Source organism: Pelodiscus sinensis, chromosome 3 (assembly GCF_052426305.1).
Source record: "Pelodiscus sinensis isolate ZL-2025 chromosome 3, ASM5242630v1, whole genome shotgun sequence".
NCBI classification, from domain to species: domain Eukaryota; kingdom Metazoa; phylum Chordata; order Testudines; family Trionychidae; genus Pelodiscus; species Pelodiscus sinensis.
Window position 1 is genome coordinate 148,342,426 of NC_143054.1, and position 144,179 is coordinate 148,486,604.

The 144,179-nt window shown below is 47.0% G+C and overlaps 2 protein-coding genes and 1 pseudogene across 9 annotated transcripts; all 3 read left to right on the top strand.

Annotated features, from left to right (window-relative positions):
- Positions 1-13,686: 13,686 nt before the first annotated feature.
- TRAF5 (TNF receptor associated factor 5) lies at positions 13,687-77,292 on the top strand. 8 transcript variants are annotated; one of them, XM_089777430.1, is made up of 16 exons: positions 14,397-14,536; positions 24,906-25,009; positions 29,010-29,216; positions 29,909-30,029; positions 38,337-38,515; positions 38,754-38,859; positions 42,821-43,040; positions 51,883-51,940; positions 53,231-53,332; positions 60,093-60,257; positions 60,954-61,031; positions 61,398-61,472; positions 61,738-61,830; positions 68,271-68,411; positions 68,963-69,131; positions 75,547-77,292. In XM_089777430.1, exons 7-16 carry the CDS (start codon positions 42,826-42,828, stop codon positions 76,122-76,124), a joined length of 1,674 nt encoding a protein of 557 aa, XP_089633556.1. In that variant the 5' UTR covers positions 14,397-14,536; positions 24,906-25,009; positions 29,010-29,216; positions 29,909-30,029; positions 38,337-38,515; positions 38,754-38,859; positions 42,821-42,825; the 3' UTR covers positions 76,125-77,292. The 8 variants fall into 8 exon arrangements, with proteins under 8 accessions (XP_089633554.1, XP_089633553.1, XP_089633556.1 ...); XM_089777429.1 differs by having other exon boundaries at positions 38,757-38,859; XM_089777432.1 differs by lacking the exon at positions 38,754-38,859.
- A 22,470-nt stretch (positions 77,293-99,762) lies between these two features.
- LOC149525169 (uncharacterized) lies at positions 99,763-139,064 on the top strand. Its single transcript, XM_089777434.1, has 7 exons — positions 99,763-99,955; positions 120,994-121,065; positions 122,385-122,534; positions 136,248-136,300; positions 137,135-137,218; positions 137,453-137,548; positions 138,616-139,064. The coding sequence occupies exons 2-7, from the start codon at positions 120,996-120,998 to the stop codon at positions 138,664-138,666; spliced, it is 504 nt and encodes a 167-aa protein (XP_089633560.1). The 5' UTR covers positions 99,763-99,955; positions 120,994-120,995; the 3' UTR covers positions 138,667-139,064.
- Positions 122,541-125,776, top strand: LOC149525170 (uncharacterized; annotated as a pseudogene).
- Positions 139,065-144,179: the final 5,115 nt, after the last annotated feature.

The following is a 144,179-nucleotide window of genomic DNA, read 5'->3' on the forward strand; positions in this document are numbered from 1 at the left end:
AGGCACCTAATAGCCATACCGTAGAGCAATACAGCTCTGATTCAAAGGAACAGGAGCTGGACTATATGGATGAAGAACAGCGGTCCTCTCCTTCCCCACCCACACAGAAATCCTTTGCATCTCCAGAAGATACCATTCTTCTTCGGGGACGTCCCCGCGGGTGCTCCACTATGGGTGCTGGGCTTGCCCGGGCGCCGCAGACGGAAACTTGTAATTAGCAGTGTCCGGCCGGACCACGCATGTGCCGCAGGCTCGCAGCTTTCGCGCTCTTTCTGTCACTCGGTCTGGCCCCTCCGCCAGTTCCTCTTCACCGCCTCAGGCTGCAGACACTTCTAATAGCGCTCCTCACTTCACTGCCTCAGAACTAGACTGCTTCTAGTTCTCCCTTTTGTGTATAAAATTCCCTTCTCCTCCCTCTCCCCTCTCTTTCCCCAAAAACTTTAAAAAAAAAAAATTTTTTTCAAGAGAGGAAGGACAAAGAAAGAGCTACCGGGAGTAAAAGCAGAGACCGTTCTTACCTCCCGCCTCTCAGCTGTTCTCCTGTCAGCTTCACACTACATAGCTCCGTTCACCTAAAAAATAAACAAAAAAACCCAACAGACTGTTAAGATAAAAGAACAAATATACCTGGGCAGAGTCGTTACCAGGCTATTCGCTTCAACAACCACCTACTGTTCGAAAACAAAAGAAGAGAGGCAGCAGGTTGCCGGCAATGTCTGGGACCGGGTTTAAGAAATGCGGCTCTTGCTATGAGGCAGTGCCAGCCTCAGGCGGCCATGCAGAATGTATTCGCTGCCTGGGGAGTCTCTCATCCCCCAAAAGTGTACCCATTGCTTAAGGCTCACCTCTAGAGCCAGGAAGGATAGGGAGAAGCGCCTCCATATGCTCCTCTTTGACTCAGCCCTACAACTGCAGCAGGCTGACTCTAATCAGCAGCCTCATAAGCGCTGGGCTTCCTCCCCTACTGAGGGACTCCAGAAGAAAATGAGCCTGTCCCCAGCAAGATCCCTGCCAGCTGCCTTTAATGGCAGGGAGAGCCAGGCAGAGACACCTGGGACGTCTGGCTTTGTAAAGCCACGTCCCTCTGTCTAGGCGGCTTCAAAGCCTAAGCGGCCACGGGAGTCTTCAAAGATGCCGGCTCCCCAGCCTGCATCAGCGCAGCCGCTTCTTCCTCCTCCAGCACTGAGCGTTGAGCCGTCGCCGAGAGCAACCTCGGACCCGACCACGACACCGGCCCTGGCACTGCCCCCGAGTTACCATGCAGTGCCGGACTACACGGCGCCGACCCGTTCCACAGCCAGTGCGGTGCCGATCGCTCCTGCCCCGCCACACCAGGAGCCGAGTGATTCAGCGGCCAGCGCTTCAGCGCATGCCACAACCCAATCACTCCGGAGCCCTGCTGCTTTCTATTCCCCACGCCGCCGCAGCTGCTCCCGCTCCCGCTTCGTCTCTCAGGCACCGTCTTCTCCACTCCGCTCCTCTCATCGGTGCCGCTCTCCTCGCGGCTCGTCTAGACTGCCCTCCCCGTTTCTGGCTGCTGCATCTCCCCATTGCAGGCACCAGCACAGACCTCTCTCTGCCTCTCCTGCCTCGTCCAGGGCATCAGAGCTCCGCTCCTCCTCACCCTCCCCGTACCATTATCGGTACGACAGCCGCTCCAGCTTCCATGATGACCGTTCGCTGCGCCACGGCGCCTACCATCGCGACAACCACAACTTTCGACATTCCCATAGCCGGTATTCTTACCGACCACGATCCGTCTCTGACTACGCTGCACGCAGGCGCTCTCCAACCCCGGCTCCCCTTACTCCTCCGCATCATGCGGCATCACCATCTCACCACTCTTCAGAGCTGGAACATACTCCCTTCGTGCACCATACCTCGGGGCCTTCCATTCCAGTTTTAGCACCTCTGGAGGATGCAGTGAACCCAGACGACAGCTCTCCTCCAGACGACCTCCGTCAATTCCAAGAATTGTTTAAGCGGGTAGCTATTACACAGGAGATTCCGCTACAAGAGCTCAAAGATAAGCAGCATAAGCTTTTTAGGAATCTCCAACCGCGACATAGTTCACGCCTCGCCATCCCTCTCGACGAAGTCATCCTGGAACTGGCTGACGAGGTGTGGCATGCTCCAGCGTCGGCCCTTCCCACCAACAAAAGAGCTGACAAGAAATATTTCGTGCCACCAAAGGGCATGGAATTCCTCTTTGCCCATCCACAGGCTAACTCTTTAGTAGTTGACGCAGCTCAACAGAGATCTAGAGCCCCTCACCTCAAACACCAGGACTCTGATAAAGACGTAAGGAGGCTCAAAGTTTTGTGCAGGAAGGTATACACCTCAGCGACTCTACTTCTCAGAATCGCCAATTACTCAGCGCATCTCTCCAATCATACCTTCGATACATTTTCACGCCTCACTCCTCTCATGGATCATTTTCCCGACTCAAAAAGATCGATCCTGAGATCAGTCATCCAAGAGGGCTACACATCAGTGAGAACGTCCCTCCAGATGGCCATGGATGTGGCTGATACTGCTGCTCGTTCTGCCTCTACGGCTATTCTTATGCGTAGAGCCTCTTTCCTCCAAGCGGCAGGAGTTCCAAAGGAACTACAGACAAAAGTCGAGGACTTACCCTTCGACAAGGTTAAGCTCTTTGCAGAGACCATGGACGCAATCCTGCACTACTCTAAAGACTCTTGGACAACCCTGCGAACTTTGGGGATGTATATGCCCCCCCTTTAAGAGACGGCGGTACTCCCTATCAGCGCATATATGATTACCCCTACATTAGACACCAGTGGCCTTTTGGCAATCAGCGTTCTCGCCAGGGGCCTCAACAACGCCGAAACCCAACCGGCAGAACAAACATGCCGTCCAACAGCAAGCAACAGATTTGATGTGTTGGTCAAGGGCGAGCAGACAGCCACAGGCAGCACCGTGAATCATTCAACCCAGCTGTTCCACCACCATTTAAGACCCTTTCTACATCAATGGGCAAAATCACCACGGACAAATGGGTCGTCGAGATCGTTCAGTTCGGCTATCCTATCCCTCTCATAGCCGTCCCATCAACCACTCTCCCCCCCACTCTGTCCCTCTTCAGGGACCCCTCTCACGAAACCCTCCTCAGATTAGTGGTCGACCACCTTCTCTCTCTGGGTGCCATAGAGCCAGTTCCGAAGGACTTCAGGAACAGGGACTTATACTCTCACTATTTCCTCACGCAGAAAAGGTCCGGAGGCTGGCGCCCTATCCTAGACCTCCGTCGTCTGAACAAATATCTCAGGAAACAAAGATTCAAAATGACAACACTAGCTGCCAGAATTCCTATTTTAAATCCACAGGACTGGTTTGCCGCCCTCGACCTCCAGGATGCCTATTTCCACGTCCCTATTCACCCTGCTCACAGAAGGTTCTTGCGCTTCGTCGTGGTGGAGGACCATTTTCAATACAAGGTTCTCCCCTTAGGGCTATCCTCAGCCCCCAGGGTATTCTCAAAGGTCCTATCCGTGGTCACGGCCTTTCTCCGATGCCAAGGGGTGCTTATCTTCCCTTATCTGGACGACTGCCTGCTCAAAGGCACTTCGGCACACGAGGTCTCCCATATAGTTCACCTCACGATGCAAGTCTTTCGATCGCTCTGACTCCTCAACGAGCAGAAGTCCATCTTGCATCCCACTCAGGACATCGAGTTCTTTGGGGCCCGTCTGGACTCACTCGCCGGCAGAGCGTTCCTACCTTTGCAGAGGTTTCAAACCATCCAGGACCTCATTTGCACCATCACCGTGAGCCCCACCGTCCCACTCATCACGTCTCAGACTCATGGGCCACATGGCCGACACAACGTACGTGGTGAAATACGCCAGACTATGCCTGCGTGCCCTTCAGCACTGGCTGACCCTCGTATACCACCACACCAGATACGATCTCCACAGGCCCGTTACACCGCCACCTGGCGTTCTTCAATCACTCTGATGGTGGACCAGCCACACAAACCTGCTGTCGGGCTTACCATTTCACCCGCAGCAGCCTCTCCACCAAATCACAACAGACGCCTCCCTACTAGGCTGGGGGGCCCACCTGGGCTCCCTCTCGGTACAAGGCCAATGGTCTCCACAAGAAGCAAGGTTACACATAAACCTCCTAGAGCTTCGTGCTATTTTCAACGCATGCAAATCCTTCCTCATCTACATTCACAATACCACTGTGACGATACTTAGACAAAATCGTAGCCATGTACTACGTAAATTGCCAGGGCGGCACTCGCTCCCGTTTGCTATGCACAGAAGCTATCTGCTTTTGGAACTGGTGCATTCGCCACGGGGTGACTCCTTTGGCATCCTACTTACCTGGCATCACAAACATGATGGCAGACTTCCTGGGCCGCACATCTCTAGGGGATGCCTTCCTCGTGACTTGGCGCGGACCCCTCCTTTATGCATTTCCCCCCATACCTCTCATTCCCAGGTCCTTCAGAAGCTGAAGGCGGACAGAGCTACACTAATCCTCATAGCCCCAGATTGGCCTCGCCAGCACTGGTTTCCATTCCTGCACCGCCTCTCTGTGCGGACACCGATTCTCTCTCCACGACCTCCTCACACAAGACCGAGGACGCCTGAAACATCCCCAGATACAAATGCTAAACCTAACAGCATGGTACCTAACTGGCTGAACCCATGTGAATCTCTCTGCTCTGCCGCAGTCCAACACGTCCTAGTACAAAGTAGACGACAAACCACGAGGGAAACTTACCTTCACAAGTGGCGCAGGTACTCCTCCTGGTGTAGCTCAAACCACCACGATCCGACACATCCGTCCATTTCCTCCGTACTGAACTATGCACTGCACCTAAAAAAACAAGGGTCTTGCGTTAGCCTCCATCAGGATGCACCTCGCAGCAATATCAGCATTCACACCACCTATAGATGGCGTTTCTATCTTCGCCCATCCTATGACTAAAACATTTCTCAAGGGCCTTATCAACATGGACCCACCACGCAACCCAGTCCCTCCTGTGTGGAGCCTGGACGTGGTACTCGACGCCCTAATGAGGCCACCATTCGAGCCTCTGGCGACCGTATCCTTACAGTTCCTCACTCTGAGAGCGGTTTTCCTGCTCGCAATAACCTCTGTACGCAGGGTTAGCGAGCTTTCCGCCATGATGGCCATCCCACCGTATACGATCTTCTGTAGCGATGGAGTAGTCTTGAGATTACACTGAAGTTCCCTACCCAAGATTGTCTCCAATTTCCACATTAATGAACCAGTCATCTTGCCAACTTTTTTCCCGAAGCCCCATGCCTCGCCACAAGATGCGGCCCTACATTCCTTGGACATCCGCAGGGCCTTAGCATTCTACATAGATCGCACTAAATCGTTCAGGCTTACGGACCATTTATTTGTCTCCCTGGCACACAAGTCAAAGGGTCAACGTCTTATCTTCCCAAAGAATTTCCAATCTCGTGACCGCATGCATAGTGCAATCGTACGCAACGTGAAGGTTACCCCTTCCATCCAGCCATACACTCATTCCACTAGAGCCATGGCCACATCTACAGCGTTCCACAGAGGCGTATCTCTGAAGGACATTTGCAGAATGGCGACGTGGTCCTCTCATGGGACCTTCGCTAAGCATTATTCTATCTCTCAGATGGGGCAGTGGCGACTGCGGTGCTCTCTACGGCGGATAAATAGGGTCTCCGTGCCCTCCTTCCGTTTTTGGCGACTACCACTACTCAGTCACCCATAGTGGAGCACCTGCGGGGACATCCCCGAAGAAGAAAGCGAAGTTACTTATCTCCGGTGCAGTAACTGTCGTTCTTCGAGGTGGTGTCTCCATGGGTGCTCCACTACCTGCCCTCCTCCCCGCTTCAGAGTCCTCTCTCTCTCTCTCTCTCTCTCTCTCTCTCTCTCTCTGCTCTTGTCTTTTACAGACTCCGAGGCAGTTCCGAGGAACTGGCGGAGGGGCCGGACTGCGCGACAGAGCGTGAAAGCCGCGAGCCTGTGGCACATGCGTGGTCTGGCCGGACACTGCTAATGACAAGTCTCCGTCTGCAGCGCCGGGGAAAGCCCAGCACCCATAGTGGAGCACCTGCGGGGACACAACCTCGAAGAATGACAGTTACTGCACCGGAGGTGAGTAACTTCGCTTTATAACCCAGCCACCAAATATGGGTAACGATTTTAAGTTGTTCCAAGACCTCTTTAAGAGAGTTACTGACACCTTGGAGAGCTCTCTTAGATGCTCCACAGACACAACACAAGCTTACAAATGTCCTGCCATTCAAAGCTGGCCATTCCCATGAATGAGGCAATCATGGACCCTGCCAAAAATACATGGCTGAAACTGGTGTCAACCAACCCCACTTCTGAGTGTGTAGATAGGAATTACTATGTCTCCCCCAAGGGGGCAGACTTTCTTTTCTCGCACCCAATACCAGATTCTCTTGTGGTGGAAGCCACGAACCAGAGGGGAAAACAACTGACAGCACAAATAACTCCATATGATAAAGACTGGAAGAGATTAGATGCAATGCGGGGAGAAGGCTTGTTCATTGGCAAGCCTCCAAATGAGAATTGCTAACTATACAGCACATTAGCAAAATACATACACCAGATCTTTGACCGTATGACAACCTTTATTGATTCACTGCTGGACAACGAGAGATCAATTTAAAACAAATATTAAAGGCACACTAATGTGCCCGCACACTCTCGTACTGCCCTGTTGGCCGTGCTTGACTCTGCGGACACAGCAGCCAGATCACTCGCAGCAGCTGTAGTAATAAGATGAGCCTACTGGCATGAGTTGGGTTTTCCCAGAGAGGTTCAGTCCACGGTAGAAGACCACCCATTTGACGGTACATAGCTCTTTGCAGAATCCACAAATATGTCTCTGCACACTTTGAAGGACTCGAGGGCTACCCTCAGAACCTTAGGTATTCAGGTACCTGTTGTGAGAAGAAAGCAAAACAGGCCATTCCAACAAAGATAGACATACCATTCAATCAACACCAATGTCAATATGATAACAGATGAAATTGGGCAGCAGCTTGGTTAGTGGACTGTCTGTGCGTGTTGTGCTTAACAACCATCAACATCCAGGCAACAGTTTTGAAGTGCTGGTCGAGGGTCTAATAGCCCCAAAATCTCTCAGGCAGTAATCCACCTCATCCACAGTATTTGACAACAGACTAGCTGACTTTTATATAGCATGGTCAGCCATTACCATCAACAGGTGGGTGCTGGAAATAGTGAAAACAGGGTACTGCATCCTGTTCATAACCAACCCTCCACCCACCCTCCCTCCCCATCCATCTTCAGGGACCCTTCTCTCGAGATACTGCTTCTTCAAGAGGTGGAGCACTTACTCAGCCTTGGAGCTACAGAGGATGTACCGGACCTACACAGGGGCAGAGGAGTCTATTCTCATTATTTCTTCTCCACCAAAAAGTCGGGTGGTTGGATACCAATACTAGATCTACGCAAGTTCAACCGCTTTGACACATACCAGTGTTTCAAGATGGTCACCTTCGCGACTATAATTCCTGCCTTAGAGAAAGGAGCATGGGTGTCTACCCTCGACCTACAGGATGCTTATTTTCATATATCCATACACCCAGCACACAGAAGGTTCCTGTGGTTTACAATAAAGAACAGACACTTCCAGTATAGGGTGCTTCCATTTAGACTATTAACAGCCCTGAGAGTATTTTCAAAGGCACTGGCAGTGGTCACTGCACATTTACACAAGAACAGGATCTCAATATTCCCATATCTCGACAATTGTCTCATAGTGAGTCGTACACAGCAAGAAGCGCAGCAAGCGGTCACAATAGCAAAAAAACTTTTCGAAAATCTGTCTATAAACAAACATCACAAAATGCTTTTTGTCCCTAATTCAATCACTGGAATTCATAAGTGCACATCTTACTTGCCTCACCACAGATGGATGACCATCAAGAGCCTGATAGCATCAGCACAGAACAGTCCAATCATAACATCAAGGCTATGCCTACTGGGGCACATAGCAGCTGCAACGTTCGTAGTACCCTATGCTCACCTACACGAGACCTCTCCAGGCCTGGTTATGCACAGTCTATCTTCCACGAACCCACCCATTACACAAACTTTTGTCCATACCAAACAAGATAAAAAACATTCCTAGCACGGTGGACAGTACACAGCAACATATGTGTGGGAGTACCATTCCAGCGCAACACATCATCAATTACAATAACGACAGATGCCTTACTCCTAGGATGGGGGGGGGCACACGTAAATCACAAGGTGGTCAATGGACTTGCAAAGAAACCACATACCACATAAACTTATTGGAACTGAGGGCAGTTCCATGCATGCACTTCCTTTCGCTAATCCAGAACAAAACAGTTCAGATTCTGACAGACAACATCACCACAATGTACTATATCAACAGGCAGGGAGGGGCACGATCCTTCCAATTATGCCAGGAGGCCATGCGCCTATGGGAATGGTATATCACACAGAACATAACTTTGGTCACAACTTATCTACCAGGCAAAGACAACACACTCGTGAACAGTTTAGGCAGACAATTCCCACAAAATCACGAGTGGGAGATAAACCGATCAATGCTCACCCACCTATTCAAGAAGTGAGGATTCCCGGTGATAGATCTATTCACTACCCACAGGAATGCTCGCTGTCCCCTATATTGCTCCAGAGCAGGCATAGATTCCCACTCCCTGGGGGACGCATTCAGCGTACGATGGATGGCTCACCTGTCATACGCATTCCCTCTGGCCCTGTCTTGTTTGATCTTGAGTATCACCCTGTGTATGAGGGGGAACAAAGTGATAGTAATAGTGCTCAACTGGCTCAGGCAGACAAGGTATCCTTACCTGCTACAGATGACCGACCGTCCACCACACAGATTCCCACCAGTTGCATTTCTCCTCACACAGAGGAATGGGCATTTTCTACACCCAGACATCCACAAATTGCAACTTCAGGCATGGATGTTAATTGGCTGAACAATCTGGAGCGATCCTTTCCAGAGGTAATCCAGGTCATACTCAAAAACTCTAGAAGGCCTGCAACGAGACAGGCCTACATCCAAAAATGGAAGAGATTCAGGGCATGATGTGCAACCCATACCTATGAACCCATGCACACAGGAATATCACATATCTTACAATACCTACTAGAAATACACAACACAGGCCTCTCCATAAGAGTCCACCTTGCCGCTATCTCAGCTCTTCATGGCCCTATACAGGGACACTGTCTTCATACACCCTTCCGTCAAATGTTTTCTAAAGGGACTCCATAATACCTTTCCTCCACACCAGGACCCAGTACCTGCATGGGACTTGAACTTAGTACTGAGAGCTCTTATGGGAAAACCTTTCGAGCCCTTTGCTACCTGCTCGCTATTACATTTATTGATGAAGGTGGCCTTGCTGGTAGTGATTACCTCAGCCAGATGAGTGGGAGAGATGGCAGCCTCAATGGCTGACCCTCCTTACACAATATTCCACAAGGCAAGGTAATACTGCGAACCTAGCCCAAATTCCTCCCAGAAGTACTTGCCTCGTTCCAGTGCAACAAATCTGTATCCTTACCAGTTTTCTTCCCAAAACCCCATAAAGAGGTCAGAGGTGGTTCTCCATACCCTCGATGTCCGTAGAGCCATAGCCTTTTACCTGCAACGCACAAGCTTGTTTAGAAGGACCCCACAGCTCTTCATTTCATCTACAGGGAGATCGCAGGGGCTACCCATATCAAAATAGAAGCTATCAAAATGGATATTGGGATGCATAAGACTAGCGCATGAACTAGCACAGAGGAAGCCACTACATACGGTGCGACCACTCTCAACACGAGCCATGGCAGCTACAACAGCATTTCTACATGGTGTGCCCACAGAACTCATATGTAGGGCTACCACAAGGTGCTTCAATGCATACTTTCACACAGCATTAGGCGCTCCAGAAATTTTCCAAGACAGATACAAGATTTGGACAAACAATACTGTCCACCACAGATCCTCACCAACCAAAGTTGCCACCTTCCTAACAAGAATACTGTTTTGAATTCACCTAAGGTGGAGCACCCACGGGGCCACTCCTCGAAGAAGGGGAGGTTACTCACCCTGTGCAGTAACGAGTTCTTCAAGATGGTTGGCCCCATGGCTGCTCCAAATAAACCCTCCTCCCCTCTGCTTTGGGTATTACACTCCTGGGTCAGAGAAGGAATTGAGGAGAGGGGCTGGCCGCTCATGCTCAGTAGCTTCCCCAGAACACCCAGACTCTCTGCACGCGTGGCCGGCCAGGGGCACTGCTGTCACAAATCTCTGGCCTTGAGCTCAGTGGCGCTAAAACACCTAAGGTGGAGCAGCCATGGGGACAACTATCTCAAAGAACTCCAGTTACTGCACAGGGTAAGTAACCTTCCATTCTCAAACATTTTTGCCTGTGGCCAACCTGGCTCAATACAAACCTTTCCAGTTGCTAATGGAGACTTGCCTTTAATTACATAATTACTTCTGAGCCACTTTGCTAGTGCTGCAGCTAGGGAGAACAGTTTAATTTAACCAGTAAGAAAGGAAATAGTAAATTATTAAACAGATTAAGCACTTTAACTTTCTCATGTTAATCAAACTTAAATTAATATTTTACTTGATTTAAAATTATATCTAACAGAACCCCCTCATGCTTACTTGGGGACCTATAGGTTAACATGCATGCATGCCTGAGTAAAAGCTGAATCTGCCTAATTTGCAAAAGTAGTTACAGGATGTTCTGATAAAGACACTTGACTTCAGAGAGCAGGACAGTAAGTGAAGGGTAATGGATAAACTTAAGCTCCATACAATATGGTTCTACCAGAAGTACAGACTGGTACAAATTAGTATGACTCTTTGGTTGCTTGTTAAAATGGAGAGAAGAATGGAAAGCCAGCTTTAAGTGCTTTACAAGGAATACTATTAAAGGGATATTTTTGAAGTGCATGGGAATTACTTCCAGAGTTCTTAGAACACTATCAGCGTTGATGATTACTCAAAAATTGAATCTGTCTTGGGAGGAAAAAAAAAGTCCTGTTGTGTTCTCTTCGCTAAATATTCCTGAAATTAAGGAAGCTTTAATGGTGAGTTAGCCTTTTAAAAAGCTTGATTTCTCAGTAGCATTCTCCATTAGCAATGATGCCTTACTTCAGCTTGCTAAATTATTTCTTCAATTCTTTTGGATCCTTTAGGATACCTGAAAACTATTATGAGATTCAAGGTGATAATTCTGCTACTTCCTTTAGCGGGTAATGTGCATCAGCTTTTGCAGGGGGATCAATTTGTTGGTGTGGTGGCTCTTTTCCATTAAGTACTCTCTAATGTCTTTCATCCAAATCTCCTGAACTGTTTAACACCTTAAAATTATGTATATATGTATCTGGGTGCACTTCATCACTGACAGAGAACCATTTCTGGGATAGAAGTGAACATTCTCTAAACAGCACATAGGAAAAGTAGACTAGTAGGCTACGTCTAGACTGGCATGATTTTGCGGAAATACTTTCAACGGAAAAGTTTTTCCGTTAAAAGTATTTCCGCAAAAGAGCGTCTAGATTGGCAAGGATGCTTTTGCGCAAAAGCATCCGTGGCCAGTCTAGATGCGATTATGTGCAAGAAAGCCCCATTTTAGCCATCGGAGCTTTTATGCGCAAAACAATTCTTCCCTGTCTACACTGGCCCTCTTGAGCAAGTATACTTAGTAACGTACAAAATCAGTGCTTCTTGCGCAAATACTTCCACGCTTCTGCTTGGGAAAAAGCCCTCTTGTGCAAGAATACTTGCACAAGAAGGCTTTTTCCCAAGCAGAAGCGTGGAAGTATTTGCGCAAGAAGCACTGATTTTGTACGTTACTAAGTCAGTGCTCTTGGGCAAATTCAAGCGGCCAGTGTAAACAGCTGGCAAGTTTTTGCACAAAAGCGGCTGCTTTTGCACAAAATCTTGCCAGTCTAGATGCACCCGTAGGGTATGTCTACACTACAGAGTTTTGTAAGGAAAAACAACCATTTTTCTGATACAACTTGCGTAACATCAACACTGCAATCGCGTTCTTTCACAAATAAATCAAAAGAACAAAGGATTTTTTCTGGTATTGGTAATCCTCATTCTATGAGGTAAAAGCCTTTTTGCCTTATTTTGCAAAAAGGCGTGTGTGGACGGGGAGCAAGGGTTTTTTTGCAGAAGAGGAGGCTTCCAGGAAAAAGCACAGGTGCCCTTGAGCTGGTTACTGTCAGCCAAGACATCTCCTCGGCCTTGGATGCCTGGGAGGGATCTTCAGGTAAGTTCTCATTTTGTCATACATACATTGGCATGTGCCCAGGGGTGAGGGGCGAGTGTCACTCAGGATGCTCACACTGCACATCATGTGGTCCGTGCACGTGCAATCATGTGCTGTGTTACTGTGCAGCACGTGGGTGCAGCGGGCAGCTGCTGAGCATGCCCGGGATCCTGCTTCCAGGCTCGGGAGGCCACGCACATCCTGCCAAGGAGGAAAGGGAGGGTCACCACAGCTGGGAGAAGGCTAGCCACAAGGGTGCAGGCACAATCCCACGCAGACCAAGGAGTGCCGTACACAGCACACAGGCATGCCTGCATGTGCGAGGCAGCAGCCGCTCCCACATACAACCCAGCGAGCCGCACCTGTGTATATGGACCCCAGGAAGGCCCAGGCTGCTCCCAACTCCTTTGCCACCCATGAGGGGATCCTGCTGTGGCTGTACACTTCCCTTAGCTGCTTGTCAGGGGGTTGTGTGTGTGGGGGGGGGGGATGGGCAGCATGGTCCTCTGGGCACATTGGAATGTCTGTGAGACAGGGCGTGCTGTGCAGGCCACACATGGCCTTGCACCCGGGACATCCCCCTCTGGGCCATGGACTGTTGGTTGCTGCTCACAGAGGAGGGCACAACTTCAGGGACAGTGTCTGCAGGGATGACTAACCATCTCTTCCCCCTGTATGTTCTCCATAGCCGGCCCAGAAGGAAATGAGGGCTGAGCCACACCCCTGCAGCCACCTGCCAGAGCCCAGGGGACCCGCAGGCACACCAGAGTGCAGGAGGACCTGATGCGGCAGCACATTAGTGTCCTTCATGACATCCACCAAACCCTGGTGCAAAAGGTCTGTGCCAAGCCCGAGTGGCAGAACTGCACCTGGGATTAACTAATGCAGCAGTGTGACACCCGCCTGAAGCCACTGCTCCTGGCTTCCACCCTCCTGTTCCTCCTGCTATGTCCATTCCCCCTCTGTCTGCCCCCCTTGTTATACCTTTGCCCCCTCCCCAAGTGATACCTAGGGCCTCTCCCCCTGCCAACCCTGACCCCATTCCAGCCCCCCCTCCTGGCCACCCTCCTGTGCTCCCCGAACCCTCACAGCCCCAACGAGGTCCCTGCACCTGATGTGGCACATCAAGCTGCCCCTCCACCCCCCACCAGTTATGAGTCCTTGCCCAATTCTGAGATACCCCCCCTTCCCCTGCCCAACTTTTCTGAATAATCAATACAGACTGCATTTCTTTAAAAACCTAACAGGTGTGTTTATTGAGAGGTTAGGGAGGGGTTGTGGAGGGGAAGGAATAGGGCTGTAAAACACAGGCCCCTAGTGAGGAGGCCATGAGGAAAGTTACTGGGGTCCTTTAAAGAACCTCTCCTTCAGGATCTCTGGATGCGCACTCCAGCCTAATGGGCCTGTCGGATGACAGCTGTCTGTGGCTGCTGGAAGGCTCGTCCCTCGTGGCCAGCATCTGCCCCCTACTCAGGGAGGAAGGCCTCTCCCTTCCCCTCCACAGTGTTGTGGAGGACGCAACATGCCTCCATTATTTCAGGGATGTTGTGCTCCCCTACGGTCAGGAGGTACCAGAAACACTTCTTGCAGAATGGGACACAGCTGTTTTTACCCCGGCCAGACAACATTGTACATAGGACTGAAAGGGCACCTGCCGCCAGTTGGTCCTCACTCCTCCCACCTCTGCCGAGGACTTGCAGCCGGAGCTGTTATCGCTCGCAGCCCGGCTCTTAGCTGTGCTCGCACCTGATGGGCGGAGAGATGCCGGAGGTTGCGAGGCGCAGGCCTGGCTTTTTCCTGCAACCTCCAGCGGCTGTGGGGGTTGAGGTGCCCGGGCAGGAGAAGCGCCTCTGGCGGGCGAATCTAGAGCAGAGGCTGAGCGCCGGAGGGGAGCGGGGAACAAAGCCTCAGAGCTCCCGAGCCATGGGCTCGCTTCTGACATGATGCCTGGTCCCCGCGGCTAGCTTGTGTACCAGAGCCGGCCCCTCCCCGGGGAAGCGCGGGCCGCTTTATGCCCCCCCTCTTCCCACCCCCTGAGGCAGCAGGGTGCGCAGTTGCCGTGAAACTGAAAGCAGCGAGCAGCAGCCAACGCTTCCCCTCGCCGCGCCCTGTGCTGCTCCCTCCGCCTTTGCCGGCTGCCGGCCGCAGCCACCGTGGCTGGCGGGAAAGTTTGCTGAGCCGGACCCGGCTGGCGCCGCGAGCCGCTGCGGGTGAGTAGCGCGCCGCCGGCCTAGGGTGCGGGCTTGGGAGGGGCAGCAGCTGGGGAGAACAAAGCCCGGCTCCGGCTGAGCTGACAATTCCGCCCCACGTGCGAGGCGTGCCCGGCGGGCCGGGCCCCCAGCGACGCGGCTGTAGAAGCGGCGGGCGGGGCTGGCTGCCAGGGCAGTGTCCGTGCTGCTGGCTCGGGCCGAGGTGCGCTGGCGCTTTGTGTTTGGCTCCACGGCAGCGCACCGGTGCCGGGAAATGCGAAAGTTCAGCTGCTCCTAGCAACGCTCCCGCACCAGCCTAGGGATGCCATGTGGGGCGGCCCGGGAGCAGCGACCAACCGGCGCAGCCTTTCCACGCCTCGGAGCCCCGCTGCCAGTCACCGAGCAGGGGCCTGCCTGACGTTTGCAGAACTGCCAGTTTGGGGGTTTGGAAGCACCCGTTAGTGCTGTATCTCTGTAGCCATAGCCGGGGGTGTCCCTGTTAGAGCTCCCCTAAGCCTGCGGCTGCCCAGCAGGTGGCTCTGTCTGATGGAGGGGAGCACAGGAAATTCAGCAACTGCCGGAATGTCTGAGCTGTACAAACCTGGGAACCTTGCGAACTTTTTGGAAAGTCAACTCTGGTACCGTTCTGGGTGGCCTGTGGGGTGGCAGAAAAGCGTCCTGCCAATGTAGACGCTCTGTTCCGAAAATGCTTTAATGGAAAACTGTTCCATTAAAAACATTTCCAGAAAATCATGCCAGTGTAGACGTAGCCCCTAAGTGTGAGAGTTACATATGCTTTCCTCAACTCATATCAGCTGCCAAGGCAGCCACTTCCTATTGGATTGTCAGTTATTCTTTATTACAGCTAAGACACTAAGTGCTCTCTGTGATGGTGTGTTGGGGAGCCCCTGACCCTGCACCCTCATCCGCAGCCAGATGTGACTCTGTACCAGCCAGCAGAGTAAAAAGGGTTTATTGCTTCTCCAAGATACTGCACAGGCTCAATGTTGATATAGGAGCCAGGGCAGACAGCCTTAGCCCTCCTGGGGGGAAGGGGTTTACAAGCCCCTGAACCTCTCTACCCCCCCATCTTGGACTTAGTCTGCTTTCTTCATGCTTCCCCTAGCTAAGACTGACCAGCTCCCAGGCTCTGCCCCCCAGCCAAGTGGGGTCTCCCCCTCCCTTCCTTTGTCTCTTCCTCTGGGAAGAGCCTTGTTATCTGCTCAGGCCAATACTTAGGTGTCTGGGCCAATACATCTGAGGAAGTAGGTCTGGCCCATGAAAGCTCATCACCTAATAAACCATCTTGTTAGTCTTTAAAGTGCTACATAGTCCTGTTTTCTGTTTCAGATGCACCAGACTAACACAGCTACATCTCTATTACTATTACACATGTGGGGTGAGTCATTGAGAATCACACATCACAGCACAGCCAGGTGGGAATACTGGGTTACACCACCTCCCTAGGTAACTTATTCCAGTGCTTCACCATCCTCCTAGTGAAATAGTTTTTCCTAATATCCAACCCAGACCTCCCCCACTGTAACTTGAGACCATTGCTCCTCCTCCTGTCATCTGTTGAGAGCAGCTTGCCCTTCGAAGACTGCTATCAAATCTATCCTCAGTCTTCTCTTCCATAGACTAAATAAGTCCAAATCCCTCAGCTGCTCCACGTAATTCATATGTTCCAGCCCATTAATTTTTGTTACCCTCCACTGGATTTTCTCCAATGTGTCCACATTGTTTCTGTAATGGAGGGCCCAGAATTGGATGCAGTACTACAGATGTGGCCTCACCAGTGCTGAATAAAGTTGAATAATCATTTCTCTAGGTTTGCTGGCAATGCTCCTCCTACTGCACCTTAATATGCTATTAGGCACACTGTTGACTCGTATCCACTTTCTCATCCATTGTAATCCCCAGGTCTTTTTCTGCCAAATTGCTGCTTAGCCAGTCAGTCCCCTGCCTGTAACAATGCTTGGGATTCTTCTGTCCCAAGTTCAGGACTCTGAACTTGTCCTTGGTGAACCTCATCACATTTATTTTGGCCCAATCCTCCAATTTGTGTAGGTCACTCTGGACCCTATCCCTAATCTCCAACACATGGATCTCTTCCCCCTAGGTTTGTGTCATCTGTGAACTTGCTGAAGGTGCAATCAGGGCCGGCTTTAGAAAGTGCGGGGCCAAATTTGAACCATTTTGTCAGCCCCCCCACCCCCGCAGGATTTTTTGTTGAGCAAAAAAAAAAAAACACCCACACAACAAACCACAACCATGCACAAATATCACGTCAGAAGGAGATCTGATCAAAATGTATATCAATATAGTTGAACATTTAAAAAAAAAACTGCCATCCTTTATTATGCAAAATTTTACACAAAATTAAATCAGTTGCCTTAAGTGTAGGTCAAATATTTTCAATTGCAAACTATCCAATTTTTTCAATAAAGTTTAAAGTTTGATTTTTAAAAGGTTACCAGAGAGCATTGTAGTTTTCTGTTACATTGATTTACTTTTTAAATAGCAAAAGTGGAGTCTCTGTTAAAGTGTCAGTTCTGTGGTCAAATTCCAGTCCTTGGTGATTTCAGCACCATTGATTTCACAATATGGTACCTCACCACCATTGCCTCCTTTGCACTGCCCTTCAACACATATTGCCTGCACATTGAGTCCAAGGTCAGTCTACACAAGATTTTTATCAATGATTTTTGCTCAAGCAATCACTGAGACAAGACAAGGACTCTCAATTGATTCTAGTCAGTTCTGCCTTTAAACACTGGATGTAAAGTGTCAGATATAATTGAGGACTCCCAAATAGACTCTACACCACGAGAAATAAAACCTGTTTCCATCTTCTGTGACTTTCAGTTAGATGTGACTCACTATCCTCTGCTTAGCGTTCAAGTTATGGTAGACCCTAAGCCAGGTCATATTAAGTTCAGGTCTTTTGTGTTTTAATCATTTAATTCTCCCAGCTCCAAGTCTTAAGTGAATTTCAACCCAAAAGAGCCAAAATTGATCACCTTGACACAGCAAGTGTGTCTACTGATCTGTGGCAAAGTAAGTTGTCTATATAAATAAGGTCTGCTCATGAAGCATTTTCCTATAGTTGATTAACAGATGGCAGTAGATGGCTCATTCAGACCATTGGCTGATAATAGTTAGTCACTCTGACCAGTCATTAACCAGAGTCAAGGACTCACCCTCCTCTCCATTGTCTCTATGATTCTCTGATGACCTATGACAAAAAAGGAGGGTGGAAAGGGAAACTGAAGGGAGAGACCTCTCTAAATTCACCAATGAAAGAGCAGTATTGCCAACCCAAAAATCACAAGGAACACCTGCACAAAGTTATGAGACTGGTCTACAAATCATAGTATTTTTTAAAAATAAAACATGTCGGATTTTTATTGGCCTTTTGTTTGAGTATTTAGGGTTCATGTTTTAAAGCTTTCCTCCTTAGCTATAAGGCCCAGAAGTATAGAGAACTCTTTTTAAATGAAAGCTGAGATTCCTACATAATCAATTGACTCCAGGCCTTTAGAAAAACACCAAATGTTTTGATACTCATGGTAAGACAATGGAGGAATTCTTGTGAGCCCATGCTTTGCCCGCAGTATAAATAAAAAAAAAACCAATATCTTCTCCACTAAACATCCTAATGAGATACTGCAAATGGTGAACTGAATTCAACAGCTCCTGATATGAACAGGTATCAACCTAGTTTTTCATGTTTGAGATGGGTTACCAGGAATCATACATGACAATATGAAATCTTTCCACTCTCAAGTCAGAATATTCACAAAGTACCTACAATTTTGATCCATGCATTTATTGGATAGTGAAAGAGAAAGGAGGGGAATTAGTGTAGATAAATGTTTGTTTATATATATAAACAAAAAAAAAGCCTGAAGGAATTAGGACTGGGCGCCTACATCTCACATTCAGAACTGACTAGGACACTTATGTCCAGATTTTCAAAGGTGTGTAAAGATCAGATAGGTATCTTTGAAGATCTGAGTTGGCAACTGTCCATTTAGGAGCTTAATTACCTTTGAAAATCTGAGCTTAGATTTCCAAGTCCAATTTTTAAAAATGACTTTAGTCACTCAAGTGCTTTTGAAAATTTTAACTGGGGGCCTAAAGAGACAAAGATAGACAAAAGGCAGGAGATATGGTATTCCTTTTAAAAACGTGTGATATCTATTTTTAACTAAATTTTATATTATTTTTCTCCCAGGGGCAACTGACCCCTCCGGCCCCCTCACTACGGCACTGCCACCCCTCCTGCAGATCTATCATCTTATGCATGTGCAAGGTCTGTGAGAGCCGTCCCATGACTCTGCAGTTAGTGTCTGTGGCGCCTGCTTCTGGGTGGTGTCTCAATGCTGCCACATTCACCTCCAAAGAGGGGGCTTCCCAAAGCAGGCCCTTGCTGCTGACCCCCAAGGCATCCACAGGTTCAGTCTCCTTTTAATGGGCCCACTTCCCAGGGCTCATTGATCTTGGATCTGGCTTCCATCCCCTCTCCAACCTTTGCAACTGCCCAGAGGTGCTTACCTTCCGCCTTATCCATTCCCACCTCATTCACCCCACAGGGACAGTCTCTGCCTCACTTGTCCTAGGGCCTATTCTACCAAGACGTAATGCAAAGTTTCCATGTAAAAGGACTCACTACAAAGCTAAAAACCTCAATGAGAGAATGATTAATACAGAGACATGTCTACATCTGCTGCAGGCAGACACCTCTGCCTGCCTCCACCCCTCTTCCCCAGAGTCTACAGCCCCATTGCAAAGCGGGGGAGGGGAAGGAAAGAGGCTGAGGCCCATCAACGGGACTGAAGCCGTCATGAGCAAGCCATGCCCGGGAGCCATTCTCCTGTCCATTGCTGGTGCTGTGTTGCTTCAGGCACACTGAAATGCAGTCACCTCTAGGGTGGGCTGGACAGCTGTTTAACACCTGCACAAGGTTTCAGGCAGGGAGCAGTGCGGGCTGCCTTCCTGCAGAGCCCCCATCAGAACTACCGTGCCCTCCTGGCTTAGGAAAAGAATGAACAGGAGGATTGGAAATTAACCCGCCCAGTCTCACGTCCCCTAGGCAGGGAATGAGCCATCTACATTAGGCCCGAGCTGGAGTTATCATGTCCAGTTCTGGGCGTCACATTTCAGGAAACATGGAGAAACTGGAGAAAGTCCAGAGAAGATCAACACAAATGATGAAAGGTCTAGAGAACATGAGATATGAGGCAAGGCTGAAGGAATTGGCCTTGTTTACCTTGGAAAAGAGAAGACCGAAAAGGGACACGAGAGCAGCTTTCAAGTATCTAAAAGAGTATCATACAGAGGAGGAAGAAAAATTGTTCTGCTTGACCTCTGAGGTTAGGATGAAAAGCAATGGGCTTAAATTGGAGCAAGGGAGGTTAGGTTGGATATTAGGAAAAACTTCCTGCCTGTCAGGGTGGTTAAACACTGGAATAAATTGCCTACTGAGATTGAGGAATCTCCATCACTGGAGATATTTAAGACCAGGTTAGACAGACATCTGCCAGGGATGAGCTAGGGCAACTCAACTTTGGAAGCCCCCGGGGCCACACTGATACTTACAGAACATGCTGAGGGCCTCAACTTAAGTGTGGTTGCCTATGCAAGCAAATATATACAAATAGCTTCTCTCACACTGACAGGCATGAATACAAAGATTAAGGCAAGACTACGCAACACACAGGCCTCATTTAAGTCAGTTCTGCTGATATTAATAAAATGCAATATTTACCCGATTTCTACCCGATTTCTACCCATGTGACAGCACTTTTCATGAGCAATGACAGTCCAAGAATTTAACTACTAAAACATATCAACAGAAGATCATTACACTGACTACTTTTTTGTTTTAGCTCCCACTCGCCGGCCACGTGTTGATCCCCACATAAACCCAAATTGCACCGCGGGGCGCAAACAAACTGGCCGTGGCCAGCATACCAAGTTATTAATAAATATTTTATAAACCTTTCCCTTTTCTCTCTGCTGCCATGTCTCCTCTCCTTCCTCCATCATCTCCCCTGGTGCCTGCTGCCCCCCAACTCCTCACCCTCCTCTGCCGTCCTGACTCCTGCCCTTCTCACTGCCCTCAGCCCTCCTGTGACCTGCCCCCTTCCACCAGCCCTTCTCTCCCCCCAGTGCCCTCTCCTCCAGTAGCCCCACTCTGATCACGTGAGCTACCCTTCCTCATCCCCTCTTCTAACACCTCCCTCTACACACCTGCCCTGCCTCTCTCCTCTGGTGCTGGTTCCTCCCCTGCAGGTGTCTGCCCTTCTGCTTCACCCCCAGAATCTCCTGGCACCTGCACCTTCCCTTAGCCCTGCACCCTCCTGGTGCCTTCCCCTTCCCTTACTGCCCCTGCCCCCTTTGCCCTCTTTTTCCCTAATACCCACCCCCTCACCATCCTCTGCCCCATTCTCCTCCTGCCCCTCTGTGCCCTCACACATATGCCTTGCTTCATCCGAACTTTTCTCATGCCCACCCCTTCTTTCAAGCCTTCTCCCAGCACCTCCCCCTCTAACCCTCAATGCCCTTCCCCTCTCCTCTCCTCTCCTCTCCTCTTCTCTCCCAGCATCACCCTGTTCCTCCTCCCACTGACACCTCCCCTCCTGCTCTTTCCCTCATTGTCTGCACTTGGCCCCCTGGCATTTGTGTCTCCTGCACCCCTGTCTCTTGGTGCCTGCCCCTCTGCCTCCGCCCAAACCCTTCTCCCACTCCTCCCCCACCGCCCAAGCCTCTCCCCCTTCCCCCACCTCTGCCCCTGCCCAAACCCCTTCCCTCCCCCCCCCCCCGCCACCGATTGTCTGTGTACTGCTGTATTGGTCTGCTAACAGATGTCAGGGTCATTCAAGTTGCCCAAGAGAACCAGGGCCTGTGATCTGGAAGTTTCTCTTAGTTGTCTGAAGAAATTCTCTTCTACTTCATCCAGCTGATCTGGTGGCCTGCAGTACTGGCTCTAAACTTAACCCAGAGACTCTCAACAGCTTTTCTCCTGCTTTATACTGGAGCTCTGAGCAATCACACTGCTTTCTTACACAATGCAACTCCTCCTCCTTTTCTCCAACACCCCTCCTTCCTGAACAGTTTATACCCTTCCATGACAGTGCTTCAATTAACTCTTGCCTTGACAAATGCCTTTTTACCAGCTTTGACTTTTTTTTAATTATAACAATTCAGCTCTGCTGATCTCTACTGCAATGTATTATGTAATGGGGGGTGTGGTTGTACTTGATTAAAGATATTCAAAGGACGTGTGAAGCACAAGGTTTTGATCAAGTACAGGCGACCCCCACACTTACGACCTAATTGGTTTCTGGAGAACTGTCGTAAGTCGAGCCGTCGTAAGTCGAACTCTTTGATAAAAATGGGGGTTCTGTTCCTGGCCTGCTTTGCCTACTGGGAGTCCATGGTGCAAGGTGCTCCCAGAGTGGACTGTGGGCTGTGCTGTGGGAAGGCGGCACGGCGCGAGCTGCTCCCGGAGCTGACTGGGGGCTGTGCAAGGGAAAGGCAGTTCAGTGCGAGTTGCTCCTGGAGCCGACTGGGGGCTGTGCAGGAGAAAGGCGGTACAGTGCAAGTTGCTCCTGGAGTCAGCTGGGAGCTCTGCTGGGGAAAGGTGGTGGCTGGAGCAAGGCGGTCATAAATGTGGGGAGTAGTAAGTCAAGTGGTCATAAGTTGGGGGTCACCTGTACAGTCACCCATATGAAGACTGGGAGAGGGGAGAGCTGTTATTGCATTTTCTGAAGCTTTCACCTCTTCTGGTTTTTGTTCATTTGACTGATACTTCTTGAAATCAATCAGTACAATGTTTTCATTCATAACTTTCTATGATAAACATGGGATGAATGAATGGTTGCAGTGCTTTGTTTACTAATAAATAATTCTGTCAAAGGTATTTATGTCAGTGGGCGTTTTTAGGCTGGGAACAATAATATGCACTTCTATTTTTAAACCATTCTTATTTTAAACCATTTTTCTGAAGACTTCATATAATAGCACAGTACATAAATTATCAAATAAGCTGAATATTTAAGATGTTCCATTACTCTTTGGTACTGAAGGCTGTGGCCTAGATAAATATGTTGTTTGCATTTATATTTATTTTTTCTGGGAACTTCATTGCTCTGTGTTTTGTTTATTAGTGTCATCAGTGGGGCACATGGTATGCTAAGTCTAGAACAACTGAGAGAAACTTGTCTAATGCTGACCCCTCTGTCCAGGGGGGATTTAAAAACAGAAGAGGAAAAGAATTATCTTGAGGTTAGAATAAAGAAATGTAACCTTGGCAAATCATTTAGGTACATAGACACCCCAGTTCTGCAAAGACTTACGCACATGCTAAATTCTGTGTAATGTGGGCCTGACTAACTTCATGGAAACAGTTCATAATTTAAGTAAAGCAAGTTTTTTCTTGTATGTGTGTTCCTTACCTCACTTGGGTGCTGTGAGCTTAAGTTCATTAATTGTAAATTGCATTGAGGTTATTTTGTGGAAGGTAGTGTAAAAGTGCAAAATAAAATTGTTACACAAAATCTCCTTGTGACTACATAAACAACACGGAGAAGAGCAACCTGAAAACAAGTTTTATCCCACATAGTCCTTGTAAAATACAAACACAGGAGGGGCTAAGGGCTCAGGAGAGGTTTCTGGCCTAGGGGAGGGATTCAGGGAGGGAGCTGTGACCTGGGAGAAGGTGAGAAAGGAGTACAGAGGTTTTGGGTGGTGACCTGGGGCAAGTAGTTGGGGGAGAAAAAGGGAGTGGAGTGCCAGAGGCAGGCTCTGGCTAGGAGGCGCTTACCTAGGTGGCTGCCAGCCCAGCAGTCCTGCAGAACCCTGAGGCAGGCTCTCTGCAGAAGTCTGTCAGCTGGCTGCTCCATGTGGGATTGCTCCATGCAGGGGAGAAGAGGGATTCTCTATACACTGTCCCTGCCCCCAGCAAAATTTCTCAGCTTCTATTGACTGGAAACTGGCCAATGGGAGCTGAGACATTTTGCTGGGAGTGCGGGGGGGGGGGGGGGGGAGGAGGAAGCAAGCAAAGCTTCTCTCCTCCTTTCCCAGCCTGCAGAGTGGAGAGCAGCCAGCTGTTTTAAGTGTGACATGCTCTCTGCCTAAGGGTCCTGGCAAGGTGGCCACAAGTTGGATCTGGTGGCTTGGTAAGCCAGATGCGACCTGCTGGCAGTCTCTTGCCGTCAGACGTAGGATCTTCCTTCATGAGCAGAAGTCTGATAAGTCCACTGTATCTAAACTAGTGGTTCTCAGCCTATTTATCACTGTGGGCTGCAGGCTGACAACCACAATAACCTCCCCAAGCCTCCTGAGTCCCCATACCAAGCACCCACTCCCTAAATACCCTGCTCCAGAGCAGAGCCAAGAGCAGAGTCCTGGCTGTGGGCCATGTGACAGCCAGATCCTGGTGATGCCGTGGCATGGATGCTATGGGGATGGATGGCAGCCTGACCCGGACCTTTGGACCAGAACCTGCTAGGCAGCTGGGACCTGGTCCCCACCAGGCTGGGCGGCTTGGACCCCGGCATCTGCTTAGCAGTGGAGCACCTGGTGTGGGCCAGCAAGTCAGGATCTGAGATGTGGGTCCAGGAGGAGAGCTCCTTCTAAAACCTAGAGGTGTTGCAGCTTCCTGCAAACCTCTAGTTCCCAGCATCCCCTCCCGGTCACTGCCCAGAGCCCCTGCAAAACCTTCTCAGAGACCCACTTTCCTGCATCCTCTGCCTTCCCTCCTCCTCTGACTCACCAGCACCCCGCTGAGACACTGTCTCCCCCTCAGCCAACCCTACCCCCTGTCAGACCAGAGCCATAAATTTTGAATTTGTTTTTAAGCACACATCTGGGCTGGGGCTATGAGTCGAGACGTCACTGATCTGAACATTAAGTCCCCTGCACTACAAAACAATAAAGCTGACTTCTAGGTGTGCGGCTGTTCCTGTTGCAGTTTGTAGAAAAAGATTTGTTCCCCTACACCCAGCAGAGATCCCTGGTGTTAAATCAAATTGCTTGAGCTGGCTGCTAAACAAAAGGGCTTTGTTTAAAATAGCTGGCTTGTATTTGCTCTGTAAATGAAAGCAAAATTATAACAATCTAATCATATGGTATGACTAATAAGAAAACATATTAAATATCCTCTGTTTACCATGTAGAATATTTTGAAGGTTGTCTATCTGATTTTTTTTCAAAAAATTTCAACTTAATATTTCCCTTCTGTTTTAAGAGCAGTCTATCTTTGATATCACCACTGCCACTAATAGTGATTTCAGATGGATACTAAAATCACTTCTGTTTTTAGATGTTTGATAGTCTCATGCTCCTAAACATTTGCTCTACATTTTCTTAATTACTTCAGACATAGTGGTGAGACTGAATAAAAATGGAGCTCATGAAGGAGGAGATTGAGCTGAGAGAACCTTTAATAATGTAAAGGAGCAGTCTTTTGTGGGGTGAATTAAGGTAAGAGTTTAACTTTCGTAGTAATTCAGATGAATAAGCTGAGTTGATTCTGAGGTTTCAATTCACATGCTGATAAGATAGTATGTTCAGGCCAAATTGAATTGCCAAGATTGGTTAATATTTTAAAACAAATCTTTTATACTTTGCATTATGTGGTGATGAACAACACAGTTGAAGCCCTGTATAAGGTAGCTATCTGTAAGTTAATAGACAAATTATTATAGTCCATCACTAAGACCCCAATCATATATACAAATGCAAAAGTGAGACCTTACTTTGGCCCTGGTGTGCTTCTGTTGAAGATTAAAAAATAAAAATCAAAACTAATATTCTGACCCTTTTTACCTCTTGTAATCCTTTTCATCCCTATCTTCCTGCCCCTTCTGTTTCCGTTATCCCAATTCACTCCCCATTTTCATTGTTTTCTACTACATTTCTTTTCACTCTCATTATTCCTTTCCTGCCTTTTGCTCACTTATCTTCATCCCTCTCTCCACATACTTAAAATAAATAATCTTTTCTGACCCTTTGCTGTTTCCTTTCTCTTAGAAGACCTGCAAAATATTTTTAGCTGCACAAGAAATTGGAAAGGGGTACCTGAACAATAGCATGATTCTAGTGCTTTCTTCTAATTTACAGAATAAAATTGACTAAAACTGGTATTCTAGTCTTCTCTACTTCTCTGTTCAGTGCTTTCCCTCAAAGCTTTCCTAGAAGCAGATGACATTTTCTGGTGCTGTGCTCACATAAAATTGTTTTCCTCCAAATGCTATCTCGTGTAAGTGAAATCAAGTAGGAGTATCACTTCCTTCTACATATACTAGACTTTGTGTAAAATCTATATAAGGGCAGTTGTTCTGACCTCTACCAATGCAGAGTTACTTATACTCTACAGTGCAGTCATGATAATTCCTGAGGGCAGATGTCATTTGTAAGGATGTGGGAAGAAAAACGTCTCACTCCTACAAACCATTAACTGTGTTAGTAGTCTTAGGTCTTCTCTATACATTAGTTGCACCAGTTTAATTGTCTCACTGAAGCAAGACCCTAAATTAAAACTTGATAGAAGTGCTATCTGTCTATATACAGCGCAATAACTTTTGACCATTGACTCTGGTCCATTCCAAATTTCAAGCAATAGGCAAGGAATCAGTGCAAAGAACCTTGTTAGTTTGCGTGAAAATCAGAGTACTGGAATGAGGAGGAAGACAAGAAAATGGAGTCCCTTGCATCTAGTTAGCAGATCAGATAGTTTCAACCATCTCTGTAGATCGAAAAACTGGTTGATGTACAGCCACTAACAACTTCCAACATAACAACCACCTCATCTCAACTCTGCCCATTGTCCCAATGCAGTTTTTAACATGTTGACATCCTGACCTATCTCCCAGGCAGAAAAGAATGTTGGAGAGGAAGAAGGACCTGGGGAAATGAGGGCACCTAGAGCACCCTCTGATGAGAGAGCCAGAGGGGCCAACAGAATTGCTGGGCCCTGCGCAAGGTGTGGGAGGCCTGGCTCCACACTCCCAGATAGGGTGGGCCCCCTGCCAGTCCTTAGAGCAGGGGTGGGCAATAATTTTTGATGAGGTGCCACTCCAAGAGTTTGGAAAGTAGTCAAGGGCTGCACTCTTCCATACTAATGGAGGAGGTCTGGGATGGAGGTTGGGTGCAGAAAAGAGCTTGCAGTAAGGGATTGGGATGAAGGAGAGAGTGTGGGTTTTGGGAGGGAGTTTGTGTGAAGGAGGCAATTGAGATCTGGAGAAGGGGACTAGGGTGCAGAGGTTTGGGTTGTGACCTTGGACAAGAGGGGGTTGTGACACAGGGAAGGGGACTAGGGTGCAGGAAAGGGTGATGGGATTTGGGCTGTGACCTAGGGCAGAGGATTGTGGTGCAGGATCTGGGAGAGGGTATGGGGGCAGAAGGTTTGGGTTATGTGGGGTCATGAGCAGAGGGTTAGGATGCCAGAGGCAGGCTTTGGCCCAGAGATTGACCTGCTTGACTCCCAGCCATCAGCCTTCTCTAGCCGACTCCCTGCCTTCTCTGCCCACACTGGCTGTAGGAGCCATGTAGTTTTTGAACAGTTAGGGGACTGAGGGGAAGAAGGAGAGTGCTTCACAAGCTGCCTGTTCATAGAATCATAGAATACTAGGACTGGAAGGGACCTCGAGAGATCACCGAGTACAGTCCCCTGCCCCCATGGCAGGTTGACTACAGGTAGCTTCCATTGGCTGGAAACTGGCCAATGGGATTGTGCTAGGAGCAGGGGCAGGGTGTGAAGGCTCACAGTTGTTCAAACAAAGGCCTGCAGTAGATTTTCTCAGCGGCATGTGGGAGGCAGGCAGGGAATCTGCCTGAGACTACCCACTGCATCCGCAGACTGGATCTGGTGGCTTGGTGTGCCGGATCTGGCCCGCGAAAGGTATTTTGCCCAAGCCTACCTGGGGCTCCGGCCACTGTTGCTGCCACAGTAACAGTGGCTATGGCCTCGAGCCCCAGGCCCTTTTGAATTGCTGAATCCCAGAGCAGTTGCCCTCTTTCCCACTTCCCCCATCAGCAGGCCTGCATGTAGTAGAGAAATGTGTACGTTGGGGGAGGGGGGCCATCATGAAACATGACACTGCTCACCTATTCTTTGGAAAGAGCTCTCAGCTCAAATCTGACAAACTCATTACATCAAAAAAAGAAAAGTCTAGTAGCACTTTAAAGACTAACAAAACATGTAGATGGGATCATGAGCTTTTGTGGGCACAGCCCACTTCTTCAGATAACAGGAGTGTTGGAAGTCCAGATACCATGATACCATCTACATGTTTTGTTAGTCTTTAAGGTGCTGCTAGACAATTTGTTGTGTTTTTAAGTTTTTCCTGTTACAGACTAACACAGTTACCCCTCTGAAACTTCATTACATCAAATACATTACTTACAGTGTATGTGTCCATAAGGGGTAATGTGCAATTTCTGGAAAGATTGAATCTCATTTATGTTCATGATTATGTCCATGATGTATGCCCAGGTAATATAGGAATAATGAAACTATACTCGTATGTTTCTAAAGTTAAAAGGGGACACAAGGGAGTCATATGGGAGTGATGGTCTGTTCATGTACAGGGTGGGGAGAGGCATGCTATATTTAATCACTGAGGAGACATCTTGTTGATGTCATGGCGATATTTGTCATGAAATATTGGATTATGGCTCTCGTGAGTTAGGGCTAGGATGTGCAATCAACTGTTGGGAGGCACCTACTTTTAGATAGGAAAGGTAACCATTAACAGGAGTGTTGTGAGCAAGACTTGAGAAGTCATTCTTCTGCTCTACTCTGTGCTGATTAGGCCTCAGTTGGAGTCTTATGTCCAGTTGTGGGCACCACAGTTCAAGAAAGTTCTGGAGAAACTGTAGAGGGTCCAGAGAAGAGCAACAAGAATGATTAAAGATCTAGAAAACATGATCTATGAGGAAAGACTGAAAAAATTATGTTTCTTTAGTTTAGAAGAGAAGACTGAGAGGGGACTTAATAGCAATTTAAAGTACCTAAAAGAGTGTTAAAAGGAGGAGGGAGAAACATTGTTCTCTTTGGCCTCTGATGATAGGACAAGAAGCAATGGGCTTAAATTGCAGCAAGGGAGGTTTAGGTTGGACATTAGGAAAAACTTCCTAACTTCCAGGGTGGTTAAACACTGGAATAAGTTGCTTAGGGAAATTGTGGAATCACCATCACCGGAGATATTTAAGAGCACGTTAGATAGATATCTATCAGGGATGATCTAGATGCTACTGGGTCCTGCCGTGAGTTTGGGGGACTGGACTTGATGGCTGCTCAAGGTCCCTTCCAATTCTAGTGTTCTATGATTCTATTAAGTGTAGGCTCAAGTTTGTGTTTTGTGTTCTTGTTTTGCAATGAAGCCATTTGTTTCTATCACACTCTCGATTCTAGTGCAATCTCTATGCTTGCCTAAATATGTTTTCTTTTGTTTCATTACAAGTGTTGTGTGGTTTACAGGAGCAGTGGTTTAAGATGAAACTGCTAATCCAGGGTACACTGCTCTTTTGGAGGCAGAGGATCTAGGGTTTCTGGGAGCAGCCAGTGTCTGGATATTTCCCTGGATATTACAGGGAAATGCTTCAAGAGATGTTGGGGACTAAGATGCACTTATTAAGGCAAAACCAGGACTGGAATAGCCCAGAGAGCGCTTGAAATGGCTGAAAGGTTAGTGGTGGCAGGTAACTTTCAGTCCTTGGTATCCCAAGAACTGTCATGCCTTGTCATGAGGGAATGTGGTAACGATTAGGAACTCACTGAAATAGGAGTTATTGGGAGGGTAGCATTAAGGAAGCTGGTGGGGCTGGGTGGGAATTGGAAAGATGAAAGAAGCCCCCAGCATATGCATTTTGCTTGTCAGACAAAAGCAACAAAGTAAGTGACTTTTTAAATCTTCAGTTTAAATCTGCTTTTAACCCAATTTAGTTAAACTGGTGCAAACCTCAGTAGGGGTGCTCTTACTTTGGTTGAGTTGGCTTAAATTAAATTGAAAAGTCTCATTTAAACCAAAATAAGAATATCCATAAAGTGAGTGGATCTACCTGGGTGAGGAAGAACTGTTTGTTGTAGGAAAATTAGTTTTGGGCTCTTCATTTTGCTCATTAATTTTTCCATGTTTCCTTGTGACCAAAGAATTGTCAAATAATTTACAACTTCATTGAAATTGACAACATTTTTAGGAAAACTATAAATGCGAAAAATATATTTCTGAGCTTATGATTCTTCAGAGATGATAATTTACAGTGGATGAGGCTGTATTATTTCAGTCATTGTAGCAGTAGTTTAAAGGAGGAATGTTATTAAAATGGTTTGCTTTTTTTATCCTAACATTTGCTGTGTTTGTTGTTTTTTGTTTGCAGTGGTGAGCTTTGTAAAGCTCATCTTGGGGGATTTCCACTCTCTGCTGTTTAAAACCTATCATCATGTTGTTTTAACCACAGACCATCTCACTTTCTGTTTAGGAACAGCTCCAGTTTTCAGGTACAATTCTATCAAAATACATCTTTGTGATTGTTGGCAATAGACTAATACAGGCATTCATAGTATTTACTATCTTCAAAGCACTCTACAAACATTTAACTATTTTTAAGCCTGATGTTTAAACAACATGTAGATTTGTTAAAGCTTTAGAATTTGAAGGGCATTGAGAATGGTTTTGTAGTCAGCATATTCATGCAGCTCCAGCAATACAAATGTATGTTATCAGTGATCCTTAATTTCAGGAATTTACATCAGAATTTGTTGCCAGAGGAGACATTAAGACATCCAAGCCATGGCACAGAAATGTACAAGTTATTGTAGAAAAGGAAAGGATTAATTATTGAATGTTACCATATTATAATTTGAGTAGGAAAGTTGACTCTTACTATATCAATGTTCTTTTTGATGTTGTACTCTACACACTTAAGATGCTGTTATAGGAAAATTAAAGTGTTTTAACGAGTGACTGTAGTATCAATTAGATGTGGTTAATAGCTCTTGGTTGCTAACGTGTTATAGTTACAACAGTTACTAGATGTTAAGCACAATTTTTTTTCCCTCGGTTTAAAAAAATAAGTATTCTTAAGACTAATTCTGTCCACATTATTGCCAAATACAATAACAGATATAATACAGAGAACACTTTTTTATGCAGTAGAAAACTCATTAATTAACATCGGTGATTGGGAGAGTGATAGTAAATCAGCAAACTTTAAAAATAAGTAAGTCAGCAGAATAACACAAACTCAAAGCTACTGCAACAGAAAAAGTATTTTGTTGTTATTACATATATAGTTGTTTGAATTATAAATAATATGTACCATAGTGTATTTTATAAATAATAAAGAAGTCTTATTCTTTTGGGATTTCACTACAGTACTTGGCTGCTAAATCTTAAGGAAGTAGATTCGAGTGAGACTGCAGGGTGTTAATGAGAATTTGGATTTGATGATTAGCAAACTGATGATTAGCAAGATTTTACTGTGAACTTATAAGGTGACATTTGATTTCAGAGTAGATAAAAATCTGTTATTTACAAAACAATTTTTGTGCTTTCTGCAGCAGCAACCCCAGCATCTCAGTGGCCAATCAGGAATTTCTGTATTAGCTCCTGCATACCAATTGTGGCTGCTGTTGTGTGGCCACTAAGAGCTTAGGTCAGTGGTAGAACAGCTCAGTAGGACTGTGCAAGTAGGTGAAACCAGAGCCAGACCTCCAATACAACAGAGGGAGGGGAGTCTTCCTCATGATCCCCAAGGATTGAGAAGATATACCCATACATCCAGAATCTTTTCCTCCCATATGGGAAGCATTCCACAGAATTGTGGGGATCCATGAAGGTGGATGGTATTGCCAATGCTTAAAATGTTTACTCCTAATATGTTGTAAGCCTATCCCATGACAACAACATGTATGACCAGCTGTTATTTTCAGATGATTCAGTATAATTTTCCATAACTTTATTCTGTATTTAATTATGTGCAGTAGTTCTTTAATCCATTTTACATTCAGTTCAAGCACTCTCTTGTCTGTTCCTCTTTCCCTCCCTCAATACAATTACTGCATGTAAGGGCACCAAATTACCAGTAAATCACATTGCTGGATACTATAATTGTATAGCTCAATAATAGAATCAGATGGATCACCTTGTCCATCATGCACGTTGAGTGGATAATTTAATGTATGGTATTCCATTCTTTTTCTTCATGTTCCTCCCTCCCCATTTCCCGCTCCCACTAGAGCAAATTGATCTTAGACATATAAAGTATACCAGTCTTTGCAAGACATTCTGCTGGGAGCTAAGAGCATACTAAGTTGGATGCCAGGAGACCATGAATTTAAATTTTATCCCTTATGATGATGTTCATACTTCCATGTACTTCACAGTCCTTATGCTGAGCTGTGTCTTAAATCCCAATTCTAAAAGGCAACCAAGATTTAGCCTCCCATTTTACAAACAAGAGAATTGAGCATGGAATCCAGGTCTCTAGTATGGGAGGCTCAATTCTTATACATTGAGCCATGCCACTTTTCAAAGTGAATTGGCCAAATAATGTGATTCTGTTATCCTATCTCCAATCGTTACATCACTTTCCTAGATCAGAGCTAAGACTTGAAATCAGCTGCCTAGAAAATAGTTGTGTAATACTGGCAAGGTGTGGTCCAAGTCCTGCTCTAGTGGCTGGTTCACAGAGTATCAGTTACTTTTGTAGTCCAGGCGGTAGAGTCTGGGCTAGGATTCTGAAGATCTAGAATTCAAATCCAGATGATGACCCATAAATAGGGGGACAAAATAGTTGCATGTGATTGAATATATTATTTAAAAAACTGGAAAAAGTATTTAATTCACTTTAAAAAAACTTTAAAAATGACTGGTCCTGCAGAACCTTAGAAATAGTATCATGAGCTTTCGTGGGCACAACCCACTTCTTCAGATGAATGGAGCAAGGAGTCCAGAGATACAAATAAATAGCTCCAGCGGTTGGCTGAGTTAGTCTGTACAGGATAAACTTAAAAAACAACAAATAGTCTGGTAGCACTTTAAAGACTAACAAAACATGTAGACGGTATCATGAGCTTTCGTAGGCACAGCCCACTTTTTCAGATGACCAGAGTTTTGAGGTTAGGATATGCTGCTGTAAAAGATGGAGAGGAGAAGAAAACCAACCGTATCAATTAAAGTGTCCATGCTAAATGAGGCCAATAGAATGGGCTGTAAGTGCCCGATACTTAGCTTTTGATGTCATTTGGGTGTTGAATGTAATGGCCTAACCAGTTCATGTCTTTGGTCCAGTCTTTGGTTAAATGACAAAATGAAGGCAAGTTCCGTGTGTGTGTGTGTGTGTGTGTGTGTGTGTGTGTGTGTGTCAGTCAGTGGGAAACAGTATCATCCTGATTGACTGTTATACCACGTTCCACGCAGGTCCTACTGAGTGTTTTGTATATATTTATAAATAAGTAATTTAGATTATACAGGGCCAGTATAAATAGAAAATGCATAGCCTCATTTAGTCTGGTGCTAGTTAAGGGGTAATTGCCCTTATTCAGGACAATTTATTCTTTAGTACTGAAAACTTCCCATGTTGGATTTTTTTCAAAACCGTGTGAGAGGGCGTCCCTTTATTGTGTTGCTCTCAAGATCTAGTTGTTCTGAAGCTATGTGATTAGTTATAATATGGAACGTGGGTTTAGTGACCCTATTTTTAAACCCTATTTTTGCAAAAGGTCAAAATCCATTATTTAATACAGCATATAAAAATTCCTCTGAATCAAATCCTTTTCTGTATTTAGGTTTAGAGGGATATAATGGTTTATTTTACATTTTTGTAGTGACATGATTAAAGTCTTTTTACAGATATGTTTTGGGTCTGTTTTTGTTTTCTGACACAAATGTGTCATGTTACCACCCCCATTTAATATTTTTAAAACAATATCCTCATGGGGATGTGCATTATAATAGTACAATATATTGACTTCACTTATTTAGCTGTTTGATGTGTAAAAGTTAAAGCATACAGATGTTGGTCAGACATCAGTTTAAACAGGAAGTTGATTCAGTTAACCCATAGAGCTCTTTATATTACAAAATTACTTTTTCCTTGCCTGTTTTGTTTTGGTGTGAGTTGAAATAATGCAGGCATCAAATACTTGAAGCCGGAAGTGGAATTACAGTTTCTGCACTCTTGTTTCCTCTGTTTAGCATGAGTTATGCAAGACATACGCATTCATATAGGCATCATATTTATCTGTAATGGTTCAGATCATATCATGTTGAATGTTCTGTAGCAACCAGCATGTTTACAGAGTAGTATTGTATTCCTATGCTGCTAAACTAGTCACATTGGGTCAGATTCACCCTGATGCAAACAGGTGTATCTCATAGACATATACCAGTAGTGAATTTGACCCCAATAGCTCAATTCAGCAATGTGTATTTGTGATGGATGGGAGGAATACTGCCTAAAGGCTTAAACTCAGAAGATCTTTGAAAAAAAATCCGGGAAGTGTTGGCAGGGAGCCAGGAGAACCAATGAGAAGAAAGTGTTGAGATTTGAATTGAAAGGAATCTGCATGCTTTCTTTTTTTGGGGGGGAGGGGCTGAGGGAAAAGATTAATTGAACCACAGGAATACCCATGCCCATACACCTGGACCTAGAAATGAACTGGATCTTGAAGATATGGTTATGTACAGGGCTCGCCAAACTGCGGTGAGCCCCACTCGCCAGCCACACTGTCCGGCAATCTGCGTGTGCGCAAATCGTTCTGCACATGTGCAGGTCGCCCGAACCCGGCTCTTCCAGGTTGCAATCTACTCGCCATGCGTGAGTAGATTGTATCATTTGTCGAGCCCTGGTTATGTACTTGATGGACATGATCAGGTTATTTTCTTTGTTTTGTTGTTTGGTTAAACTCCTCAGTGGTAAGTCCATGTGCCTCCCTCCCATACTCTATAATAAAAGTTGAATCCCAGTGAAGCAATTCTCTGAACTAAATTTAATCTGTTTTTTTTCCCCTCAACTGCTTTATCACACCTAGCAACCAAATGTGCTTTACCAAATAAATCTTTTTGTTTTGTTAATAAAATCACTTTTAAGGCTATGATCTGATTCTTGTGTCCTGGAAAAGTAATGAGATATCTATATATGCATGCCTAAGACTGAAAAGTAAGCTATCAGAGATTACAGTTGTTTTCATTGTCCTTTTTTCCCAAGCTCTCTGGTGGTAACAGAGCTTAAGCTACCTCTCTGGAAGAAGTTTCCAAGCAAATCTTCCTGGGTTCAGAAGAAAGTTGTTGGTTTTTTTCCCACTTGGGTGTTGGCAGCATACCACCCAAGGTCAGGAGATCTGTAACCTTGGGGAGTTTTTAAAACAGAAGCTTTGGAGTCAAGGTATTTTTAAGGTCTCTTGCTGGCCCCCACCTTATGCACTTGAAGTGCTAGAGTGGGAAAGAGCCTTGACATTCCATATTTTCAAGGTCCAGTCCATTTCTAAGAGGTATTCCTCTTTTGGGCATTGGTATTCCTGTGGTTGTTTATCTTTTCCCCCCCAGCTCTTGGTTTAAAAATTCCCAAAAAGAAAGTAGGGATGTTAGAAATGATTTAATTAGTAATCATATAACCCCACCTAGGGTTGCCAGGTGTCCAGTATTGGCTGGACAGTCCAGAATTTTCGCCTCCTATCTGGTAAAAAAAATTCAGAAAATACTGGACATCTAGTCCCTGGGTCTTAGTGCACAACCACTCCCCTGTTCCTATCCTTATTATACTCTACACTGTCTCTGAAAGAGACCATGCTGTTTTAATGCTGTTCTATTATTTGATTTTTTTTTTGATTAATAAGTCTCAGTGTCCTAACTTTGGGGGGTATTTTTGGTACGACCATCTCGCAACCTTAACCCCAACAATTCTTAGTGATTACACAATTATTCAATGGCCCCTGAGGGTGGGGCCTGCAGCCATTGTGATCCGAGGTCCACTTCTAGGGATCCCCCTGCTACCCCATGCTGCTGCCTCTGTTTAAAAATTGGCTTCATATAAAACTCAGACTGGGGGCTGGGAATGAGTCAGCCTGCCAGTCTGAGTTTTAAATGCATTCTGCCTGTGTAAGGGCATTCTCTTACTGTGACAGTATAAAGACTTATCCTTTGACTAAGCAGCAAGGGCAGTCATAAGCTGGGGAATGTATGGTTGCATCCTCACACATCCCAAACATTGAAATAAGGCAATTTTGGGCTGATAAGGGAAGAGCCTAGAAGATTTAAAGAAAACTTAGGTTGATAGCTTACTGTCTGGGAAGGACCCACTTCAGTAGGTGAGGTTGTGAAATCCTCATTTCTTTATTTTGGCATTATGGTCCCTACTTTTCTATGGTGTCTATCTAGTTCTTTGTTTCTGTCTGGTGTAGAATCATAGAACACTGGAACTGGTAGGGACCTTGAGAGGTCATCCTGCCTTCACGGGCCAAGTTCCTTGTAGACCATCTCTCATAGAGGTCTATCTAATTTGCTCTTAAATATCACTAGCATTGGAGATTTCACAACCTTCCTAGGCAATTGATTCATGTTTAACCACCCTGACAGGAAGTTTTTCCTAATGTCCAATCTAAACCTCCCTTGCTGCAATTTAAGCTGATTGCTTAATTTTGCTAGGTGTAAACTAGGGATGTTAAATATTGACTAATTGAATAATCGATGCATTTTTCCATCAGTTTGCCTCCACCTTTTAAGTGTAGCAGCAGCCCACTGTAAAGGTGAAAGTGCCACATGGAGACTGGGGTCAGCTGGCCCTGGTCTCCATGCAGTACTGTCGCTTTGAAGTATCCCTTCCTCTTCCCCCGTCCCTCCGCTGCCTCTTTCTGATAGAGGCAGCAAGTGCGGGGAAGTGACTAGTCAACTAGCCTGTTGACTATCCAATAAGCATTTGCTTATCCGACTAGTCCTTCACATCCCTAGTGTAAACCAATTAAGGTGGTAGGATATTGGTTAGACAATTGTGTTATAATTAACCAATCATAACATTTTGTATTTCAGTAAAATCATTGGTTGAGGTATAGCTAAGAATATCTATATATTTGAGTATCAGAGGGGTAGCTGTGTTAGTCTGAATCTGCAAAAGCGGCGAGGAGTCCTGTGGCACCTTATAGACTAACTGAAGTATTGGAGCATAAGCTTTCATGGGCAAAGACCCACTTCGTCAGATGCAAGGCCACAAAAGCTTATGCTCCAACACGTCAGTTAGTCTATAAGGTGCCACAGGACTCCTCGCCACTTTTATATATTTGAGATTTCTCTGTCTGTGTGCGAGTCCATTTGTTCAAGAACTTCTCCTAAATGGTAAAAGCTAGGATCACAAAATTTGGTATGAAGCTTCCTCTTATCCTGACTTAAAGCAAGGTTAAGGTTTGGTTGTGCCAGAAAAACAGGATGTGCCTGGCATTCAATTGTTTTTAATTAACATAGAAAGAGAGGGAACTGATTGGAGGGACGTGATACTTCACAGTGACCATTGGGGACAGCAAGCCATACATGAGGTACGGCTATACTGCAGCATGACCACTGGGACAGCTGTACTAAGAAGGGAGTGGCCAGCTGACCACCGGCTCAGGAGAGTGGTCCCTTAGCTCCAAATCTTTTCCTTCCGCCCCAGTGCTGGACTGTGTGTGTGGGGGGGGAAGCCCTGCCAGCCCCAATGCTGCTGTCCTCTCCTCCCCCCTCCCCCGGAGCACCGCTTTCCCCCGCCCACACACGCACACAAACAGCCACCCCTGGGTCAGACCCAGCCAACACCGGGTAAGTCTTATAGTTACTATATAAATCGGGGGCAAATGGGAAGTAAGTTGGGGGAAAAGGAAACTGGATTCATGCTTGATGGAAGCTAAATCCAATAAAATTGAATTGTCTGCATCTCCAGATTTTCGGTATTGCTGTTCCCTGTTAACATGAATAGGAACTGGGAGGAGGAAGGGATAAGCCCTCTAAAATCATCCCATTGTCTTTTTGAGCTGCACAAAGACTTGGAAGGCTACAGGTGCTGACTCTATTGATGGTTAACTTCTTTCAAAAGATTATAATAGAACTCTAGATAAGAAAACAGAAGCAGAACCTATTGGACAAGGAATTATTGTCATATTACCACCAGTGTTACCTCTAAGATTTTTCCATCCGTGAACAGAGTGAGTTTTGTCTTGTGCACCAATACTGACTGCCCCTCTGCCCAGTACCCTCCACTCCTATTGCCCAGCAACATCCATCTCCATTTGCCCCTTGCCCTCTGGCTATGGCACCCTGGGCATGGGCCCTGCAACAAGGAAGCCACCCACCACGCAGCTCTGGCCCAGACACTGCCTCCGTCTGCCACCCAGCTCCGGCCCGGACACGCAGCACTGGCTCTGGCTGCAGAGCTGCCACTGCCACCCACCATGCAGCAGCTCTGGCCCAAGCCGCCGGAGCTGCTGCTGCCACCCACCAAACCGGGAACCACTCTAAATTGTGGATAACCAATCTAAATCCAGCAAGAAAGATTAGACAGCATCAGCTCTTTGGGGAGGACTCTTTCTTTTGTATGACTGTACAGTAGCACGAGCAAGTACATTGTACACTGAGTGAGGCCCCAATTTTCATGTATGACCCAGTTAAGACAAGCCATCCTACTTTGCATATTAAACAGCCCTAGCTATTTCACTTAGGCACCCACTGCATTGCTTCCCTTAACTCATGATTAGTGAGGCACTAGGCTTCTTCAGAAATGAGGACAGGAAAAAGCAAATAAGTTTCAGAACTGTCATAAGTGTGTTTGTTGGATGTTGCAGGAGATTAGAAAATTCCTCTCTCTCCATGCTAATATGCAAAGCCAGAACACCACCAAGCCATCTTAAAGCCTGCGAAAGCAACAGCTGAAGTGTGAGGGGTTTGAATGGCAAAGCTGCTGTGCTGGAATGAGGTGCCCATTCTGCAGCAAGGAAGCTAGGAACGTTGATAAATGAATAAGGTGAGGACAAGTGGACAACTGCACAGAGTGGGAGTCCTGTAGCTCACTGCCAAGCCCAGCCTCTGGGTTAAAGAGCAGGCTGCGATTTTCCCTTCTCAGAGCTGCCCACTCCTAATGGACCGGCTCCTCTTGTGACCCACCTCTTGTTGCCAGGCAGAATGGGAAAGAGAGAGGCAAGAGCTACCCTATAGTCCCATTGTTTAATGCACTCAAGCAAAGTGCTTTTCCCTGTACCCAGCAGGGCAGCATTTGAACCCCATGCCAGAGGAACCAGGGAGGGCTGAGAAGTGCTGGACAAGCTGGTAGCTTGAAGGTGAAATACTGCAGCAAGTTGCTTCTGAAATGTGAGTTTCTGGTGTACTTCAAGAACAGGATTGGTCCTGCCTTGGGCAGGGGGCTGGACTTGATGACCTCCCTTCCAGCTCTATGATTCTAACTAGCTACTGTTGGGATTTTGTGGTTCCCAGAGAGTCAGGTGCTGGGCAGAATCAAGGGTCTTCTATAATTCAATTCAATTCAACAAGACTTTATTCAGTGTGCACAAATGGAGAGCCCCTGGTACTAAAATCAGCCAGAGCCCCTCGAGCAAGGAGCCCCTCCCCTTGCTGTTTTATAGCACATGGCAGTTACATAACAGGTTACATAACACAAACTTCTAAACCAATCATATTCAACCTTTCCATATATGGCTTTGTTTGTCACATGCTTGTACTTCTCCACTCCACGTGTTGAGTTCACCCCCCTCCCCTTGGCCTTTTCTAGACTGTTCCTAGGGTGGTGAGCCACAGCATGCTTCTTTATGCATATCTACTTTCCAAACCACATTTTGTTTAAAATGAACACATGCGTACCCTTCATTACATAACCAGGACTTGAGAAGGCAGGCTGGGGGATCTGACTCCAGGCAGGCCCGTGTGCACAAATTTCTGCAAGGGGTGCTTTTTTTGGTAAATGTGGACTGCAAGGGTGTGATTGTGCCCCTCCCCTCACCCATGATCCCCAAGTACACGGGGAAATCAGTCCCAGCCTTCCCCCAGCTAGCCAGAGCATGGGGGAGGGAGGCTTGGGCAGTGCACTGCTCCTACCTTCCTCTAGCTGGCTGAAGCACGGTTACTTGGAGGACCATGAGAGATGCATTCACACCCTTCGTGCACACACCCTGCATCTGGGCCTGCTGGGTCTGATATACGCCTGGTGAAAAACAATATTTTTTCCTGGCAACTCAGTAAACACTACCTGGGGTCTGAAAGCCAACTTACTGTCTAGTTATACCTCATCACCAGCAGGACGGGTTGCACTGGCCACGTGGCTATTACCCTGAATAGGAGTTTGCCAGCAACAGACCCTCAGGACTAGCCACTTGGCCAAATTTTCAATGCAGCCCCCAGACTGGGAGTGACGGCTGGCCTGTGGTGAGGAGGTTGCTGGCTCATCTTTGGGGTGCTCCCCCTGCCTTCCATTCTCTACAGAAACTTCCCAGTGTCACCTGCTCCCTGCTGCAGCTTTTTTGCTACTTTACTCTGAGCAGCTGCTCCCATGTGGCGTCCTCTTGCTCTCCATGCTGTGGTTGCAGCCATCAGGGAGGCTGCCCTAGTCACAGGGCCAGCACTGGCCACTTCTGTGGGGCTAGAGAGCCATACTAGTTCTTCCTTGTGTGCTGCACTGCAGAGTAGTTCAGGCGAGACCTGTGGAGCCTACGCTGAGCTCAGCCCATCCCATGGGGGTAGATGCACCAAGTGCCTGGGGCTATGCCTGGCTGCTGCCATTGGGGATGGGCTGCTCACATCCCTCATGGCTTTCTCCAAACATGTGTTGGTCGGGCACAATAGAAGCTGTCCTGGCCCTGGTGGTTCCGGCTTCCTTGGCCTGGTTCAGGTCGAGCCCAGTGCTGCCTTGCAGCTAATGCAGCCTGGTCTAGGCCCCCACTCCAGCCTGACAGTCCCAGCTCAGCCTCTTCGCAAGCTGCACCAAACATTGTTACAGACTGGGGACTCACTGGCTAAGTAGCAGTTCAGCAGAAAAGGACTTGGTGATTACAGTGGATGAGAAGCTGGATATGAGTCAACAGTGTGCCCTTGTAGCCAAGGCTAATGGCATATTGGAGTGCATTAGGAGGAACATTGCCAGCAGATCTAGAGAAGTGATTATCCCGCTTTATACAGCACTGGTGAGGCCACATGTGGTCTACTGAATCCAATTATGCCCCCCCCCTAGAAAGGATGTGGCTGCATTGGAGAGGGTCCAGTGCAGGGCAACCAAAATGATTTGGGGACTGGAACACTTGACCTATGAGGAGAGGCTGAGGGATTTGGGCTTATTTAGTCTGCAGAAGAGAAGAGTGAAGGGGGGTTTGATAGCAGCCTTCAACTTCCTGAAGGGAGGTTCCAAAGAGGATGGAGGAGGCTGTTCTCAGTAGTGACGGATGGCAGAGCAAGGAGCAATGGGCTCAAGTTACAGTGGGAGGAGGTCTAGGTTGGATATTAGGAAGAAATATTTTACTAGAAGGGTGGAGAAGCACTAGAATGGATTTCCTAGGGAGGGGGTGGAATCTCCATCCCTAGAGGGTTTTAAGTCTTAGCTTGACAAAGCCCTGGCTGGGTTGATTTAGTTGGGATTGGCCCTGCTTAGGGCAGGGGGCTGGACTCGACCTCCTGAGGTCTCTTCTAGTCCGAGGATTCTATGATTCTAGTTCACTCAGGTGGATGACCCTGCGCAACAGGACAGTGTTAATGGTGCTCACCACCTGCAGAAGGAGATAAACAAAACAGAGAATCAAAGGAGCTGCCAGAGCCCTTGGGAGGTTCCTGAGCCCTTCCTTCCCCCCACAAACACCCCAATAGCCAGCCCATATGAAGTCTGCCTCCCTCCGCAGGGCTGTGTGAGGGCAGGACTGCAGAACCCCTGCACCCTCAACTCCCCCCTTTCCCTAGGGTCCCCCTTTCCAGTACTCCTCCCCTGTCCAGGGACTGCAGCACGAGAGCACCATACCTGCATGAGGATGGCCCCAGCAATCAACTTTCCCATGCCAAACTGGTTGCCCATAGACTGGTAATTGTCGGGTATGGAGAGCTTCCAGACGGCGATGGTGACCTGCTTCTCCAGGGGGATGACTGGTTGTATCTGGGTATCCCGTCGTCAGAGGGCAGGGGCGAGTCAGGCACACAGCTCTAGGAATGTCTCCTCCTTCATGTGGAAATTTTCATGTGGAAATTTCCCACCACTCCATCACCAGCCAGTCCCACCAGTTTGGAACTGGTGTCCATCCTCCAAAAGCGTTGCTCCACGATGGGGTGCGGTTGCAAGGGCATTGCTCTAGCACACAGACAGAGGTTCTCAATGATTAGCTCGGGGTCGAACTCATGTAGGGCCATGAAGGCAGCCTGCAGAAACTGCAGCACGGCAGCATGGGACCATCGCATGTCCAGAGGCAGCTTTGGCTCAATGGCAAGGAGTGCTGTGGTGTCCAAAAGCAGGGCAACCAGAGCATTCAGTGGAAATGCTTTGCTGACCCTCAGAGAGGCAGGCAGCTCCCGGAAGCAACTGCTGACCTACAGCCCTGCTTGAAATGGTTCTGGTTGGCCTTAAATGCAAGATAGCGTCCAATCAGTGTGGATGCTAGCTTTCAAAATAGCAAATTACTATTTTGTTGCACTTTTTGGGTGTAGACGCCCTATTTCAAAATAAGCTTTTCCGGATAAGCTTATTCTGAAAGAAGCTTGCAGTGTAGACGAACCCTTAGAGACTAACCAAAAAAATATAGATAGTATCATGTGCTTTTGTGGGCACAACCCACTTCTTCACATGACATATATCATGGTGACACAGTATTCTTTTTGCACTAGTGTAAATTAATTAGTAAAGTTGCATAGGCTTAAATTCAAGGCAATTTTATTACTGTATGTAGAGTTTTGGTGCCTGGGACTTGTAGGTCCAAGTTATGCCTTGTTGAAATCAGCTGCAGTTTTGCTTGAATAAGGATAGAAGGATCTAGCATGAGAACTAAGAAAAAGTAACCTCCTTTCTGTTTGAGAGAAATTTTCAGACTGTGAGCCTGATCACGATCATAAACATTGGTGGTAGCTCTGAAATAAATGATTAATCATTCTGGAGTGCCTTTGATGATATGTTTTGTACTGCTGTCTAGTATCTGATCCTCCATTTGAATATGAAATCTTTAGGGAAATCTTCAGCAAGAGAGAGTCCAAATGCATGTTAATGTTAATCTTGCAAACTGTAGCGGAGATAATTTTATTGATGATAAAGGTATTCCAGTTGAAACTCTTTGTCCTTGACTTTCCAATACAGCTTCCATGGCCTCTGAAGAATTTATGGGTCTCCCAAACAGCTTTCCACGCCAGAATTCCACCAGTGGCATTTCGCTAGACTTTGAACCTGACGTTGACTACCACTTCGTTGAAACCTTACAGGAACGGTACAAATGTGCCTATTGCCACTTAGTCCTTCACAGTCCTCACCAGACAGGATGTGGCCACAGATTTTGCCAGCATTGTATTATTTCTCTGAGGTAAGAGCAATACAGTTCTCTCTTTTCCCTCTACAAATAATCCCTCCACCTCCAATAATTAATAATAGTCAACATCTTTTGAAAGGCAACAGCAAATGCCATAACAATACTAAAGGACTTAATCCAAAGCCTGAGGAAGTCAGCAGAAAGATTAATTGACTTAAGTAAGCATGGCCTTAATAATAAACCTCGAGACAAATCATATGAGGTGATGCTGTGTGTTTATAATAGTACATAGTCTCTCTCAGTGTAACATGGGGTGAGGGGGTTTGTTTTTGTTCGTTTTTTGCTTCTCACTTGTGTGCGGCCCCCGACTGGTTTTTTTTGTGGGTCAGTGGACCCTGACCCAAAAATGGTGGTTCTTTGAGCATTGTCTCCATGGGTGCTCCACTCTGGGTGCTGGTGCGTCCTCGTGCCAGCAACCAGCGATTTTTCTAGCAGTGTCTGCTGCGCCCCCTTGTGCTGTTGCCTTTCAACATGCGCATGGCTCAGCTCCCTCAGTTCCTTCTCTACTGTCCTCGGCAGCAGACGAAGCTTCTTTCCTTTCCTCTATTTTATGGAGAAATGACAAAAAAAGGTTAATTCCCCTTAGTTTCCTCACATTTCCAAGTTTTAAGCTCCCCACACCCAACCCTATAGCAGAAAAAAAAATTCCGTTGGCCCGCCACTTTTCATTGCACCTAATGCCAGGAACTCCCAGGTTCAAGAGGTGTGAGTTGTGCCAGGATGCCCTGCCTCTGTCTGATGGGCATTCTACATGTATAAAGTGCCTTGGAGAATCGCAGCAAACACAAAAGTGCCCTCGCTGCTCCAAATTGACGGCCAGAGCATGCCACAACCGTGCTAACAGACTAAAGACCTTCCTCTACAAAAGGTCTCTCCAACTACCTTTAGAGGACACAACTGCCTCAAAATCACCATCCAAGCTGAAAGTTATGGACAAATCAAATACCTCTACCTCTTTTGGCAAATCTGTCTCACAAACGAGACTATCTCCAGCCCGAACATTACCCTTGGCATTAACTGCCTCGAGGGTCAGCACCACAGACAGGCCCGGCACATCGAGCATGGTACCGTCCAAGATACCGGCACCGCATAAGAGGGCACACTCAGAGCCCAAACAAAAACAAGAGTCACTGACCACACCATCCACTCGGCATCGAAGCAGCCAACTTGCTCGGCACTGACATCGGCACCAAAGAGACCCTGTGTCAATATGCCACTTCCGGACTAATTGGCACCGCCAACTCCCGTGGCACTGAGCAATACGAGAACCTCAGCACCATCCTAGGAGCATCAATAGCACAATGCTCCTTTTAGGAGCTGCCTCTCACCAGCACCAGTATCTCCAGGCTCCTCCATACAATCGGTGCACTCTAGAAGGTCGCCAAATCTCTCTCATTCCCTGAGTGAAATGGCACCAAACCACGCAGCTGTTTTTCTTCCCAGCACTTCAGCCCGGCACACAGAGCCCCATCCTGGGCCACTAGGCCTGCTACATACGCACCACCACCACTCCGGTATGTGTATACATATCCGCTACCCTCTTACCCGGGGCAATGGCAATCATGGGAGTCACGTCCTCATGTGAAGAGTCATCACATCACACCTTCCATATCACCCAGGGAACGACCTCATTCTCCCTCCTCTACCTCGGTGACAATTCCTAACTCCCCGGTCCAGATGGAGGACTCTTTGTTGGAGAGTGGAGAGAGGTCCCCTGTCCATAATTCGTCATCCTTACCAGATGAGGCGGTAATATCCACCACCACCCCACCAGCAGATGACTCAAAGATGTTCCAAGTGCTTTTTAAAAGGGGGCTTTGGCACAAAAGTGAGACTTGCAGGAAATTCAAGAAAAGCAATATAATCTCTTGCGAACTTTGCGGCCTCTTACCTCCTCCAGAATTGCCCTCCCCAGGGATGATGCGATTATGGACCCAGCAGACAACATCTGGCAGATCCTGGCATCCATCACTCCAACCAGTAAGAGAGTGTATTGAAAATACTTCATCACACCAAAGGGAGTGGATTTTCTTTTTACTCGCCTTCCACCAAACTCCTTGGTAGTTGATTCTGTTAGACACAGAGCCAGACAGCCAAACATGAGATCAACTCTACACAACCAGAACCACAAAAAAAAATATGTATTATGGGCTGCAAAGTATATTCTTTGACTACTTTGCTCCTCAGAGCAGCGAATTATACCACCATTTTAGCAGATCATGACTATTCTAATTATTCCAAACTCCAAAAACTTATACAATACTTACCCGAACACAAGAGGCCTATCCTCTTCAACATTATGCAGGAGAGCCATATAATTTTTCTCACGGTACTACAGTCCATGATGGATGTAGCAAACACAGCTGCATGTGTTACTGCCTCAGCAGTTGTGATGTGGAGAATATCTTGACTCCAAGCATCAGGAGTCCTTAGGGATTTGCAGCAAAAAGTTGAAGGCCTACCCTTTGATAAGACCAACTTCTTTGCAAAAAATCGACAAAGTACTTCACTCGATGAAGGACTCCCACACCACCCGCTGGACCCTGTTTAAGAGAGCCAGATACAACAACTTCTAAAGACCCAGGGAGCCATGCAGACAGCAACCAAGATATGACTTCCGACAAAAGTAAAGACCCCAACAATGTAGGTCTCAGTGCCAGCAACAATACCACATGGCGGTATCCCAACCCCCCTCATCCAAACAGCAAATTTGAAGGGTCAGTCAGGAGCCAGAAAGACACTCTCCTTGTAGTTACACCATCAACCAACCTTCCATAATTCAGTCACTGCCTCCGCCCCTTCTTTCAACAATGGGTTCAAATAACATCAGACAAATAGGTCCTAGACCTCATCCACTATGGTTACTCCATCCCTTTCATTTGTCTTCCCCCTACCCATCCTCCCTCTTCAGGGACCCCTCTCACGAGACCCTCCTCGAGCAAGAGTTGCTTCACCTCCTCCACTTAGGTGCCATAGAACCAGTACCAACAGAGTTCCATGGCCCAGGGTTTTACTCAACTTATTTTTTGACATAGAAAAAGAATGGAGGATGGAGGCCCATTCTAGATTTATGGAAGCTCCACAAACACATTGCTTATCAATGATTCAAGATGGTGACCCTGGCAACAATAATCTCAGCATTGGTTCAAGGAGATTGGCTTTCGGCTCTCGACCTTCAAGATGCATATTTCCACATAACAATCCATCCCGCCCACAGATGTTTTCTGAGATTCATGGTTGGCCGTCGTCATTACCAATACCAAGTGCTCCCTTTTGCCCTTTCAATGGCCCCCGGAGTGTTTTCCAAAACTCTGCCTGTTGTAGCGGCATGCCTACGTCATCAGGGAGTCATGATGACAAAACACATGACCAAGACTACCACAAACCTTTTCCTCCGCCTTGGCTTCCGTATAAACTTCGAAAAATCCATGCTCCATCCCACACAGGTGCTGGAATTTATAGGAGCACACATCAATACCATTGCAGCCAAAGTGACTTTACCCACACACAGATTCAACACCCTATGCAGCCTCATAGTGGTAGCACAAACAACCCCTACCATGACAGGTCGCAAATGCCTAAAAATTTGGGTCACATGGTTGCCACAACCTACGTTGTCAGACTGGCAAGGCTCCACATGAGATGCCTTCAGTCTTGGCTCGCTACACTTTGTACCCTGTCCAGAGACCTGCTCTCCAAGTCAGTTACCATTCTGCCACGGATCCTCAACTCCTTGCACTAGTGGATGAATGAACATCTTAACCGGTGTTCCATTCCATCAACCAACCACTACACTTACTATTACGACCAATGCATCACTCATGGGATGGGGTGCTCACCTAGGAGCTTCATGGCCCAGGGCAAATGGTCCTTTACAGAGCAAGCCCTCCATATCAACCTTTTGGAACTGAGAGCAGTACGAAACCATGCCAGCATTTCCTACACTACATAGCTCACAAGACTATAAACATCAAGACGGACAACACCACTTGCATGTATTATATCAATCAGCAAGGTGGTGCAAAATCTCCATCCCTATGTATGGAGGCTCTCAAGCTATGGAATTGGTGCCTGGCACATCATATTACCCCCGTTGCAACGTAGCTCCCAGGGGTGTTAAATGTTACAGATGCCCTCAGTCGCAAGTTTTATGACCATCACGAGTAGGAGACAGACTTGCATGCCCTCAGTTACGTATTTCGCCAGTGGGGTCAACCAGACATAAACCTTTCTGCAAAACAATCAGAAATGCCACCTTTACTGCTCCAGTGCAGCCTTAGGGAAGTGCTCCCTGGGGGATGCTTTCGCCATCAAATGGGATGCACCACTACTCTATGCGTACCCATCCCTTCCCATTCTTCACAAGATCATCATCAAAATCAGAACAGATCAAGCTCACATGATTCTCACCGCACTAGCATGGTCGAGGCAAACATGGTATCCTTACCTCTGCAGAATGACAGTGATGGATCCATATGCTTTTCTGCCTCAACACAATCATCTTCCCCAGAATCATTGCACAGTTGTCCCCCCTCCATCCACGAACTGTACAAACTCCGCCTCCACACTTGATTCCTTCATGGCTCCAGGATGCCAAGAATGTTCTCTTTCAAAGCAGGCAAGAAATAGTAATCAACAGCAGAAGAGAGTCCACCAGGAAAACCTACCACTACAAATGAAACAGTCTCTCCCGGTGGCTTAAATGCACTCACACTATACTCCCTGAGATCTTCCTTCTCTACCTCCTGCTGGACTACCTCTTGCACCTCAGGGAGTCAGGCTGGCGCTAAGTACTATCAAGGTTCATGCAGCTGCTGTAGCAGCCTTCCATCACACCACTGAAGGTGATTCTTTCCTCTCAAACCCAATCACCAAAAGATTCCTTACTGGTATACAAAACACCTTTCTATCCATTCACCTACCAGTTTCTATCTGGGACCTAATTCATGTACTCAAGAGCCTGACAAAGCTGCCTTTCGAGCCCTTGGCAACCTGTCCTTCGTCATACCTATCTATGAAGGTCTCCTTTCTAGTTGCAATAACCTCCAATAGGAGAGTGGGGGAACTTGCCACCCTAATGGTGGACCCTCCCCCCCTTATACAATTTTCACTAAGGATAGAGTGACACTTCAACCCCACCCCAAATTTCTCCCGAAAGTTCCCTCTCCCTTCCACAAAAATGAACCCATACACTTATCTTTGCTTTTCCCCAAGCCACACACTAATCCATCACACGCAGTGTGGCACATCTTCGATGACTGCAGAGTGCTTGCATTCTACATTGATGATATGAGAGCCTGGCAGATATCTCCTAGACTCTTCCTATCTTTTGTGGAACGATCTAAAGGGCAGGCTGTCTCTTCTCAGAGGATCTCCAAGTGAATCTCTTCATGCATCCACACATGCTACACCATCCACAGCAAAGAACCACTGGGCACCGTCACTGCCCATTCCACCAGGGCTATGTCTTCTACAACCTCTGTCCTCAGAAATGTACCTCTCCAGGACATTTGCAATGCAGCCACTTGGTCATCAGACCACACATTCACACAACATTACGCTCTGGCATCCTCCATAGCATCATCCATGGCTGTAAGACAAGCAGTATTATCCTCTCTGACAACAACAGGGCTCCAAATCCGCCTCCATGAGCCAACTACAGCTTTATAGTCATCCAGAGTGGAGCATCCACAGGGACAATACTCGAAGAAGAAAAAGGAGTTACCTTGTGCAGTAACAGTGGTTCTTCGAGATGTGTATCCCCGTGGGTGCTCCACTACCCTTCCTCCTTCCCCTGCTTTGGCATCCCATGCTCTACTAGCATGGGTAGAGAAGGAATGGAGGGAGCCACGCTGCGTGTGCACTTAATGGACACCAACGGCACAAGGGGGCACCATGGCACATGTGTGGCACGGTAAATGCTGCTGAAAAAATCTCCAGTCACCGGCATGAGGGTGCACCAGCATCCATGGGGGGACTCATCTCGAAGAACCACTGTTACTGCATAAGGTGAGTAAATCCTTCCTCTCCACCCCTGGTGTAACAGGTTGTCCTTGATAAACAGAAACATTCCTGTCTGGTAGCAGGTGTTGGTCTGACTGGAGGAAGGCTTAAATTGGTTCTGCTGACTCATGGACACTGGCAGCTTGATACCCTCTGAGCAAAGTTTCCTCTAAGCTTCACAGCCCGGTGGGGCCAGCAGGGAGGGGCACCTCTCCCCTAGCCACAGCCCCCAACCCAAAACTGCCCCAGAGCGACCACCGCTGAGGAACAAATGTCCCTTCCATGGCCCCACCCAGTCTAGCCTGGACATGTCCCGGCTGGGGAACAGGCATCTCTCCCCCAGATGAGTCTTCTGGAGTTGTGGTGGCTGTGGGAGAGGTGCCTCTCACCTGGCCCCAGGTGCTCTGGTGAGAGAGGGTTGAGGGTAGTCCTCTCTTCCCACAGCAGCCTGTGCCCTAAGCCCTTCATCTGTGCTCTCGCCCCAGGGCCTGCATCCCCAGCAGAGCCCAGACGCCAACTTTCTGTCCCAGACCTAAGTCTCCTCCCACACTTCAAACCCTTGGAGCCACCCCCGCCACACGCTGTCCACGTGCAGAATGACTTTTGTTATTTACACAAACGTATCACATAACAAAAGTCATTCTGCACGTGGACATAAAGAGAGGAAACACTCCTCATTGCTTCTGAGGTGTTCTCTAAATGTAAAAGTTATATTGATGGAAATAAATTGGTTTAAAAACTGAAATGTATATACAGAAAGGGAGTGCATCAGTTTACTTCAGATTCTGTATTGATTTAACTTAATCTGTTTAACTCTTGTGTGTAGATAAGACATCAGCTATTTGGGAAACGGGAGAGACTCATGGAGAGATGAGTGAGTCCTAAAGTAGGCAACGCCAGGGCTACGTCTACATTGGCAAGATTTTGTGCAAATATTTTTTAACGCAAGAGTTTTTGCGTTAGAGTATTTGCACAAGAGCATCTACACTGGCATGTGCTTTTGCGCAAGAGATGTGCTTTTGCGCAAAAGCATCTGTGCCAGTGTAGACGCTCTCTTGTGCAAGAAAGCTCCAATGGCCATTTTAACCATCGGGCTTTCTTGCACAAGAAATTCATGTTGCCTGTCTACATTGGCCTTTTGCACAAGACCGCTTGCACAAGAGGGCTTATTCCTGAGTGGGAGCGTCATAGTTCTTGCACAAGAAGCCCTGATTTCTTACATTAGAACGTCAGTGTTCTTGCGCAAGAACTCCCCGCCAGTGTAGACAGGCAGCAAGTTTTTACGCAAAAACGGCCGCTTTTGTGCAAAATCTTGCCAATGTAGACACAGCCTTCGAGCAATTTAGCCCATACAGTAGGATTGAGATGAACTTTATTCTGGTTCATTTCTCTGTTTATAATAAAATCAAGCCCCTGGAGGGGGACACATTTGGACTCTGCTGAGTGTGTGGACTGTGTTTTGAAGGCAGACTGAGAATGGTACCTACTTCCATTGGGCTAAAGGTACATGTGTCTCACTATACAACCTGTCATTTGGGGATCAAGGAATGTGTATTATGTGTTTGGGAGTTTTATTTTTAAAAGGTCCTTAGCAGTATTCCCTCTATTTTTTTTCTGTCCATGTGCAGAATATATTTTATGTGCACTGAGGCATGTGTGAATATACGCCACCAAATATACATGTTGCTCTCAGATGTGAGTGCTCTGCTAATCAGCTGAGTGGCATTTGAATCTCTCTAGTACAGTTTGGGTGGCTGGTGGTAAGGAACCTGAGGGCTTTCTGGCACTTGCAAACAAAATAAATCAAGTTGTGGGTCTGATGCAATTGTTTTCAGATAAAAATGTTGATCTTTTATGCTATAGATTATCATAGATGAGAGAACATACAGCAGGATGGTCGAATGGGCATAAAATTCTTGCTTGTCACCATAATATCCAAGTGTGTGTCATTATCTGCATTAAATAGTAGTTTATAATGGTGATTAGACTGATTCTGCTCTCACTTGCACTGGTGTGACTCCATTGACTTTAATGGAGTTATATCATTATAAATCTGATACGAAATCAGAATCAGTCCAATGCTGCAATCAGCTCAAAGAGGTGAAAGGGTCTAGTGAGTTCATGGAGGTTCATCACAGGTAAAAGGAGTTCACCCTTGCAGATCTAATTGCATAGTAGGGAGACATTTTGTTGCATGTATAGTTATCATTATCTTTAAATATACTTTTTAAATGTTTCATATTTGGTTCTCTCCCTTTTGTAGTGTGTCTGTTAAAATAATATATTATTTGGTATTTTCTTTCTTGCCCTTTCTTTTTAGTATTTCTGATAACTTGTTGAAATGGCTCAGGTCATTTTAAAAGTCCCAAGCATGAAAGGGAAACGTACTGCTTAAATTAGGCAAAGAATAAGAAAACTTTCACCTACAATGTGAGATTTTTCCCAAATACATCATCACTTACCAGCAATGGATAGTCATGGGGTAATAAAATCCTGTTAATTAAAAATATTTATTAACAATAGAATAATTTATACTAAATCCAGTGCCCAGTTAATCTGAGTCTTTATCATTTGAACTTGGCTTTATAATTCTTAGTATAATACACTTTCAAAATGCTATTCAAACATTATTAAATCCCTATATGTATGTAATAATGAAAATTAGCAAGGTGCATTATGAGGCTTTTCCCACTTGTCCCTGAGGCATCTGGAACTTGCTAGCAGAATAAAGAAATTGATGAACCAATAGTCTGAATCAAGATGGCCAAGCCTCTGTGGAAGGAATTATACATTCTATGAATTAACATTTTTCTGCCTTTTTCCTTCAATTTAGAGAACTGAATCCAGTACCCACCTGTCCTGTAGACAAAGAAACAATAAAAGGACACGAGGTAAGAAAAGGAATAATTCTTATAGTTATTGTTGCTAGGATAGCCAGCCTTTTTTGGGGAAAGGACCTCCAATGGAAGTGTAAGATAAAGCAGAGAACAAATGCAGCTCTCAGCCTTCAAGGGCACTGGCACCTTCAAAGAAGCTGTTTGATGATGTTTTGTTGATGAAGTAAGACACTAATGAATAAGACACATCTCAAGCAGTTATCCCATACTCTACTGAATTGTTTCAAAATAAAGCCATCTTAATAATTTGTATTGGGAGTCCTGCCTTAAATGCTGTAGTATGTGATCTATACTCACAGACATGGCAGATTCATAAGGTGTCTATGGTCTTGAAGAGAATTTCCAGCAGAGAATACATTTCTTATTCTTTTAATTTCTTATGCTATTCTGGCTATTTAACAGACCTTAGTTTTAATGTAATCTGCAAACTTAATTTTGGGGTATTCTTTTGGAGGGAAAACATTTACATAATGGCTGTTGTTTAAGTCATGTTCTCTTTGGCATATATTTGTTTGTCCCAAAAGTTTGAGCATGAGCCTTCCCTGAATCCATGTGTTTCTGCCAGGGTGCATTCCTTGTGGATTTCACATCTCCCACCGAGCAAGGAACTTGGGTACTGAGATGTGCCCATCATTCCATGTGTCAGGGATGTTGTAGGTATTTCACCCACCATTTTATTCACTGGATTTACCCTCCTCTCCTTTTATTGTGTGCACAAATTGTAGTGGCAACAGTAACACAAAAAGATTATTTGGAATCATTAATATAATAGTAATACTTTGTGCTTGTTATAGTGCTTCTCATTTTGAAGATATCAAAAGAAGGCTGACAGTCTGCTCTGAGAGTTTAATTTGGCTCTCATCCAACAAGTGGAAGATGCATATGAGCAGTGTACTGTATCCTCTCTTCCCTGAAGCTAAAAGCATCACCTCTGCAACAGCTTCATCCCAGAGCAGGTCCTAGAATGAAAGACCAAGGTTAGCCTCAATCCCAGGTTTCCAAAGCTGCAGTACAATAGGTAGCTCAATGCATAATCCATGTAGTCAGCCTGTTTTTATTTCATGCTTCAAAGCATCCCACTGTTGTTCTTAGTCTGGTATTGTCAGTGATTTCCTTTTACTGCTATTCTCAGTATATGTTTTCAGCATGACATTGTCTGGAACCACACTAGCAGCTGGAATGGATGCCTCATTTAAAAATTACATGTGGTAGGTTGCTGTCCTTTTTGTGTCCTTGATGATGCAAGATCATATACTTTGTGAATGTAGGTTGCTTTCTTTGCAGGTGTTCAAAGACAACTGCTGTAAAAGAGAGGTTCTCAACTTGCAAGTATTTTGCAAAAATGCTCCTGGATGCAAATCAAAAATAATTCTGGGGCGATATCAGGTTAGTATTAAAGTATCTTTCTCTATGTTGGCCCAAATTCTGAAGTCTTTAGTTGGTCAAAACTTTGATTTGATATAAATTAATTTGCTCTTTCCCCTTTAAACTGTTATCATTATGCTTCAGAGTTATTAGAGCACTGAATTTACTGTAACTAAAGTTTGGCCCATGTACATACTTCTTGATTTGACCTATTGAGTGTACTACTCTATGTAAATGTGAAACAAATATTAAGCTGAAGCATGTGCAGCTGTAAGTCCATGTGTTATATTTTAAGTAATTGGCTTATAAGAACTCTTGTTAACACATATTCCTTCATTTCGTGCCAATGTCTTTGTCTGTCAGCTGACTGTAGTACAGTAAGACAGTACTATATTTGGTCACATTCAGGCTTTCTTTGCTCCTGTAAGAGAGAAAAAAACAGTAATTTTGTTAAAAAGAATTCTGTAGAAAATGAGAGACAGGAGACTCAGGCATGTAGATACCATGGTGTCACGGCTCAAAAATTACCCAGCCTGACACTGAGTGCAGAGATGGGGAGCTGGCTAGTAGAATAAACTCTGTAAAACCTGTCTCTGTGACTCCCAGAGACAAACTTGTCCAGTCTCAGTCTCCCTGAGATCCAAAAAGACAAAGACTGATTACTCTCTGCCACCATGCAAGTGATTAAAAGAAAATATAAAATAAATCCTTTTCCAGGGAAGAGATCACTTGGGAATCCCCTTCCTAAGGCAAAGTTCTCCCCCCTTCTCCAACCTCCATTTTGCTTGGAGTTGGGAAAACAAACAGAGGGAATCCACAGAGAACAATGGGATCTCCTCCTCCTGGATGATTTATGCACGTAGGCTTAAAGACACAACAATCAACCAATACTGGTTGTTAAGAACAAAAAGGAAAACACTTATTATCAAAACAAAACTACTGTTGCAAGCATAGTAAATGACTGGGTGGAATAAAATAGACTCAGGGGAAATCCATGCATTGTAATCCTGAGTTACAAAGAGAAAAACAGTTAACCAGCTTAGACATGATTTCCAAACCTCCAAACAAGGAAAACAATAAAACCTGATGGACTATGTAAACTTTTCCCTACTTACACATTTCAAGAAGTCCATTCTTGGGAAAGCCTGTCTCCCTCCATACCTGGAAGAAACTGCTCTGATCTCAAACAAAGAAAAGAGGAAGAAAACCCCCTTTCTCTTGGTTTGAAATTCCCATCTGCATTTTATTGGCTGAATGCCTGAGCCCCCTCCCCCAGGTGCTTAACCCTTTCCTCACTCTTCAGGTAAGTCAGATTCTCCTTAGCAGCTCCTATTTATGACAAATGGGGTATGTCTAGACTATAGGGATTTTTTGAAAGAAGTGGCCTTTTTACAAAAAAATCTTTACCTGCGTCTAGACTGCCGTAACATTCTGTCAACAATAAATCGAAAGAACGTGGCAGTTTTGTCGACAGCGATAAACCTCATTTTACAAGGAATAACGCCATTTTTTATAGAGATCTGTCGAAAAAAGGTATGTGTAGATGTGGGGAAGCTTTTTTTTTTTTTTTCTCAAAAATAAAGGCCTCCAGGCAAAAGCCCTGGTGGACACTCCTTGCCAGACCTTTCACCTCTATTGTTCCTGTCTGTAGCCATCTTTTAAAGGCACAGGCACCAAGGAGAAGCATTGTGGCAGCAAGCCAGCTCCAAGCAGGACCCTGACCGCTCGGCTGTTCCTGGTAGGCCCACTTTACAACCATGTCACAGGCACAAGCCCTCCGAGACCTCCCTGGCCCTTCCAGGGACACATCCCAGGACCAAGCCAGGGGCACCAAAAACCAGGCACCATCGTGGTCTGGCCCTGAGAGCAAAACCCTCTTGCAGCTCTGATCCGAGGAGGTGTCTTTGCAGGCCCTGCAGTCCAGGAGAAATGTGGACGTTTATGCCTGAATGGCAGATGGCCTAGCCAAAAAAGGCCACCACCCCCACACACTAGACCAAGTGCCAGCCAAGGTCAAGAAACTGTGGCAGGGGTATGTCAGGGCCTGTGAGTGCAGCTCCCTGTCTAGGGAAGCAGCACACTGCTGTGCCTACTACGAGGACCTGGACTGAATCCTGGGGGCATGGGAACCCCTGTCTCTGGAGAAGGTTGTGGAGTCAGGGATGGAGAGACCTGTGCAGCAGCGGCCACAGCTCCAGGATTACATCCCTGAGGACCAGCAGCTCTAAGATGAGGAGAAGGAGGAGGACACCAAGAGCACAGTGACCCTCACCCAGGAGCCCCAGATGCAGAAGGCCTCCCAGACATCTTCGGACACCAGGGAGGGAACATCAGGTGAGTGCTGTGAGGGTCCAATGCATACAGGACAGGGGAGGCGGGAGCAAAGGGGATGGTGCGATACTGTGACGTATCATGCTGATCACAGCCTGGGGGGCTCCCACACATGGCCGACCACAGGGAGGGCCGTCCTACTCTCACATGGGTGCGAGGTACCAGTTGCTCCCGCAGACTGTTGCCAGGTGCAAGCATGGGTTGAGGACCCTGGGACAGCCACACAGCTCCAGGCCACTCTGTAGCCTGTGGGAACTCAACTGTGGCCCGACACTTGTCTGTGCTGCTTGGCCATGGTGTGTGTGTGAGAGGGGGCAGGATGGTGGCCTGCACACCCTCTGGGCTCCAGTGAGGCTGTGGCTGCTGGCCAGCCCACACCAGGCCTTGCTGAGAGAACATCAGCATCCTCTGACTCTAGGATAGGCACTGACTGCAGTGAAGGAGGGTATGTCCTCAGGGACAATGTGAGCATGCATGACCGACTACTTTTCCCTCTTGCCCTCCACAGCCAGACCAGCCATCCAGAAGGAGCGAGCCACACCTGTCCCACCACCCAGACGATTGCATGGAAACCGCCAGCACTGGTGCACATACCTGGATCTGATGCGCCAGCACATCTTGGTCCTGCAAAGGATGCAGGACACGTTTTCCCAGAGGATGCAGGCAGAGGCAGAGTGGTGCACTCACTTGCTAGATGAGTTCGTCCAGCAGCACGCTGCTATTTGTGCTGCTATCCAGGAGGCAATGACCTTCCCAGGTCCTGTCCCTGTTCCTGCTCAGCCTGTGCCCCCCCCCATACTCTCTGCCATCCCAAACCCAGGTTCAGTCCCACTTGCCCAGCCCCCTACTGTCTCAGGCCGCATGCAAGGCCGTCTCAGAAGAGTCCCCCATAGCTGAAGCACCAGGAGCTATTCATCTGGGTGGCACCCTCATTCATGAGATACCCTTCCTCCTTCCCCCTTCTCCCCCCCCCCCCAGGTTTACAACCCCCTACCCACCAGTGAGTGAGGGAAGAACTTTAATTTTTTAAATAAAACTTTATTTTTCATTACTGTTTGCTACCTAGAACTTTGAAGTAAATTGTAACCATTTTGAAAATCACACCTGTGTCTCTGTGTGTATGTCCACAAAGTGGGGCAGGGATGCGTTTGTGGGGGAAGGCATTGGGGGGCAAGGAACAAGCCCACATTTGGAAGGCCCTGGGGAAAGTCATTGGGCTCCTTGGGAGACTCTCTACCTCGGGGCCTCCCGAATACGCAATCCTGACTGGTGGGTTTTGCAGATGGCAGCTGTCCAGAGTTGCTCAAACTGCCTCCCCTCCACATCAGCCTGTGTCCCCTACCCTGGGAGGAAGGTCTCCCCTTTCCTCTCCACCAGGTTGTGCAGCACACAACAGGTGGCAATCACCTCGGGGATGTTGCGTTCCCCCATGTCCAGGCAGTGAGCAGGCACCTAAACCTGCCCTTCAGATGCCCGAAGGCGCATTCCACCTGCAAGCAAGCCCGGTTCAGGTGGGAGTTAAATAGTTCCCTGCTCGTGTCCAAGTGTCCAGTGAACGGCTTCATGAGCCAGGGCATAAGGGGGTAGGCCGTGTCGGCCACAATGCACATAGGCATCTGCACATTCCCGACTGCAAAGTTGCGCTGCGGAAAGAATGTCTCTGCCTGCAGCCTGTGGTACAGTTATGAGTTGTAGAAGATGCGGGCATCATGTGCCCAGCCTGACCAGCTGACACAAATGTCCGTAAACTGTCCCCAGTGGTTGACCAGGGTCTGCAGCACCATTGAGAACCTTCCTGTTTATGTATTGGGCTGCTTGATGGGGTGGTGAGCGTATCAGGATGTGAGTCCCATCGAGTGCTCCACCGCAGTTCAGGAATCCTAGCCCTGCAAATCCAGCCACGATGGTATCTAGGTCTCTGAGGTGGACAGTCCTGCGAAGCAGCTCCAAATAGATGGCCATCACCACCTGCAGAAAGGGACAAATAGAAACACACATAACAGGAAATTAGAGGGGTTGCCTGAGCTGTTGAGAGATGTTCCTCCACCCCTTCCCTCCAAGACCCCAGGAGCCTCCCCAAAGGCAGGGCAGGGTGAGGCCAGGGGGGCTTCTACCACTCCCACTCCCACTCCATCCCCCATTCCCTCTGCCCTTTCCTAATGGCCCCCCTTTTCTGCCCCCTCCCATGGACTGTCTCCAGAGAATGACTTGCCTCCATCAAGACGGCCCCAACAGTAAACCACCCCACGCCAAACTACTATCCCACCGAGCAGTAGCTGTCGGGGATGGCCAACTTCCAGAGGGCAATACTGACCTGCTTCTCCAGAGGGATGGCGGGCTGCAAGTGGGTGTCCTGGCGTTGTAGGGCAGGGGCAAGCCAGGCACACAGCTCCTGGAATGTGGACTTCTGTATACGGAAGTTTCGGAGTCAAGCCTGGTCTTCCCACTGCTCCATGATGAGCCGGTCCCACTGGTATGAACTGGTGTCCAGCCTCCAAAATTTCCTCTCCGGGAGTAAGTTCGGTGGCAAGGGCAGTGGTGCTGCAGCCCGAGCGAGGGGCTCAAGGCTGGGTTCTGAATCCAGATCTGCACGAGCATCATGCTGGTCTCATGTAGATGCAGCAGAACTTCAAGCATAACAGTGTGGGGCTATCGCTTGCCCAGTAGCAGCTCCAGCTCCATATCAAAAAAAGGATGAAAAGCAAAAAACCAACCAAAAACCAAACTACTGTGGTGTCCCTGAAAGGAGGGCAACCAGAGCAAGCACTGCAGCAGCTTTGTTTTCCCTCTCAGAGGTAGGCAAGCCAGAAGCAGCAGCAGAGAAATGGCTATTGAGGGGGATCCCCTTAAGCATGCATCTCTGCAAAGGGCAGGCAGCAGCACCCAGAAGTAAAGGATGCCCCCATGCCCTGCCAGAAGTGGTTCCAGGTGCCATTTTTTCGACAGGCAGTCTGGATGCTCTTTTTTGAAAAAGTGGATCACTTTTTCAATCACTTAGTACAATCTAGACGCTCTCTTTTGAAAGAGATTTTGAATTCTTTTGAAAAAGTCTCTTGAAAAAGGCGTGTAATCTAAACGTACCCATAGTGATGGAAAATCTTTGAGAACCTAAAGAAATGTTGCTGCTTCCCAACATAAATTGTTTCAGTTTGGTTCCTGTTTGAGATATTAACTGGACAAGGAGTGGAAATCCAGCAAAGATTCTCTCTGAAAATTCAGATCTTTCTCTGACTTCAGTTACAGGAGCGGTCATGATCATGAGGGTTAGCCAGCATCCTGGTGACTAAGGGGTTAACTGTGTCCCTTACCTAAGCCAGGTAGAGTCAGCCAATAGGAATTCAGGTAGGAATTTCAAACTTTCAGACAAAGGAATTTTTGGGTTTTTTTCCCTTTTTTGTCTCTGGGCAGTTTCTCTCCAGCTACTGAGGGGGACAGACACTATGTCTCCCTCTAAGAAAAGACTCTTCACTATCTGTAAGTAGGATAAAGTTTAGATAAATCTGTTAGGTTTTATGGTTTGGGAATGGGAATATGATGTCTCTGCATCTAAAAATGGGGTTTTCTCTCTTTTGCAACTAAGTTTGGGCCCATTGTGGAATCCCCCATGTGTATATTAATTGGTGACTTTTCCATCTAGTCATTATGTGTGTAGGTTTAAAACTAATAAAAGAAAGTTCTTCTTCACACAGCGTGTAGTCAACCTATGGAACTCCTTGCCAGAGGAGGCTGTGAAGGCTAGGACTATAATAGAGTTTAAAGAGAAGCTAGATAATTTCATGGAGGTTAGGTCCATAAAAGGCTATTAGCCAGGGGATAAAGTGGTGTCCTTCGCCTCTGTCTGTCAGAGGCTGGAGAGGGACGGCAGGAGACAAATCGCTTGATCATTGTCTTCAGTCCACCCTCTCTGGGGCACCTGTTGGCCACTGTCAGTAGACAGGATACTGGGCTAGATGGACCTTTGGTCTGACCCAGTACGGCCGTTCTTATGTTCTTATGGTGATGATAAAAGTTCGTTCTTTCTTTTCTTTTTATTAACCTAGTATTGGTTAATTTTTGTGTCCTGGTTTTACTTTAGGGGCTGAGATTTCCCTGATTTCCTTATCATTACTTGGGTGGTGGCAGTGGATTTTTTATCCCCAAAATCTAGGGTTTTAAGATTTTGGGGGGAAGCTTTATACCAAAGCCTGGAAAGAGAAGGGTTTGGGGTACTTTTGTGGGCCCCCACTTCTGCATTTATCATGCCAGAGTGGGGAAAAAGCCTTGACAGGAGCCATTAATGGTAGAGTGTTGTCTTGGTTTTCTTTAAATTAACCTATTTAGTGTTTTAATATCTCTAGCAAACACTTTGGTATGTTAACTAATGGCACAATTAACTATATTCTAACCTACTTAATGCATTCTACACTCATATGACTTTTAAAATATGATGCTGTTTTGTTGCATGGCACAGGATCACCTTCAGCAATGCTTATTTGAATGTGTTCAGTGCACTAATGATGGATGTCATGATCAAATTCTTCGGAAAGATTTAAAAGATCACTTAATTCTGCACTGTAAATTTCGAGAAGAAATATGCCAGTATTGTAACACATACATGGTTTCAGTTAATTTAAAGGTAAGATTGTGAAAGATTTCCCAAACACATATTATAAATTCAGCTGTTTGGAACCTTTTTCACAGCAGTTCAAAGTAGCTGTGTGGTTTTATGCTTATAAAACAGAATTCATTTAAATATCTGAATAACATATATGTAACTTGTAACATTATTATTGATAACTGTAGGTAAAAATTGGATTCAGTTCCACATACCTCTTTGAAAATAATACTTAACAAAATTATATTTAAATATACTCTTTTTGACAAATTAGTAATTTTTTTCTACGCACAATGGCACAAATTTATCTCTGTCTGGGAATTACACAAGAGAAATTTGGCCTCAAATGTCTAAATCTGCTTTTTGAATGTTTCAGTCAAAATGATTTAGTCATTTCCAAGATCAAGGCTAGGAAAAAGTGTGTTGTTTTGCTCATATTAAACAAATTCTGGCAACATTTCCTCCTCTGCACATTTCCAAGGATTTAAGTAAGGCTATTGAATGCTTGATTTTTGCAACCATAACATTCCTTTAAGTCTGTGTATGTAATTATTTTCTGAGTGCCACCAATGTGTGTATTTATAGTAAGTATTCTGTAAAGAATATATATCTTGTCTATTTCTACTTTGCATTAACTGTACAATCTTTAAAAACTGAGTTGTTCATAAATAATAAGACTGGTATATAAGCCATTCCTGATCAAATTTTTTTTTTCAGAACCATGAGAAAAATGATTGTCCAGATTTTCCTGTGCCTTGTCTCCACAACTGTTCTCAGATAATCCTGAAAAAGGAGGTATTATTTTGTTGTATTACTAACTGTAAATTGGCAAATTATATAGTTTTGTGAAAACTAAAAGTTACATCATAGGCCTCACGAGTCGACATTTGGCAATATGAATCAGCTACTCCTGTTGGTTTCTAAAATTGATATGTGATCTTATCAAAGCATATCCTAGAATGCACTATGCTTTGCAGAGCTTTTGCCCATTGCATTATTATAAATCATCTGTCTCATTTGTTGACACTAATTAACCAATTTCCATTGTATGTGACAAATCTTAACATCACTTTGGCATTTTTCACCCTATAGAGGAGTTTAGATTCAATGCAGGTATTCAATAATTTTATCACTACCACTTTGTTTTGTAAATAATTGCAGATTGATGAACACTTTTCTGTGTGCCCTGAGGCAGAAGTAGATTGTCCCTATAAACAATATGGCTGTCCTGTAAAGGTACTGTAATCTAGACCTCTATTTGTACTGTGATTGGGGTGTGCCTTCAAAGGGACTAAAGGGTGGTAAACCTACAAAACTATTTTTCTGTCCTCTCACAGTTCCTTTCAATATGATTTAAGATATTAAAGTAAGCAGCTGATGCTGTTCGTCCCTTTCTGAAGCATGCAAAGAAGCATTTTACCATTTGCCCCAATAGAACTTTCCATTTAACCGTTCTGTTAATCTGGAAGGTGGTTTATTATTTTTTTACCTTTGCCCCCAGATTAAAAGAGGAAAGCTTGCAGAACATGAGAATGCTGCTCTGAAGGAACACATGCTACAAATTTTAGATAAGAATTCCAAATTGGAAGAACAAGTAAGTCATATGTAATGAAACTTCAACAGCTTTTAACTGGCATAAGAAGAGTATAGATTGTACATGTGTTGGAATTGGCCCAGCCTTTTCTTTAAAGAATATTAATCCTTTCATCCCACATTTTGCAACCCATTCAGAAACCCTTTACAGTGAAATCAATAAGCTAGATTAACCTCCCACTAGGGATGTAAGCAACTTGTCAACTACCCGATAAGCAAATGCTTATGAGGTAGTTGAGTAGGAATTCGACTAGTCACTTCCCTTCTTGCCGACTTAAAACCAGTTCCCCCCAGCACTGTCTCCACGGGGGGCAGGGAGGGCAGAGGGGAAATGGCACGAGCAGGGATTGAAACAGTTCCACTCTGTTTCATGCTGGTCCGACTGCATCTCCTCTCACTTTGAAATGTACAAAAGCCACAGGCACAGAGGGAAACCCGCGCCAGCAGGGACAGCTTTGGTCCCTGCTGGCGTGGGTTCTTGCTACCTCTCCCCCTTTGAAATAGTGGCTCTTGTGCATTTCAAGTGGGAGATAGGTAGCAGGAACCTACTGCATCTCTCCCTTTGAAATATACAAGAGTCACGGGTGGCTCCTGTGTATTTAAAAGGGAGAAGCACAGTGGGATAGTGACCCCCCCCCCCATTGACTAATCGAGTAGTCGATGGAAATGCCATCAACTACTCCATTAGCTGATTAATCAAAATTTAACATCCCTGCTCCTTACCCCTGCACTGACCCTGGTGTATTTTGTTGCCACTGCTCTCCTTGCTATTTTCCATCTCACACTCTCCCTTTGTGGGGAAGGGCTTGGGACATCAGCCTACATTTTGGCTGGGAGCTCCATAGTAGATTTTCCAGGGATGTGGGGACAGGGAGCTGCAAAGATACAGGCAGCTGTAACGATGGTGAGATGCCTTATGGCTCTCCAGACCATAGAATCATAGAATACTAGGACTGGAAGGGACCTCAAGAGGTCATTGAGTCCAGTCCCCTGCCCTCATGGCAGGACCAAATACTGTCTAGATCATCCCTGAGGGTCTGTCTACACTACAAAGTTAATTCGAACTAACAGTTGTTAGTTCGAATTAACTTTCATAGCGTCTATACATGCAAACTGCTAGTTCGAACTTAATTCGAACTAGCGGAGCGCTTAATTCGAACTAGGTTAACCTCATTCTACAAGGACTAACGCCTAGTTCAAATTAAGTAGTTCGAATTAAGGGCTGTGTAGCCACTTAATTCGAACTAGTGGGAGGCTAGCCCTTCCCAGGTTCCCCCTGGTGGCCACTCTGGGCCAAACCAGGAAAACTCTCCTCTTCCCCAGCCCCGTGGCCCTTAAAAAGGGAGACTTTGGCCAGACGGCACTTGCCAGAGACAGGCCTTCCAGCAATCTCTGCCCCTGACCCAGTGGCCCCATGATGAGCCAGGGAGCCAGTGACAGCCAGCCATCCCCCGCCCAGTCCCCTAGCACTCAGGGGCCAGCCAGAGGCCGTAGACTTGCACGCCCTCCTGGACTAGTGCGGAGGTCATGGACCTCATTGAGGTTTGGGGGCAGGCCCCCAACCTCCATGATCCCTGCACTAGGTGGAGGAATGTGGCCGTCTACGGCCGCATAGCGACTGCCATTGCCCAAAAGGGACACAGGCACACCCAAGAGCAGGTGCGCCTGAAAGCGAAAGAGCTGCGGCAGGTGTACGCCAGGGCCACCAGGGGCAGCGCCGCAGCAAAGGCTGCCACCTTCTCCTATTTCCCCACCCTCGACTGACTCTTGGGTGGTGGGGCGGTGTGCGCCAGCCCGGGAGGCAGCGAGCTGGGACCGGAGGGCCCTGATCCGGGCGCACCAGAGGGGCCACCGTAAGCAGTTCCAGCACTGGAGTCGGCAGGGTCATCCGGGGAGGCCATACTGGGTAAGTGCCAGCACTGTCCCCTGCCCAGGGGGGAGGCAGGGAGGGAGACCAGGGACCGCGTGCGTGCGCCATGACTCCCACGGATCATGCAGCCAGCTGTGCACGTGCAACCATGTGCCATGCCACCCTTGGGCAGGTGGCTCCAGCTGCGTGACTCCCGGGGGCCATGGCCCAATAGGCACATGCGTGTGTGAAGAGACCTGACACGCTCCCGACCCCGGGGCAGACCCAGTAGGATGCTCTCCCTTCACACGCCCCCTCTACACAGAGGCAGGGGACATCTCTCCCCCCCCGCCCAGGCCACACTATACACGGCACAGGGGCATGGGTGCGGTCTTGGGGCAGCTCCCAGTCCCAAGGAGAGCCAGACATCCTGACCATGGCCTCTGTACAAACACAACGGCTCTGACGGTGCAGGGCACGGTTGCCCTCACGTCGCAGCGGGAGGGCTGGGCATCAACCACTGTGTCCCCAGGGAGAACTGACCACTTCTCTTCTTTCTCTACAGCTGCACCAGCTGCTCGTGCAGGGCGCTCCACACCTCCCAGGACATGCTCCTGTACCCGCGGCCTGCTCCGGACCACCACCACGAAGCAAAATTACTGGGACCAGCACCTGGCGTCCCTGCGAGCCCTGACCCACACCGTGGAGGCCTGGATGCGGGCAGACCTGCAGCTCCACCAGGAGCAGTTGGCTGAGGAGCGAACCAGAAATGCTACCCTGCAGGCCCTGCTGCAGAGCATGGTGCCCCTTGCCCATCCTGCGCCTGCTGCCCTCCCAACTACTGTCCCTCCTCCCACTCCTGCCCCTCTCCCACCTCTTCTTCCTCAACCCCCACACCCTCCTCCTTAATGTCCACACCCTCCACCTCAACCTCCGCATCCTCCACCCCATCCCCCAGGAGACGCTGAGGCCCACTCCCTCGCCGTGCTGGGAGGCGGTTGGCCCGGCAAGACCCCCACCCCGATCCCTAAGTTTCCCCTCCCCCTCCTTCCCCTTGCTTCCCCCTTCCAGCTCCCTCCTCCCAGGTTTCCTCCTCCCCTCTCCCACCCTCTCTCCTGCCCTCTCCCACCTCCTTTTCCCTGTCTCCCGACAGTTTCATTCCTCTTCCCCAGTTGTGTTGAATAAAGAGAATTGTTATTTTTGAAAACACGTGTCTTTTATTTGACATCAGGAAGGGGGGGCTAGGGAAGTGGAAGGAGGAGAGGGAGGAATGGGGCACATGCCCCTGGTGGGGCAGACCGGAGAGACTGTTAGTGCTCTTCAGAGTGGAAGCTCTCCCATAGGGCCCCCTGGATCCTGACATCCCCTTGATAGTCCTCCCGGATGGCAGCCTGCAGACAGTGCAGCCAGGCTGCCGGCAACGTGTCCATGAGATGCAGCAGAGTCCCCGGGGGCAGGTCTGGTTCCATGTAGCAGAGTGCTGTGGTGTCCCGAGTGAGAGCAAGCAGAGCACTCCAAAACACAAATGTTTTGCTGTCCATCAGCGAGGTAAACCAGCAAGCAGAGAAATCTGAGAACTGTCTGTCCAGGATGGGGGTCAGGTCCCGTTAAGCACAGCCCTCGGTTTACAGCCTTAACTTCGGTTTAGAGTCCACTCAATGTGGACATGCTATTTCGAATTAGCAAAATGCTAATTCAAATTAGTTTTTAGGTCTAGATGCGCTAATTCGAATTAGCTTAGTTCGAATTAACTAATTCGAATTAAGTTAGTTCGAATTAGTGCTGTAGTGTAGACATACCCTGATAGACATTTATCTAACCTACTCTTAAATATCTCCACAGATGGAGATTCCACAACCTCCCTGGGTAATTTATTCCAGTGTTTGACTACCCTGACAGGAACTTTTTCCTAATGTCCAACCTAAACCTCCATTGCTGCAGTTTAAGCCCATTGCTTCTTGTTCTATCCCCAGAGGCCAAGATGAACAAGTTTTCTCCCTCCTCCTTATGACGCCCTCTTAGATATCTGAAAACTGCTATGATGTTCCCCCTCAATCTTCTCTTTTCTAAACTAAACAAACCTAATTCCTTCAGCCGGTCATGTTCTCTAGACCTTTAATCATTCTCATTGCTCTTCTCTGGACCCTCTCCAATGTCTCTACATCTTTCTTGAAATGTGGTGCCCAGAACTGAACACAATACTCTAATTGAGGCCTAACCAGTGCAGAGTAGAGCGGAAGAATGACTTCTCGTGTCTTGCTCACAACACACCTGTTAATGCATCCCAGAATCATGTTTGATTTCTTTGCAACAGCATCACACTGCTGACTCATATTTAGCTTTTGGTCCACTCTAACCCCTAGAGCCCATTCTGCCATACTCCTTCCTAGACAGTCGCTTCCCATTCTGTATGTATGAAACTGATTGTTCCTTCCTAAGTGGAGCACTTTGCATTTGTCTTTATTGAACTTCATCCTATTTACCTCAGACCATTTCTCCAATTTGTCCAGGTCATTTTGAATTATGACCCTATCCTCCAGATTAGTCACAACCCCTCCCAGCTTGGTATCATCTGCAAACTTAATAAGCGTACTTTCTATGCCAACATCTAAATTGTTGATGAAGATATTGAACAGAACCGGTCCCAGAACAGACCCCTGCGGAACCTCGCTTGTTAGGCCTTTCCAGCAGGATTGTGAACCATTAATAACTACTCTCTGAGTACGGCTATCCAGCCAGTTATGCACCCACTTTATCATTGCCCCATCTAAGTTGTATTTACCTAGTTTATTGATAAGACTATCATGCGAGACCGTATCAAACACCTTACTAAAGTCTAGGTATATCACATCCACCGCTTCTCCCTTATCCACAAGACTCGTTATCCTATTAAAGAAAGCTATCAGATTGGTTTGACATGATTTGTTCTTTACAAATCCATGCTGGCTGTTCCCTATCACCTTGCCACTTTCCAAGTGTTTACAGATGATTTCCTTAATTGCTTGCTCCATTATCTTCCCTGGCAAATAAGTTAAACTAACTGGTCTGTAGTTTCCTGGGTTGTTCTTATTTCCCTTTTTATAGATGGCCACTATATTTGCCCTTTTCCAGTCCTCTGGAATCTCTCCTGTCTCCCATGATTTTCCAAAGATGATAGCTAGAGGCTCAGATACCTCTTCTATCCGCTCCTTGAGTATTCTAGGATGCATTTCATCTGGCCCTGGTGACTTGCAGGCATCTAGCTTTTCTAGGTGATTTTTAACTTGTTCTTTTTTTATTTTATCTTCTAAAACTACCCCCTTCCTACTAGCATTCACTATGTTATGCATTCCTTCAGACTTCTCGGTGAAGACTGAAACAAAGAAGTCATTGAGCATCTCTGCCATTTCCAAGTTTCCGGTTACTGTTTCTCCCTCCTCACTGACCAGTGGGCCTACCCTCTCCTTGGTCTTCCTCTTGCTTCTAATGTATTTATAAAAAGTCTTCTTGTTTCCCTTTATTCCCGTAGCTAGTTTGAGCTCATTCTGTGCCTTTGCCTTTCTAACCTTGCCCCTGCATTCCTGTGTTGTTTGCCTATATTCATCCTTTGTAATTTGTCCCACTTTCCATTTTTTTATATGACTCTCTTTTTATTTTTAGATCATGCAAGATCTCGTGGTTAAGCCAAGGTGGTGTTTTGCCATATTTTCTATCTGTCTGCCACATCAGAATAGCTTGCTTTTGGGCCCTTAACAACGTCCCTTTGAAAAACTGCCAACTCTCCTCAGTTGTTTTTCCCCTCAGTCTCGATGCCCTTGGGACCTTACCTATCAGCTCTCTGAGCTTATCAAAATCTGCCTTCCTGAAATCCATTGTCTCTATTTTGCTGTTCTCTCTTCTCCCTTCTTTACCATATTTACAGGCACCACCACACACTATCTGCAGTCCCTCTCCTACCAGTGCAGAGGAAGTTGCAGACAGACACTTTGGAATGTATAGTGATCTGCTGCTGTTTACCCCCAAAAGATATTCTATTGTTTGGTACTCAGCACTTGGAGCTTACATGAACCAAAGCAGATAGAAACTGCAGAATGAATTCACACCACCAACTGCATGTATTTTAAAAAATGAACAAAACCAATAAGTGATTCTAGATTCTACAATGTAGCACATTACTTTAGTATTTTTGGAGCTGGTAATTCCCCCTAACTCATCTCTCACTCTAAGCACCAATAATTTTAGTGCAGTGCATTTTTAACTCATCCTAGGGTGACTCTCTTGTCTCCCTTTTAGTAGCTAGTCAACATTTGGTGGTCTTGAGTTTCCTACAGCATTTGAACCAAACCAAAAAAAAAAAATCTGATTCTTCAGCTAAGGCAATAAGAACTCGGTTTTTAAACACAGAGACAGGGTTTCTATCCTCACCACTACCAAATCCAGGAACTTTGGGTTAACCTTTTGAAACAGGAAAACAGCTATCATCTCTAGTCCTGTTAATACAGTCACATCAACCAGCCCTTCCATTTGTACCTATATACCTTCTGTAAATTCTAATTTGTTTCCTGTATGCTTTGGATAGGTTTGAGTTTTCACTGTTAATTTCCCTTGTTTAGATATCTGATCTATATAAGAGTTTGGAATTCAAAGAGTTTAAAATCCAACAGCTCGCAGACACAGTTAAAAAGTGTGAAAAGGAATTCAGACAGTTTGCACAGCTTCTAAGTAAAAACAGCAATCTGATGGTAAACACCCAGGTAAGACATTTACTGTATCTTTTTGACAAATTGCTCTTTATGGCCTGGAATACAGTTAGTTGTAATTAATTCTAAGACAATTGCATACACTGGATCTCAAAGCCATTTTATTGCATGAATTTGCATTGATCTCTGGAGTGCACTGTGCTCCATCTATGGATTTAAGCCACTATTGTTTTTTTAAATATAGTATGTGCATTCTTACTATTAATCATAATATGGGAATTCCATGGGAGTTTGACCCGAGTAAGGAGTGCTGAATAGATCTAGTTTCCAATTTTAGTTATGCTACTATATGTTTGAATAATCAAATCAGCTGAGATGAAGGTAATTTTGGTGAATGGTAATGAATTAGAAATTGATTCTTAGTGAATGAATGCAGAATTAATGATGAGGAAACGTTTGAAGGATTCCAAAGACAAACAAGGATATTCTTGAATGTGGTATATAATGTCAATATTAGTATTGTACAAAGACTTTTTAAATGTCAGATTAAATTATTAATTTTATTAGTATATGTTCATTCTCTTCCTCCTGCATTAAACATGAAGACTCTTGCCAGTCATATTGATAAATCTGTGTGGCTGGAAACACAAGTGAGGCAACTAATACAAATGGCAAATCAGCAGCAAAGTAAATTTGACCTGAGGCCACTGTTGGAGACTATTGACAATGTAAAGCAGAAGATTGCCTTTATGGAGACATACGATCAGCGTTTAGGTATGCTCAGATTTTTCTTTTGTATTTTTTGAGTAAAAGCTGGTGTTCCTAAAGGTGTGATGTTGTTTATCAGTTTGGATCACCTTCCCCATCAACTTGTTTGCCTGATATTGCTCTTGAAGATGAACATCAGGTTTAAGCAAAACTATGTTGGTGTTTCTGTGATAAATTTCCGTGATATTCATGATGGATGACAGGCAAACCTTTTGCATTCAGTTGTGCCCTCTGTTGAGTCGTCTTCTTCTGACCATAGTTCTTCATAGTTTTGGGTGACAATGTCTGTAACTGCACTGGAAGTTACCAAAAAGTGTAATAATCCTACAATGAAATTATTATAGGGTTCCAAAATTAAAAATATTCGTCTGAGAGCCCGGGGTAAATTTGCTATAGGAAGCTTGCACTTTTTGGTAACTTCATCAGTACTCGTGCTGCCATCTGTTATCCTGCTTTTCCCTTAAATTCTAGCGGACTGCCTCGTTGTCAAGATCAGGAAATTAATGCACAACAGGGTTCTATATAAGCTGCTTTTGTGATGCAGCCTGTAATGCTCTGTTCTTGTAGGACACATGAAGCTTGGTTCTCCTTTCAATCCTGTAGTATTACTTCTCATTCTCACCTGTGAGCTCAGAATTTGGGCCCATAGTAAAGATGACATGCCATTCTTCAAAGATGGGGATTTAACTGACCTACAGGAATTGTGAAAAGTATCTGGAACACATGATTGTTTTAATTACAAAAAAGCCTTCTGAATATGTGACTAGAACACAGATATGTGTATCCAACAAATCAGACCCAAAAGCTCATATAGCTAAATACACCCCAACTTGAGGGAAGTTGGAATCCAAATTCTGCATCTCTAGGATGCATGTGTGTCTGCAGTCTTCAAAGGGTTTTTTTTAGGATGGAATTAAGATTGGCTAAAAGTATGTTAATGACAGCAGACCTAAGTTCCAAGTAAGCTGCATGGCTGCACAACCCACAGCCCTTTAATGAGCCCTGTGCAGAGGCTCAGAATTCCCACCGCAGGCCAGGAGCTCAGGTGGTGGGAGGGGCTGTCTGAGCAGATCTGGAGCTGCCTGCTTCAGACAGAGGAGCTCAGAAGCAGGTAGGGAGGGGAGATAAGGAAGGAATAAGTGACTAGGGGGAGAGTCATAGGGTAGGGAAGTTTGGGGAGAGGAAGAAGAAGAGGAAGGGAGTAATTGGCTGGGAGGGAGTTGGAGGGGAGAACATTGGGGGAGTTCAGTCTGTGCATGAAGAGGAGGCAGAGGCAGAAATCTAGCACTTTCCTCAGTCCTCTTGGACTGGGAAGGGGATTGGGGGAAAGTTGACTGCATGGGGTAGGTGAGGAAAAGAGGGGGTGAGTGGGTGCTGGCATTGGGGTGAGGTAGAGGCAGGGAGGAGTTTGTGCTTTGTGTCCTGAGGTAGGATAGGGGAGGGTGGAGAGTTTGTGTTATGTCCTGACTCCCAGCTAGACTGCTCATGCCTGCAAGTTTGAGAAGCAGGATTTTATCTCAGCCTGGAGCTGGGCTGGGGGAGCAGATTGCACAAGGATGGATGGGGGCTGACATCTGTGTAATGAGGTTTGGGGTGTCTTGACCTATTTGCTGCAGTCCTCTCTGTGTGGCTGGTTTGGAGGGCAGGTGGGAAAGCAAGCTGCATGAGGGGGGTGGGGGGAAGGAGGTGTGCCAGGACATTTGCCTGATTACATTTCAAACAAAGTTTACATAGGTGTTAATCGTTTAAGGTAAGAAAGAAAAAGATTCTTTTAACAATATTTTTTGGAGTTTTGCAGATATCTGAAACTCTAATTTTAATGATTTTTTTAAAATCTCGTGTTACTAATTAATACATGGTGTTTTGTATTGCATTAAAGCCAGATCTTTGCTATGTGGTAGATACTTCTGCCTCTTATGAGTCAGAAGTAGCAAGTACTAGGTATGATGCTAATTGTTTAGTATGATGAAACCTTCTTTGCAAGCTCTTTGAAACATGTGTCTACAAACCCCTGAATCCATGTGTTAATTTTTTCTGGGGCTTCTATTCTTTGAGCTAGTGACACACACAAGGTGAAAGTGTCAAACCAGGAAAACTTACATCAGTTTTTATAGGTCTCTGTTTCACTTGTTCATGTATAGCATGGATCCTAAACATTCCCCAGAGAAACTGCATAAGCCTTAGTGTTTCCAGTGTCAGGAAATATTGTATTGCATGACTATTTCTAGTTGACTCAGATTTGTTTAGAATCTTAAAGCTGAGCTATACGTGGATAATATGCATTTTGGTGTGTTTACTAGTTCGAGTTGTTAGGATGATTATACATATACACCAAGGATAGTGTTAATTTTCTTTTTTATTTGATTTTATAATAAATATTGTAAGCATTGCTCCTTGTTAACTATCCCTTGTTTTAATATATTTTCTTCACTTATGGACTGTTTAAGACAGGGGTTGGCAACCTTTTCAAACCAAAGAGCCAAACTACATCAAAATTTGGAACAAGTGGTCAACAAAGAGCCAGTATAAGAATGCCCATTTGCATGTCTGAAAATATACAGCTTAATATAATGATAATTGACATGCTTAATAATAGCATAAATGAAATGTATTCACAGACTTTATTTAATGGGACTTCTGCTGCTGATGGGGATGCAGGAATCAGGGTTGGAGTATGAGGGGCTCAGAGCAGTGGGTTGGGGTGTGTGGGAGATGCAGGAGGCAGGCAGGATGCTGTGAGTGGGAAATAGTGTATGTGGGGGGACCCTGGTTCTTGATTACCTTACCTGGCCAGGGCTGGGCAGCAGTGGCTAAACGAGGGGCTAGAAGGATAACAGCCTCCCCCCCACCCATGTTGCAACAGGAGTGGGGCTGCCACCAGCCCTTCCCATAGCCAGATGAGGGCCTGCTCCAGGAGAGGACGCTGTGGCCAGATGTGGACTGGGCCCTGTGGGGGTTTCGGGGTGCGATCACCCCCTCTTGGTCCGAGAGGGGGGCTCAGTGAACCCTAGTGCCCCCTCTTAGTGCCTATTCGGCCCCCGGGGCCCCGATGGGGAACCCCTGACAATGGGTGCGATCACCCCCTCCCAGGAGGAAGGGGGGGTCAGCGAACCCATCAATAGTTACCCGTCTCTGCGGGGCGGGGCAGCAGGCCCCCGGTTCAGAGTTTCCCCTCGCGGGGTTGCGGCTTGTATCGTCCCTCCGTTAAGGCCGTGGGTAGTGGGCCGTTCCCTTCGTGGAGGGAGGGGGACCCGATCCCACCCTCTCTCCGGGTCCCAGCCCGGGGCCCTAAGCGGCGGGGCTTTCTAATGCCCCGACGCGGTGGAGGAGGGAGTTAATCCCTCCGCAACTCATCCACCCAAGGTCACCAAAAGCGCCCTGCCCCGGGCTCCTTCCTCCCTCCGGGCGGCTCTCGCCAATCGTGCCCGCCGCCTTTGAACCTACCCTGGTTCGGTGACCTGTGGTGTCTCGCTCCCGGATGCGGCCTCTGGGGAGCGCTCTGGGGTGCCGTTCCGCCTCCGGACGTCCCGCTCCCGTTGGGTGTGACGAGGTGGGGTCCGCCCCCTTTCGGCCGAGGGGCTGAGCGACCGCCATGGGCAGTGGCTGTCCCGAAGGCCTCGGGACCAGCGCCGGGCCGGCAGCCGTGGGGTATGCCGCCCGGGCTCCGTCCTGCTTCCGGGTCTGCTCCTCCGCTCCTGCCAGGAGCCTCCCCCCTCCTCCGTCGGCGGCCAGCTCTTTTGAGCTGGCCCGCCGCGTTAGCCGCTCCCTGGGGCCCCGCCCCTTCCGGGCACGTCGCCGCGCGGCGCCCAGCCGCCCAGCTGATTTGCTCCCCCCGCCCCCGTCGTCCGGGGACGCGGGGAAGGAGCCGTAACGGCGCAGCCGGTGCAGGCGCGGGGGAAGTGCCCCTGCCCGCCGCCACCTCCGGCTAGCGCTGGGGGAACGCCGGGGAGCCCGCTCCCGTGCGTCAGCCTCCTGCCCACGGGGGCTCCGATCGCCCCGCCCCCCGACCAGTGACAGTCCGTCACAGGCCCCAATTGAGGCCTTGTTGTCCAGGCTTCATTTTAAATAAAGTAAAATATTATGTTCAACCTAAAAGGTTTCAACACTGTCTTTATTTATGGTGGAGCGGGGAACCTTTTTTGGGTCGGGGGCCACTCACCCACAGAAAAATCAGTTGCTATGCGACTGAGAAGCATAAATAAATAAATTAAATAAAATAAACCTCCAAAACCCCCAAACCCTCACTGATGTGGTCCCCAACTGAAACAGATACAGCCCCATGGTGGGGGTGGGGCGGGCAGGGAGAACTAAGGTTCAAGGCCTCCAGCCAGATTTGCTCTTCTGCAGTTCCAGGGTTAGTGGATTTTATGGGACCCCCTAGGCTCTGGAGTGGGACCAAAAATGAGGTGTTTAGAGTGCAGGACGGCTGCTAGTGACTGGGATAGGGATGGGTGTGCAGGATATGGGTGGGTGGCGGGCTGTAGGAAGGGGTGAAGGTGTGAGGAGGTAAGGTGTAGGAGCTGGCTGGGAGCAGGGTATCTGGCCAGGGGGAGGGGAACAAGAGAGGCTGCAGGAGCAGGCTAGGGGTGGAGTGCTGGCCAGGAAGGAGAGTGCAGGAGTGGGCTGGGGGTAGGGCATCTGGCTAGGAGAAAGGGAGTGGGCTGAGGGTGCAGGGTCTCAATAGAGAGAGTGTTTGAGGGAGCTGGGGGTGCGGAGTCTCAGCTTGGGTGGTATGAATGAGGGGTTTGGGGGTGCAAGGTCTCAACAGTGGGAGTGTGTGAGGGGGCTGGGGACATGGGGTCTCAGTTTGGGGAGTAGGGGGACGGGGCTGGGGTGCAGGCTCTTGGCTTGGGGGGTATGAGTGGGGTCTTCAAAGTATTTGAAGGCTTCAATATCTGAGATATAGGTGAGGGGATTATTCTAGGAGGGGTGGGTGAGATTCTGTGGCCTGCGCTGTGCAGCGGGTCAGACTAGATGATCATAATGGTCCCTTCTGACCTTAAAGTCTATGAGTCTATAAGTCTATGAGTGAGGGGGCTGGGGATGCAGGGTCTCAGCAGGGCAGTGAGTGAGCGAGCTAGGGGTGCAGGTTCTCGGCAGGGTGGTGAGAAGGCTGGGGAGTCCATGGTCTTGGCTTGGGGGGTATGAATGAGGGGACTGGGGGTGTGGAGTCTTGGCTTGGAGGGGGTGGAGGGCCATTTATTGCTTTCCCGCTGCTGCCAGCACCATGTTTCAGGCTCAGACTCCCACTGTTCCCATTGGCCAGAATCTAGCTAATGGGAGCAGTGGGGAAAGTCTCTAGAAAGCATATCCCTGCGATGCTGTCCCTCAGCCAGGGGAGGGGGAAAGGAACTGGCAGCACGCGCAGCCGCTTCTAGCTCCAGCTTCTTCTCCATTAGTCAGATCCAGTGGGGAGGCTCAGGGGTTTTCTCCCCGCCCCCACAGGAAGCCAGCGCTGGTGCGCCAATCTTGCAGGGCGTCATGAGTCTGGAGCACCAGCATGGGCTCCCTGCTGCAGGGGGACCAAGGAAGGCTAAACTCAAGCTGCAAAAGAGCCATATTTGGCTCAGGAGCCATAAGTTTTCGGCCCCTGGTTTAAGATTAGGGATGTGAACGACTAGTCATCTATCCGCTACACAATGCTTTTCAGATAGTTGAGTCAACTAGTCGCTTCCTCCCCCCCCCCCCTTCCTGCCTCTATCAGAAAGAGGCAGCAAGACGGAGGGGGGCGGAGGAGAAAAGAGGGTACTTCAAAACAGCAGTGCTGCATGGAGCCTGGGGCCAGACCCTGGGTTCCACACAGTGCTGCCGCTTTAAAACACCACTGCAGCCCAGGGCCAGCTGGGGTGTCCCCAGGCTGCACGCAGCATTTCAAAGCAGCAGTGCCTCATGGAGCCCAGGGTCAGCGAGGAAGTTCCCAGCTGATCCCAGGCTCCACGTGGTGCTGCCTCTCTGAAATGCCGTGGGGAACACGGGGCCAGTGGGGGACTGCCCTAGTGCTGTTGCTACACTTCAAAGGTGGAGGTGCCCTATCGACTAACTGAATAGTTGATGCAAATTGCATCAACTATTTGATTAGTCAATTGCTCGAATTTAACATCCCTATTTAATATATAGATATACACTGTGTGTGTATGTGTGTGTGGTTTTGTTTGTATTGGTAGTGCACATCCCTCAATATTGGTGTTGAAAATTCAGTCCACCCAAGGATAGAAAATGTTATAGGAAACACTACAACAAACACATTGAAATGGCTAATGCTACAAAGTTAATTGTCATTGTGTAGTTCCTGTATTTCCCCAGTTATTTCTAATCTCTGGGCTCTAACCGCTTAGTTTGTTGTTGTCCCTTGGTCTGTAATTCACTTTGTTTCAATGTCAGTTTTCCTTAATTGGATGTTTGGTGTATCTTTCTTACCTAGGTGTCTTGGAAGACCAGTCAAACAAACATGACGTCCACATCAGTATTCACAAAGCACAACTCAATAAAAATGAAGAGAGGTTTAAGCTTTTGGAGAGCACATGTTACAATGGAAAACTCATCTGGAAAATCATGGACTACAAGATGAAGAAAAAAGAAGCTATGGAAGGCCGCACTGTCTCTATATTCAGTCATCCTTTTTATACCAGCCGCTGTGGGTACAGGTTATGTGCCAGAGCATATCTGAATGGGGATGGTTCAGGAAAAGGGACGCATGTTTCCCTATACTTTGTAGTGATGAAAGGGGAATTTGACTCATTGCTACCATGGCCTTTCAAGCAAAAAGTTACACTTATGCTTCTGGATCAAAGCGGGAAAAAAAATCACATTGTTGAAGTCTTTAAAGCTGACCCTCACAGCAGCAGTTTCCAAAGACCAGATGGAGAAATGAATATTGCCTCTGGGTGCCCAAAGTTTGTGGCACATGCTGTGCTGGAGAGTGCAAAGAACACGTATGTCAAAGATGACACACTGTTCTTGAAAGTTGTTGTGGATTTAACTGACCTGGAGGAATTATGAAGTACCTTGAAGACACGACTGTTTTAAATTATAAATAAAGCTTTATCTTGGTGACTATTGGCCAATTTCACATAACAGTGAATTGGCACTAGTCCAACTATTGAGGTTTTTGTATATTTTGACTGCATAATAGCTACTGAATTGCCAAAGCACCAGCCTTTCTTTTTTATTTATTTTATTTTTTTTGATACTGTATTTAGGGGACCTGTAAAAGTCCAGTTTGATGGTGTGAACCAGACAGTGTATTTAAATCAGTATTTTGACTCCAGTCAATATACTTGGGAGTGAATGCTTGGCTCACATCTCCAAATTGGCATTTTAAAATGAAACTACAGTAGGCCCTTTGGAGCCCAGGCAAGTTTGTGGGTTCCAAACACTATAACAAACATCAATAGGACTTCCCATTATAGTGGTGTCTAGGTGCATTTCTCATGGGTTTGAAAGGAAATCATGTAAACACTGCCAGAATATGAAGGGATGAATCCTGATCCAAGCAGCACTTTACTTTTTCAAACCAAGGGAGAAAAGCTAAGCCAGGTAATGAAAATCTATCCAGGGATTTCAGAACTCCCTATTTTTTGGAAAATTTGGATGAAGATGTCTTACAGTTCTGGCCTGCTTTCTTAGTTATGCGGAGCACCCACGACTCCCAGCAATGTCATTAGTGTCCCTTCTGTTCCTGCTCAGTGTGTTGGGCCAGATCCTGATTTGTGATGAGCATCTCCAGTCCCCATTAGAAGTCAATGGGAGCTGCTAGTGCTTATTGCCTCCCAAAATGTGGTAGTCACTGCAGTTCTCAGCAAGATTAGCAGACTATTTGAGTTCACTGCTGAAATGAAGGGGCAGAAGCGCTGAAATTTTTACTCCTCTGCTGTTTGTGGAGGATTTTTTTCCTCTGGCTTAACAGCCCTGCAGTGGCTCAGAACTTTGGAAAACTGCACTTAAAGGGTTACCAATAACATACAGCATTCCCCAAAGACAAAGAAAAGAGGACACATATGGGTAAGCATTGCTTTAAATTAAGATTGAGCTTTCCAGAAGTACTCCATGTGTTGCAGCTCTCAAAAGGAATTGTGATGTGCTGTCCACTTTTGGAAATCTGACCACTTAGCGTATGTCTGCACTACCCCGCTAGTTCGAACTAGCGGGGGTAATGTAGTCATCCGCAGTTGCAAATAAAGCCTGGGATTTGAATTTCCCAGGCTTCATTTGCATGAAGCTGGCTGGCGCCATTTTTAAATGCCGGCTAGTTCGAACCCCGTGCCGCGCGGCTACACACGGCATGGAGTAGCTAGTTCGGATTAGGCTTCTAATCCGAACTAGCTGTACTCCTCGAGTAGAAGCCTAATCCGAACTAGCTACTCCGTGCCGCATGTAGCCGTGTGGCACGGGGTTCGAACTAGCCGGCATTTAAAAATGGCGCCGGCCGGCTTCATGCAAATGAAGCCTGGGAAATTCAAATCCCGGGCTTCATTTGCAACTGCGGATGACTACATTACCCCCGCTAGTTCGAACTAGCGGGGTAGTGTAGACATACCCTTATTTATTAGTATGTGTACTGCTACAGAGTCATGGAGCAGGACCCCAGCTGCACTAAGTGCTGTACAAACACAGAACATAAAGCCCCAAAGAGCTCACAATCTGTGGGCCTAACTGGAAGCTGAGTTCTCATGAAAATCCAGCCCCAACTGTGGGTATTCTGCATGTTAGAAATTTAATCCTCATTTTTTGAGACTGCTTTGCAGCTCAGATGAAGTGGGAGAACTGGGAATTTTGCTCTGAGTTCCCTCTCCATTGCAGGCGAATTTGTGCATGGATATGGTTTTTGGGGAGACACTGGCTATGTAAACAACCAAGTTCAGGTACTGAGGATTATAGGAACACCTATCAAGGAGGGAATGGAGAAAGGTGCGTGTGCCTTTCAAAACCTTTATGGACACTTTTAATAGGGCTCTAATTGTGCATCCATAATCATTTTTGCACAAATAATATCATTTAGATAGCTCTATCTTCACTTGCAAATCAGGTAGTTAGATATGTATATTTAATTAGCTGCTCCTACAGCCCAACAGTGGGAACAAATTTCAGCCTTGTCTATATTTACATTGAAGGTCAAATTAAGATATGTAACTCGAACTATGTTAATGGAGTCAACATGCCTTAATTTGACCTTCAGCACAGTCTCCACAGCAGGAGGTCAATTGGAGCAAATGCTCTCATCGACTTCCCTTACTCCTTACGAATTGAGGAGTTGATGGGGGCGCCCTCAGTGTTCAGTTTACTAGACCCGCTAAATCAAACTCTGGAAAATCAACCTGCGCATCAATCTTCCCAGTAGTGAACACGTGGCAGAGGTGGGGAAGATTCAGCCTGCCAAGCCACTGGATCAAGCCTGCAGGTCACCCTGTCTGGTCCACAGGCTCCCCCTGGACTCTCAGGCACAGAGTAGCCAGCTGTTAAGAACAGTCCATGCTACTTTAAGCATGTGGCTGCTCCCTGTGGCTTTGTGCTCTAGGCACTAAGGGGAGGTACAGGCTTTGTGGAAACCAGCCAATGTGAGCTGACAGATTTTGCTGGGGGCAGAGAACAAAGTGCAAAGACTCCCCTCTCTCCCCCACCCCAGCACTCAGAGAGCCTGAGGGAGCAGCCAGACATTTTGAACAGTCTAGGGCCGCAGCAGATAGGGAGCCTGCCTCAGAGTCCTTCAGGGCTGCTGGCTGGGAACCACTTAGATACGTGCCTCCTAGCCACAGCCTGCCTCTGGCACTCCAGTCCCTCCCTCCCTCTCCCTAAATCCCTGCCCCACCTCACCACCTCCTCTTGCCCCAGGTCAACATCCAAACCTTCTGCACCCTCCCTCCTAGGTCACAACTCCTTCACAGACTCTGCACCCCTCCTACATGCCTCCCCTAGGTCAGAATTTTCTCCTGTATCCCTACACCCTGTCAGACCTCACATCTTCTGCACTCCAGCTCTTTACCCTAAGCTCCCCTCTGTACCTAACCTCTGTTACAGGCCTTGCACCCCCTCCATAGGAAAGTGCAGCCCTTGCCACTTGCCAAAATCTTGGAGTGCCCCCCATAAAAAACTGTCCATGCCTAAGAGACATCTGAAAAGGCAGCAAGACATCAGGAAAGATTTGAAGTAAGCCTGTGGGGAGAAGACATGGAGCAAGGACTGCAGGGAACAAGGTAGAAAATGCAGAAAAGGACATGGGTAAAATCACTAACGTGCCCTGACATTTAATGTCAAATCTTAATATGGACTGAATGCTGTAGCTTTAAGTCAGGGTGAGGAACCTTTTTTGAGTCGGGGGCTGCTGACCCACAGAAAAATCAGTCCGGGGCCATGCACAAGTCAGAATAAAAACCAAACAAACAACAAATGAGAACGACATTCCCTTTACACACCAGAGCCTTGAGGGAGGGAGGGGCTGGAGTGCCAGCACAGGCTTCCCAATGCTGGGAGGGAGCCTGAAGCCTTGGGGGCCAGATCCAGGCAAGCCGGGGACTCTATCCAGCCCCCAGGCCTTAGGTCCCACACCCCTGCTTTAGATAATTCCCATAAAACCTAGTATTTTTGCCTTCATCTTCATAGATGAAATCTCTAGAATGGTAGAAATTTAATTTCTAGTGTTCTCAGATGGATTATGGGACATGGTCCTGATAGGAACATTGTCAAAATTAGAAAAAAATGAAGCATCAGTTCTCCTTACATGCTGCTACCTTTCCACATCTTAGTGGTATATTTCAATGTCAATACTACTGTGTTATAGGCCCAGTATATATTGGGCTACTGTGGGGATTATAGATGTTCCCAGAAATAGATGTTATGGGTCAAATTCTGTTGTCTGATGTACTGTGCAAGTCTTACTGAGTTTAATAGCTGTTGCACCTGTGCTAATGAGGAGAATTTGAGCTTTACCTTTAATACTTTATTTTGAAAAGAATGGGCTTGTATTAAAAAGATGCAGCATGCTAGAACTTGGTGCATTAACCAAGTGGTACATTAAAGTGGATCTGGTGTTGATTTTTACAGTAACATCTGTGTTGTAACTTTAAAAAAGATGTTATATGAATGACTGATGGGAGTGATACCACCTGTTACCAAAAAACTCTTAGAATGTTAGTAGTAAAATACAGAAAATATTACAGAATTCAGAGGGATGGGAGGAGGGGAGGGCGTGGTCTGGACTTGAGCAAGTCACTTAACTCCCTGTGCTTCCATTTCACTAACTGTAAAATGGGATAATACTTCCATCACAGGGTGCTAGAACCAATTAGAAAATGTTTGTGAAGTGCTTTGAACATGCAAAGAACTAAGTAGTATTAGAACTCTATTTCAAATGGGTTAGATTAGGTGATGGTTTTGTAATATTGACAAATGTTTAGTGTGTTCTTGGACAGATTTTGAAGCATGTTAAACCTTCACCCAATCAATATTGCTATCTCTCATTCTCAAATTGTTGACTATTAGGGTTGCCAGTGTCAAAGTCAGACAGGACTCACAGATTTGGCAGACCGCTCTGTTTATTTCAGCAAAGCTCTGCTAAAATGCATCCAGAAAATGTGAGCCCCATACAAGGTTCAAACCCCTTGATTTATACAGTCAAAAGGCCAAGTTAACAAGATCAAAGGGTGTGGCAAAACTTCACATTATTAGTGTGGTTAAGTATCTTCATTTCAATATCAAGCACACAGCAATCTCCTGGCTATATCTCCCTGATTATCTGGAATTGCTTTCTGTCTAACACCTAATGTTTCTTTTCCTGTTAAACTTAGGCCCAAATTGGCTAGCACCTTGATCTGCATACCTACAATCAACATTAACATACTTTTCTTCTTCCTCTTCAAAAGACAAACAGAATTCCTTCAACTTATTCAATTATTACAGCACAATTCATCTTTTTCTTACAGTATAATTCTTTCTACTTTCACAATCCCTCCTTTTGGTCAAGCCTCGCCTATGACCAACAATTACTGGGTTCCTTGCATTAACCGTTCTTTGTTTCTCTGTTCATCAGTGATATTTAAAATCATCAGATTAGCACTCTGGGGAGAGTTAGCTAGCTGTGTGATATGTTTTGCACAGTTTTGGATACAACAGGAGATTAACTGAAAACATACAAAAATCATTACGATCCCAAATAGGATAGTTAGGGCTTCCTGAAACAACCAGTTTCCTATGCCAGAGAAATTGGACAAGTTACTTAGCCATTTCCACAGGGAACTTGGCTCTTCGTTGGAAAGGTATGCAATCTGTTCCAAGTGGCTAGTGCAATTTATTACATCATTGGTGTTGTCAGGTGTGTATATATACACAACATTCTTTGCCGAAGAGAGCACAGGTCCCTCCTTTTTCACCTAAAATTACGGAGGCGTTCTCGTGGGAAGGACTCTAACACTCGGAATTGTGGGAAAAGTTGGGCGGGATAACAGATACCTGACCAGTTAACTGGTAACGCAGTATAGGCTTTTGTCCTGCAGACCCACTGATGCCCTATCAAAGCTGGGAAGGTCGGTTGCACCCCTTTGCCATATAGGTTTTTACAAAGATGGAGTAATATCCCCCGAAGGGCACACGGTGATTCTCCTTACGGGGAGTGGTGTTATTTGCATGGCATTGAAAGATTGTACTGTTGTTACAATATGCTGGAGACAACTGCTTCTCCCCAGATTCAGCCCCGTCCCATTACACACCAAACACCAGTGACCTTTTTCCTCCTCCACACTTATCCGTTTAGATACATTTATTCCCACATTTATTCCCACTGCTTCCCAAGTGTCATTACTGTTCCATGTCTTGTTAAACGGGTGAGGCCTGGGGAATTAAGTGGGATTGCCAAGACAGGAACCAGCTTGTGAGTGGGATGGAATGTGGCTGCAGACCCAGCAATTAGAGATATTAAGGGTCTGAGCAATTCATACTTGCTGGTGGATAAAAGAATTGTCATTGTCATTGTGGATTCCCCAGACCTTAAGACACCAGTGGCCGAGGAATAGGCCCCACCAGAGGCACATGTTGGAGGCAAGACCCTTTTGGTTCTGACAACCTCCACTGAGGGAACCGCAGTTACGGTTTTATGTCCACCAGGCAGCAGGCGCTAGGCTCACTACTGCTTCTTCTTGGGCCTTGCTTTTGGTCCTCGTCTGCTTCAGGCAATTCTTACGCGAACTTAGGTTGTAAGGTATTGCAGGCTGTTCCTCTACATCTTCTTCTGGAGTCAAAATTGACTCTGCATGGTCCTGAGGCGATGATTGGTCCGCTGGGGATGGTGCCTTCTTACACTGCGAAGCCTGTATCCATGCTGCGATGCCGGATAACTTAACAGCCGTCTGGGCAGTGAGCAGCACCTGATGTGGGCCCTTCCACCGGGGTTCCAGGGCGTGTTTTCGTTGGTGGTGTTATATGTAGAGCCAATCACCTGTCTCGAGAGCGTGGCAGGCATCAGAGATGGGTTCCGTCGCCCAGGCAGCTTGAACCTGTGAATGGAAGTGACTTACAGCTTGCATTAGTCCCTTGCAGTACTGAAGGAGTGTACTGAGAGTCAAGTTCAAGTCTGAGACTGGAGTAATGGTAGCCATTGTTCACATAAACAATTTCCAAAGGACTTTATTTATGTCTTTGGGATGGTAGGGACAGTGCAGCAGGTGTGTGACATGTAACACACGATTCAGGTGCTGAACAAGTTGTTCAGTAAAATGTGTACCCCAGTCACTGGACAGAGTGGCAGGAATTCCTTTGGCAGGCATAATATGATTTAACAAACATTTGGCAACAGACAGTGAATCAGCTTTGTGACAAGGAAAGACTTCAATCCAACCCGAAAATAAGCATACCATAACCAAAATAAATTCATATAGTTGACACACAGGCATTTGTACAAAATCAAGCTGCCAATGCAAGAACAGTGCTTGGGGCAGGCCCCAGAACCCTTGAGCTACCTTTACAGGTTTGCCAACATTGTAGCTTTGGCAAGTGGTATAGGCGGCACAGTGGCGGGCTGCAAAACAGCTGAAATGTGGGGCTCACCATCCTGCCTTAGTTAAAGCAGAGACCATCCCCTCCTTTCCAACATGTGAAACATCGTGAAGCAGGGCGGCCAGAGATGGGTAGAGTGAAAAGGGGGCCACAAAGGCACCAGTAGGCGAGCACCAAGGGGAATCAGGGTATAGAGAGCAACCCTGGGCGATCCAGGAGTTTTTTTCTGCTTCTGGGGCAGGGTCTTGGAGCAGGGTGAGGTCAGAAAGGGACGGCGGTGGTACAGAAACAGAAAGGGAACCGAGAAACACACCTGGGGAAGGTTCTATGGCAGCAGCATGTTTAGCAGCTGCATCAGCAAATGCATTACCCTTAGCAACATCAGTATCTGCTGTGGAGTGGCCAGGGCACTTAACAATAGCTAAGGCAGATGGGAGTAAAACTGCATACAGGAGAGCAGAAATGTAGGGGCCATTCTTGATAGGGGTACCAGCAGAGGTAAGGAAACCCTGAGCTTGCCAGAGGGTGCCAAAGTCATGTACAACCCCAAAAGCGTATCGAGAATCGGTATAAATGGTGGCGGAGCGTCCCTCAGCCAGAAAGCAAGCGCGGGTTAGGGCAACTAGTTCAGCGACTTGTGCTGAGGTCACAGAAGGTAAAGGCGCAGCTTCTAGGGTTTCAGAGAGTGATACCACAGCGTATCCTGCAAGGAGACGACCTTGGCTATCTCTAAAGCAGGAACCGTCAGTGAATAACACAAGGTCGGAGTTAAGAGAGAGGGACATCAGAAAGGTCGGGGCATGGGACGGTGACAGCAGAGACAGTTGCAAGGCGGTTGTGGGGTTCACCATCATTAGACAGAGGAAGGAGAGTGGCAGGGTTTAACTGAGAACAGTGCTTTATGGTGATATGTGAAGCCAAAAGCAGCAAAAGTTCGTACCTAGTGAGGCGGGCAGAGGAAAGGTGAGCTGTATTACGTTGTAGCAGGAGAGTTTTTAGAGTGAGGGACCATGAGAGAAACAGGAGAGCGGAGGACAAGGGACTTAGACATTTCAATTAGGCGTGCCGCGGCAGCCACAGCACGCAGACGGGGGGGTAGACCTTGGGCAACAGGATCCAAGGTGGCAGAGAAATAAGCTACTGGACGATTTTTGCCACCATGCTTCTGAGTAAGAACCCCAAGTGCACAACCAGATTGCTCATGGCAGAAATGGGTAAAAGGTTTACAGTAGTCAGGTAACCCTAAGATGGGGGCAGTGAGAAGCACTAGAGAGTCGGTTTCTGAGGCAGATAATGAAGGGGAACAGAGGAGTAAATCATTTACACATTGGACCAATGTGGACCCAGAGGGGAAGACCAGGTCAACGAGGTCTTTGGCTAATGCTTGGGAAAAGTAAGACGGGCTTTCTGTGTACCCCTTGGGAAGCATGGTTCATGTGTACTGCTGCTCCTTGTAAGAAAAGGCAAAAAGATACTGGGACTTAGGGTGAACCGGGACAGAAAAGAAAGCAGAACACAGATCAACAACAGTAAAATGAGTTGCATCTGGCAGGATAGAAGCCAGAATAGTTGCTGGGTTAGGGATTACAGGAAAAGTGGGTACAACAATGCAGTTAATAGCTTGAAGATCCTGAACAAAACACCATGATTTACCATCAGCTTTTTGAACTGGGAGGATAGGGGTGTTACAGGGGCTGGAACAGGGGACAATAATGCCTTGTTCCCACAGGGTGGATATGAACGGAGCTGAAACCTTTAAATCCCAAAAACCCAGTGCCACAACCACTTCTCTGACCTTATCCCCATTCTTGGTTCTTGGTACCCTCCCCGTTCCCGGTACTGTCTGCTCTGCCCTGAATAATGCTGTATTTGCAGAGCCAAAACTTTTGTGAGGACTGCTCCTCTTTCCTTTTAGAGTGCAGTGGCAATGCTCTGCCACTGCTTGCAATTTGTCCATGGTCTTGGCCTCCCATCCAACACTTATTTGCTTTAACATACTGCTAATAGCAGATAAGAGGCTATTAACAAACGCATGCGCCAGGGCGCCCTGTCCATTTTCACCCAGTTGCTGTATACCAGAATGTTGTAAAAAAAACCATCAGTCAGTCTGTGTGATAGTTGCCCGGGTTTTTTTCTTTGTTGCTGTTTACGGGGTTATAAGTAGCTTACACAGTTGCAGGAGGTCTGCTTCAGAGGGTTCATAGGCATTGCACACTAGCAAAAATTTCTCTGCAAATTTGGTAGGGTTTTCCTGGGGCTTTGGAAAACCTTTTACAATTGAGTGGAGCTCCGTGTGGGTCCAGGGTTTATAGCTCCAAGTAAGTCTGAGTCTTCTTGGAGGATGGGGTAAAGGGAAGCGCTCGGTCTGGTGGTGGGAGAGGAGGTTTCCAATAAAGCTTTTTACTTATAATTAGAATTTTTAAGGGAGGCGAGCTTCGATTCAGTTCATTTAAGATTTGCCTCGTCCCACCACTGCATGAAGCTATCTACCTCTCCTCTAGCCAATTTAGTTTTGGGAAGGCCAAGTTTGTCTTTTAAGACGTCCACTTGGTCTTTGTTCCAAGATCCTAACAGTGGCCACTGAGTTTTGGGATCCCCCCAGAGTCAATCTAGATAATTTTCCCAGAAATTTACAGGAGTCCGGACCCTTTCTAAAATATATAAACTGAGCCAGGGCCTTTTAGGGAACTATCCCTGCTTAGACGTCTAGTTACCCATACAGGAGGACTTCATACACCAATCACACAAGGAGGAAATTCGGGTTCGTCAGAGCGGTGCCCAGTGCAACACACAAAAGAAGCCCACAGGCTACTGCCTCAGTCGCCCTTGCGTTCACTCCAAGGATTTTATCCAAGGTGCAGTGGGGCTGCGATTGTGCAGATTCCAGTCACACAGACCACGGGGACAGGAGCCCCTTGGTCAGCCAGTCCCCGAACAGGGATGGCTCCCAGACTCACTCACACCACAGGGAAGACGGATAGACACAGAGACAAGACAGTCCTCAGTCCGGACAAAATAATTACCTGACCAGAGTCCTGATGTTAGATCCCGGGATCCCTACCAGAACAGAGCGGGAACCAACAGGTTCGATGGCGTAGACTTCGCTGTGGTTGTGCACCTTTCCATTCTGGCGGAGGACCGCTCGGGCCAAATGCCCAGGTGCCGGCTACCACGGTCATCTTGCAAGACAGTCAGGGATCTCACAGCCTCAGCGAAGACGGTTGCCATCTCAGTGGGACCTCCAAATTGTCAAAGTCAGACAGGACTCACAGATTTGGCAGACCGCTCTGTTTATTTCAGCAAAGCTCTGCTAAAATGCATCCAGAAAATGTGAGCCCCATACAAGGTTCAAACCCCTTGATTTATACAGTCAAAAGGCCAAGTTAACAAGATCAAAGGGTGTGGCAAAACTTCACATTATTAGTGTGGTTAAGTATCTTCATTTCAATATCAAGCACACAGCAATCTCCTGGCTATATCTCCCTGATTATCTGGAATTGCTTTCTGTCTAACACCTAATGTTTCTTTTCCTGTTAAACTTAGGCCCAAATTGGCTAGCACCTTGATCTGCATACCTACAATCAACATTAACATACTTTTCTTCTTCCTCTTCAAAAGACAAACAGAATTCCTTCAACTTATTCAATTATTACAGCACAATTCATCTTTTTCTTACAGTATAATTCTTTCTACTTTCACACCAGGTGTCCGGTATTTTCACCTCCTGTCCAGTAAAAAAAATTCAGAAAATACCGGACACCTAAAATGTCTGGTATTTTCTGATTTTTGCCAGCCAGGAGGTGAAAATCTCGAGCAGTCCAGCTCAATACGGAGACAGCCTGGCAACCCTAGTGCTTACCAGCGTCCATAGGGGAGCTGTCTGGCCCAGCGCAGGGAGGCAAGTTGGCGTGTGGCCAGCAGCCTGTTAGGGCCAAAAAGTCTCACCACACAATTTTTAATGGGGCCACGGTGTTTTGGTTTTTTTGGGGGGGAAGGCGGGAGTTCCTCAACAAACTTTTTCCTGGCTTGTTTTTTTGTTTGTTTGATATTTTTTCTGAAACCATCTGGCAACCGTATTGACTATATTTACTTTTTGCCAGGAATGTAATATATGCTGAAGCACAAGCAACCTATTTGGGGTTTACTGTAACAGCTTCCTTTTAAAAGACTGCCTCTTTTATAAAAATGTGTTCAGTAAATTACATTATAAGGGTGACCTCATTTTAATCAACTTCTTAGTTATAAAAGCAATTGAGGCTTGGAATTTTGTTTTTTGAGATGCTATTACTTCTTATAAAGTGGAGTTTAAATATTATCCCATTCTTAGTAAAGAAAGAATGTTGCATAGCATAGATATTAGTGAAAAGACAAGTTGTAACTTGCATGGAAAACACCAAAAATCTTTCAATGCAAATGTGTAAGATATTTAAACTAATGAGTATTCAACATTTCTACAGCAACATGTGGTATGTTTTTAATGTATTTATTGACCAGTTTTTAGCCTTTTTTTGATAACTTTATTAATATATTACCACTTTTCTATCCCATTGTCATACCTGTAACAGTAAAATATGTACAAAATAAATTGAACTTCACTATCCTTCTAAAGTGACTGTGGCATTGAAAATTCTGGCTGAAGTAGTTAAACAGTTTTTCCAAAGAGAATGGAATATTAGATAGATATTTGCATCCCAGAGATTTTGCTTTGTACCCAAGAAATTATGCTATTTTTCAAAGAAAATGAAAAACATCTAAGAGTATTTCATATCTTAACATCCTTCAGCAGCTGCACATACCAATTCATAATTCACTACATTACATTAGATTAACAATCCATCAGGTCTCCTGGAGCAATTTACACAGATGCTTTAGGGGAAGACTACAACCCCATAATATACTTAGCCAAACATGCAATTCTGTATATAAAAGACTGTATCTGTTATCACTGAACATAAGAATGGCCATACTGGATCAGACCAATGGTCCATCTAGCCCAGCATCCTATCTTCTGACAGCAGCCAATGCCAGTTGCTTTGAAGAGAATGAACAGAACAAGGTAATTATCAAGCAATCTATCCTCTGTGATTCAGGCCTAACTTCTGATAATCCAGATGCCTAAGGACATCCAGGGTACGTCTACGCACAGTATTATTTTGGAATAACTGAAGTTATTCCAAAAAAAACCCATAGTCCATGTCTACACGACAAGGTTATTTCAACATAATGTTAAGCTGGAAGACTTCTTACTCCAACTCCTGTAACCCTCATTTTATGAGGATTAAGGGAAGTTGGCGGAAGAGTGCTCTTTCTTGGACTTCCTGCTGTGCAGACAGCGCCAAAAGCCAAAATAAGCTATTTTGACTAAAGATATTAAGGACTAGTTGATTTCCCTTCACCCCCTTGCTGATTTCCCCTCACCCCCATACAGGGGCTGCGTGCGGCGCTGCCGCTTTGAAATGCTGTGGCAGCATTTCAAAGCAGCGCTGCACAGAGCTGACCCCAGGCTCCATATGATGCTGCCCCATTAAGGAGTAGCACCACATGGAGCCCAGGGTCAGCTCCATGCGGCACTGCCCCTCTGAAACGCCAAAGTGGCCTTCAAAGGAGCAGCACCGCACAGCTGATCCCTGGCTCAGCTATGCGGCACTGCCCCTTTGAAATGCTGCCTTAGCATTTCAAAGTGGCAGCACTGCACAACTGAGCCCAGGATCAGCTGAGTGGCCCAGCCCCTTTGAACAGCAGAGCCGCGTGGAGCCTGGGGTCAGCTGGAGAGTCCCCAGCTGACCTCGGGCTCCGCATGGCATTTCAAAGTGACAGCGGAGCATGGAGTTACCAAAGTAACTGTTGTACTGTGTCAGCTTTTGGTATGGGTGAAGAACAGTAAAGTTCATGTCTGCATTTCCAGACTGGAGATGCAAGATGTTGGCCCCTTCCCCAGTGCAAAAACCAAAGTCTATCCTTTTTCTCCTGTAGGAGAGAATCCCCATCAACCTCAATTCTATAACTAGCAATATGTGTTGTCCATGTGGTGAGGTTTTTGTTTTGTTTTGTTTGTTTTTTAAGGCAGACCTTCAAGGTATGTGAGATGAACGTATCTCAGCTAAGGGCAACTGCAGTGTTAGTTGCCTTCTATGGTTGAGCAAGGTCACTTCCAGCTCGCCAACAATCTCTTCTGTTGGTTGGAGACATGCATCTGTCACCATTCTGACAAGTCTCAAGATCATTTAATCTGAAGAAGATAGGCTGTCCAAACAGGCTGCTTTTCTCTTCTCTTCAGAGACTGTAGACAGTGTAATTGCCTCTGATATAAGTCACCACATAGCTCTTTCAAATCGGGCATACTTCATTCTTAAGGCAAAAACATTAGAGAAAATACCAAATAATATATACAGATGCTAATAAGCTAATCAGAGGTGACCCCCCAACTCCAAAAGGGGCTCTGATTTTGAGTTCATCACACATTTTTGTTCAGAACAAGAACCTCATGACGCTGAGTCACTTATTTTTCCAATTTGGGCCTTTCCAGAGATTGTGAATAGGTATGACGTAGTGGGGATTGTGTTCACTCTGTTTGCTTTATGTTGTATGATTCCTACTGTCCTGTATTGTTCTGTTGTAACGCTGTGTGTGCCTCAGTTTCCCTGGGTACTGCACCAGTGTGTGGTGGGGGATGGGAATGTTTGGTGTGACTTTTACTGAGGGAGGCTGCCTCATCTTAGCACATTCACAACAATAACTCAGGCTGTCTAGTAATCTGAATTGAGGGGGGGAGCAACCAGGTGCCACCTTCCCCAGGAATCTGAACAAAGGAGGGGGTGGGGCTGCCTGGAGGGCTGGGGCCAGTTGCTGAGTGTGTGAATTACTCGGGGCTGGGGGAGGATGAAGGGAGGGGGTCCAGGGTGCTGGCTCTCCAGTTGGATTGTACTGACTGCTCCTGGTTCTTGTGTTAACAAGTCAGTGCTACAGTTGTGTCACTGTCAACAAATAAACCTGTTCTACTTGTTGGCCGAGAGTTGCATCTGACTGCAGAGGGGGATGCAGTGCCCTACACTCAATATACATATATCACTCATATGTATATCACCCAGACAATGGTGACAAGGTAAAAATTCAAAAGATGAGTGGCGAGTCATTTGCATTCCCCTCTCACTAAATATTTCCTAGGAAATCCATGTGATATGTATTATCCCAAAGAGTCCTAAGAGTATTTTCCCACTTCCAAAAATTACTGGAAGATAGCTAATATGACACCAATATTTAAAAAGGGCTCTAAAGGTGATCCTGGCAATTACAGTCTGGTAAGTCTAACATTCGTACTGGGCAAATTAGTTGAAACTATAGTAAAAAATAGAATTGTCAGACACATAGATGAACATAATTTGTTGGGGGAAAAGTCAACATGGATTCTGTAAAGGAAAATCATGCCTTATTAATCTATTAGAATTCTTTGGGGGGGTCAACAAACTTGTGGACAAGAGGCATCCAGTGGATATATTATACTTAAATTTCCAGGAAGCCTTTGACAAGGTCCCTCACCAAAGGCTCTTAAGTAACGTAAGTTGTCATGGGATAAGAGGGAAGGTCTTCTTATGGACTGATAACTGGTTAAAAGACAGGAAATAAAGGGTAGGAATAAATAGTCAGTTTTCAGAATGGAGAGCAGTAACTAGTAGTGTCACCTAAAGGTCCATCCTGAAGAAAAGGGTAAACAGTGAGATGGCCAAATTTGCAGATAATACTAAACTGTTCAAGATAGTTAAGAGCAAAGCAGACTGTGAAAAGCTGTAAAAGGATCTCACAAAATGGCAAATAAATTTTAATGTGATAAACCAAAAGTAATGCACGTTGGAAAAAAAAATCCCAATTGCACATACAAAATGATGGGGACTAATGTAGTTATAACCACTCAAGAGCGAGATCTTGGGAGTCATTGTGGATAGTTCTCTGAAAACATCCACTCAATGTGCACTGGCATTAAAAAAGGCACTGTTAGGAAACTTTAAAAAAGGGATAGAAAATAAGACAATACAGGCAGTCACCGGGTTACGTACAAGATAGGGACGGTAGGTTTGTTCTTAAGTTGAATCTGTATGTAAGTCGGAACTGGCATCAGCCGCTGCTGAAACTGATCAGTTTCAACAGCCGCTGAATCTGGACACCAGTTCCACTTACATACAGATTCAAGGTAAGAACACCAGGCGTCCCCAAGTCAGCTGCTGCTGAAGCTGATCAGCAGCTGATTCCAGGAAGCCCAGGGCAGAGCAACTCTGCCTCGGGCTTCCTATAGTCAGCCGCTGGTCAGTTTCAGCAGCAGCTGACTTTGGGACGCCTGGGGCAGAGCAGCTCGGGTGCTGCTGGCTTGGTCCAGTAGCGCGGCCGCTCCTTGAAGCTACTGGACCAACCCAGCAGCACCCCAGCTGCTCTGCCCCAGGCATCCTGATTCAGCCACTGCTGAAACTGATCAGCAGCTGAATCAGGACGCCTGGGGCAGAGCAGCTGGGGTGCTGCCGGGTTGGTCCAGTAGCGCCAAGGAGCGGTGCTGCGGGACCAACCGGCAGTGCCCCACCTGCTCTACCACAGGCCCCCGGCTTTGCTCCACGTCTCCCTGGTCTGCTGGGGGGGCACTAGCTGCGTGTGCCCCCCCCCCCCCCAGCAGACCAGGGAGACGTGGAGCAAAGCTGCGGAGGACCCGGGCCGAACCGTGGCACTTCCAGATCAGCGCCGCGGTCTGGTCCGGGTCCTCCGCGGCTTTGCTCAGCGTCTCCCTGGTCTGCAGACCAGGGAGACGCTGAGCAAAGCCACGGAGGACCCGGGCGGACCCGCGGCTTCCAGATCAGCTGAAAGCGCTGCGGGTCCGGCCCGGGTCCTCCGCCGCTCTGCTCAGCGTCTCCCTGGTCTGCAGACCAGGGAGACGCTGAACAGAGCGGCGGAGCACCCGGCTGGACCCGCACCGCTTCCAGATCAGCTGGAAGCGGCGCGGGTCCGGCCCCGGGTGCTCCGCCGCTTTGTTCAGCGTCTCCCTGGTCTGCAGACCAGGGAGATGCTGAACAGAGCGGCAGAGCACCCGGCAGGACCCGCGCCGCTTCCAGCTGATCTGGAAGCGGCCGCGGGTCCGGCCCCTGGTGCTCCGCCGCTTTGCTCCCGTCTCCCTGGTCTGCTGGCTCCGCAGCTTTTCTCGCCCCGGAGAAGGCGGGCGGCGGGACCAGGCGTCCCGCTGCTCTAGTTCTCCGGGGCGAGAAATCCCCGTTTGTAACTGCGGAGCCGACGTAAGTCGGATCCACGTAACTCGGAGACTGCCTGTATCTTATTGTCTCATATAAAGCTATGTCATGGTACACTCACATCTTGAATATTGCATACAGATGTGGTTACTTCATCTAAAAAAAATCTTGGCACTGGCAAAGGTTCAGAAACCAGGAACAAAAATGATTGGGGTACCCTATGGAAAGAGATTAAAAGACTGGGACTTTTCAGCTTAGAAAAGAGATAAAGGGAGGGGGATATGATAAAGGTCTATAAAATCATGACAGCTATGGAGAAAGTGAATAAGGAAAAGTTATGTACTTGTTCCCAAAAGAACTAGGGGTTACCAAATGAAATTAATAGGTAGGAGGTTTAAAAACAAACAAAAGGAAGTTTTTCTTCACACAGCACAGAGTCAACCTGAAGAACTCCTTACCAGAAGATGTTGTGAAGACCAGGACATTAACAGGGTTCAAAAAAGAATTGGATACATTCATGGAGGGTAGGTCCATCAATACTTAGGCAGAAGGGGTAGGAATGGTGTTCCTAGGCTTTGTTTGTCAGGGGTTGGGAATGGATGACAGGAGAGTGACGGAGAATTTAATCTGAGGGTTCAGATGAGGGCCCAAAACCCCTACCAAATCAATTCCAGACACCCTTCTTAAGCAACCAGCTTTATTCAGGAATGCATTCCAGGGCAAAAATCTCCAGGATACTCAGGAAAAAGTTTCTGCAAAGTTTCTGCAACTGCCCAAACAAAAGGCAAGGTCTTTTGTACTACCTTACATGGTAGTTACCCCTTTTTCACGGACCACTTACAATTGCATTCATATACAGGTCATTCCCCTTTGCACCAAATTCCCTTCAAACATTATTTGCCCCCTCACAGTCCCTTTGCAGGCCTTACAACAAGTTCAAACCAGTTTCACCTATCCCCTTCTTTTGTATACTTGTTTTCAAGCACATACCTCTTTACAAAGACCAGACTTAACATCCAGGTCACACAGAGGTCATACTGACAACAAATTAATTTTATCCTTCAAGAGGAATCACTTGATGATTGATTACCTGTTCTGTTCACTCCAGTTGGTGCATCTGGCATTGGCCTCTGTTGGAAGACAGGATACTGGGCGAGATGGACCTTTGATCTGACCCAGTATGACTGTTCTTATGTTCTTAAAGGTATCCGTAGTCATTTTTCCTAGAGAAGTTATATATAATTTCCTGTAAAATAAGCAATTGTATTTTAATGCAAATGGATAGTATTTAAAATAGTCTACCAGAGCAAGTACAACCCATCCAGATTGAGGATACCCTCACCATTCTAAACAGCTTCCATTCCCCTTAGTATGCGCCAAATATAGAGCATTCAAAGTGATGTCAGCTGTCTGGATAGACTGGGTACGTCTACACTACAGCGCTAGTTCGAACTAACTTAGTTCGAATTAGTTAATTTGAACTAAGCTAGTTCGAACTAACGCATCTAGAACTAAAAATTAGTTCGAACTAGCGTTTTGCTAGTTCGAACTAGCGCGTCCACACTGATTGGACGCAGGGGGGCATTTAAGGGCAGCTGAAACCGGTTCTGGCAGGGCATCAGGTCAGCAGTTGCTTTGTGTGGCTGCTGTCTGAGGCTATCTGAGGCTCGTGCTTAAAGGGACCCCCCTGGACAGCCGGTTCTCAGCTTTTCCTGCTTGCTTGTCAACCTCGCCGAGGGACAGCAAAGCGTCGGTCTCTGTGCCCGTCTGTGTCGGTGCTTCCCTTCGGGGGGGCCGCCGCAGGTGGCAACATGGAGCCACGGCTCGCCCTGCACCTTCTGGTGCACGTTCTGGACTTGCTGCTGCAAGCCTGCCAGCAATGGCTCGAGGCTGCCTGGCACCTCCTGGGGAACGTCAGCCCCCTGCCTCTCTGCCTGGCCGCCCTGGGGGCCATGGAGGAGCCGCGGCGGCGCCCTGGCACTGGCGTGCCCCGCCGCATCTGGCGTCTGGACACCAGCAGCGACTGGTGGGACCGCATCGTCCTGGAGCGCTGGGACGACCGACAGTGGACCCAGAACTTTAGGATGAGGAGGGACACCTTCCTGGAGCTCTGCGAGTGGCTCGCCCCTGCCCTGTGCAGAAGGGACACTCGCATGAGGCCCGCCATCCCCCTCCAGAAGCGGGTGGCCATCGCCCTATGGAAGCTCTCCACGCCGGACAGCTACCGATCCGTCGGGAACCAGTTCGGCATGAGGAGATCCACCGTCGGAGCGGTGCTCATGCAGGTACGGCGCTCGTCGGTGTAGCCAGACACAAAACCCCATCTTGTTTTTCCACGAGCCCCATCTTGTTTTCCCCACCCCCCCCAGAGAGCAAGAGAAAGGCAGTCAGCCTTTGATGCCCTGGGAACACAGGTTTGCTGCCTGTCCCTGACTCTACCATAAACAGAAACCAGACAGTAAATGGGCTAGCTGACGACCCGGGGCCTCCCGTCGCCCTGATGGCTAGTACCAGTAATTGACACGCCTGCACTGTCCCAGGAGAGGAATCTTCGCCCATCACATACCAGAGGTGCCCATTGTCTGCATTTTCCCAGGTGTAAATTATGCTTTGCACCCTTCGTGGGAAACTTGGCATTCAAAGCCATTTTTCCTTAATGGCCACTTGAGCCCAGGAAGAAGCCTACATGACCCAAGGGGTATAAAAGAGGTTCAGCAGCCCACCCTATTTGAGCTCCAATCATCTATACCTGCTGGCAGGTATTGATTGTCTCCCGAGGTCTGTGGGACGCCCAACCTCGCCCTACTTCTTCCCGAGGGATTGAGAGAAAGACGCTGGCCACGCCAAGTCTGGAACGCAGGGGTGAGAATATGTACCTGCTAGGTGTCTATTTTGCATGCATTTAATAAGAGCTCAGAGAACCAAAGGGTTTCATGGTACCTGTAAGTGACTTATTAGTGTAATTTCTGTCCTGTCCTTTGTAGTGTCTGTGTTATCTGTAACACAGTAGTAGCATTTAACAACTAAGTTTACCCTGTAACAATAAAATAGTAACTGTTTAAGCTTTAACCTGACTCCTTCAGTTGCTGTAACAGAACCAAGCACAATTTAAAAGAACTTCAGCCGGTCATAAGGGACTCACTGCCCTGACCGTCGGCTGACAGAATGCCACCGAGCCGGGGGGAAGGGGGGCTGCGAGGAGGGGATGGGCCGCCCCAGGGACAAAGGGGGGGCGGGAGGAGGCGAAAGCGCCCCGCACCGGAGGGGTCGGGCTGTCCCGGCCGTACTACACGCCGCCAGGGGGGTTGCTTCCAGGAGTGGGGCGCGGGGCACTGCCAGGACACGCACGCTCCCAGCCACCCGGGCGCCCCACTGATTGGCGCTTTGCTGTGTCTCTCTCCGCAGGTGGTCAAGGCCATCAACCGGGTGCTGCTCCGCAGGGTGGTCCGCCTCGCCGACCCGGACGCCGTCATCCGGGGATTCGGCGCCCTCGGCTTCCCCAACTGCGGGGGGGCCATCGACGGGACGCACATCCCCATCCGTGCCCCGGAACACCAGGCGTCCCGTTACGTGAACCGCAAGGGGTACTTCTCCGTCATCCTGCAGGCCGTGTGTGACCACCGGGGACAGTTCACGGACATAAATGTGGGCTGGTCCGGCAAAGCACACGACGCACGGGTGTACCGGAACTCCTCTGTGTGTCAGCGGCTGCAGGACGGGACCTTCTTCCCCGACCGCCACATCAGGGTCGGGGACGTGGACATGCCCGTCTGCCTGGTGGGGGATGCCGCCTACCCACTGCAGCCGTGGCTGATGAAGCCCTACACGGGGCACCTCAATCCCTCCCACCAGGCCTTCAATGCCAGGCTGACCAGGGCCCGCATCGTGGTGGAGGGCGCCTTCGGGTGACTGAAAGCCCGCTTTCGATGCCTCCTCACCCGTCTGGACCTGGCCGAGCACAACATCCCTCCCGTGGTGGCGGCATGTTGTGTGCTCCACAATTTGTGTGAGCGGAAGGGGGAGGCTTTCCTGCCAGCCTGGATGGCTGAGGCTGACCGCATGGCTGGACACTACGGTCAGCCCCGCACCGCCGCCGTCCGGGAAGCCCAGCGGGGGGCCATCCGGATCCGGGAAGCCCTGCGGGAGAGCTTCCAGGTGGAGGAGGAGGAGGACTGACCTCTCCCTGCATGCCCCACCGGGGCCTTCTTCCACCCTACCCCCCCCTTCCCCTTTCCCCTCCCTACCTACTGTCAAATAAAGACACCTGTTTTTCAAACAAAAACGTCTGTTTATTTCACAGAACTGGGGTGAGGGGAGGGAGGAATGAAGGTGGGAGAAGGGAGGGGGAAACCTGGGACGAGGGAGCTGGAAGGGGAGGGGAGGGAAGGGAGGAAGGGAAAGGAAAGCTCAGGGGTGGGAATCCAGCTGCCTCTCCCGTCTCGCCACACTGCGGGTCCGGGGGCGTCGGTGGGGAATGGTTGTGGAGGGGGGGGGCAGAGGGGACAGGGGGTGTGGAGGAAGCAGGAGCGGAAGCAGGAGGAGCAGGGGGAGCAAGAGGGGGAGCAAGAGGGGGAGCAGGGGGAGGAGGAAATGGAAAGCGGTCCAGCAGGCTCTGGAGGTGGCCTCGCAGGGCACGGCCCTGCTCCTCCAGGGCCTCCAGACTCCTCCGGCGCAGCCTGAGGTCCTCCTGGACCCAGTGGTCCTGGAGACGGAGCTGTCGGTCCAGGAACCGGAGATGCCGCCTCTGGTAGTCCTCCTGGTTCCTGGCTGTCCTGCTTGCCCGGGCGCGGGCGGCTGCTGCAGGCGGTGTGGTGCGCCCTGCAGGCCCAGGTGCTGCAGCTGTGGTGCAAGAAGACCAGCGGTCAATTTCCCCAGGGGCCCAGGTGTGTGAAACCCAGCTCCCCTCTGCAAGGCCAGGGCCCCTGCAGGATCCCCAGCTGCTGCTCCGTGGTGGGCAAGGCCCAGGCGCACGGTCCCGGGGCTCCCTCTCGCCCCAGCCCCCCGTACACATAAGGGGAACACGAGGGTACTCACAGGTGGACGCCTCCCCGGCCTCTGACGATGCAGGCGAGCGGCTGTGTGGCGTGCCTCGGGGGTCCCGGGTCCTGGGCAGGCTGGCGGCAGGCTCCTGGCTCTCAGAGCCCTCTTCCTCCTCCTCTGTCTCCAGGAGCGGTCCCTCTGCCCCGGGGTCAATCACGTCCCGGGGGGCAGGGACGGCATGAGGCCCCAGGATGCGGTCCAGGGCATGGAAGTGGGGGCAGGCCTCCGGGTCGGCCCCTGGCAGGCAGGCCTGGGAGTAGGACTGCCGCAAGTCCTTTATTTTGCAGCGCACCTGCTCCCGGCTGCGCTGGTGGCCCCTGGTGGCCAGACTGGCAGCCATGCGTCCGTAGACGGCCGCGTTCCGGTGGCTAGTGCGGAGATCGTGAACATTGGAGGCTTCCCCCCAAACCTCGATGAGGTCCACGATCTCCGCACTTGACCAGGCGGGCGCCCGCCTTTTGCGCCCCCGGGCAGGCTCCCGGGAGCCGCCAGGCTGGTCCTGGGGAGCAGTAGAGGGCTGGGAGCCCTCGGATGGCTGGCTCATGTTGTGGCAGGTGCAGGCTGTGCAGGCACGGGTGCTTGCAGCCTTGCAACTGGCACAAAGTGAGTAGCCAGCCCGTGGCCCTTTAAGGGCTCCGGGGCTGGGAGGGGGGCAATAGAGTTTCCCTGGTGTTGGCCAGAGTGGCCACCAGGGAAACCTGGGAAGCCTTAGCCTCCCACTAGTTCGAACTAAAGGGCTACACAGCCCTTAGTTCGAACTAGCTAGTTCGAACTAGGCGTTAGTCCTCGTAAAATGAGGTTTACCTAGTTCGAACTAAGCGCTCCGTTAGTTCGAATTAAGTTCGAACTAATGGAGCGCTAGTGTAGCGCCTAGGAAAGTTAGTTCGAACTAACATCCGTTAGTTCGAACTAACTTTCTAGTGTAGACATACCCACTGGGAATAACCTACCACCGTGGTCACCAACCAGTAGATCGCAATCTACCAGTAGATCTCAGGGGCACTAAGAGTAGCTCTTGAGCCCTCTCTGAACTGCGCACCTGTGCAGTACATTTACATTAGATTTCCTCATGAAATGTAGGCGGAGCTTCAAGGAAGGGGCGGGGCAGTAGATCTTCGCCTGTTCTGAGACTTAAAAAGTGATCTTGGGTGTAAAAAGGTTGGAGACCACTGACCTACCAGATGCTTTTTAAAAATCTCCAAAGTGAAATGTGAATTGAAATGTCCTTTGTATTATTTTAAGGGCATTTTATTTTAAAGGTCTTTAGACAGCCAGGTAAGCTGTAAGCATGTTATCACTGAAAACTAGCTTTGTGCTGAGGGGATGGGGCAGCTTGTATCTGCAGTCACATTTGCAATCGGCAGATACTTCTTGGCTATGTCTACACTGCAGGCTTCTTGCACAAGAATGGTTTTGTGCAAGAATTCTTGCGCAAAAGGTCTTGCACAAGAGCACATCCACACTGTCATATGCTTTTGTGCAAGAGATGTGCTTTTGCACAAAAATGTCCATGGCAGTGTAGATGCTCTCTTCACAAGAAAACTCGAATGGTCATTTTAGCCATAGGGGTTTATTGCGCAGGAAACCCCTGTTGCCCATCCACACTGCCTTCTTGTGCAAGAGTGCTTATTCCTCGTGGGGAGAGGAATTGCACAAGAAGCTCTCTTTGCTGACACTATACTGTAAATTTACTTGCGCAAGAATGCACATGCAGCGTAGAAGCTCTGCACGTTTTTGCGCAAAAAGCCTGCATTGTAGATGTAGTCCTTAAGTATGTTATTTAACCTGTCCTATCTAAATTAATCAGGAAATTCAGACTTGGGACAAGCAGTATTATTTCTCAGGCCATTGTGAGAAACAAGTGTGTATGATAAACACTGAGTGGGAAAAGGGCTGAAATGGATATAAGGTAGAGGAGAGACATCCCGCTGCCCAGTGCACTTTCCAAGCATTAATCTATGGGCAGATGGGGGAAGGTAGCAGGCACAGGCGCTCTGCAGGCACACCAGAAAGGTGAGGGTTGATTTACCTGAGAACGAGGTTCCCAGAGAAGAGATTTTATTGGTGTCACTACATGCATCTGATGAAGTGGGTCTTTGCCCATGAAAGCTTGTGCTCCAATAAATCTGTTAATCTATAAATGCCACAGGACTTCTTGTTGGTTATTTGGTGTCAGTGAAAGCCAATTTCAATGATAAAAACACCACTCCCCCATCCACCTGCGTAGCCAGAGGCAGAAGACGATGCCTAAGCAGTGGGCCCGCCGGAAGGCAGTTATGTGGGGTGCTGGCTCGCACTAATCCACCTGCGGGCACGTCTAGGAAGAGCACGAGACAAGCCCGACATGCTTATTTGCATACCCCGCCAGGCGCAGACGCACGGTGCGCCGCAGGGAACTTGGCGCTCGTGACCCCAGCCGGCCGCCCGGCGTGCGACATAAACGACTGGCGGACGGAAGCGCCGCGCTCACAGGCTGCCCCTCCCATCTGGGGCACCCGGATGTAGACCCTGCCCTGTTCGCTTCCGACCGGGGGGCTTCCGGTACGTGGGACGCTGAGGCGAAGAGGACGAGGCTGGGTCTGCATCCCGGTAAGTGCTGGGAGCCGCGAAGTGCAGGCGCTGGGGGACACCGCGTTTCCTCCTCCTCTTCTCCCGGCCCCTCCCGCGCGGCGTTATGTGCCCCGCCAACCGGAGAGTGCCTGGGTCGCGCCGTCCCGCCCTGCCACCGCGGCCTTGTGAGCTCCCGCGCTCCGTGCGGTAGCAGGGCTCCGGCCCGCGCTCGAGCCAGGGCTTCCACCCGGGAGCTCATCGTAGGGCGAGGGAGGGAGACGCCGAGCTGTGCCCGGGATGCGGCCCCGGTATAAGCGTCGCCAAATCTATGGCAGCCGGAGCGGCTGCCCTATCGGCTCAGGTTGCCCTTGCTCGCCCTGCCCGTGGTGGCTCCGCTGAGGCCGCCCCCAGCGTTCACCGCGTCCCCTCAAGCCCACCACCTCACGCAGTCAGCTTACAATGTACCGCCAGCAGGGTGGGTGTTCCTCTGCTGCCGCCTGATCTCCGCGGCTTTCGGCCGCCGGGGTCTTGTTTTTCCCCCGCAGCCATGCGAACCGAACCCTGTCTCTTTAAATGCAAGCGGAGATTTTCCTGTAACAGCGCGGCTCCGGGGGAGCGGTTGTAACTAAAGCAGTGTTTCTCAACCTTTTTATATAAAGTACCTTTTTAAAATAAATTCTAAGTACCCCCCAGTACCCACAGTTTTCCGACATACAGTGTTTTTTTTTTACCATTGCCACACATTTGTTTAAACAACTTAATGGTAGCGGGGCAGGGGATGAAATTTTTGGGTGTAAAAATAACAAAAATAATAAAGTGCTGTAAAACTTAAAACAAAAATTCAGTTTTCTCCAAATTTCAGTTGTTGACTTCCCTCCCCCCCCCCAGACTTCTCTAGTATCCCTAAGAATACTTGTACCACTAATTGAGAAACACTGAACTAAAACAGAGGCTATGTCTACACTTGTGGGTTCTTGCGCAAGTACTGCCATTCTTGTACAAAAAGCTGCAGTGTCCACACTGCCTGCCTGCTCTTGCGCAAGGAAATTTACAGGATGGTGTGGTAAGAGAGGGCTTCTTGCGCAAGAGCTACGCTCTTTTTTAACAGGTGTAAGCCCTCTTGCGCAGGAGCTCTTGTGCAGGAGCTCTTGCACAAGAGGGCAGTGTGGACTATCGGCAGGGGTTTCTTGTGCAAGAAAGCCCTATGGCTAAAATGGCCATCAGAGCTTTCTTGCGCAAGAGAATGTCCACACTGCCACAAGCGCTCTTACAAAAAAGCACAGCTCGCACATGGCAATGTGGACGTTTTCTTGCGCAAGAAGCCGCGAGTGTAGACATAGCCCCAATGTTGCCAGAGTTGGCCATGTTGTGGTTCTGCATATCACTGACTTGCTCAATAATTGAGAGGCGGTTGATTGGTCATTGACAGGGCTCGACAAATTATAGAAAACCCTACTCGCCAGACAAAAAAGGGACTCACCCCCCCATTTCCCAAAAAAGTGTTTTTTTAATTGCATAAATTCCTAATAAGAATAAGAACAGTAATTGTTAATATGTTCTTAATAAATATCACCAAGTTATTAATAAATATCTTATAAATGTCTACCTCTTCCCTCTGCTGCCATGTCTCCTCCCCTTGCTCCATCAGCTCCCCTGGTGCATGCTTCCCCCCAACCTCTCACTCTCCTCTGTCCTGTCTCCTGCCCTTCTCACTGCCCTCAGCCTTCCTGAGAGCTGCCCCCCTCCGCCAGCCCTTCTCTCCCTCCTGTGCCCAATCCTCCAGTAACCCCACTCTGATCATGTGAGCTACCCCTCCTCGTCCCCTCTTCTAACACCTCCCTCTACACCTGCCCTGCCTCTCTCCTCTAGTGCTGGTTCATCCCCTGCAGGTGCCAGCCCTTCTGCTTCATCCCCAGAATCTCCTGGCACCTGCATCCTCCTGGTGCCTCTCATTGCCCCTTCCCCTTTGCCCTCTTTTTCCCTGATGCCCACCCCCTCTGCCTCCATTGCCCTCATGACCCTGTGCCCTCACACATGCATTGCTTCGTCTCCACCTTCCTCGTGCTCACCCCTTCTTTCAAGCCTTCTCCTAGCATCTTCCTCTCCCCCTTCTAGCCCCCAGTGCCCTTACCCTCTCCTCTCCCACTGACACCTCCCTTCCTACCCTTTTCCTCAATGTCTCCACTTGGCTCCCTGGGATTTGTCTCTCCTGCACCCCTGTTCCTTGGTGCTTTCCCCTTTCTTCTTCTCCTGACCTCCTCCCCTCCCCTCGGCACAAGCCCCTTCCCCATTTTTTCCCCTTACCTCCTCTTCCCACAGTCCAGCCCAGCCCCTTTCCCTCCCCCAGGGACAGCTCTAGGTTTTTTGCTGCCCCAAGCAAAACATTTCCCCCCACCTTTTTGTTTTCTTTACACGTTTGCATTTTGCAATGGTTTTTTTGTTTTTCATTTTTGTCCCGGCATTTTAGCCCTATAAATAGCACATAGCATTTTCATTCATTTTTTTCCATAAAGGCAAAGGCGCTTCAAGTGAACTCCCCCTTTCATTCGCTGCTGGGTCACAGCAGCCTTTTCCCTGGCCTGTGAAGCCCCTCCCTATGGACAAGCACCCCTCACTCCCGACCCACAGGGGAAACAGGGTGCAGAGACAGCACAGAGCCAGAGGGGTGCAGAGAACAGTGGGGGGGAGGGGACAGGGGTGGCGCGGGGAATGGGAGGCACAGAGCCAGAGGGACGCAGGGATCGGTGAGGGGGGAAGGTGAGCAGGGTGCGGTGGAGGCGCCGGGAATGGGAGGGTCAGAGGGATCGAGGTCTAGGGGCAGTGCAGGGAACGGGCAGCACAGAGCTGGGGGGGCAGGGTTCGAGGTGCAAGGGCGGCGCAGAGCCAGAGGGAGAGCAGGGGATGGCAGATGGGGCGTGGGGCGGGCGCAGTGAGCTGGGCAGTCAGCTAGGATCAGTCTCTCGCCGGCGAGGGGGCTGGGGCTGTGGCGGGACTGGAGCCGGCGGGGCGAGCGGCGCTTGGCTGCGCTGCGCACTGCAGCCAGCTGCCAGGGACACGCAGCCAGAGCCGAGCTGTAACGGCCCTTTAAAATTGTCTGACAGCGCCCCGCCACTTCGCGCTGCAGCTGCACGCGGGCAGCCCGGCGCTGAGAATCGCCGCAGTTCCCCCTCCCCAGCAGTGCTCTGCTCCTCTGCTGGCCAGTGGATCGGATGGGGCCAGTCCGCCCCTGCAGTCGCCAGCTGGAAAATCTACTTGCCGCGGGCAAGTGTATTTGTCGAGCCATGGTCATTGAAGTACAAACTTTATTCTAACAAGAAGGTTTGAAAGAGATGTAGATCATTCTCCAAAGCTAATCTCAAAAGGTGAGCCTCTCTTTGTGGTTCACACAAGTGTGATGCTGTCTGTAACAGCCTATGTTAGGCACATTTTTAACTTTTAGAAGTCCTCTCGAAAGCTATGCACGTGGACAGCTGCATTTGCAAATGAATCTGCATTGTGTATTAGTTTGTCTAGCAGAGAAGTATTTTAATGTGATTTTGATGTTCTGTTATTTTTTTAAGGATTGCATTTGTATCTAAGCCATTATATTCAAATTCCGAATGTTACATTTTTAATACCCCAGCATCAGGGTTCTCTCTACGGTGCACGTGCCCATGCAGGTGTGCATCAAGAATTTGTGTCCTGCGCACCTTCTTAGCAGAGATGGCTCAGCTGCTCTGGGGTAGGGTCCCCATGATGGGGAACTGCCTGCCCCCAGAAGCAGCTGAGCAGTCACCACGCAGCTTTGGTCTGAGCTTCAGCCCTTCCTCAGGACTGGAGCTGCGGCCAGGGTGGGCTGCATGGTATCTGCCAAAGCTGGAGCCTGGGGTCCTGATTGCAGTACTAAAAATAGTACCATGGCCCGGAAGCAGCCACGCAGTGCTGGCCCCAGCTACTCTGGGGCTGCCTGGCGTGGCGGGACTGGAGCCAAGGCCACCCACAGTGCTATTTTTAGTTGGGAGTGTTTCTGGGGCTACCCATGGAGCGCTTCTGGGGTGGGGACCATGGTGCTAAAAATAGCATCCGGGGCAGCCCTGGTTCAAGTCCTGTCACATGGGGCAGACACCCACCATGCCATTCCACTGCAGCCCCAGCTCTAGTCCCTGCACATGGGGCAACCAGACAACATGTTGAAGGCAGAAGGCGTGGAAAGGGGCAGGGGGAGAACCAAGGGGAAAGTAGGGCAGAGGAGAGGACGGGGCTTGTACTGAGGGATGGAGGGGGTCAGAACAGGAGAAGAAAGGGGGAAGGCACTAAGGGGCAGGGTGGAGGAGAGAGGAAAAATGCCAGGGGGCCAAGACGTGACAATGAGGGCAAATAGCAGGGGGGAAGGTGTCAGTGGGGGTGGAAGAAGGGAGGGGACAGAGTGATGCTGGGAGAGGAAAGGGAATGGGTGCAAGAGGAAGGAGAGGGGAGGAGTGGGTGCAGGGTGAAAGGTTGAAAAGAGGTGTGGGCATGAGGAAGGCAGGGGATGGAGCAAGTCATGTGAGGGCACAGAGGGGCATCAGGAGAACTGGTGCAGAGGTTGGTGAGGGGATGGGCACCAGGGAAGAAGGGAGCAAGGCGGGCAGGTGTTGGAAGGGGAAGGCACCAGGAGAGTGCAGGGGGTAATGTGTAGGTGCCAGGGAGATTGTGGGGAAGAACCAGAAGGGCAGACACAGGGAGGGGAGGGATGGGCACCAGAGGGCAAAAGAGAGAGGCAGTATAGGTGGGTAGAGGGAGGTGTTAGGAGAGAGCATGGGGAGGGGTAGCTACAGATCAGAGTGGGGCTAGAGGAGGGGGGGCACAGGGGAAAGGGAAGAGCAGGTGCAGAGGTCAAGGAGGATGTGGAGGGGGAAAAGTCCCAGGAGGGCTGAGGGGAGTTAGAAAGGCAGGAGCCAGGACAACAGACGAGGGTGGGGGGCAGCAGCAGGTACCAGGGGAGCAGATGGGGTGAGGAAAGGGTGAGAGACATAGCAGCAGAGGGAAAAGGAAGAGATGGGTGACAGGCAGCAGCAGAGGGAAAAGGAAGAGATGGGTGACAGGCAGCAGAAGGGAGATGAAATGATAGGTGAGGTCCAAGGTGCAGAGGGTGTTGGGGAAGGAGGCAGGTGTCAGGAGAGCAAGGAGAGGGCTTGCAGGGGTCAGAGGTGTATGGAGGGCAGGGACATGTCAGGGAGGCAAAGTGAGAGATGGGGCAGAGACCCAGGAGAGCAGAAATGGGATGAGAATGGGAAGGGCTGAAGAGGAGGGGGAAGGATAGAGGCAGGGGCCAGGTGTGAGGGAAGAGTAAGGAAGGGGCAGGAGCCAGGGAAGGTGAAGGGGGCCCCAAGGAATCTCTGTTGCTTTGGGGCTGTGTGGCTGTTTTGTTGCTAAGAGAAGGTCAGTGCTGCTGCCCCCTCCTCCCAGGTTGGGCAGCTCTGGCCCAGGGGCACAGCTAGGTCTCTCCATGCCAACCTGTCCCATGGGTACCACCTGCCAGCTGGGCAAGTCCCACAGCCAACACCTTCCCTCCCCTCCCCTGGCTCAACCCCTCACCCAGGGCACATACAGTATGTTTGGGCTTGGCTCACAGGAGGGGCAGAGCGGTGGAGGTTTGGGTGAGGGTATAAAAGCAGACCAGTGGGCTGCTGGTAATTAAGCCACGGCAGTGGAGATGGGATCACAGTATTAAAAATAGCAGCCAGGTCAGTGTAGTAGCTATAGGGGCCAGGGGCCATGGTACTAAAGATACCACTGTGGCCCTGGCTTCAGCCTGGCGCACATGGCAGGCTCCTGCCATGCAACTCCACCCCCAGAGTAACTGGGCAGGCACCATGTGGCTCTGGCCCCAGCTTCAGCCCTTCCTCAGGGCTGAAGTTGTGGCTGGAGCCACGAGGTGCCTGTCCAGCTGTTCTGGGGGAAAGCTGTGTGTACCCATGTTGCTGGGAAAACTCTGGCTGGAAAGGCAAGTGTGTTCTGGGCAGGAACCCAAAGTGGGAAGCAAAGTGTATAGGTGAGTTACTGAGCAGGGTTTGCAAGGGGAGTGAGGCTCAGACGGGGGCAGTATTGGGGGATGGTGGAATGGACGTCTTCGGAAGAATTTAAGTTTCCATCTGTTCTATACTTTATAGCAGGGCTACTCAACTTTGAAAACCCAGGGGCCACAATGATACTCACAGCACATGCTGACGGTTACAACTTAAGTGTGGTTGCATATACATGCAAATATATATATGCAGATAGCTTCTTTCACACTGACGGGCATGAATACAAAGATTAAGTCTTAAGCTGTGACATGGCCAGTGTGAGCCAGTCAGCACCTCTCAGGCTGTGCCCACAAGGCTAAGCAGCCAGCACTTCCCACAATGCCCCGGTGCTCCCAGCACCTCCTCCCTGGGGGCTAGAAATGCTGGCACCCTGTACTTGTCCCAGTCAGCTTGTCCACTTGTGTCTTTCAATGCTCGCCTCTCCTGTGAGATGCCTTGCCATTGTGGAGCATGTTCCCAGTGGAGACCATGTTCAAAGGATCCCTCCTGTGAGCCACATGGTGAGCCCTGTGTAAATGCAAACCGCACTGCGGGCCACAAACAAATGAGCTACGTGTTGCTTTATAGTAAAGGCTGGGTCCAGACTGAGACTGAATGATTGAGGTCATTGCAAGTGCCCCCTACTTGTGCGCATATCACTGCTGCACAGTATTGTAGCATTTCTTAAAGACAAGGGACTATCCTATGTGTCATTTGTTTTGCTGGTTTTCTAGTGGCTCTGAAGTGAGATGTGCCATCCTCTGCTTCATATATAATTCAAACATCCCCTTCCCCCTTTCTGTCTGTCAGTGTTAGCTGTTTTTGTTATCCAGATAAATCTCCATTCTTCATACCAGAAGGTCTAATACCACAGTAATAACTATGGAACAAAAATAAATTGAGTTTTTTAAATTTGATTTAATTAATTTAAGTATCTTTGCAATTAATGTTATTTTAAACAATTTGTGCTTATTACATTCATAACATAAATACAGAGTTGTTCAACCAGAAGCTTCGCAGTTAAGAACATGAAGTTAGGGATCAGACAGCAGTTGTCTGTAGCTCAGAACCACCATGGTAAATGGTTGCATAATGTATAGAAGTGTTACTCAATATCTATTTTAAATGAAAGAGGACCAGGAAGGTCCTTGCCCTACATGGACCTTAATCAGTTCTTGTTTTTATATATACATAAAGGTAGAGAAAATATGTCTCTGGATACTTTGAATGTCTTTGTTAGAGGACATGAGATGAAGTAAATATCATAATACATCACTCTTTTTAGTTAATTTACTTTAAACAATTTATTTAAAACAACAGTTTCAAGAAACAAATCCAAAGTCCAATGAAGTTAATGGAAAGATTCTCATTAACTTCAAGGAGCATCGAAACAGGCCTTAAATGTTCTTTGTTTTCTTGTCTGCTTGCTTTTTTTAAAATTTAAAACTGCAAGAAATTAATTAAAACCACCCAGCATATGCTTAAGCTTTACACACATTCCTTTGATAACCTTTCCGTGCAAATACACAATTCTTTATTTTGAGGAAGAATAAGAACTCTTGTAGTTGAATTGAACACTTGAAATAATACAATCAAGTACCTGTGTACTTTGGCATAAAGCAAAGAATATTATTTGTCACCTTTCTTATACATTTTTATGAATAGACATTCAAGCTTTAAAGAATGCTTATGAGTGGATTAAATCAGACAAAGGAAATCTGCAATTGATTCATTAGAGTTTTAGCTCTGATTTACATGTCTTGTGTGCAGAACAAGCATTCCATGTACAGCAGATTTCTGATAATCCGGCACCTTTGGGACCCGGGGGTGCCAGATTATCGGATACGTTGGGGGCTGACACGGGTCTTGGGGGGGAAATCGGGCGGGGAATGGCACGGTGTGGGGTGAACTAGGTGCTGGCGAGGGGTGGAGCTGCGGGACTAACCCAGCATCACCCCAGCTGCTCTGCCCGCCCTTCCCCAAGTCCGCCGTTGGTCAGCTTCAGAAGCAGCAGACTTGGGGAAGCTGTGGGGCAGAACAGTTGGAGTGCTGCCAGGTTGGTCCCGCAGCACTGCTCAGGTGACCAGCGCAGCGCCTGCTCCACGCCCCACAGTACCCCAGCTGCTCTGCTCTGCGCCGCTTCCCCAAGTCCTCAGCTGGTCTGTTTCAGCAGCGGCAGCAGTGGACTTGGGGAAGCCACGCGGAGCAGCTCCAATTGTCCAGCTGGCCAGAGCACTTCCGGGTTCCAGTTGGTGCCGGACTATCGGGAGTGCCGGACCACTGGATGCCGGACAATTGGAGTTTTACTGTAACTACTTTTTCTAAAGTGGCTCGTTGTAGCAAATTATAGTGGATTGACTTCACCTCTGATCCAAAATAAAATATAGCTCTAAGACACAATGTGAATGGATAGTAATATTCAATACACTGTTGTCTAGGTGTGCAATGCAGAGTGTATCCTATGTAAGCTCAAAAAGGCCAATTAACATAGTTCCCTGAAAGGAGAGCCAGATTTAATTGAGGAAGCCCAGCTGGGGTTGGGCCTGGGAAAGGGCTATAAACAGAGGACATTGGCTACAGAAATTTTTTCAATATTAATTTTCTTTATTTGACTTCATATTATATAAACATTTAAGGCAAGCACCTTGTTAATTATTCCTTGTTTTAGTATTCTTTCTTCCATAACAACATACATATTTTTTAAATGTTAATTTGATATGTAGCTCTCATCTGAACAAGTGCACATGACCTCAATATTGGTGCACAAGACAAAACTCGCTTTGCTCATGGATGGAAAATCTTAGAGGGAACACTGCCCAGCACTAAAGTTTATTTTTAGACACTTAGGAAAATTAAAGATTTTTTTCTAGGTAGGTTAATTTGGGGTCCTGTCAACTGTGACATGTTTAAATTAGCTAGGTTGAGCCTACATGTTTAAGATGCGAAAGGTCATTCAGGTGTAAGATCTCTTCTTCATAAAATCCCCTATTGCGGAGAGTATTCTGAATCCAGAATTCAGTTGTTGTCACAGGCCGGGGTGACTGGGCAGCCTCTGCAAGGGCACCCCCCCAGCTGAAGTGGGGCTGGAGGAGATGGGCAGCCAGAATCCCCACAGCAGCAGAGCATTGGCCCTAGGGATGGAGTGGCCGGTCATCCCAGCTGGGGAACCCCCGACAGCAGCAGGGCCACTGGTGGCTGGGTGGCCCCATTCGGGCACACCCTGCATCACTGAGGTGGGCAGCAGGGTGGGGAGCCATGTTGGGCCAGTGTTAGGGGGGCCAGAGGCAGGGCAGGAAGGCCCAGAGAGATGACCCCAGGAGTGGAGCAGCCATCATTTGAGCATTGACCTTCCCTTGTCTGGGACAGCTCTGGTTCCGAGGGTGCCAGACCAGGGAGATCCAACCTGTATTTGAAAACATCTATCCCCCTCAATCTTCTCTTTTACAGACAAAACAAACCAATGTGTTCTTGCCCTTTCATCATTTTTGTTCACCTCCTATGGACTTTCTCTGATTTGTCTACCTCTTTCCTGGAATGTGTTGCCCAGAATTGGGCACAATACTTGAGGTAAAGCCTTGTTTGTCAGTGTGAAGTAGAGTTGTGGCATTACTTCTGATGTCTTGCTTACAACACTGCTGCTGAAACATTCCAGAGTAGATTTTTTTTTTAAACTGTTATACTCTTACATTTTTGACTCCTATTTAGCTTGTGGTCCAGATCACTTTCTGCACTATGCCTTCTTAGTAGGGATGTAAAGGTTTAACCAGTTAAATAGTAAACCTCACCGTTTAATGGGCGAGGCTTAAGATTAACTGATAGGAGCTAGAGCAGCTCCCTGTCTGGAGCAGCTAGAGCTGCTCTGGCTGGGTTGAAGCAGCTCCCTGCCTGTGGCAGGGGAAAAGGAGGTTACTTCAGCACAGTGATGGGTAGGAAGGCTGCTCCAGATGGACTGAAGCAGACCTCCCCACTTGCCCACCTTTTAATTGGTTAACCGATTAAATTGGTTAAACATATTGTTTAACTGATTAGCCAGTTAAATGGGATTTTTACAACCCTACTTCCTAGGCAGATATATCCCATTCTGTGTAAAACTCATTGTTTCTTCTTAAGTGGAGTACTTCACATCTGTCCTTATTGAATTTCATCCTGTTTTTTCCAGACCACTTCTCCAGTTGGCCAAGATCATTTCAAATTTTAATCCTATCCTCCGGTGCACTTAACTCCTCCTAACTTGGTGGTATCTGCAAACTTTACGTGTATTCTCTATTAGGGATGTGAAAGTATGCCTGTGTAAGTGGTACCGATGACCTTGGGCTCATCAGTTAACCCTCATGATTACACACAGTGTGCCCCCCCAAACCGGTGCTGCCTCTGTATCCAAGGCAGGGGGGCAGGAGAGGGTGTTGGGAGGAGAGACAGGTGTAGCTGGCCCATGTGGGAAGCTGTCTGTCTGTGTGTAGCGGCTCCTGCCGAGCCAACTGTGCACATATGCACTTGCACTGCTGCCTCTGTGTCATAAGCAGCAGCCTGGGGGGCAGGCAGGAGTTGGTGCTCGGGGGAGCTGGCTTAAGAAGCAGCAGTGCTGGAGAGTGGGGACAGAAGCTGGCTTTTAAGCCAGCTCCCCAAGAGCACCGGCACCCCTCCCTCTGAATGTAAACATATAAACACTGAAATGTTCAGAGGTTACACATTTACAATTGTTCACCAATTGGGATGTTTTTACTATGTTGTTATCCAATTGTAGTTGATAAAATAATTATTTGGCCAGTCATTTTTCTGAGAGAATACAGTAAATGAAACTATTAATTGACACTGCTGTCTCTGTTTTGGATAACCATTAATTTGCTCCTAAACTACTGAACTCTGAGCAATGTTCCCTTAATTTTTTCCATTGATGGGCAGAGTAAATTTTATGTGCACCAAGGCACATACCAGTGTTTACCACCAGTAGAAACACGTGTGGGTACTTTGCTATTCAGCTGCGTTGCACCTGAATCTCTATTCAGTGTCTGCGTAAGTGCATGTTTTACAGGGAATGCTGACTCTAAGAGTACATTTACACTGCAAGCTTCTTTCGGAACAAGCTTTTCTGGAACATATCTTCTGGAAAAGCTTATTTCGAAATAGCACATCTACATAGAAAAAGCACAGCTAAATAGCAAATTGCTATTTAAAAAGATAGTGTCCAATCAGTGTGGACGTTATCTTACATTTAAGGCCACCCGGAACCAGTTCAGGCAGGGCAGTAGGTCAGCAGTTGCTTCTGGGAGCTCCTGCCTAAGGCTATCTGAGACGCAAGATTAAAGGGACCCCCCTGTTTCTCAGGTTCTTCTGCTTGCCTACCTTTCTGAGGGACAGCAAAGCATTTGCTGTGTGCGCTCTGGTTGCCCTGCTTTTGGACACAGTACTCCCTTCCATGGAGCTGGAGCTGCCTCTGGGCACGTGATGTCCCCACACTGCCGTGCTGCAGTTTCTGCGGGCTGCCTTCATGGCCCTATATGAGCTCGACCTTGAGTTGATCATTGAGAACCTCTGCCTGTGTGTGGGAGCAATACCATTGCAACCATACCCAACAGTGCAGCAACACTTCTGGAGGTTGGACACCACTTATGACTGCTGGGTCTGGCTGGTGATGGAGCAGTGGGATGACCAGCAGTGGCTCCAAAACTTCTGCATGAGGAAGGAGACATTCCTGGAGCTATGTGTCTGACTCGCCCCTGCCTTCAGGCAGCGGGACACCCAGATGTGACCCACCAACTCCACCTGGAAGCTGTCCACGCCCAGCCATTACCAGTGCGTGGGGAAGTGGACCTTCGGAGCCCTCCTCAAGCAGGTATGGTGCTCTTGGTCTGCAGTCCCTGGAGGGCTAGGGATGACTGGAAAGGGAGACCCTAGGGAAAGGAGGGGTTAGCAGTGCATGCTGTGGGAGTGGCAGGGGGAAGCTCCATCCCCAGGGGGTTCTGCAGTCCTGCCCCCTCACAACCCTGCGGAGAGCACAGGGCTTCACAGCAGGTGGCTCCTGGGGTGTTTGTGAGGAGGAGGGCTCGGGGACCTCCCAAGGCCTCAGGCACCCCTTTTGATTCTCTGTTTTGTTTCAGTATTTGTCATCTCCTGTGGATAGTGAGGGACATTAACATCATCCTGCTGCACGGGGTCATCTGTCTGGGCGACCTGGACCCCATCATCACCGGATTTGCCACCCTGGGCTTCCCCTAATTCAGGGAGGGAGGGAGCTATTGATGGAACCCATGTCCCCATCCATGCCCCTGGCAGCACAGTACATAAACCAGGAGGCATACTTTTCTGTGGTCCTTCAGGCCCTGGTCGACCACCGCGGCCAGTTCACGGACATTTTTGTAGGCTGGTCGGGGAAGGTGCACATCTCCCGTGTCTACCAGAAGCTGGAGGTGGGCACTTTCTTCCCTGAGCATATCATCGGGTCGGGGATGTTGAAATGACACTGTGCCTTGTGGGGGACATGGCCTATCCTGTCATGCCATGGCTGATGAAGCCACAAACTGGACACCTGGACCCCAGCAGGACTGGTTCAATGGCCGCCTTGGCAGGGCCCGCATTCAGGACGAATGTGCCTTTGGCTACATGAAGGCGCGATTCAGGTGTCTCCTGACCCACCTGGATGTGGGGGAGCAGACTGTCCCCCAGATAATATCTGCATATTGTATGCTCCCCAATATCGTGGAGAGGAAGAGGGAGGCCTGCCTTCTGGAGTGGGGGACAGAGGCTGGCCGGGAGGGATGGGCCTTTGAGCAGCCATGCACAGCTGCTATCCACCAGGCACATCAGGTGGGGATGCACATTTGAGAGGCCCTGAGGGAGTTTCTCTCTGAAGGACCCCAATAATTCTCCCCAGGGCCTCCCCACTAGTGGCCTATCCCTTGACCCTGTCTGCCTTCCCTCCAACAACCATTCCCGTCCCCCCCCTCCACCCTTCTTCCCTGCACACACAATAAAAACAACTGTTTTGTTTTGAAAAAAAACCTATTTGCTTATTTATTTGGGATAGAAGCAACTGGGAAGGAAGGAGTCTGAGAACCTGGAAATGGGGCGGGGGCGGAGAGGGGAGCGGCACAGAAACTTGGTGGGTGAAGAGAGGCTCAGGGCTGGGCCTGAGAGGGATGCATGGCTCGAGTGTTTCCTCTACCTACTGTGCAGGGACCTCGGGGGGGGGGGGCGGGTCCAGGGAGGATAAGGAGATCAGGAATGGGAGGGGAGTGAGGACTGGGGCAGGAGCAGGGACTGGGATTGGTGCCTCCCAAGTCAGGGGCACCTGGATGGTCTCACACATTGCAGTCCTGCTACAGCAGCTCAGTCCACATCTGGGTCTGCCACTGCCTTTCGTCCCGGACCTTCTGGACCAGCAGCTGCTGCATGCCCTGGAGGATGGAAATGTGCTCCCTCCTGAGGTCCTCCTGGACCATCTGGTGCCTGCAGTTCTCCCGGGGTTGAGTGGCTGGCTCAGCTGGTGTTGATTGCCCCACAGTCGTGGCTGGTCCAGCTGGGGAGAATAAAGAGAGATGGTCAGTCATCCCTGGAGACACTGCGTGGCTCAGACTGGTGCTACATATGCATCTACGTGCACAAACTGCAGCACAGTGAGAAGGCCGAGCGATGATTGCACCACAATGCCCGCCACCCCAACTCACTCACCTGATGATCCCTCCTCAGCCTCAAAGGATGCCTGAGACGCATCCAGATCGTGGGGTACAAGCTTCAGGGTGGTGATGGTCACCATGCTTGCCATTTCCTCCTCCTCCTCTTCATGAGCTGGGACCCCCGGGCAGGCGACAACAGGTGTCTCCAGCCCTGAGTCCACCACCAGAGGTAGGGAAGGGGCTACCCTGCCATCCAGGATGCAGTGCAGATCATCAAAATAGGGGCAGAAGTGGGTTCCTGCTCTGGAGCATGAGCTGCACTCTCTCGCCCTGGTGTAGGCCTGCTGGAGCTCCTTCACTTTGCTCTGGACCTGCTCCAGGGTCCTGGTATGGCCCTTTGTGGTCAGGTTCTCGGCCTTCCACCCATATATGTCCATATTCCTGCATCTAGAGCGGAGATCCTGGAGGTTTTCCTTGTTGCCCCACACTTCACGGAGGTCCAGGATCTCTGCCCCAGATCAGGATGATCCATGCCTTTTGAGGCCCCTGGCAGGCTCCTGGGAGTTCTGTGAGTGCTCGCTGTGATACCTCTTGGCAGAGGGTGGGGGGGGGGGGGGCTTGTGGCTTGGACATGGTGCACAGATGACTGTCACTGGCAGCTGCGGTGTGGCTGGAGGCTCTGAAAGCTGGCTTCCTTCCACAAGCCCAGTCCCCTATGTCTGCAGTTTTAAGACCTCCTGGGGGACAGGAACTATAGAGTTGTGATGAGTGTGGACAGAGTGGCCAGCAGGGCACCTGTGGGATTTCCTGGAGGCCTTTTTTTTTATAAACAAAACTCCCTATTCCGAGTCTATGCACACTCTCTTCCAAAAAAGCTTTTTCGGAAAAGGGTTTACCGCCATTGGAAAAAGCTGTCTGTTATTTTGACTTTCTTTCAGAATAATGCAGTTGTAGTGTGGATGCTAGTATTGTTTTTCCGAAATAACGGTGGTTGTTCCGGAAAAAACGGTGCAGTGTAGATGCACCCTTAATATCTCTGATCTAAATCATTTGTGAAGATGTTGAATAGAACTGGATCCAGGACTGATTCCTGTGGGACTCCACTCGATATTTCCTTCTAGCTTGACTGAACTGCTGATAACTAGTTTGTGGGAATAGGTTTCCACCTTATAGTAGTTCCAGCTAGGGTGGGGAACCTTTTCTGGGTCAGAGGCTGCTGACCCCCCCCCCCCAAAAAAAAAAAACAGATGGGGGGCCTCTCACAAATGAGAAGCAAAAAAACCAAAAAAGCCCTTGCTGACATGGCCCTTGACAGAGGAGAAAAATACTCCTTGCGTTCCCCTCGCACACCAGTGGCTAGGGAGAGGGCCCAGGCTAGTAGATTTTGTGAGCTCCAGGACCATAGTGAGATGGCAGGGGGGTTGGAGCACCAACACAGATTCCCCAATGCTAGAGGGAGCCCTTAGCTTCAGGAGCCAGATCCAGGCAAGCTGGGGACTGCATATAGCCCCCAGGCCTTATGTTCCCCACCCTGATCTAGTCTATATTTTCCTAGTTTGTTTATTGGAATTAAACAAGTGTAAAACTTATAAAAATGAATCACTTCATGATCTTAGTGGTTCATTTCAAATGTCAAGATCTTGGTCTAAACCACTTTAAAATCAGAATGCCCTAGATGCTGGGAAACCATGAGTTGTATGCAATTTGCTGTATGACAGATGAGAATTTTAGAATACAGATTTTGTCCCTTAGAATAATAAAATTTAAAGATGGAAATGACTGTGTTAATCATCCAGATTATGTTCCTACTTCTGTAAGATTGCACCTGAGAGAATTTTCGTATGTTCATGAATCTTAATGGTAACGTGGCACTTTTTGTTTTTGAGAGAGATTTTTCCCTAGTATCTTATCTAAACTTCCCATGCCACTGTTGAATAGTGTAATGTGTATTGGGTGCTGAGTACCACACGAAACTTGGCTGCGTTTCAGTGGTTTTGTATCATATTTAACATATAAAGCTTTTTGTGGAGAGACTTCTGAATAAAAGGCAGAATATAGCATGTTTTTGTATAAATGTATGTCTGCAAAATTTGTTTTAAAATATAGCGGTGTTAATGTAGTTTCACAGAAATGTTCTGTTTTAATCAAGGTGTGCGTGCGTGCACACACAAAAGGTTCACAATTGTGCTGGAAGGGCATAACAAATGGGGTTCTGCAGGAGTCTGTTTCGGGGGCCGGTTCTGTTCAATATCTTCATAAATGATTTAGATGGTGGAACAGAGAGTATGATTATTAAGTTTGCAGATACCACCAAGCTGGAAAGGGTTGCAAGTGCTTGGGAGGATAGGGTCAAAATTCAAAATGATCTGAACAAAATAGAGAAATGATCTGAGATAAATAGGATGAAATTTAATTAGGACAAATGCAAAGTACCCCACTAAGAAGGAACGATCAAGTTATTTATTTATCTATTTATTTAAATATTTTTACCCCTGCTTGCTATTTAAACATTTTTTGTAAGCCGCCTTGAATATTTTAAACAATACAAATATATATAAAAATTTAAAATACGAGACCCCGGAGGGACATAAAACCTGCTAAAAACATAGAGACGTACACCGAGGCTGTGTCCAGACTCAGGGGTTTTTTCCGAAAAAGTAGCCTTTTTCCGAAAATACTTCACCTGTGTCTAGACTGCAGCTGCGTTCTTTCGAAATTAAATCGAAAGAACGCGGCTTTTCTTTCGACGGTGGTAAACCTCATTTTACGAGGAAGAACGCCTTTTTTCGAAAGTGCTCTTTCGAAAAAAGGCATTCTTGAATGCAAACAGGGGTTTTTCAAAAGAGAGCATCCAGACTGCCTTTCAAAAGAGAGCATCCAGACTGCGGCTTGCTTTTTCGAAAGTTCCGCTTGCCGTCTAGATGCTCTTTTTCGAAAGAGGCTTTTTCAAAAGTATCTTTCGAAAAAGCCTCTTTTGAAAGAGGCTTGCAGTCTAGACATAGCCCTACAGACTCAAACTTTAATAAAAGCACGAGTAAAAACGGTGGCTTTAGCCTGACGTTGAAACAAATATCGCGAGGAAGAGAATTCCACAGCCTGGGAACAAAGGCTGAGAAGGCCCTGTTCCGCGTATATGTTAATCTTATCTCCGCAAGTGGGAGAACAAGAAGCAAAGCCTCCCCAGCTGACCTCAATCTCCGGGCAAGTTCATATGGAAGAAGACGGTCCTTCAGATACCCCGGACCCAACTCGTTTAAGGCTTTATAGGTCATAACTAAAACTTTAAATTGTGCCCGGAAACAGCCCAGTGCAGCTGCCGAAGCACTGGCATAGTGTGCTCCGTATAACGAGTATTAATTAAGACTTGAGCAGCTGCATTCTGGACCAGTTGAAGTTTCCGAAGGCTCTTTAGAGGCAGCCCCACATAAAATGCATTACAGTAATCCAGTCGGGATGTAATAAGAGCATGGATCACTGTGGCCAAGTCATGCTTGTTCAGGAAGGGTCACAGCTGGCGGATCAAACAAAACTGCCCAAAAGCACTCCTGGCCACTGAAGGAATCTGATTTTCAAATGTTAAAAAAGGGTCCAGGAAGACTCCCAAGCTGCGTACCTGTTCTTTCGGAGGAGAGTAACCCTGTCTAGAACAGGTGCCATGCCACATTCCCGAACAGATGACCTCCTGATTCACAGGACCTTAGTCTTATCTGGATTCAACTTCAGCTTGTTTGACTTCATCCAAACCATCACCACCTCCAGTCACCGCCACACCTGGTTCTGATGTCACAGGGAAATAGAGTTGGGTGTCATCTGCATATTGATGGCACTGTCCTCCAAATCTTCTTATGACCTCTCCCAGCGGCTTCATGTAGATATTAAACAGCATAGGGGATAAGATGGAACCTTGCAGGACCCCATAGCACAATCGCCATAGGGTCGAATAGCGGCCTCCTAGCTCCACCTTCTGAAAACCTCCCGACAAGTAGGACTGGAACCACTGCAAAACAATGCCTCCAATACCCAACTCCACCAGGCGTCCCAGAAGGTTATCATGATCGATGGTATCAAAATCTACTGAGAGGTCTAAGAGAATCAACAAGGACTCACTCCCCTGTCTATCTCCAAGGCGGTTTCAGTTCCAAAACCAGGCCTAAAGCCAGACACAAATGGATCTAAGTAATCTGTTTCTTCCAAGAAAGCTTGGAGTTGCAACTCTACTGCCTGCTCGAGTACCTTGCCCAACAAGGGAATATTAGCAACTGGGCGATAGTTATTTAAATCATGTGAGTCCAGGGAAGTCTTCTTGAGTAACAGTTTTATCACTGCCTCTTTCAAGGTGGCGGGAACCATACCAGATCTAAAAGATGCATTAATAATCCCCTGGATCCAGCCAGTCATTCCTTCCCAGCTAGATTTAATAAGCCATGAAGGGCAGGGGTCAAGTGAGCATGTGGGAGGAAGCAAGAGGAAGACCAAGGACAGGGTAGGCCCACTGCTTAGTGAGGAGGGAGAAGCAGTAACAAGAAACTTGGAAATGGCGGAGATGCTCAATGACTTCTTTGTTTCGGTCTTCACCGAGAAGTCTGGAGGTGTGCCTAACGTAGTGAATACAAGCAGAGAGAGGGTAAGTTTAGAAGATAGGATACACAAAGAACAAGTTAAAAATCACTTAGGAAAGTTAGATGTCAGCAAGTCACCAGGTCCTGATGAAATGCATCCCAGGATACTCAAGGAGCTGATAGAGGAGGTATCTGAGCCTTTAGCTATGATCTTTGAAAAATCATGGCAGACAGGGGAGATTCCAGAAGACTGGAAAAGGGCAAATATTGTGCCAATCTATAAAAAGGGGAATAAGAACAACCCAGGAAACTATAGACCGGTCAGTTTAACGTCTGTCCCAGGGAAGATAATGGAGCAGGTAATTAAGGAAATCATATGCAAACACTTGGAAGGTAATAAAGTGATAGGGAATAGCCAGCATGGGTTTGTGAAGAACAAGTCATGCCAAACTAATCTGATAGCTTTCTTTGATAAGATAACGAGCCTTGTGGATAAGGGAGAAGCGGTGGATGTCATATACCTAGACTTTAGTAAGGCATTTGATACGGTCTCGCATGATATTCTTATTGATAAACTAGGCAAATATAACTTAGATAGGGCCACGATAAGGTGGGTGCATAATTGGCTGGATAACCGTAGTCAGAGAGTTGTCGTTAACGGTTCTAAATCCTGCTGGAAAGGGATAACAAGTGGAGTTCCTCAAGGGTCTGTTTTGGGACCCGTACTGTTCAATATCTTCATCAATGATGTAGATATTGGGATAGAGAGTACGCTTATTAAGTTTGCAGATGATACCAAACTGGGCGGGGTTGCGACTTCTTTGGAGGATAGGGACATAATTCAAGTTAGCAAGTTAGAGAAATGGTCAGAGGTAAACAGGATGAGGTTTAATAAAGAGAAATGCAAAGTGATCCACTTAGGAAGGAACAATCAGTTCCATACATACAAGATGGGAAGCGACTGTCTAGGAAGGAGCATGGCAGAAAGGGATCTAGGGGTCATAGTGGACCACAAGTTGAATATGAGTCAACAGTGTGATGCTGTTGCAAAAAAAGCAAATATGATTCTAGGTTGTATCAATAGGTGTGTTGTAAGCAAAACTCGTGAAGTCATTCTGCCGCTCTACTCTGCACTAGTTAGGCCTCAGCTGGAGTACTGTGTCCAGTTCTGGGCGCCACATTTCAAGAAAGATGTGGAGAAATTGGAAAGGGTACAGAGAAGAGCGACAAGAATGATTAAAGGTCTAGAGAACATGACCTATGAAGCCAGGCTTCATGAACTGGGCTTGTTTAGTTTGGAAAAAAGAAGATTAAGGGGGGACATGATAGTGGTTTTCAAATATCTAAAAGGGTGTCACAAGGAGGAAGGAGAAAATTTGTTCCTTTTGGTTTCTGAGGACAGGACAAGGAGTAATGTGCTTAAAGTGCAGCAGGGGAGGTTTAGATTGGACATTAGGAAAAAATTCCTAACTGTCAGGGTGGTCAAATATTGGAATAAATTGCCAAGGGAGGTGGTGGAATCTCCCTCTCTGGAGATATTTAAGAACAGGTTAGATAGACATCTGTCAGGGATGGTGTAGGTGGAGCTTAGTCCTGCCTTGAGGGCAGGGGGCTGGACTCGATGACCTCTTGAGGTCCCTTCCAGTCCTATTATTCTATGATTCTATGTGGTCGGTCGCACTGCTCCAAGCGCCTTGTCCACATCCTCAGTCTGTAATAGCTGAAATTGATCCAGAGAAAAATGACTGGGTGGTGCACTCAACACATTCTGTGCCCCACTTACATAAAAACCAGAGTCCAAATCCGACTGGATGCGAGCGATCTTATCCGCAAAGTGCTTCGCGAACAGATCACAGCAGAGGGCCAAGAGCTTCTTCATTTCATCATGAGTGCCAGACTGCAACAGGCCCTTACACTACCCAAAACAGTTCCACTGGTCGGCATTGTGCATGTTTCACAGTTACAGAATGGGAAGTGATTGTCTAAGAAGGAGTACTGCTAAAAGCGATTTAGGGGTCGTGACTCATCGTGGATGACAAAGTTAAACCTGAGTCAACAGTGTGACACTGTTGCAAAAGAAGCAAACATGATTCTTGGATGCATTAATAAGTGTTATGAACAAGACATGAGAAGTCATTTTTCCGCTCAACTCTGTGCTGATTAGGCTTCAACTGGAGTATTGTATCCAGTTCTGGGCACCACATTTCAAAAAAGATGCGGAGAAATTGGAGAAGGTACGCCAGAAAGCAACAAAAATGATTAAAGGACTAGAAAACATGAACTATGAGGAAAGACTGGAAGAACTGGGCTTGTTTAGTTTAGAAAAGAGAAGACTGAGAGGGGACATGATTAGCGGTTTTTCAAGTATCTAAAAGGGTGTCACAAGAAGGAGGGGAAAAAATTGTTCTTCTTGGCACTGGATGATAGGACAAGAAGCGATGGGCTTAAATTGCAGCAAGAGAGGATTAGGTTGGACATCAGGAAAACTTCCTAACTTTCAGGGTGGTTAAACAGTGGAATATATTGCCTAGGGAGGCTGTAGAATCTCCATCACTGGAGATATTTAAGAGCAAATTAGACAGACACCTGTCAGGGATGATCTACAGTGCTTGATTCTGCCATGAGAGCAGGATGACCTCTCAAGGTCCCTTCCAGTTCTAGTGTTCTATGATTCTGTAACACTGCCTCTTTTTGGCATAGCAAGATTAGACACTACACTGTGTTTCATCCTAGTTTAGAGTCTTTAATATTTATTTCTCCCGAATCAAAATAATAAGAATTAATCATGGAAATTTTCTCTGATCTCAACTACCATTGAATGTGTATGTTTCAAAGAAAGCCTTTTTGGTGATATTATTCAATATGTTTCTTTTCACTAGATATGGAGGGCAGACATGATGAGAAATGTGGAACACCATGTGCTACATCACAAGAAGAGATGAAAGTCAGAGGTGGGAGTCATGAAATCAAACTGCAGTTAACTAATAGGGGCTGGAGACTGCTCCAGCTAAACTTCCGAATGTGGGGAGAGGGGGCCCTTTTTTGAGTTAACTGGTTAAACATAATGTTTAAGTGGTTAACCAATTAAACAGGATTTTACATTGCTGCTGCAGAGAGACTCTTGTATTATTTGTATACACTACATACAAGCTCTCTTCAGCATGTTGTGGGAATGGGGGGGTGTCGGTTAATCAAATATTCTGGTTAAATGGGAGTTATAATTTACCAATGGAATACCAATTTTCAAAGAATTAAAATACCATAAATAAATTAGTATTCTCCAATCCACCAATAGTATTGCACTGCACAGCAGTTGGTTTCTTGAAGCACTTGGGTGTATACAGGCTGACTTTTCTATACAATATCTTATGACATTTACATCACTGCGTAGTGCCCAGTATATACCCAATAGGGATGTTAACGTGCATGAGTTTTTGGTAAACATGTAACTAATGAAAATTTCAGTGGTTTCACATTTATATGCAGGGATGGGGTGGGAGGCACCAGCTCCCTGCACATACCAGTTCCAGCATGTCTCCCTCCTCTTCCTACTCTCTACTTTCAGAAGCTAATACAGAGGCAGCCGGCAGAGGGGAGAAGAGGCCCTGCGCATAACTCTGAAGGTTAATTGATGAGTCCAGGCTCCTCAGTTGACCATTTAAACGTGGATACTGACACATCCCTAACGCCCAATCACTTAACATTAAACCTATACTGAATTATTTGATTCCAAAGGCACTTCAGGATCTTGAAATGCGTCAAGGTCATTATCAAATTAGTTATCATTGTAGAGGTAGAAGGTGTAGGACGTTGGGCTGAATCTATAATGACCTTATGACATAACTTGGAAACTACTTTTCTTGAATAAATCCCTGATGTCTGCTTGCTTAGTTATCTTCTACCTTTTTGCATAAAAGTAGAATGCAGAATATGCAATTGCATTATGTGCTGGGCAGTATTCTAGTCCTGGTTACTAGGTTGAAGATTTGTATAGGGAGATATCAGAAATATAATTGAGTGCCATATAAGAGAGCTTTAATTGCACTATGCATGAGTAAAAATGTTTGACTTCTTTGTTGGCATTGTCATTAGATAAATTGTTAGAAATGACAGAAGGCAAGGACGGATGTTTTGTTTTTTTTAACAGATTAACCAAATCTTGTCTTTAAAATTTAGTTTTTTATAAATATGCGTCTTCTGGGGTTAAGTTGTTAGCTTGTGTGTTGTCACTGTTTGAAACCTAATGAACCAGACCTTATATTCTTCTAAGGGAAAGACAAGAGAAAGCGAAAACGCAGCAGAAGCAGATCATCATCCATTTCATCAACATCATCTGCTAATACTACTGCTACATTGTCCTCATGCTCTTCATCAAGATCATCTTCCTCTTCAAGCAGCAGAAGCAGCTCAAGTGGCAGAGGTAAGTTGCTGCTGCTACTGCACTTGAGTGTGTGTATACTCATTCTGACAATGCTGCTACATATATTTGAAATTTATTCACCAGGAAATAACTGTGTACAGATTAGTGCACAGTTTTTGCTGTCTGTTTCTTCAGACAAGTAACCACTTCCTGTGGTTACTCGGTCTTCCTTCATACTGCAAGTGCTGTTGATTTAATTTAAATGAGATTAGGTATAAAAAAAATTCTTTTGCTGCTTTGAGTGCAATAAGATCTCAAATAACACTGTGAACATTTGAAATGTTTTAAAACAACAAAACATTTGTACTTGTTTTCTACTTTCCCTGTCTGTCCAGACCAAAGTTATAAGTTTTTTGTTTTAATTTGAATTTTGGTTTTAATTCTGGAAAACTTAAAGGTGTGCAGTTTAGTCTCAGGACTAGTCCCACTGAAGTCAGTGGGATTACACTCATCATTGAAGTTGTGGCTTGAAAGCTTGTGTCTCAGTAATGGAATTTGGTCCCAGGAAGGATATTACTCTCCTCCCCTATTTATTGTCTTTATGATTAAAATTAAGCAGATTTCTAAATGTTATTTAAGTAGATATCCTTCTGGGTGCTCCATTGAGTGTGTGCGCTTTCAGTCAGATACCTTTGGTAGTAATGCCTGTGGGGTCCACATCTGCAATATGTACGTTCGTGTGCTCCAATCTGAGAACATATAGATGAGGGCAGGCCCCGCCACTATTTTAGTTCCATCTCACTAACTAGAAACAAAGCAGTGTGGTATCCATTAGTCTCCAAGTTTTAACCAGGTGATTTATTTGTCTTATTCTTTCTGTTTTATTAATTTCCCAAACATTTTGTGTGCTTTTGGGAGTTCTCTTCCCTCTACACCTTACCTTGGCCTTTTCTTGGTCTTCTCACCTTCTCTGTTGTGGGATATGCCCAAAATCTCAGGCTGTGAAGCCGTAATAAGTCTTGTTTGCCTTAACTATTGACATTCCAACTGTTTGAGTTGCACTTTCCATCTAAGTGCAAGTTCTGCACTGGTTTTAAGAGCAGGTTTAGGAAACAGAGGGACAACAGGCTCAATCTTTTCCTTCTGAAGCATTCCTTGAGACCTGCTACCACTTCAGGCCTCCTGATAATCTGAGTGCCTTGGCAACTTTCACAGCTCTGACTCCAAAAAGGAGAGATCTTGAAACAGCTTAAGAGGAGACAAAAGTTGTCTCCTAAATGAGGTACCAAGTAGGTCCTGCATCTGGCATGAGTATTGCTTAGGTTCCTATATCCTTGAAGATCATCTGCAACATGGTGCACTCAGCTTAACAGCCCCACAAGGCACTGAAATTAATATCCTTCTCCAAGTCCTTCAGTCACAGGCACTCCTTGAAGAAATACGGACAATGACCCGCTTCTGCAGGTAATGGGCAAAAGGATCATATGGATTGTCCAGCTGTACCATTCCAGTAACATTAGCTTTATACTAACCAGCCACTCAGTACCATGCTTTGTTGGTACCAACTAGGTTCCTTTTGCAAGAGGATCTTTGAGTGTCAGAAGAACCTGAATTTCATTTTCTGGAATGTACAAAGAGAAATGTACTGAAAGTACTGTTGTTCAGCTTCCCTGCCCCAAAGTGTCACCACACCGTTAGGCCTTTCCTGAATTACACAGCTTTGTCAATCAAAGGCAGATTTTGTGGTATACAATCACTGTTTTACACATTGTGATGCTCTTCCCACTGGTTTAACTTTTCTGCTACGCAGATGTGATGGCAATTTTATTACAAGATGCATATAGCTTTTTGCGACTCAATGCAGAGTTAGTGAGAATGCTGTGCTTGCTTATGCTGCCCTAATTGGTCTCCAGGAGATGTCCTACAATGAGTCTCCTGACCACTCTAGTCAGCAGTTTGAAGTTTGCTGACCTGCAGGTATGCCAGGCATGCAGCCTTCCCCCTTTAAACACCAGGAATTTGAAGTTCCTGTTTGCTCAAAATGGACAGCTCATGTAGTAAATGCACAGCTGACCATGCCAACTTTCTGCAGTAAATGTGCTCCTGCCTGGAGAACACTGGAGTGGTTGGGTTTGTGGCGAAAGAAGGCTGTGCAATTGCAGTTCCACCCCAGGTGTAGGAACTTCAATAGCCATGGGCAGATTGTGTTCTTCTCCTGCATGCCACAAGCAAAAGGAACATGCAATGGTGCCATGCAACAATTAAGGAGCTAAGGCAGGCATACCAGAAGGCAAGGGAGGCCACTCACCGATCTGGTGCAGCACCGAAAATATGCCTCTTGTACCAGCAGCTGTACTCCATCCTCTGTAGCGACTCCACCTCCACCACCAAGAATCCCTTGGATACTTCAAAGAGACTGGAGGCAGAGGCCAACAGAGTCATCCCTAGGGACAAAGTGGTGGATGAGGAAGTGGAGTTGGAGGAGGATGTGGGGCATGTGACAGGATCATCCTGTGGCCATGATGAGCCAAGCCAGGACCTCTTTCTTGACTCCAGTGGGGTCTAACCAGTCCCAGCACTCCGGCTGTGGCATGTCTGATGCCGAAGAGGTGAGCTCTGGTAAGTACTCATTTTGCTTTAATACTGCATGGTGACAGGAGATTGAGCTCTGCTTATTTTGTTACATGATACAAGTGGGATAAGGGATAGAAATTAACACTAGGTACTCTTTGCATCTACTTCTCAGTACCTGTGCAGCTATGATTGGGAGCCATGCGGAAAAGTTTGTTAATGTACACCGGGATGTCTAGGAGACATTCCTGGAGGTACTCTGTAATCCTCTGCTGAAGGTTCCTTGGCAGAGCTGCCTTGTTTCTTCCCCGCTTTAGGAAACTTTGTCATGCCAGTCAGCAATTACATCTCCAGGAATCAAGCAACACACAGGCAAGCAGCATACGGAACCAGTCTGAAGCCGCATGCATGCAGGAGATGCACCCTTGCATCCTTGGTTATCATCAGGATTGAGATCAGCTTTCATCACCCCTGCCTATGGAAAAGTTTGAATAACTGTAACAAGATGCCTTGAAGGACACTATTCAGAATAGTGTCTATAGGCTCTTATAGTGATCCCCCTTTGGAAACTACTCAGACCCTTTGTTCATTTTGGCCACAATCCCAGACCAAACTCATAATGTTGTGGGCTCTCGCTGTGCTGTGTGCTTGCCAAGGGAAGGTGAAACAAAGATGTATGTAACTGTTATGAGTGCATTCACAATACTGCCTCTTTGTTGTTTCTTTTGCTCCTGCAGATGTGCCCCGGAGGGCCACTTCCTATGCATCAGCAGAGCATCTCCATCAGCTAAGGAGGCAAACCAGGAGGAGTAAAGAGGACATGTTTAGAGAATTGCTTCAGACAACTGATGCTGCAGACAGTGAGAGCAGAGCATGGAGAGAGACTATCAATGAAAAACTCAGAATGGAGAGTCAGGAGAGGAGACTGGGGCAGGAGCGGATGATAAAGCTGATGGAGGACCAAACAGAGATACTGAGGTCCTTGATTGCAGTGCAAGCAGAGCACATCCGTGCTCAACTTCCCCTGTAGCCCCTACAGAACTGCATTCCATGCTGTCCCCATGCTCCCAAACACATTCCTTGCATGTTCCCAGCCTGTCACAGTACCCCTTGCAGTCCCCTAGGAACATGTTTCATAATGACAACTGGACTTGCACCCAGCTGTGAGAGCCCCAGTTGAGGGAGTACTCCTCAGGGTCATGTCCCTTGTAGGAAATGGAAATCTGTGTTTTGTTGTTTTAATAAAAATGTAGATTTGGAAAGAAAATGAATCTTTTTTGTGTACAACACACACTGGCTGCTGCTGACATTCTTATACAGTGTCAATTGGCACATTTGCAGGCTACAGTTAATGTTTAGGCAGCAATCATTGAAAGGGTCATTTAAGGTGGCAAGTAAATAATGCCTAGCTGAATGCATTGCAAAGAATGGACATTACTGGAACTCATTGTCAAAATGGTGCTTCAAAGAATCCCTGATTCAAGTAGTTACCTGTTGAGCTCCTCTGATAGCTGATTCTGAGCAGCAAGATATCAAGGGTGCCAGGCAATCTATCACAACACTCTACCCTGGAAGACTTTCCCCCTTTGTTTCATAAATGTTATTCAGAGCACAGCAGGCTGCTATGTACATGAGAATATTTTCCTCATTGACATCAAACCTGCCAAGAAACAACACCAGCAACCCTTTCATCTGCCAAAGGCACATACGTTGATCATGCTGCACCTTCTGAGCCTGTTGTGCTACTTTCAGGGTTTCTGGTGTATGGCTTCATGAGTAAGGGGGAGTTCAATATCACCAATAGTAATCCACTGGTCCAGAAAGAATGTCCTTGCTTGTAGCTTTCTGAACAGCCCTGTGTTTTTAATGATGAAGGGTTATGTATCTTCATGACCGGTCAGCTCCATTAGAGAAGCATCCTTAGTGGTTCACCAGAATTTTCATAAACAGAGAAAAATGGGCCGTTCTGTTGATGTACTCTGTGTCAACGTAGCCTGGTACCAGAATAGGGATATGTGGGTTGTCTGTCTCTGTCCACCATAGTTCAGAAGCCTTGTTGCTGGCAGAAGCCTTGTTGCTGGCAATCTGTCCATTCTGACCTGTGGGTTGCCATGAGTCAGTCCTGCATGTCAAAAAATAATTAATTGTCATTCATGTGTGCATGGACATCATTCCCACTGTGGATTTTCCAACTCTAAAATGTTTCCACAGTGCAATCACCACTCACTTCCTCACTGACCGTGCAGCTCTCATTTTGTTGGCTCTGGGTTGAAGGCTGGGGAAAGTTCAGCATGCAGATCCAAGAATGAGGCATCTGAGTGTTTTGCCACGAGTGCTTGTCATCTCAAATATTCAATATCATGGAGTCACACCAGTTTGTGCTTGTTTCTTGGGCCCAGACAGAGCACTCCGCTGTTTACAGCCACTCTGTAAGTGCTACCAACAATCTTGAATTAGTTCTCACTATGTCCCCCCAGTAATCTGTCCTCCAAGAAGTCATCACATTCCATGTGGCTCTGTAGCTACCAGAAAATTGTGCCTCCTGTATTTGCAGTACTTATAACAATTGTGTAAAGCTGTGCAGGCTCCATGCATCTCTCAGAAATGACAGACAAGTCCCAAGTGAGTTTTTGGGATTCTCAAGGTAGATATGAAAATTATGTGATGGAGATGGCAGTAGGAGATGGAGAAAACTGCATGATGGAAACTTGATGCTGCAGTCCTTGTCACCCTCTGCACCACTTGTTTTTGCCTCTCCATGCATTTCTGGAGTTTCCCAAAAGACCATGCACTGAACAGTGTTGATTTGCACACTGGGATGCCTACTGAAGGTGCACTGTACTCTATATTGAAACATGCATTCCTGATGAATGTACATGCTGCCAACTGTAAGAGTATGTCTAGACTACGAGTTTTTGTGGGATAACGTATCCCACAAAAACCCTGCCGTGTCCAAGGAACGTGTTTGCTCTTCTGCTTTTTGCATTTCATGAGGCATAAGGGTTCCACTGAAAGAGGAGGCTTTTCCGGGGAGAGGGGCAGAAAAAAGATACACAAAATGTAGAGCGCATTTTGCATAGCTTTTTCTGCAAAAATGTTGCAGTCTAGACCTAGCCTAAGTTGATGTAGCAAAAGTCAGTAGTGTAGATACACACACACAGATTTTAATGGCTCCTGATCTTTCTGCCTCTCTTGTACTGGGAACTGTAATGAGCACCAAGCCCACAGTGGTGCGTGACAACCTGTTGAGCAACTGGTGGCACTTTAATAACTTCTAGCCACAGGTGCTGCTTGGTGAAGGTCAAGAAATGACTAGTATGTGCTGGGCCAGTAACCAAAGAGGCTGTGCCCCCAGAGCAGCTAGAGCACAAGTGTGTCTCTCTTCAAAGGAGCTGTTCCAAGATGACCCTGGGAAGCAGCCTCCTGCAGAACCTGCATAAAAGCAAATGCTGGAACCTAGTAAGTTTCTGCTGCCATGTTTGTTGCTGCCAAGATACAGATGGGAGGGATTTCTGGTTTATGGTTCTATTGAGTTTCAAATATAAGCCAGGAGTTTGATGTGCTATTCACTGCACAACCCATAGCATTCCCTTAGTGTATCCTCTATTCTCCTTCCTTCCAACATCTTACGTGATTCAAAATGGACTCAGTAGAATGAAGAAGAAAGTTAAATAGTATGAAATATAGACTAGTTACTCACTGATGCTTACAAGTGTAGGTTAGTCTCCATAAGCAACAGTTTTAAGTACCTTTTAGTACAGCACAGCTTATAATTAGGCTTCACTTGGACTGCCTGTAAACAGAGTCCCAAAAAAACATGGCTGTTCAAACAAAACCAATGTGTTTGCTTCATATCTGCCTTAATTATGAATCCATTACAGCAGAGGATGACTGCCTCTTTGTGTTGTGAGTCCATGTGACTGGCAGTTGGCCTCATCTGTTCATGGACATAAGGTGTTTGTAAGGAAGCTCTGCTATGTGCTAAATCAGCATTTTGTTTTTACTAGGAATTTTCACTTGTTGCTGATTGGGGGCTAATGTGAAGTAGGAGTTCCAGGTGGTTACGTTTCAGTGTGGGGCATGAATGTAGACTATGTTCAGATGTCTGTAACTGACACGCCCCTTCTGTAATGTTTCTAAGAGTATCCAGGGTTCTGAGACATTTTGCTGTCTCGGACTCATAGACTTTAAGGTCAGAAGGGACCATTTTGATCATCTAGTCTAGTGGTCCCCAACCTTTCCAGGTTGTCGGGCGCTAGGGGGCGGGGACACTTGCGCCCCGGGGGCAGCCCCCCCATAGCCGCATGCCTGGGGGCCCCATAGCTGCATGCCCGGGGCCGGCGATCCATGCGCCGCGCGCCCGGTGTACCCCGCCCAGCGCCGCGTGCCCGGGGCCGGCGCTCCCCCCGCCCAGCGCCGTGCGCCCGGGGCTGGCGCTCCCAGCGCCGCGCACCCGGGGCCGGTGCTCCTCCCCGCCCAGCGCCGCGCGCCCGGGCCAGGCCAGCCCCGAGCACCTGGCGGGCGCATGGAAATGCCCCCGCGGGCGCCGTGTTGGGGACCACGGATCTAGTCTGACCCCCTGCACAATGCAGGCCACAGAATCTCACCTACCCCCTCCTAGAATAATCGTCTCACCTATATCTCAGATATTGAAGCCTTCAGATAGTTCGAAGACCCCAAGATGCAGAGAATCCTCCAGCTGTGATCTGTGCCCCATGCTACAGAGGAAAGCGAAAAACCTCCAGGGCCTCTGCCAATCTACTCTGTCACCTGGCTTTAGCATGAGCACCATTGTGTATGCTGGAGATCAGTTCCCCAATACCACCAAGTCTTTAGCAACACAAGCACTGCCTTCCAGGCCTCCATGGGCCCTGCTCTCTGTAGACAGGTACTCTCTGGTAGGCGTACTCCAAACCCCGACCCATGTGAACATCCAGTCCCTGTTCCACTGGGTGCCCAAAAGAACGCGGCACCACAGCTTACAATTTACACTATACAGCCCAGATCCACTCAACGCACAATGCTTAGATGTGTTTATAGTGAAAGTTAGTATTGGTTTAACAAAGCACAGAGTCAAATGATTACAAGCAAAATACTGGAAACAAAGTGTTCCACTTAAAATAAAACTCTAATGGGTATACTGGAGCCCAAATTTAATAAGATGTCATGTTATAAGTGCAAAACTCAGTCAAGGCAGTGTATTGAAGAGACAAATATAACGTGTATTTATCTACTTCTGTCCAGTTGTGGCATGCACATATAAAATCCATCAGAAAGAAAAGAGGATCCCCAGAAATACCTGTTCATGTCATTTAGAAGTATCTTCATCTGTTTTGGTGCTGAGTTTTGTTGTTGTGTTGCATGTTTTGATTGCTGCAGGCATCTTGTCTGGTTTGTACTTTATGTAACTATATGTTTGAAATAAAGTGTTGAATTTGCACACAAGACTACAATAGTAGGTTTTTTAGGAGCATAGAATACTAGAACTGGAAGGGACCTTGAGAGGTTATCAAGACCAGTCCCTTTGCCTTCACGACTGGACCAAGCACCATCTAGATCATCCTTGATTGATTGTCTAATCTCTTAAATATTTCCAATGGTGGAGATTCCACAACATTTCTAGGCAATTTATTCCAGTGTTTAACCACCCTGATAGGAAGTTTTCCCTAATGTCCAACCTAAACCTCCCTTGCTAAAATTTAAGCCCATTGTTTCTTGTCCTATCCTCAGAGGTCAAGCAGAATTTTTTTTCTCCCTTCTCCTTGTAACACCCTTTTAGATAGTAGAAAGTTACTGTCATGTCCCTTCTGTCTTCTTTTTTCAAAACTAAACAAACCCAGTTCTTCCAGTCTTCCCTATAGCTCATGTTCTCTAGACCTTTAATTATTCTTGTTACTCTTCTCTGGACCTTCTCCAATTTCTCCACATCTTTCTTAAATTTGGTGCCCAGAACTGGACACAATACTCCAACTGAGGCCTAATCAGCACAGAGTAGAGCGGAAAAATGACTTCTCGTGTCCTCTTCACAATGCTCCTGTTAATGCATCCCAGAATCATGTTTGCTTTTTTTGCAACAGTGTCACACTGTTGACTCATATTTAGCTTGTCGTCCACTCTGACCCCTAGATCCCTTTCTGCAGTATTCCTGCGTAGATAGTCACTTCCTATTTTGTATGTGTGAAACTGATTGTTCCTTCTAAGTGGAGTACTTTGCATTTGTTCTTATTAAACTTCATCCTGTTTACCTCAGACGATTTATCTAGTTTGTCTAGATCATTTTGAATTATGGCCCTATCCTACAAAGCACTTGCAACCCTTCCCAGCTTGGTATCGGCTGCAAACTTTAATAAGCATATTCTTTATGCCATCGTCTAAATAATTGATGTAGATATTGAACAGAACCAGTTCCAGAACTGATCCTTGCAGAACCCCACTTGTTACACCCTTTCATTCTGACTATGAACTCTCTGGAAATGGTTATCCAACCAGTTATGCACTCACCTTATAGTAGACCCACCTAGGTTGCATTTCCCTAGTTTATTGATAAGAAGGTCATGTGAGACCATATCAAATGCCTTACTAAAGTCTAGATATACCACATCTACCACTTCTCTTTTATCCATAAGGCTTGTTATCCTATTAAAGAAACTATCAGATTGGTTTGACATGATTTGTTCTTTACAAATCAATGCTGACTGCTGCTTATCACCTTATCTTCTAGATGTTTGCAGATGGATTCCTTAATTATTTGTTCCATTACCTTTCCTGATACTGAAGTTAAGCTGATTGGCCTATAGTTTCCCCCTGGGTTATCCTTATTTCTCTTTTTATAGATGAGCTCTATATTTGCTCTTTTCCAGTCTTCTGGAATCTCTCCTGTTTTCCATGACTTTTCAAAGATGATAGATAATGGCTCAGATACCACCTCAATCTGTTCCTTGAGTATTCTAATGCATTTCATCAGACCCTGGTAAATGAAGACATCTAACTTGTCTAAGTAATTTTTAACTTCTGAATCTACCCCATTTTCACCAATATTCATGATGTGAGGCATCCAGTCACCACCAACCTTGGCGAAAACCGAAACAAAGAAGTCATTAAAAGCGTGCCATTTCCATGTTTTGGCTTATTGTTTTTCCCTCTTCAATGGGCCAACCTGTCCTTGGTCTTTCTCTTGTTTCTAATATATTTGTATAATGTTTTCTTGTTACGCTTTATGTCTCTAGATTGAGCTCATTTTGTGCTTTGCCTTTCAAATTTTGTTCCTATATTCTTCTGTTGTTTGCTTATATTCATCCTTTGTACTTTGACCTTGTTTCCACTTTTTATGAGACTCCTTTTTTATTTTTGGATCGTTTAAGATCTTCTAGTTAAGCCAAGATGGTCTCTTGCCATACTTCCTGTCTGTCATACACAGTGGAATAGTTTGCTCTTGGGCCCTTAGCATGTCCCTTTGACTTACTGTCTTCAGTTGTTTTTCCTCTTGTCTTGCTTCCCATGGGACACTACCTACCAGCTCCCTGAATTTACTAAAGTCTGCCTTCCTGAAATCCATTGTCTCTATTTTTTTACATGTAGTGTTAAGTGTCACAAACTGTAATAAATATCACATACCTGTCCCCAATAAACCATAGCAGAAACCTGCCTGCAGCTTCTGGACCAAATGGCAACTTTTAGATTCATAACATCTCATGCCAGGCTGTCCTCCTGATCACTAGCCCAGAATCATCCACACGCCAACAAGCACAACCTGTCTCAGCAGATGTCTATCCCTCAGAGTTCTCAACTCTCTCAGTTGGTGAAAGGATCTCCACACTGTTGGCATGTAGTCCCATTTTTTTGTTCACCATCGACAAAGGCCGTCACCACAGATGCCTCTCTAATAGGCTGGGGAGCTCATTTTCAGGAGCTCATGGAACAAGACAGATGGACTCCTCAGGAGTCTTCCCTTTCCATCAATCAGTTTGGTGTGCACGCATCCACGTTTTACCCAAGATCAAGGTTTGCTTGAGCAGAGTCATGATGGACAATAGAGTGACTATATGTTATCTGAACCTTGAGCAAGATACCAGTCCTTTTGCACAGAGGCAATAAAAACTTTGGAACTGGAGCATAACACCCAAAATTGACATAGCAGCAGCATATCCGCCAGTTTGCAGAACACCATGGTAAACACACTGACACTTTTGCCAGGACCATGAATGGGAACTGAGTGATCCTATCCACCAAAAGATTTTTCTCACCTGGGACTTCCCAGAGATAGACCTCTTTCTAGCACCATTCAACTATTCTGCTCAAGTGGAGGACACAGGCACAACTCTTTAGGAAATGCCTCCCTCAACTCACCCATCTGCCTTTAACTCTATTCAGTACCTGCCCCAATACCATTTTGCTTTAAGGTCACAAGAAAAAGAAAGCACAATGTAAGCAGGAAAAGTGGGGTTCCTTGCCCTTATCTGCCTGTCTCTGTGACTACTTCTTTGCTTGCTTCTCACAGAAGACCTACTGATCCAAGTATTGGGCACAACACTCATCCCAGTCTATATTTCAACACTAAGCTTTCCAATGGCCCTTAGGAGTAACAGATTTTTTTCAAAGTACAGAATGTGCTGTTTGAATAGTAGAAAATCCTCCACAAGAAAGACTTACCTGCAAAAGTGGAAGCAGTTGCATTCGTGGTGCGGCCCTGTGAGTCACACCTCACTCACCAAGTTCAAAAATCCTGGGTTTGTCTCTGAGCTCTATCCAAGTCCATCTGGCTACTATTACAGATTTTCTCTTTCCTATTTAGGGGACTTTTCTCTTTCCTGTTCACATGTCCTATTACTTCAATGTTCAACTTTAACCAACGTTTTTTCCTCACAATGGAGAGCCTACTCCACCTTGGTACATCAGTCTAGTTCTCAGCACATTGAGGAAACCACCCTTCAAGCTCATGAAGCTGTTGTCATAGGTAAAATAGGGATACTAACATCCTCTCATTCCACAGGGATGCTAAACTATTAGGCTACGTCTACACTGGCCCCTTTTCCGGAAGGAGCATGTAAATTTCACCAGTCGTCGTAGGGAAATCCGCGGGGGATTTAAATATCCCCCGCGGCATTTAAATAAAAATGTCTGCCGCTTTTTTCCGGCTTTTAAAAAAGCCGGAAAAGAGCGTCTACACTGGCCCCGATCCTCCGGAAAAAGCGCCCTTTTCCGGAGGGTCTTATTGAAGTAGGTCTTTGAAGTAGGAATAAGACCCTCCGGAAAAGGGCGCTTTTTCCGGAGGATCGGGGCCAGTGTAGACGCTCTTTTCCGGCTTTTTTAAAAGCCGGAAAAAAGCGGCGGACATTTTTATTTAAATGCCGCGGGGGATATTTAAATCCCCCGCGGATTTCCCTACGACGACTGGTGAAATTTATATGCTCCTTCCGGAAAAGGGGCCAGTGTAGACGAGCCCTTAGTGTTTGTAAAGCACTAGATACTGTAGCAGTCAGTGCCATAGGAAAATCCATGAGGAAATAAATTCTTTCTTCAGAGCAAGATTTGAATAACATTGAGTAAATAAGGCCTGGGGCCACATGTTGAACAAAGATAAAACAAAATAGTAAATCACTGCTCATTTATTGATCACCATCCATCCTGTGCACTGGATGATTCAGAAGTCCCATGGAAAAAATGTGATTGTATAATTAAAAACTGTATCATGCTGCATAGGGGGTCACTTAAGAGTGCATGGACAACATAAAAATGGGTGTTTCTTAACTTTTCAGTGTTTTACACAGCAATTTTTAAAACGTTCTTCTAGTATAGCCTTTTTGTATGTCTGTCTGAAGATGTTCTAGACTCATTGTTTAGTTTTAGTTCATATAATCTGCTCCCTAGGCTATCAGGTTGGCAACCCCTTATTCAAAGTCAAACACTTTTGATTACTCTCCTATAAATACTAAAAGTAAAAATGTATCATTGATAAGACTAGGACCATTAAGACCAATAAGTTTGGGTGTTGAGCGGTTGATGGAATACTGGACTTTGAAGAAGGGAGGGGAGATGTGTGAAAGCAAGGTTTTCTTTGCTTTACATTTTAATAATTTTTTCCATGGCTCAAGACCCCTGTAATTGCATTTTGTGACTCCACTGGGAGTCACATACCCATCACTTGAGACGCACTGGTCTATGTTGGCTAGGTTCATAATCTGTGACACTAGTTGCAGAAAGCGATATTGATTATTTGAAACGAGGGGGATGCATCCCCTGCTTGCTACTCTTGCCAATCCCCTTCTTTCTGGGGAAAGGTGTCTGGCCAGGGAGCAGCGGGCAGGGTGTTTGGCCAGGGGGAAGGGAGCAGGAGCAGGCTGGGGGTTGGTGTCTGGCCAGGAGGGAGGGGACCTGGCATGGCCTGGGGGCAAGGAGGCGAGCTCAGATGGCAGAGAGGATCCAGTGCAGCCCATGAGTGGGGTGTCGGGCTCATATGGTAGAGGGGACTTGACACAGCCTGGGAGTGGGGGGTTGGGCTCGAACAGAAGAAGCAACATGGGGCAGCTTGGGGGCGGGTTCATATGGCAAAGAGGACCCAGCCCTGCAGCTCCTCCCTGGCAGTGCAGCCCCTGGGACATGAAGCAGGCACCGGAGGGGACAGCACCAAGGCTGGCCACAACAAATGGCTGAGGAAGGACGCAGGTGGCAGTATCATGAGGATTCAGATAATGTGATGATGTCACTTTGTCGTCCCACAGGAGAAAAATGTTTATATATAAATATCACTGGTGGTGAATTACGGCTTTGTAATGTCAGTATTCTACCATGTGGTGGCAGCATACTAAATTAGGCTACGTCTACACTGCCCTCTCTTGTGCAAGAAAATATGCAAATGAGGCAGAGGTGACTATCTCTGCACCTCATTTGCATACTTAATGAGCCGCCATTTTGCGCAAAAGCTCCTTGTGCAAAAATGGTAGCTCATTAAGTATGCAAATGAGGCACGGCGATAATTCACCGTTTTGCCTCATTTGCATATTTTCTTTCACAAGAGAGGGCAGTGTAGACGTAGCCCCTGAGTTCTGTGTCATTTTGTATCAAAGTTCATATTTTTTAACTAGACTTAAGTATTCTTTTATTACTCATAGTTGCAAAACTCTCTTTCCTACTGTACTCATTTCAGTCTTTTATCTGTAAAATGATAATTTTAAAATGCTAAAATTACAGGCTTTTTTCCCCTAGATTCTCCCAAGTCTAAATCAAAGAAAAGGAAAAAAGAAAAACGCAACAAAAAGGTAAATATTTACTGACAGAAATAAATCGGACTGTGTTAAGTAGAATTGAGGGCAACTCTTTAAGAGGAATTTGTGAACCTGGTATGAGTTATGTTACTGAGCTGCTGCATCTGTCTACGCAGTCTTTGCACCACTGGTATGAAACTTCTTGTTAAACACCTTGGGGACCTCCTGCAACTAGTGTTCTAGAAAACAGCATCTAATTTTACTATACTGACTTTGCTGCAGTATAAATGCCATAAGGGGTTTGTGAATGGCATCAGGTCTACATTTCAGCTCCGTTTTGCAGAACCATCCTAAAGGGAATGAACTCACTTTTATTTTTAGAAATTTATTAGGTTTGATTCCACCTAATGTTCATGAACACCAGAAACAAATGATAGCTTTTTGAAAATAATGTGGAACAGACTGAGTTTCCTAAATTCTGTTTAAGCATAATAAGCTTGTGATATGCATCAAGAAATATAAGTAGTTTTGAGATAATAATGTAATCTGCATTTGTTACTCTCTTTATACTTTTTGCTTCTATCCCGTTCTGCTCAGAGATTTCAGATATTTAGTGAGGCAAGGTGGACTAGACACCCCAGAAATGGGGTCAGGGGACTCACCACTGCTTTTGTTTTCTGGAATCATGGGAGTCACTAGGCCTTATTAAGCATCAACCTCTTTGCTGCCCCTACCCCAATTAACACATCTCCAAGAATTGGCCCAGTTTCCAGGAGCTATATAAAAGTGGCTTCCAGGACAGCAGCCAGTTTGTGAGTTCATATATACATTTGAGTTAGGTTTTTTTTTCTCTTTTGCTACTATGAGAATACATGTCTTGTCTTGTAGAAGAGGAAAAAAGAGAACAAACTGAAGAAAAGGAAAGAAAGGAAAAAAAAAAGAGAGAAATCAGGACCTGTCCAGCTTTCCAAGGTACATGAGCTAGTATTTGTTTCAGGATGCTTGGTTACACTCCCACTTCTCCCCTTGCCAATGGTTTATGATATAAAATGCCCACCAAGAAATGGAATACAGTTGGCCACACCATCCCTAGCTTCTCAGGACAGGGAATTTAGTGTCTGTTCCTTGCATGATAAAATTTGCACATGGGTGTATTTTTTGTTCTTTGAAATGTATCCTGAATCACAATGTATGATCTCGTTTTAGTACCTTAAAGACAAAAAGAAGACTGAAAAAAACTACAGTATGATAACAGGAAAAAAAATTAAGATGAAAATAAAGAAGAGTAAAAAGGATAAAGAGGTAATTTCCTGGAGGGAAAATAACCTTAAAAAACAAGTGGTCCTGTAGCACCTTTGAGACCAACAAAAAATATAGACGGTATCATGAGCTTTCGTAGGCACAACCCACTTCTTCAGATTGCTGATAATGGTCTGTATGTCCCAAAGAGGAACGACAGAGTATTATTATATTTTCCCAGAACAGTTGCATTGTGTTGATAACTTAATTACTAAGCGTTTTAAGTTGAGTGCAGTTTTTAATGTAGTTATGGGGCATCATAGAGACTTTAGTCCCTTGGTCATGAAATAATTTTATGATATGTACATGGATTTATCTGATAATTAGGCATGAAAAGGGTAGGGATGTAAAATCCCATTAATCAGTTAACTGCTTACACGAGGGTGGGCATGGGGCCAGCCAGGCTGAAGTGCCCTCTGGCCATGACACAATAGGCTGCTCCAGTCCAGCTGTGCCTGCGGGCAGGGGACTATTCTGGCTGTGCTGAAGGGCCCACCACTTTTAGTATGGGGGGCTGCTCCACCTGGACTGGGCCAGGTTGGAGGACCCACCTCTCACAACACTACAGTCTTAGTGGGGCTGGAGCAGCCCATCTCCCACCCCGTCCACGTCAGGCAGGGGATTGCTCCAGCCTAGCTGTGCCACCGGTTAATTGGTAACTGGTAAACATCACCCAATAAGATGAAACCCATATAAGGGACCTCCCTGAGTAGGCAGCCTGAGGCTGCATATCTGGCCTGATTCTCCACTGCACCCAGTATAGCCATACATATTCGTGCAATATAGCAATATATGATACCCAGGCTCTGGGTTTGGTAGCAGTTGACATCCATTTTACACAGGTGTAAATTACTACACAAAATGCAAAACAATGGATTGTTGGGCCCATTGAGTACAGCACTGTTTAAATCTGTGACAAAGCTACTTCTTTTTGCTGACTATCTGTCTCCCTTGAATGGTCCTTTAATTTTCCATGTAATAAATGTACACTTCCAAGCTTAATACTTAACTAATAATATTGTTTACTGGACAAATTTGTGATTTGTAAGAACTGCTTTTCTTATCTACAGAGAGACCGAAACCGTGCAGAACTCCTTGATTTCCTAAACTCTGCCTTGTAATGGAAAAAGTGCTGAGCAAGGACTTGTAAATCTATCATGCCAGCTGGTCATCACGCCTAGCAAAACACAAAGGAAACTCAGGGAAAAGGGCACCATTTGTGACAAGTTCCAACTCTTGTGCTGTGAGACAATCAGTGTCCTTTATAATTGGCAAAATAAAGAGTTACTGCTAACTTTTTATTAATACCCGTATCTTCCTCTTGAGATCCTAAAGTAATAGCCAAGGTGCAATGTTGTATGAGAGCTTACATACATGTTGCTGCTGATGAGCTGAAGTGAAATGACATTATTGTATTTCAGCATATCAAATACATCCCAGAGCTGCATGCAGAGCACATTGTTAATTTCAGATGTCTTTAATGTCCCTAGTAGCTTAAATAAAGCAGAGTTCTAGTAGATCATCGGCTTGAAAAATTAGGGGTTTCTGTATATATCTTTCTTAGTAGTGATCTTACTTGTTCTAAAGACCATGATGACTTTTTGTGAATAGTAGATTTACCAAAATGAATCTTTTTTTAACAGTCATACCTTCAATGTGTTGCTTTCTCAAAAAGTTTGAGACTCAAGCCTTCTCACGTGTGTTTATGACATGTGTCACAAGCTTGGTAACAAATTTACAAATAAAATATTCAGGTCATATTTTTATTACCCTAGAACATTTTTATTCTGAAACAGAAGCAGAAAAGATTCTTTCCTTGGCACAGATCACCTATGTATTCACTACTAGTGCGTACACTTGCTATATATAGATTCAGACTTCTAATCACTCTTACTGGTCCCTTTGTTTCAGAGGGAGAGGCTGCAGTGTACTTTGCAACAATATTAAGGTCATCTGACTTAGGCATTTCACGTGTAGAATTATCATATGGTACATGCATCTTGTGCTGTCCTGAATTGGGGCGTAGAGAAGGACACTGGAGATTAGAAAATATAGGTTCTTCTTCCAGTGATGTCCCTGTGGGTGTTCCACTGTTGATGTTGGGCTTCTCCTGGTGCCACAGATGGGAGACTTTCAAGCAGTGATCAGGCAGGCTGCACATATGTGAGCAGAGCAACATTCCCACCTTTGAAGTAGCAGGTGGGAACCTGCTTTTCTCTCAGTTCCTTCTTTGCTGCCCTGGGCTAGGGAAAGAGCTCAACCCTCTCCTCCTCAGTGTGCTCTGGATATCAAAGAGAAGCAATTGACAGCCAATTGAGTACTAGATAGTCAAAGAGAAACAATTGAGTACTTTAGATAGACTCCTCTTTATTCAAACAAAAAGGCTGCTAGCAGCTCTCTCTGCTCCACAGGGACAAGCCACAGAAGCCGAGTCAACCTGAAACAAACAATCAAAAAAAACCCCTAACAAATAAACCAATTAATAACCCATCCAGGCAGCTTGGTTTACACTAGTATTTCCCAGATGGTGCTCTGCGGAACCTCAGGGTTTTGTGAAGTGAAAATAAGGGTTCCATGAGAAAATTCCATTATAACAACATTTTATGATCTTAAAAACTATTTTAAGCATTTATGAATTTTATTGAAAACAATTTTCATTTGTGTTTTCCACAATAAGTGTCCCTGTGGAATGCCAGCTTAGCCAGAAAGTGGGGACGATGAGGTCACTACTCAGCGCTGTGCATGCAGTCAGTCAGTCTGGTACGATCGCCTGTTATGTACCACCGTAAATCCCTGTACTCACTCTCAAGGAGTGCGGATCACGTGGGTGACTGAATATGAATATACTAGCATCATACTGGACAAAGTTGAAGCTTCTGCTGTCAAACCAGTTGCTTGTATGGGAGTGCGCAGGCAGTGCTCTTGCGAATAATTTACTTCAGTATAATCGTATGATTTCTTATTTTTAAAAATTTAACCATGACAAATATAAATTGACTGATAGATTAATCTACATATCTACAATACATAGCAACAATATGGCAAGTGAATAGTATCAACACATAGAATTAAATTATTGATACCAAAATGTCCCATGGATCATTGGCTAAAAGAAGGAACTTTAAAGAAAAAAGCGAGTACTTCAAACACTACATATATCAGACTGTTATTAGGGGATCCGCAAAATTCTTTTGAGTTTAAAAGGGTTCTGTGGCCAACTAACATTGGGAAACACTGGTTTATACAACTTGGGTGGTATACTCAGCCTTGGGGAGACATGTCAGTCCTGCCTAAGGACAAGAAATGTGGAAGATGCTGGGCGCCTATGCTAGCCTCTGATGCCCACAGCGAATGTATGCGCTGTTTGGAGGCCACACACATACAACAAAAATGAGTCCCTTGCTGCAGCCTGACAGCGAGGGCTTGCAAGGAAAGAGAGCTTACAGCCCACACGCTGTCTGTTGACAAAGCCCTTGACCCCCATAGTTATAAAGGGGGCAATAAGGGCTTGAGTGTAAAATCCTCTCAGAGCAATCCCTCCAGCCTTTTACCTCAGAAGGCACGGTCAGAAATCAGACCCTTCCCAGCCCAGTCTCTCCCCCCAAGAATCAGTGAAGGTGATGAACCAGGCACCTCGGGCATGGGGAAAGCTTGAGACTCCTTTATGACAGGCTCAAGGGCGCGCTCTAAACAAGCGGTCAAATCACCAGCCCATACATCAAAAAGGGCACCTACTAAGGGCCCTGATATAACAGAGGCAACAATGGCATCAAGGACACCTGGGGTGTCTCGATCACAATCAGTATCCCTGGCACAATGTGAACCCCCTATGCAATCTCCACCACAGGTTCCGGGAGGTGACAGGGCTAGTCCCAGCTGCCCTCCAGTACCTCACGCTAAAACCACATCTCCCAGGGTCACGACCGTGCCCATGCTACCACCTCATGTACTGGCGGACTCAGCAACGGCTCTCAGGGCATCATCCCGCAGCCATTCCCCAGTGCACAAAACACAGGCACCACTGACACTGGGCCCTCTGTTCGGCCTTCAATATGGCACCACTCTTGCTCCCCATTACCGATAAGGGGCTCACCATGTTCACCCGCCTGGTCTTAAATTAGTGCCTACCAAGGGGATACAAGGAGTAGCTTCTCCTCTCAACATTCCTCCCCCATGAGAACATATGCACCTTATGGGGCATACGGCTTACCTCATTATTATATCCTCCCTAGCATCCAGAATGGCACTAGACACCATAGCTTATGGTCCCTCTAATCGCTATGGGACACCGCGTCATACCTCCACTGCCCCTCCTACACCTACATAGAGGTCTGTGACCTCTATACATTCAGGCTCACCATGTTCCCCATCCGAGGGCACGGATCTAGAGGAAGGGCAAATTGAGGATGAACCAACGGTTCAGCAATCAGACATACCACCAATGATAACTCCTCCTCCGTGCCCAAAGAAGCGGTTATCCTGAATGATCCAGCACCTAGTTATGACCATAAACCGTTCCAGGAGCTATTTAAGAGAGTAGCTATCAGGAGGTAGTCTTATGAGAGGTGCAGGAAAAACACCACAAGCTCTTAAAGAACTTGTAGCCCTCTGCAAAATCCAAAATTGCACTGCCTCTAGACAAAGCTATTCTTGAGGCAGCCGACAAAGTATGGCAAACCTCAGCCATGCTCCCCTCCCCCCAACAACAAAAGGGCCGATAGAAAGTATTTTGTCCCATCAGAGAGTATGGAATGCCTGTACTTACACCCTCAGCCTAACTCCTTGGTGGTTGATGCTGCGAACCAAAGGGCCAAAAACCTGCAGCACAAGACTCAGACACAGGACAAAGACTATAAATGCCGCTATGTCTTTGGGACAGTGGTCCCCAATGCAGTGCCTACGGGCGCCATGGCGCCCACCGGGACATTTATGTGCGCCCGCTGAATGATCTGGGCTGGCCCTACCCTGGGCGCACAGTGCACCGAGAGAAACAACAATGGTGCGCCCAGTGCCCAGCCCCTCGGCACCGATGCTGGCACCGAGGGAGCTAACGGACCCCACTGAAGCTTCAATCCAGGGACCGACGGCACTGGCACGAATCCTGTCATCGGCACCAATGCCTCATCCAGCGGTACCGTCGTATACAGCTCACAATACCGCTCAGATGCTCTCTTACACCATCATACTCCCACAAGATCTCCACTGACACCTTTGATGCAGCCATGAGTGGTCATCCACCAATAAGCCCAGGACCGACAGCTTTTTCCCCGGAGTCACCGACTCCACCTCGCTACCATCGATCCAGATACAGCGTTTCCCCATCACGACACCGCTATCACAGATGATATCAATCGCCATCTCCCTGCTGCTCTCATCGCAGATCCAGGTCCCCAAGGTCCCCTTCCTATTCACACTGCTACAGGGTGCTATCCCCTAGTAAGAGGCATGCAGAGCCCACAGACAGATTTTCCAGGACACAGAACTGAACCAATACCAAGTTAATAAAAAAAGAAATAACTTTTATTATAATAATACTGTTACAAGCATAGTTGGATTGGCTAGATGGTAAGAGCCACCAATTAATAAACTCATGGAGAATTTTCCCATGGGAACAAAACTTAGTTACAAAAGAGAGGAAAAACCCATTTCTAAATGCACAGACATCAGATTCCCATTCCCAAACCATAAAACAATAAAACCTAATGACTTTATCTAGACTTTGACCTACTTACAGATGGTGAAGAGGCTTTTCATGGCGAGAGACATGTTGTCTGTCCTCCGCAGTATCTGGAGAGTCAACTGCCCAGGGACAAAGGAGGGAAAAATAAAAAATTCCTTTGTCTCAGTTTGAAATCCCTACCTGCATTTCTATTGGCTGACTGCTATGTGGCTTGGTACAGTTAACCCCTTAGTCCTCAGGCTGCTGGCCATCCCTCATAACCATGACACAGCTAAAGCAGAGGACCTGCCATTTGATAAGACCAAATTATTTGCTAGAGGTACCGACGAGGCCTTGCACTCTAGCAAAGATTCACACAGTACTTTGTGCACATTAGGGATATACACTCCACCCTTCCGGAGGAAGTGCTACACACCTTACCATAGACACAGGGACATGTGTCTTTACTAGACAACAGCAGTACTGGCCTTTGGAACAGAATTGCTTCCGACCTCGAAACCACCATAGAAGAGCCTCTAACAACCGCTCTTCCACGACTCACGCCTCTAGGCAGCAAGTTTGAGAATTTGGTCGAGGGTCTGCCTGACCACCCTTCCTCTCCAGTACCTGGCAAATATTTCATATTTCACTACTGCTTGCGCCCTTATTACAATCAATGGGCAGCAATCATCAGAGATTGGTGGGTCCTAGAAATCATTAGCTGTAGATATTCTATCCCCTTCACAGAAATCCCCCCAACTTCCCTCTTCCCTCTCATGACACACTGTTCCACTGCTCAATATAGGAGCTGTAGAACAAGTCCCAAAAAGATTCAAAAGGCGAGATTTTTTATTCAAACTACTTTTTCACTGAGACGAGGTCAGGGGGTTGGAGGCCTGTCTTGGACCTGCAGCAATTAAACAAGTACCTCTGCAAACAGCAATTCAAAATGATCACTCTCGCCACTATAATTCC

Excerpts from the sequence above, each read along its gene's own strand:
- LOC149525169 (XM_089777434.1), top strand. The coding sequence starts at position 120,996 with ATGGAGGGCAGACATGATGAGAAATGTGGAACACCATGTGCTACATCA. Across the intron at positions 122,535-136,247 it reads AAGCAGCTCAAGTGGCAGAG|ATTCTCCCAAGTCTAAATCA; the intron begins GTAAGTTGCTGC and ends TTTTTCCCCTAG. Across the intron at positions 137,219-137,452 it reads GACCTGTCCAGCTTTCCAAG|TACCTTAAAGACAAAAAGAA; the intron begins GTACATGAGCTA and ends ATCTCGTTTTAG.
- TRAF5 (XM_089777427.1), top strand. The coding sequence starts at position 14,338 with ATGCCCCCCCTCTTCCCACCCCCTGAGGCAGCAGGGTGCGCAGTTGCC. Across the intron at positions 61,032-61,397 it reads AGATAATCCTGAAAAAGGAG|ATTGATGAACACTTTTCTGT; the intron begins GTATTATTTTGT and ends AAATAATTGCAG. Across the intron at positions 69,132-75,546 it reads GACATACGATCAGCGTTTAG|GTGTCTTGGAAGACCAGTCA; the intron begins GTATGCTCAGAT and ends TTTCTTACCTAG.